This window comes from Pongo abelii, chromosome 22 (assembly GCF_028885655.2).
Source record: "Pongo abelii isolate AG06213 chromosome 22, NHGRI_mPonAbe1-v2.0_pri, whole genome shotgun sequence".
Taxonomy (NCBI): Eukaryota; Metazoa; Chordata; class Mammalia; order Primates; family Hominidae; genus Pongo; species Pongo abelii.
In genome coordinates this window covers 48374762-48518940 of record NC_072007.2, presented here as the reverse complement: position 1 = coordinate 48518940, position 144179 = coordinate 48374762, and the positions used below count along the sequence as shown (strand labels likewise).

At 40.9% G+C, this 144179-nt stretch overlaps 1 non-coding gene and 1 pseudogene across 1 annotated transcript; one reads left to right on the top strand and one right to left on the bottom strand.

Annotated features, from left to right (window-relative positions):
- Positions 1-9951: 9951 nt before the first annotated feature.
- On the bottom strand, positions 9952-31256 carry LOC100459868 (uncharacterized). Its single transcript, XR_010138885.1, has 4 exons — positions 31196-31256; positions 28500-28624; positions 27843-27994; positions 9952-10257 (listed from the first exon to the last, which is right to left on the bottom strand). It is a non-coding gene; the product is annotated as an uncharacterized LOC100459868 (transcript).
- A 32514-nt stretch (positions 31257-63770) lies between these two features.
- LOC129052388 (Down syndrome critical region protein 4-like) lies at positions 63771-131567 on the top strand (annotated as a pseudogene).
- The last annotated feature ends 12612 nt before the right edge of the window (positions 131568-144179 follow it).

The window sequence follows — 144179 nt, the reverse complement described above, 5'->3', positions numbered from 1 at the left end:
GAGAATTGCTGAATTATATGGTAACTCTATGTTTAACTTTTGGAAGAACTCCCAAACTGTTTTCCAAATTGACTGCACTCTTTTACTCCCATCAGCAATGAATGAGAGTTCCAATTTCACCATATCCTAGACAACGTTTATTATTGTCTGCCTTTTCTTTTTGAGCTATTCTAATGGGTGTAAAGTGATGTCTTGTGGTTTCCATTTCCTGAAAGACTAATGATGTTGAACATCTTTCATGTGCTTATTGATCATTAGTATTTCTTCTTTGTAGTAATGTCTGTTCAAATGATTTTTCTGCTTTTAATTGGGTTGTCTTTTTATTGCTGAGTTGCAAGTGGTATCATTTATATATTCTGGATATAAGTCCCTTATCAGATATGTGATTTTTAAATATGTTGTCCCATTTAGTTTTGGTGAAGTTCAATTCACTGATTTTGTTTTGTTTTGTCCCTTGTGTTTTTGGTGTTGTATCTTAAAAAGCTATTGCCTAACTCAAAAATCACTCTTATGTTTTCTTCTAAAAGTTTTATAGTTTTAATTTTTACATTTATGTCTTGGGTATATTTTCAGCGATGTTTTTGATGTATGGAGTGAAGAAGGGGTACTCCATCATTCTTTTGAACACAGACATCCAGTTGTTCTAGCACCATTTGTTGAAGTCATGAATGATTTTTGTCAAGAAAAAATAATTTCCAATATGTAAATGAGTGACTTCCAGATTTTATAAAATCATAGGACATTACCTCTAGAATTCTGCTTATAGGTAACTTATTCCAAATATCCTTAAACAGGTCAATTAATTTATCCAAAATTATCCCTGCATCAATTCTGTTCCCAGCTCATGTACCCAGGATCTGTGCCAGCCTGGAAACCACGTGGCTCGTCTTCTACTGTGTTGGTGGTCAGAATCCACTTCTCTTTTTTTTCCCCACAAACTTGTATTTTCACTCAAGACTAAAATTCTCAAAAATCTAGTGGTTATGGTGAGTTGTGGTGTGGAAAGTTTGGGGAGAGATTGCTGGTGACACATTTCATTTAAGAAAATAAAGCTTTGTGGAGGAAGATGCAGGAAGGAGGAGCCCTAGAGTTGATATAAGAAGGGATTGCAATTTTTAAAAAATCTTTCTTTAGTATAGACTCCCAGAAAATCAGTGACATGATGAGAGGTCCACTCATTTACAGTGAAGCCACCATGGATAAAGGCCTTCTAGACCTTGGATTTGAGATGTGGATATTCCATCCAGCACTGAGATTGTTTAGTGCAGCAGATTTTTCATTGGCTCACTCCGCTACCATTCCCACTTCCTTCTACTGAACCTTCTAGTATAACAGATGCCAGGAGACTAAAAACCCTACTTAGCAGAGAAGATTTTGCATGTGGGTTAGATTCTGCCAAGAAGATGTCCACATGAGACCAGGACGGTATGAGCAATGGAAGCCAATGGCCATGCATGGTTCATGACAGAAACGTTCGTTCTCCCGGTGCAGGTCTGGCAGTTTCTGAAGTCTGATTCCTAGAAACTTAGGTACTGAGCAGTAGGCAGCAGAAACAGAAACAGTTCCATAGGTGGTTGGGCATTTCCTTTGATTGCTGTATTTTTGATTATGTGATAATTAAACCTTATGCCCTGGGCCTCACTGAGATTCTGTAAGGTTCATCATTCCATCTGATACATCACTTTCTTCTCAGATCAAATAGGGTGCAGTCTACTTTCTTCCACTATGAGCCTTGACCAATATAACCAGTAATCTAATCAACTATGAAAGGGCAATTAACACATTTTTCTCTAGGCTTTTATCAAGTCTAGATAAATGTTTCTTTTGTGAGGAGTGAATCTAAAAGAAAAAGATCAATACAGTCCTGATTTGAATAAAAGATTCAAAAAGTTGAAAGAATCAGTATCCCTGAAGACTCAGAGAAGCACAGAAACTTTTCAAAATGATTTATAGAAAAGCCAGAAATAAATTATTTTGGAAAGAATTTTCCATTCTCAATAGAATACAAGAAGGCAACGCCTCCATGCAATAAGATCAGTGAATCAAGCTGTGATCAAAGAGAAGCAGTTATGAGATTCAAAAACATAGAGATGAGCCAAGACTATAAGGGGATAAAAAGGTTCTGTAATTTTATGCTTTAACATAAACTTTGCAAGATCATGGCACCCAGATATTTGGTCAAACACTAGACTGGATGTTGCTGTGAAGATAGTTTTTGGGTGAGATTAACATTGAAATCAGGGGACGTTAAGTAAAGCAGTTTATCTTCTATAATGTGGGTGGGCATCCTCTTATCAGTTGAAGGCCTTAAGAGAAAAAGATGGAGTTTCTCCACCCAAGGAAGAAGGAATTCTACCTGCCATCTGCTTTTGAACCAGAGCTGCAACATTAACTCTTCCTGGGTCTTCAGCCTGCCTGCCTACTATGCGGATTTTAGACTTGCCAGGTTCCAAGGTAACATGAGCCAATTTCTTTAAATAAGTCTCTGTCTCTCTCTTTTTTTTCTCTCTCTCTCCTCTACATCCACACCCACACATCCTATTGGCTCTGTTTTTCTAGAGAACCATCACTAATAAAAACAGCATATAGTTTAGTCTTATATTTTTGTACAGTCTGATCATTTATACCTTTTAGTTTAAATGTTTACTCCATCTACATTTATGTAATGAATTATATGATTAGGTTTATGTCTATCAAGTTATTTGCTTTCTATTTGTCTCATCTGTTTATTATTCTGCTTTCTCCAATCTGCTCTTAAGGAAAATAATTGAATTTTTCATCTCAGACATTTTGATTTTTAGTTCTATAATTATTTCTTTATGTATATATATTTATTTTCTCCTGCCAGGATTCCCAGTTGACCCTCACCATGACCCCCTGTTCCTTTATATCTTTGCACATACTTTTCATAGGTGCTGTGCACTCCTTCTCTCATAACTCCAAACTTTTGGTCTCTTTAGAAGTGGTTGCTAATGACTGCTTTTCTTTTTTTGAGTCCCATTTTTCTATTTCTTCACATGTCTACCAATATTTTATTTTGTTATGGGCATTGTAAATGTTTTGTTTTAGAGACTTGGTCAGAGTGTTGAGTTCTGCATTAGAGGGTGGTGAAGTTGGCTGCCTGTCTGTGGGGGACTGCAGTCGATATCTCCTCTCAATTCCCTCTGTCCTCCATCTGCTGCCTCCTTCTAGGACCCTTGACATTTTCCACATGCATGTGCAGTTTATGCGTGTGTAGTCAGCCAGGAACTGGGGCAAAGTTTGCACACAGATTTGGGGGATCCCCCCTCCTTCACATCCTCCTTTTTGGCATTCCTACCCATCTCACACTCCAGAAGTTTTTCCAGTTATGAACTCCATATTCTGACTTCTCAAACAAGGAAGACTGCATATTTCTGCAGGAGCTCAGCCACTTCATCTTGTGCAGACAGGGCTGTGTTCTCAGGTGAAATGCCCTGCAAAATCGATTTACATACAGTGCAGTTTTCTTTGTTGAAGGCTGACTCTATTCCACATTCAGCCTGCATTTCTTCCTTCTTCAGTGCCTTCAATAATGTTTTAAACTTGGCTATAGTTTACAATTGTCACCTGTGAGAGGATTAGTATGATACAAGCTTCTTTGTCATTTCCGGAAGCAGAATGCTGCAGGTTTTAATTACACCCAGCTTGAACTGTTGCTTAAAATTAGCCCTAGGTTCCCACATTTGAATGTAATACATATCATCATGCAGTTTCCAGCATCTGTGGTTAGGGTGGAGTGCCTATGATTCTCAGGAATTCTAAAAGCTTATTTCATTCCTATGCCCTTCACTGTGAAACGGGAGGGAAAAAATGATTTATTGCTAGACCCTATGTGTGTACTATCACCCTTTCCCATCAACTTTTTTTTTTTTTTTTTGAAGGAAGAATAAAAAGCTTGACCGTGTTTTGTCTTTTAGTGATCGTGGGAATTTTCAGCTGCATTCACAAACCATGAAGGAACATGAGGCAAACTATTGTGTTCGACCCAACCATAGAGAATGTAGTATAGTGGTTAGGAGATGAGCTTTCAAGCTGGATGCCTGAATTTCCATGCTGGTTCCACCTCTACCTTGTCAATTGGAAGAGTTATTTAATTCTCCTGGGCCCATTTTCTCATCTGTAAAATTATTTCACTCAACAATCTGGACATCATGACAATACCTATTTCTGTAGGTTTCTGGGTGGATTACATGAGTTAGAGCAATGTCTGGTGCATATGAAGCACTCAGTAAATATTAGTTGCTGCTGTTTTCGTTATCATTGTTATCACTGTCACCAAATGCTACCTAACTGAAGCAATGTGGATTCCCTCTTCCGCAAGTCCCAGGTTACTTCATTCTGAATTGTGGAGGCTAGTGTCCACTGTTGAGGTCTCCTCACTCTTTTCTCTGTCCAGAAGAGAAACACATGGACCCCTCTGATATTGTACATAGTGGATAGAATAAAACCTAGGAATCAGACAGGCCAGCATTAGAATACTGTTTTGAATGCTTACCAACTATGTGAAAAATGGCCTTGCTTCTCCTGAAGCTTGTTTCCTTATCTGTGAAATGAGTAGTAAGTACATCTACTTGGGGTTTGGGGGAATATTAAATAAAATGAAATATGTTGAGTCCTGGATAAACTGATGTGTTTAGTCAAGGGAGTATAATTCTGGCATGACCCAGGGTTAGAGACATTGCCCCTGGGCTGGATGGCAGGCCATCACTCATTACTTAAGCTCAGGGGGACTCTTCCTCGAAGCATGCCCCTTGAAAGCCTCTAAAATTGGCAGGATCCCAGTTTTGGCTAATTAGGACTAAAAGCTCCATTAGCCATACTCCCTGCTTCCTAAGGACATTGGCAAATAGCCTCAAGACATGTAGTTTTAACGCTTCCTCTCTTCTTCCTGCAAGGGCAGTCCCAGTGAGTCCTGCCAGGGCTGATTGTTTATTTCGTGCAAGCTCTCTTGTACCCCTCGATTTAGGCTGTCATCTGGCCCTGCTACCTGCTATTCTCCTCTTGGTATCTACTCCCCATCCCTACTTGCCATAGTTTAGTCCAGGCCCAAACCATCATCCCCTTGGACTATTGCAGTAGCCTCATCAGGTGACCCTCCTAATTTCTGACCTTCTATTACACTGCCTCCAGGGTAGCCTTCCAAAAGCTCTACAGTATAATCCTGATAGCTTCTATTATTCAAAGACAATACTCCATTTCTATCATTGGGTTTATAAATGAAGCTATCAATCTGAGAGAGAAACTTGAGTCTATCAGGGACTCTTTTTTCCTGTCAGTTCAAAATCTGAGCTTCCTGCTATGTCCCTCAGTGCCCTTTATGACTCAGTCTCTGCTGATACTGCAGCTTGGTCTCTTGCCACTCCCCGCATGGGATTCTAGATTTTTCTCATATTAAGCGAGATGAGGGCTCTGGATTCACTCAGGTATTTTCTGCCTCTGAGCCTTCCCTTGTCAACTTCCCTGTACCTAGATTGTCCTTGCTTCTTGCCTTCAGCCACAGAACACTTAGACACCTAGCTGTTTTAGTTCAGGGCCTCTTGCTTTCAGAAGCCTTTCCTGAGGCCTCACAGACCTAAGTGTCCCTCCCGTGTTCACGCACAGACACCAGGACCCTTCCATGCAGGTCCTCACTAGAGTCCATTTTGGTTGTCCCTTGAAGTGTATAACTCTCTTATCTGACAACACACTTCCTGTGTGTCACTGTTCCTTGTAACCTTAGACTTAGTGCACCACTGTTGATGAGTGAGATTATTTTTGTGTCTGTGTGGGTACGTGTGTGACCCTCAGTCTGGGCATTTGCTGGTGGAATCTAGACATATTCAGGCATGTCTGAAGAACCACTGGGATGGCCCCAAGACAATGGCAGGAGAGATAAAAGAGTCTCTCAGGAGAAAGTGCAAACTGTGGGAGAGGCTCCAGCTGTGAGAGTCTTGTTTTATGCTCATTTGTTGAACTGATGGTCTTCTTTCCAAAAAACGTAGATAAAAGCCTGGTGCAGAGGGTGGGGGTGGTAGTAGAGGTTGTGGGGAACTGTACTGAAAGGAAAGACGGAGGACGGGAAGTGCTATGTGGTTCTCGGGATCTCCCATGACCTCTCAGGGTGAGGTTTTCCCACTGGGACAAGCTGCTACTGCTACATCACACACACGCCCATACCCTCACTTCCCTCATCCTGCCAGGTAAGCCTCACAACCTCTTGAAGCCCCATTTTCTTCACTTGGAGTAACCAGCTATGGAGCCTGGAATATAGCTCCCACCAAACAGAGTTCTTCTTCTTCTTCTTTCTTCTTCTTCTTCCTTCTTCTTCTTCTTCCTTCTTCTTTCTTCTTCCTTCTTCTTCCTCCTCCTCCTCCCCCTCCTCCTCCCCCCCTCCTCCTCAGCTGCCGCCTCCTCCTCCTCCTCCTCCTTCTTCTTCTCTTCCCTCCTCCTCCTCCTCCTTCTTCCTCTTCTTCCTCTTCTTCCTCTTCCTCTTCCTCTCTCACTTTGAAGAACCAGAAGCATCTTCACTCCCATGGTGAGATTCATTGTGTAACATGCAACAGTGAAAGCAGGTGGCTACTGTATATGTGCAGATATACCTGGCCACTTGGTGTAGCTGTGGAGAAAGGAGCTCCAAGACCCCTCCAAGTAAAGATCCTTTGCAGGCATCTGCAGCAGCAAGAGCAGGGTCTATTCCCTCCTCTCCCAGCAGGCTGTTGCTGTGATGAAGTATCCTTTTATCCAGGTCAGGGCAAAATCCAATCCCCACTGATTTCTTCGTGACAGGTTTGTGGGGAAGGCAGTGGCTGCTGCTTCTGCTACCAGAGGACACAACACTCCATCTCTATCATTTGGAATTATACCTGGAGCTATCAATCTGTGAGTGAACACCTGGCAAATCTCTCAGCAGCACAAATCTTGTATCACTTTGTAAGTTTTAATCTATTTTCCAGGAAATCTTCATTAAAGTACCTCAGTAATTTCATTATAAGAAATGAAAAAAAATTAAACTATGCTGTATGGGAAAAAATAACCCTCTATACCCACCAGGCAATGAAAAGAAAGTCATTACTCACGTTTTCATTTTCTGGTGGCACTTTACCTTATTGTTTTATTCTTGTTTGGGGTCAGAAAAACTGTTCTTAATTAAAACTTAAGGTGGCTTCTGTATCTATTCAGAAGTATAAGGATGTATTGAAAACAAGTATAATTTTCCAGTGGTTTTCTTATGGTTTATTTGATTCAGCCATCAAACAAGCAAAGGGATTATAATTTTTAGTTAAGGGCTCATACATTCCTTGTATTAAAATTTAAGTTTGGTCACATTAACTTAATAATTATAAGTACGGTAAAGTATTTCCTTGATTGCTTATTAATTACATCACAAATGGCCGGGCATAGTGGCTTATGCCTGTAATTTCAGCATTTTGGGAGGCTGAGGCAGGAGAACCACTTGAGGCCAAGAGTTCACGTTTCAGATATCTCAAATGGTTATTTTTATAAAAAGAAATATAACACTATTTGAACAAATTCATATCCATAAGTTATAAATTCTAATTGAACTCAGAAGTTCGTGTCCGATGATATCATTTGGGAGAAGTAACAAAAATATTAATATGTAATATTTAATGAGTATATAGTTCTGCACAGTGCAATATACTCTGCATTTATTTGTTTTCCATTTATTCCTTATAACAACCCTAATGGATGGTACTGCATGTACCATTATTACAGATAAGATAAGCGAGGCCTAAAGAGTTTAAGAAACTTACCAAAATTCACAGGTTATAAAATAGAAAATTGAAGTATATTGAGTGCCTGTGTAATGTGTTAGTCATCATGTTGGACATTTAAACTTCTTCCTGCCTCCCTTCATCCCTCTCTTTCACACTCCTTTGTCCTTCCCTCCCTTTCTCCCTCCCACCAAACCTCTCTTCTTCCTTTTATTCCTTCCTTCCTTCCTTCCTTCTTTCCTTCATACAAATATTGATCAAGGGACTACTATGTGTCAGGCATGTTTTCAGGCACTGGATGCTAGAATAATGAACAAGACAAACAAGGTCCTGTTCTCACAGCATTTGTTCTCTTACAGAGGGAGTAAGATATATATTTAATTAAATGAATATGATCAAAGCAGACATGAACAAGTGCTATGAATCAAGGGATATAACAGTCATTAGATGGCTATGTTAGCTAATTAGTCAGGGTTATCCTTTCTAAAAAAGTGAGCAACATTCGAAGGACAAGAAGACATCAGTGTGGATGGTCAGGAGAAAAAGGATTTCAGGCAGGTGGAGCCATATTTAACCGTCTTAGTAACTTGGTGAGATAGGAATTATTCTTCCTGTTGTAAAAATAAATGAAGGTCCAAATATGTTAAAATATCCAAAGTTACAATGATAAAGTAAGTATGCTGTAGTGTGGGTGTCAGTCACAGGTATGTCAAATTCTAAAGTGATATATTTGCCATAATACAAATCTACTGCCCATTTAGTTGATAAGAATATCACACACGAACATAATAAAACCTATTTAAAACAAACTGTTAGGGTCATTTCGCTTACACATTTCTTGTCTATGTGTTCTACTCAGATCCTCCCAAACTTCAGAAGTGTCAAAAAATACTAAATGCAGACTATTAAATCTTGACCTTAATTAGGTTCCATTGCAAATTTTTTAAATAAAAAGATTGTTTTAGTATTAAAAACATGCCTGCATGCACACACACATAGGTATACACATACATACCCCCTACATGTATGAGGTGTGCATAGAAAAGGGAGGCATAGGGATATATTTATGATCGTGGTTGTGTGTGCATACATGAGTGTGTGTTTATTTGTAACTACAGCAGTTACCAATTTATTTGCAGATGCTCAGGTATGTGATACCATTATTTGTAAATTAAAAAAAAACTCCTTGCAGAAAATTATATCCAAATGCTTGACTGGCCTCTAAAATCTGCCTCTTAGAGAAAATATCATGTATAGATAAACTAAAAATGTCAGTATGGCTAGAGCTATTAATACAAGACAATAAGATGTGTAAAGGAACAGCACATTATTAACAAAATAATTTGTTTATAAATATCTAGTTTTTCTTTGTAAGTAATAGGCCTTTTACATTAGAAGCAAAAAATAGTGTCATGCTAAATCACTTGCTTAAATATTATTTGTTTCCTGAGAGGAAAATGCTGAAATCATTAGTAAGAGAAGGAGTTCACTTTTCTTTGAGTAAAACAAAGCAAAAGCCCTTTTGTAAGCTCTTCAGACATTCAGGAAAGTATGGGAGGCTGGTCTTAAAGCATAGGACATAAAATTAGGCAATCTCTGGCTCGCCATTCTAGCATAAATCATCACAAAAGTATTGACAAACATAATGTATGATGAACCATTTATTTTTGTTACATTTGTGAATTTTTCCATTAGAGGATACTGGCTGCCTGCACCAATCAGGCATTTTACATGGAACTCTGCCTATTGTTCTGTTTTGTCTGGCAAAATCTTTCCCATACTTTTATTTTCCTTTCAGCTTACGCTAAAAATCTGTAAGAAGGGACAAAAGCCAAGATGTGCTTGTTATCCCTTGTGAAGAATTTTTTTAATACTAAAACAATCTTTTTATTTAAAAAATTTGCAGTGGAACCTAACTAAGGTCAAGATTTAATAATCTGCATTTAGTATTTTTTGACACTTCTGAAGTTTGGGAGGATCTGAGTAGAACACGTAGAGAAGAAATGTATAAGCAAAACGACCCTAACAGTTTGTTTTAAATAGGTTTTATTATTATTCCAGTATGGTGAGGCCAACAAATCAGAAGATGACTGTCATTAACAAGACAGTTGTTATTCACAGGTCCCAAGAGGAGCGGCTACAAATGGAAGGACCAGAGTTTATAAGGAAGCACAGTGGGGAAATAGGGAAAGCAGAGGCAGACATCTTTATTGTGGTTTTCATGGGGAGGAACAGGTGAGGCAGGGTAAACAGACTAGGTAGGTGTACAATCTGCTAGAGCAAGAATTTTGGTAGGCTCCAGAGTATAGGGGCTGTCTCTAGCTGTCTGGTACCTGGTCCTGAGATGATCAGAGCAGAGGAACATTGCCTCCTGGAGTGTAAGAGCCAGAGAGAGGAGGTGGTTCAAAGTGAGGCCTCTGGATTGGTTAGTTTTCATATGAAAAGCATGCTCCAGGGCAAGTCCTTTACAATCTTTGGGATAGTAAAGCCTTGGGAAGGGCGGTTTCCTCCCGTCAACAAGGCCCTAGATGCCAGAGCATCAAGAACAAAGCAAATAAGAAAATACAGTGAATATCCAATTTAGCAACAAAATAAAATGAAGGTGTATTGATTTTCTATTGCCAGATAACAAGTTACGTATAGACCTAGTGACTTAAAACAACCTAAGTTATTGAGCCAGGGCTGGAAGGTCATCTGAGGCTTAGGGTCCTCTTCCAGCTCTCTGGTTGCTGGCAGAATTCAGTTCCTTGTGATTGTAGCACTGAGGTCCCCATTTTCTTGCTGGCTCCTGGGCTGAGGCTGCTTTCAGCTCTCAGACCACTCTTTGGTTCTAGCTACTGTGGCTGCTTTCTTCTTCCAGGCCAGCAGGAACATGCCTCTCTCTGACTTCTGTCTCAGACTTTAAGACCATAAGAATTCACCTGATTAGATAAGGCCCAACCAGGGCAGTCTCCGTTTACCTTAACTCATCTGTTAAGAGACCTTAATTGCATCTGCTGAAGTCCCTTTTGCCATACATTATAACACAAAGTGAGATCCCATCATATCCACAGCTCTTGCCCCTACTCAAGAGGAAGGGATTATTCAAGGCGCAAGTCATCTTAGAATTCTGCCTACCATCGAAGAAAATTATGTCTCCAGAAACAAAATTGAAAAATAGCTGTCTGAAAAGGTTTTTCCTTTCCATCTGGGATGTCTTCTGTATTTAAAGTGGGTTTGTATTGAAAATTTGCATCAAATAACACACAATCTCCCAGCAGAGGGAATGGACACTCCCTTTGAAAGATTGACTGACTCCTGTGACTCATCCTTGAGGTGACCTCAGGACCACCAATAGTGCAAATATCCAAGAGGGCTGGTGAGGGTCCCCTGGATAGTGTGCTCAATGGCTTTAGTACATTATGAGCAGCAATACCCTGAGCAACAGCTGAAAGCTTCTCCCGTTAAAGGAGTTGGGTACCAAGAGTACACTCAATGGAGTAGACATTAGAGAGTACATGAAAGACAAAGAGGAGACTGAGGGTCTGATTGGGACTGCCCTTTCCCCCCCCGTCCATGGCTCCCAGACACGCATTTTTCAAGTTCCATAAATTATCCACACTCTGGGGCTTTAATGCGTCAGTCCATCTGAGGCTGAGAATAGTTTAAAGATGGTAGAAAAGGAAATATGGAAGAAATGAGGAGTGTCCAGTTCATGTTTGCATTTACTGTGTAGAAGATTTAGAATTTTAATTTTTCCCAGCTTTGCTTCCAGTACTCTAAGGCCTCACTGAGAACCAGTATATGCATTCAATGTGTGGAATGTTATTTTAGGCTGTTTCTGAAATCTGTAAGGAATATTGAGTAAGGTAGAGAAAAGCAATGTTCACTTATTAGACATGTCTGAATGGCTCTTCCCAAATGGCATGGTCCCCCTCACTCCACCCTTGAAACAATCTGAAAGGCCATGTTATAATTAATCTTAAATAATTTGGGATAATTAGGTCAATCCTGGGCCCAAAAATTCTTAACAAGAATTCTGTACAGAAATATAGTTATAATTAAGCATTAATCAGGCTGCACTTTTGCCCACTTCCTTGTAACAGAAAGTCAGGTAGACCTAGACACTGACTATCTGTATCCCTGTTGTTCTTATAGAGAGCATCTCTGAGGTTAGAATCACAAGGCTTTTGCTTAAAAATTGCTTAAGATGCGGCCGGGCGCAGTGGCTCACGCCTGTAATCCCAACACTTTGGGAGGCCGAGGCGGGCTGATCACGAGGTCAGGAGATCGAGACCATCCTGGCTAACATGGTGAAACCCTGTCTCTACTAAAAATACAAAAAATTAGCTGGGCGTGGTGGCATGCGCCTGTAGTCCCAGCTACTCGGGAGGTTGAGGCAGAAGAATGGCATCAACCCGGGAGGTGGAGCTTGCAGTGAGCCGAGATCGCACCACTGCACTCTAGCCTGGATGACAGAGCGAGACTCTGTCTCAAAAAAAAAAAAAAAATTGCTTAAGATGCTTTTCAGATCCTGAATTCCAGTGGAACAGCTGACACCAACCAGTTAGAAGACCCTCACAGAGGAACCGAATCAGTATGAGAATACAGCGTCTTCATCTTCTTGTCCAATGCCTTCACCCTGCACTCTTCGATCAACCACTGATCTCCACACTTTGGTCCACTCTAAAACCCTAACCCTAAAACTCCTCAGGGAGACAAATTTGAGGTTTCCTCCCATCTTATTCAGCGGCCCTGCAATAAACCCTCTTTCTCTGCTACAACTGGCTGTCTCAGTGTACTGACTTGCTGGCTGCCCATCAGGCAGCGAACCTATTACGGTTACAGCCATTACTGGCATCTAGTGGTGGAGGGTCAGCGATGCTGCTAACATTTCACAGTGCATCCAGTAGCCCCCACGACAAAACGTCAATAGTCCTGAGGTTGAAAAACTGTGGACTAAACCAAACCTCAGAACCTGCTCAGGGTGTGTGACTTTCATTTAGGCCAAACTCATCCCTGCGATGGCAGGTCAAGAATAGACTGAGTCCCTAGGAGCTTAGGACACTGCTGCCCCTCCTCATGCCTCTTGCCCAAGGAGTGCAAATGCTCCCTGCTCTCCATAGATGCCGGCCCCGAAGCAAACTCAAGACACTGGGTCTAGAAACACAACTTCCCATAGGGGCAGGACAAAGCTGCCTTCGCCCCTGGCCTGCTGACCTCCAGGGGCTGGTGGGAAGGAAGCAGCATTCCAGAAGCATTAGCTAATTACCGCCCTCTCCAGGACTGCATTCCTTGTCACAGACGCAAAACCTAATAAATCACAGTATATGTTCCTGCTTTTCACTTTCAGGAGAAAAAAAGCAAAAATCCATCAAAAGAACTAATAGAAGGGACTCTGTACACTTCTAGGTTGGTTATGCAGAAGCAATTTAAAGTGGATAAGCTTGAATTGAATATGCCTTTCTCATGAACATTATTTTGTAGATTTATGTAGATTATGTTATGTTAGGTAAGTTCCAGAAAAAAAGAAAATAGTTTATCTTTTGGGGAAGGTGGGGGAGGAGGTTGTGAGTTGTAAAACTAAACATCCTAAGTGTTTCTGGTTATTCACATCTCTGAGTAAGGGAAATACTGCTTGGACTCCTTGCTCTGTGACCTTGGGCATGGTGCAGTGGCTTCCGAGCCTGACCAAACGGGTGTGAAGCCTTATCAGCTGTGTGTCCTTGAGCATGTTTCTTAACTTTTTCATGCCTCAGTTTCCTTATCTGTCAAGTGGAGATAATGCTAGTGCTTATATATAGGGCTGCTGTGAGAATTAAGTGAATAAATATTTATAAGGTGGTTAGAATAGTTCTTGACCTTTAGTTAACGTTGCCTCAATGTTTGTTGATTAATTCTGAAGTCCTTTATCAGCTCAGCTGTAACACCCTGTGAGTCAATGGTTCTTTTCTGTTGCCTTCGACAATATTATGTAATCAAAATTCTGACCCCAAATGCTGACCTGGGAGAAAATGCCTGATTCGGAATGAACCAATAGCAGCCCCATTATATTTTCTTTTACTTGGCTTTCTGAGCAGCAGTCACATTTAAGGCCTTGCCATCAATAAGGGTGAAACACAGAGGTGTTTGATTTAGCTGACTTTTGTCAGAAACTTGATTCACTGGACACTGGTTGAGTAGCCTCATTTTGGCTGAGGTTTTCATCTGAGGCTTTCTCTGTTTCCACTAGATGGCATATCAGTTTCTTCCATTGTGTTTCTGCTGATTCCTGCTCCTCTTGGGTATACATCAATGCTCTTGTTCTGGTTTGGAGGAAGGCTGGTGCTGGAGAAGCTTCTAGAAGGAGCATGGAAACAGCCCCATTTAGCCCCAGGGATACAGAGACGTGGGGAGGTGAGATACAAGGCTCAGCCAACCTGGAATGGTGCAACAGTCCCCTTTACTCCCCGGCCAGTTAAACCCTGGATTGCACCAAAATGACAGGCTGAGGGTCATCAGCTGTGGTCCTGCTCCGTTCCTGATGAAAAGAAAAGTGGCCCCAAGGCAATCCTGAGGACACTAAGGCAGTGGGAAGAAAGATAACCTGCCCCCGCTACATCATGCTTGGCTCGAGGGGACTGCCAGGTGCCAGCCTCCCAACCACACAAAACCAGGATCCAACCCAGCTCCCTTAGAAACAATCAGTGCCTGCCACTTCTTTCCAAGTCTTCTGGTCTCACAGCCTCCTCTGCTGGTGAGAGGCGACAGGAGTTTGTCAAACAGGGTGAATGACATATGTCCAGCATCCACCTGTTGTCTCAGTTATTAATAATGCCTCTTTTACTCTCAAAAGTGGCCCAGTTTGGAGAAGGAAGTGTGTGGTTCATCCTGCACTTAGCATCTTCTGAAATGCTGCAGTTGGGAGGTAGATTCAGTTACCTGGAGTGTGGATGTCCCTATGCATGGGAGGGGAAGTGGGCAGAGCAGGGCTGCAGCCTGGGGACTTCTACCAGGTCAGTTGGCAGAATTAGAATCTCTGCTCAGAAAGCCCTCCATGAGCCTGGCTGTGGAAGGGCACTATGCCTGATGCCCTTCCCTGCCCTTCCCCGCCTAGTGCAAGCCTGTGGGTGCAGCCAGAGGTGGGATGTGCAAGGTAGGCATAGTGGGTGACCTGAGCACTGGTGCTCCAGTGAGTGAGGGGTGGCAGAGCTGAGCATTGTGGGGTGAACAGGAGGTGATGACTTAAATACTATGTGGAATAGAGAAAATGAAGACCTGGGGAAAGACTGAGAGTTTGCAGCCAACTCACTGATTGGCCTTGGGCAAGTTATTTTTTAGAGTCTTTCTTTCATCATCTGTTAAATGATGGTGTTGATAGATCGTGGCAGTGTTTTGGAGGAAAAGGAAGGATAAGGTGTATATCATGTCTTGTGGATTCTATTTCCCAGAACCTTAGTAGGTGTACTGCATAACAGCCTGCATTAATATTATCATATCATTACTATCATAATACCATTAATTTCATTGCATTGCAGGTACTGTGGCTGAACCTGAGCTCCAGACCTTTGAGATCCTGATGGAATTACAGAGGGTACTTACATAGGGAGCAGTACAAACCAGCTCATATAAGGTGTAATGAGTTAATCATGTAATATGGAGGATGTTACTAATGTAATATGTAATGTGAATTATTGTGATATGTAGTGTGTATCAGTATAATTTGTAGTGTGTTAGTAATGTAATATGGTTTCTGCTGCAGTAGTTTGCTGTCTACTAAGATGGAGGACTTACATGGATATCTGGGGCAATCTCCATCCAAATGAGCCATCCAGCTATGAGCATGCAAAGCAAACATTTCCTCCCAAATGTCCACTTATATTTATTGCTTTCATGAGACAGATGAGGCTTCATGGAGTGAAAAGCTTTAAGCACCTTTTATGGATTCACACAGAGCTCTCTGAAGGATGGGAAATGCACCTAGAAACCACACAGCAGGGGGAACAAATGAAAGAGAGGCCTCAAGACAGAACTCACCTGGAGGGAAAGAGGAGTTGGACAAGCTTCCCCAAGCCCAGCACTCAGGTCTAAGAATTGAAACCAAATGATCTTTTTCCTCACAGCTAGATATAATAGCACATCACCCTTAATTCCAAGTTATCAATGGGTCTTACCTCTACTCCGCTCTCCTGCTAGATCCAAGCTCCAGGAGGGCAGTGACCCTGTCTTGACCTGCACCTGCATCATCTCCTTCACCCAGCCAGAGCCTGTTACTTGTGGGTGCTGATGAGCATTGAGGAATGGCTTGCTGGGCCATGTGAGTTGTCAAGCACTGACATTGCTTCACCCGTCTCCCTGGTCAGCCATGTGGGCTGTAGTAGAGCAGCTGTGGGGGTGACCCCAAAGGACCAGGACCCCACTGGGTAAGCACAGCACAAAGGGGATGTCTGTGGGCCGTGAAGCAAGCTGGGGTGAAGAACATGGAGAACTTCCCAGGCAGCCAAGGGGCCTGTGCTGGCCTGGGAGGGAGCTGCCTTTGGGGGAACTGTCAGCTCTTTGAGAAACCAGCATTGTCTAGATCAGCTGCAGGTGACAACTAGGACTGGAGGTGACCAGGAATATTAGAGTTGGGGACTCCAGAAAGAATGAGCTTCCTTCAACCAGGCATCAGGATGTACATATTAATATAATGTGCAATGTGCATTAATGTAATGTGTAATGTGTTAATCATATATTCCATATAATTACATTATATGGAATGTGTTATTAATGCAACATGTAACATAATATATAATATTTAATATGTGTGCAGTATGTATTATGCACATATAATATGTAATATGGATGTAATGTGTTATGTAATGTTGAGTGCATTATGAATGTAATATATAATGTGTATAAATATAAGATGTAATGTGTTAATCATGTAATATGGAAGGTGAGAGGCAGTGTGCATCACTGTGATATGTAGTATGTGTTAGTGTAATTTGCAATGTGTTATTAATGTAATTTGTAATGTGCTGTCAATGTAGCATGTAATGTGTATTGATGTAATATTTAATGTGTGTTAATATAAGGTGTATTAATGTCATGTGCTAATAACAGAATAGGTAACGTCTATTAATATATTACATAATGTATATTGCTGTAACATGATGGAGTGTGATATTAACATAATGTGTAATGTAAGCTGGATGTAATTAGAATTAGAATGACTATGAGAACTTGGCCTTGGCCAGATGACCTGTCCTGGCCCAGCTTTTTTCTCAAAGGCCAAGTGGAGACAAAATCACAGGTACAAGGTCTTAGGGAATGACCTGGACTTTCCACAGCCAAAGGGAAAGTCCACAGGAACTAAAGTGGGAACCACCCCCACTACACACACACACACCACTATATTTTCAAGGAACAATAACTTGTAAATCACTTTGCTCTATAACTCTTATATGAAAATTACTACTAAAAGCTTTCAAAATAGTGAATACTTTAAAGGCCCTTTCAAAAGAGTAAACCTTTTAGCTGTCTTCTGGGAGCAAGAGGAAGACATAGGTAGCTAGCTAGATAGGTGGATCAATAGAGATAGATTGATTGATTGATTTACTATTTATACATCTGTGTACATTTCTGTGTATGTGTCTGGTGTTTTCTTTTCATCAGGGTTTTTTTCAATGTCAGCATTATTGATATTTGAGGGAGGAGAGTTCTATGCTGAGGGGAGCTGCCCTGTACATTAGAGGATGTTTAGCAGCATCTCCAGCCTGGCCTCCACTCACGAGATTCCAGGAGTGCTTCTCCACCTGTGACAACCAACAATGTCTCCAGACAGTGCTAAAGTAGAGGGCCCCTGCCAAATGCAAAATCACCCCCAGCTGAGAACTCTTGCTCTACATTCTAAGGGGGACCACAGTAACATGTTTAGGAGCACAAATCCTGGAGCTCCACAGCCTTGGTTCAAACCCACACATACCAGCCTGTGACCTTGGGCAAGTTAACCTATCTGTGCCTTGATGTCCTCATACGTAAAATGGGGATGATAATAGTATATCCCTCTCCATGCCTTTGCTCTGAGGACTCAACGTGTTAAGATGTGTGAAGCCTTTGTTACGGACCCTGACACAAAGAAAGGATTTAGCTCTTGTTCTTCTAAATCCCTAAAGCCACAGAATGGAGAAGGAAGGAAAGAGAATTTTGCATCTATAAGCAACCAAGAAGAAAAGTGAGGAGGAAATCTGGACATGTGCTTTGATTCTTAGCCAGTGACTCCTTGTGCCTGGAGAGCTGTAATCTGACGGAGTTCGCATGAAATGGCATCTTCTTGAATTAGAACTGGATTTATGAAAACAAAATTATTTCAATAATAAGAGGGTGGTTATCAGTTGATAGATATGCAGTGTTTGGCAAATAGCTAATTTGGGTGATACTGATCCTTCCAATCGTTCTTTATAATTAGTAGCATGAGGTTAATCCCAGCTTTGTCTTTCCCCAGACCCTCTTCCTCCTGCAGGTGCAGGGTCTGCTATTTCCCCCTGTTGTTAAGATCCATGGAAAGGAACCAGGCTCTGGGGCAGAAAGTCTTCACTATTCCACTCTCACTGGAAAATGGAAAAATCCTGATAATGTAGGAGTGTGGTTCAGTTTTAGAATCACGGCTTCTTTTTTTTTCTCTCATTGTTGCACTCTTGTGACCTTACAAGGGTCTATCACAGCATTTGGTGAACTCGGAGTAGCAAGGAAAGTATCCAAAAGCCAATGAGGGTGCCCGGAGGGGCACAGAACATGGGCCTCTGTGAGGTCCAGTCAGTGCCGATGCAATTTAACGGGCTCCAACCCGGTGTGTGTCTGAAGAGGAGAAAGCGGCACTACAGCCGTCTGGCTTCAGGGAGGGTGAGGGGGCAGGGGTGGAACAGATTGCTTTCTAACTTGGAGCTTTTGCTTTCCAGCCAGCCCAAACTCTGATGGTAAGAGCAAGCAGCATGTTCCAGGCTTGGGGTGTGTGTGTGTGTGTGTGTGTGTGTGTGTGTGTGTATGCATTTAAAATAATCCAAGTTCCCCAACCACCCTCTTAATGGTACCACTAAAGTGGTAAGAGGCTTGACTTTTCCTCGAATATACATTTCCTGGGAAGAATGAGGAACTCTGCAAAGGTCAGTGTCACCATCTGGACTCCAACTGACTTGGCAAGTAAAACATACAAAGAATGCGGGTCTTTACTACAATCGATTGCTTTTGGCATGCAGATGAATAAGAAAGAGCCAAATTTTATAATTGCTGGTAAATCTGTAGATGATCAACACTGAAACCTTTGTGACTCCTTTCTTTCATTTATCACCATTTGTCATATTCTGCTTCCCATGTTTTTGGAATGATGACCAGATGGAAAGCAGACTGCAGCCATCAGGCAGGTGAAAAACAGATGGCCCAGGAGGGAAAGAAACCAGAAAGCAGGCAGGCAAGGTGGCCCAGCCTAAGGCCCAGCCAGGCCATTTCAGGCACCAGGGCCCAGGTGGAGTCCAGAGACTGTCCCAACACTGTCAGAGCTTGACTTTGTCCCCAGCATCACTATCAATGCTAGGGCACAGGTCGCCTTTATTTATCCAGGGAGAAGTGCGAGACAACATGATGAGAAAGGCAGGCTTAGAAGTCGACTGTGCTTCTGAATTCCAGTCTTCTTGGTTGTGGCTGAGTAAAGGTGGATGTGCCTGTTCTAAAACTTCTGAACCATAAGAACGGTAAGTGCTTTATACTCCTGTTCATCTGCATTTACTGATTCTCTATGGTTTTTTGTACATTACAAAGAAAGGGAGTCTTCTGTGTCTCCTCAGCCACTCATGAATCCCTTAACAATAAATGTGAAAGTGCACACACAAGCACAACAAGGCTAAAGTTGAATTTGAACTTCACGCTTCTCAGAAGTTGATCCCAGAGCTCCTTGGAAGGAGGGGCTACAGCCCAGATGTTCCCACAGTAAACTTCAGGTACTTGAGGAAGTCTTCTGGATAAGATGCCATTATTTATTATCTCCCATCAGGAAGAATTGACTCTGATAAAACCACATTAGGACACTGTCTCTGGGAGGAAATGTTTCTTATTTTTTTCTAAATATTAGTTCTGGGGGTACATGTGCAGATTTGTTATATGGATATGATGCTAAGGTTTTGGCTTCAATTGAACACGTCACCCAGGAAGTAAACATAGTACTCAACTGGTAGTTTATCAGTCCTTACTCTCCTCCCTCCCTCCCCGTGTTTGGAGTCCCCAGTGTCTGTTCTTCCTGTCATTATATCAATGGGTACCCAATGTTTAGCTCTCATTTATAAGTAAGAACACGTGGTATTTGATTTTCTGTTTCTGCACTAATTCACTTAGGAGAATGGCCTCCAGCTGCACCCATGTTGGTGCAAAGGACATAATTTTCTTTTTTTATGGCTGCATAGTATTCCATGGTGTATTGTACCACATTTTCTTTATCCAATCCACCATTGATGGGCATCTGGGTTTATTCTATGTCTTTCCTATTGTGAATAGTGCTGCAATAAACACGTATACGCATGCAAAGCTGAAGCCCAGTTTCTTCTTTTATGCCAGGTTTTCTCTTCTCTTTATTGAACAGCCTCACTGATGTTGAACAGAGCAGCTCAAAAATAATCCCATTTCACCCAATCAATAAAATGTTTTTCTTTATGTCATTTCCTTCTGTCCTGGGTAGGGCAAGAAATGTTCTCAGATTGTCAACAATCGAGGGATCATAGGTTGTTCATCTTGGAGAGCACGATTGACATGGATCAGATAAAAGACAAGACGAAAAGGGAGAGGAGAAATAGAAGCAGATCAAAGACAAAAAGGAATAGGAGGAAGAATCAGAAAGTGGGGGCCCAGAGGCTGCTGTGGGGTCACAGAGACAAAGGGGGTTGTTCCTCATACCTTCTCTTTGCAGGGAATACCTGGGAGTCTAAAAACCTTTGTTCAAATAGTAACTCTGTCATATATCTTTTTTACATGATTTTTGATAGTTATTCAGTCTCTCTGAACCTCACAGCATTATTATTATTATTTTTTTACCACACAGCATTATTGGGAAAAGGGGTATGCCATGAAAGTCCCAAGAAGGAGACAGGTATCCCATACTTGTTGAATTTGCAGCTAACAGCTATTGAAATGGCCACCGGTACCATCAGATACTGTCCACGATTACCATGTTCTAAAATGGCCCCTAACCCCAGGAAAGGTACAAACATAAACTTCAAAATTGAATTTGAATAATATGGCCGTTTGCACTTAAAGATGACTCTATTTTTAAAAATTCTTAGAGCAATATTTTAAATTTTAAGGTTTATATTTCATTGAAAATTTGTAAACTATGGCAAACTATGACAATAAAATTGTTGTAAAAGAAGAAATCATCACATAGTTGAGTTTAAAAAAAAAGAAGCAGGAGGAAGAAGAGAAGAAAAAGACAGAGATGAAGAAGAAGGAGAAGAAGGAGAAGCAGGAGTAGAAGGAGAAGTTGGAAGACATGGAGGAGGAGAAGAGAAAGAGGAAGGAGGAGGAAAAGGAGGAGGACGAGGAGGAGGAGAACAATAATAATAACTGTAGCAATCAGTCTTGGGTTAATTATTTTGCCCTCAATGCATTAAATCTAGAGAGAACTGTGCAAAAATGCCCCAAAGAGGAAGGTTATTTGAGAGGTAAAGAGCCAGCTAAGAAACAGATAATCTACTTTCTCCCATCTCCTCATTGCTACTCTTCAGGAAAGCAGTGTCTGCATGACAAGGGAGAGAGGCTGAAGAGGATGGGTGAGCAGGGCACCATGTCTACCAAATGAACGCATGTAGGCCCAGTCCACATGATAGCCCAGTGTTTTCCAGTGGGTGCCCCAGTAAAACACGAATCCTTTAAGGAGTTCTCTGAGAAAAGATTCTGGACAAACGTATTTGGGAAATGCCACAAACCATGTTCCTCTTTTCCAGTGCTCATTAGCACATCAAAGGCTCTGATAAGTCCTGAGGATAAAAAGGATACTGGGTTTGTTTGTTATCCCTGAGGAGCTAGGATTCCCTGGTCACCTTTTGGGAATCACTGGACTGACAACAACAGTATATAAAGTTAACACATCCCATTTGTACACCACTGTAGCGTTTACAAAAAGTGTTCACCTATTATAAGTTTATTTAATCTTCCTTCCAATACAGTGAAAGAGATTTTATGATGACTTCACTTTCCATTTCACAAATAATGAATCTGAAGTCCAAATGTTTAGGATGGCCAGGCACAGTAGCTCATGCCTATAGTCCCATCACTTCGGGAGGCCAAGGTGGATGGATCACTTAAGCCCAGGAGTTTGAGACCAGTGTGGGCAATATGGCAAAGATCCATCTCCAAAAAAAAGAAAATTAGCTCGGCATGGTAGGGTGTCCCTGTAGTCCCAGTTACTTGGGAGGCTGATGTGGGAGGATCATCTGAGCTCAGGGAGGTCGAGGCTGCAGTGATCTGTGATCCTGCCACTGCACTCCAGCCTGGGTGACAGAGTGAGATCCTGTCTCAAAAATAAATACATAAATAAAAGTTTAGGTAACTTGTCAAGATCACTCAGTGAGTAGGAAAGCTAATGTTAAGGCCCCAGCGTCCTAACACTTTTTCTTGTTAGAAGAATATTGAGAGGTTAATTCAGGGTGTTGAAAACGCTCTTTTCCTGAGGGGTCCATTTACTCTTTCATTCATCTGCTCAGGACACATTTGTTCTTGGATGTGTAAGAACCTGGGATAGGCTCTGAGTCTCCAGAGGCTATAAAAGATAATGCGGTTTCTCAATGAGAAATGCCTCATAAGTGTTAGGTGCCTAGACTTGGGTTCTTCTCTTAAAGTCTTATTTAACTGACTTTCCCATATTTATGATTTAGCCATGATAATGCATTGTAAATATGAACTTTTGCATAGTACATGTAAGAGCAACTCAAGAAATACATATTTTGTTGTATTAAATTGCAGGTACCGTATATTTCAAGAACAACATGCAATTTACTTAAATTGAGTACAAATTATTTGCATTTACTGACTTCATGCCAGGGTCAAGGCTAGCTGTATAAGCCAGGTGAACTCACTCACTCTTAACAACAATCCCACCAGAAAGGTTTAGCAATTCTGTTTTGTAGATGAGAGAACTCAGGCTGGGAGGGAGGATGCTATCACTTGTCTAAGATGACAGTTACTAAGTAGAAGAGCGGGATCTGATTCAAGACTGCCAATTTTAAATCCAGAGCTCTCCAAATCCTGCCATGCAGTCCTACCAGGACAAGCTGTGTAATTTGTGGAGCCCAGGACAAAATGAAAATGCAGGACCCTTGTTTACACAGTATTAAGAATTTTAGGATGGCCAGCTGGGCGCGGTGGCTCACACCTGTAATCCCAGCATTTTGGGAGGCCGAGGCAGGCAGATCACTTGAGGTCAGGAGTTTGAGACCAGCCTGAGCAACATGGCAAAACCCCGTCTCTACTGAAAATACTAAAACTAGCCGGGCGTGATGATGCAGGCCTGTAGTCCCAGCAACTCGAGAGGCTGAGGCAGGAGAATTGCTTGAACCCAGGAGGCGGAGGTTGCAGTGAGCCAAGATGGCACCACTGTACTCCAGCCTGGGTGACAGAATGAGACTCTATCTCAAAAAACAAAAAAAGAAAAAAGAATTTCAGGATGGTGCCATCAGGGCATTAAACCAAGCGCAAAGCTCTTCTGAGCATGGGCCCCTGTGCAGTGGCACAAGTCGCAAACTGATGAAGCCTGCCCTGCATCCCACCAGTCCACACACCAAACATGAGTTCCTTTCCTTGAGAGGGTAGGTGAATCTTTCTAAAAGATTCACCTCACAGGTATGTTCCAGAAGACAGGTTCTTTAGTGTTCACTCACAGTTTTGTCAAATATATGATTTCTTCTCAATGAGAAGTAACTTTGAGCATTCGGTAGATGCAATGAAAGACATTTTCTCACAGTACAGCCCTAGAAAAAGGCATCCAATGGGCCACTTCCCCAAGCTTCTGAGTGTTTCGGAGGAGGATTTGCTTTTCTGTTTCTGCTGATAGGTGAGGGTCTTGTCCAGCGAAATACAACCTTGTTGGTTTTATTGCTTGAAGATCAGAGAATGTAGAGCAAAGGGAAGATGAACTGAGTCCAAGTTTCATCTAGAAGTGGTTTCCAGAAACAGAAATGGACACAGGATGTCTGAAAACAGATTTCCAATGTAGCTCTCCATTTCCACTTCCTGATAAACTCATTGGAATTATCTTGTTTAAATCTGGCAAAACTCACCTTGTGTTTCAGTGGGGATTTCCTGGGGAGGTCATTCAATGTAGAAACAGTGCCAGCAGCACAAAGTGCCATGTCCTTTGTGCCCTTGTGTCTTTGTTCCTTCAATGCCAGAGAAAGGCTCCATGACACCGTCTTGCAAACAGATCCCCCCACCCCACCACTGCCAACCTGCACCCTCTTGGCTCCATGGAACTGTTGATTCTTGACATTGAGATACCATGTAGCAACTGCATTGCCTGCAGCTCTAGGCCCTGTTGGCACACAAACTGGGAGGTCACCGATCACAGGAATCCACTCCAGCAGGTGTCCCAGACACCATGTGCAATTCTGGGACATGAAGAGTTTTGGGATGAACAGTTCTGATCATCTGGGGCTTTATTGTTGGACTGGATTTTTTTATAGCAATAATTCCTTTCACTGATTCTAGAAAATGTCAACTTGCTGTGATGAAGGACATGCAGAGCCATCCTTACGTGTATTTCCAGTGTCAGTGGAGGTAGAATTATTATCTTCTAGAGCAACTGTTCTTAAATTTTAGGAAATGTAAAACCACCTCAAAGTAGTTGCATATTTCTGAGATGTACATCAAGATAGTCTAATTCCAGAGCTCTGAGCTAGGGCTCAAAACCTGGGGGTTTGACAAACATCTCTAGTAATTCTCAAGCAGGTGATGCCTGGCATATTACTTTAATCAATGCCCAAGAAAGCCTACAGGTTCTTGGATGCACCCTCATTGGCCAGTGTACATTTTTCCCCTCTGGGGAACAGCTTTCATACCTTGGCTGTATTCTGTGTTCCAGGAAAAGCAGTTCAATTCATCACACCTCACCCTGTATTCCAGTTCTTTCTCACCTGCTATGGGTTCTGGGAAGCCCGTGGTATCTCATGCTTCCTAGGATCTAGTTACTTTCAAAACAATAAGGGTTAATTCTGATAACAAATTCTCCATGGTTTCCTAGATATCTCAGGGACATTGCACTCTCTCTTTCCTCTCATGAGCCAGGTTTAAAAGGCTATGAAAAAGTATGACTCTAGATGGAAAAATCTGATCCAGACGTGGTTGGCTCAAAAAGTCAGAAACATTTTACAGTAAGGACGCTTCTTTCTTCTACATAACTCTTCTTCCTCTTCCACACAACTAAGGATATTGTCTATTTTTCCAGGAATTGGAGAATACAGAAGAAAGAGGACTGAAAGTAAATGGGGCTGAATAGAAAAAAATATTTTAAAGTATGAGTTCATAATAGCTGGAGCTGGTGAGTCACAGGGAGGAGCTAAGAAAAGTTTCTTCGTTTGATATGTAAGTGTAACCACCTTCCCAAGCAGAAATAGCACCATCTGCATCAACCATTCCCAAACTTTACTCCAAGAAAATTAAATGAGTTACAGGATTTACATTGCAGGGCAGTGGAGCGAGTCCCCAAAATTCAATGCTTGTTTTCCATGTAGTTAGTGCCCCCTAGTGGCCAAGAGGACCTTCCCTCGTCTTGGAGGCCCCTGCAATCAGATCTGTCCCTTGAATTAATGTTGAGTCCTTAGTTGCTTGTGAGATGACCAGGGACTGAAGACCGAGGTTGGGAATGGAAGCAACTTCACTGACTTGGGGGCATACTGTGTGCTAAGCATTTCCCATGGATTGTCTCATTAAATCCTTCAAAATCCGTGACAGGGTTACAATTAGGACCCCATTCTACTGTTCAGTAGTTGAAGTGCAGTTAAGTTCCTTGTCTAAGCAACCTGAGGGGAAGGATCGCAGAAAGATCCTGGGGTCATGGGCTCTCAGCACATGCCAAGAAGGAAAGGGAGAGAAGCTGCACCTCGCATTCCTCTGGGGGTGCCTCTTTACCAAGTCAGCCCTGCTGCACAGTGTTTCCCCTTTGCTGAAGGCTCCTGATGCATCTCCAACCCTTTCTTGGGATGAGCTGCAGGTGGCACCAGGAAACCTATGGCGTGGAGAGCCCTCAGGACTGAGTTTTTCCAGGGATAATTACTCTTGCAGCATTTGTTTTTTGTGCCTGATGATTTGATTCAACAAGAGTTGTTTTTCTCTTTCTATAAAACCAAAAACACTGCACCCATAGGGAGATTTCTCTGTTTTTTTCTCCCCACTTTTCTAGTCACATACAATGACCTATTGTTCAGACCCTTACAGGAGCCCCCTTTATGGTCTATGTCTATATGGAAATTGCTTTTCACACTAAAACTAGACTTGCACCAAGTCTATCCTGTAGGTAGTGGAGGTCACTTGTTTAATTTGAATTGTTGATTGACAATTAGAGCGCACTGGGAATTTTAGATAAGACCCTTCACCCAATCCATCCTGATGGAAGGGTGAGGGCCACAGTGTCTCATTCAATAATGTAGAAACTGGAGGTACTTAAATGGTGACAATTACGTCCAAATGATAAATGATTTGTGTAAAACCCTAGGGTTTTGCCTAGAGTAATATTAAACCTACTGCCAGAAAAACATTTAATGTCAGAAAGAAAATGCTGGAAATGAGCCGGCTTCACTCTATTTGCATGAGGCAGGCATGCTTGAGGATGAGGACATCTTGGTCCTTGCTGCATTAAGCTCGGCCTGGATGGTGCCAAGGAAAAATGGCTGAGACCAGGATGGTGGAGGTCACTACAAAGCTGATCTGCAGGCATCTCCTGCCCAAGAGTCCCCCTGAGCAACCATAGGATACAGGGCCCTGCCTTGGGCAGCTACAGAGAAATCACACTCACCCGCAGAGCTCCTGCTGCTTTCAGCAGCACAAGGTGTAGCAGTAGTGAGAACCGTCTTCAGAAAGGTGCTGACCTCTCATGTCACAGGGCAACTGGCTTGAAAAAGCCATACCTTGGCTTCAAAGGAGGCCAAGCATATAATTTTAAGGAGGGAATGAGAGGTGTTTTTAACTCTGTGTTTTAGACAGGCAAATCTGCACATGAAAGATTTGTCTTTCATTCACTTACATTTGTTGAAAGCCCAGTGGCTGTTGGAACGTTTAAGGACCAAACTCATACTGTAACTAAACAGCATGTACAGAATGAGGTCAGAAGGGGTCAGACATTGGGTCTTAGATTACTAAGAATCCCAAACTGCAGATGATCTGGCTGATGGACCAAACATCAGACCCAAATCCTTACAAGTACATATCACTAAACCGCAAATAGCACCAGTCTTAAAGAGAAGACAAATCATCAGGAAGAAATCAATGAAACCCACCACAACCACTAATAGATTCATTAGAAGGAGCCCAAACTCAAAACTCTGTGTTTTCTAAATCACCGGACATGGAATAAAATCGCATCACCAGAGCAGTCCTAGAACTGAGCTGGGCAGCAGTGTGACCTCACTTGGAGAAAGTTCCCAGGGTACAGAAGATCAGCATATTTTGCCTGACAGATCCTCAAGCTCAGTAAGACATTATTAGAGCACAGTAGCTGAGTATGCACAAGAACTGCATTCATTACAGAAGACTACCCTTTCTCTTTAAGTTAACAGAATTACCCTCCCAAAGCTCTATGCACTGGGGATTTAAGAACTCCAGTTTGCTGTAATGTTTTTTAACAAGATTGTGTGAGTCTCAGTGTGTGTGTGCATGTATGTGTGTGCCTTTTCTTTATAAGACTATTCTACCTCCTCCTTAGCACCTTTCACCTTTTCCCCTGAGCTTGCATCCATATTTCTCTGGATTGCTTAGACCCCAACCACCCCTAAAAATTTCAGTTTCTAGAAAATCCCATCCTCCAAGAAGCTTAAAGAATTTTGATTGCTTGCAAACAAACAAACAAACATAAAAGCACATGGTGGAAGACTCATATTCCCCTACTTTACAGAAAATAAGAAAAGGTGAAGCACCAATTACCTTCTCATTGACTCCTTCACCACGCTGTACAGCTATCCTTCCTCTGAAGACGCTGCTTGGTCATTACCTCACTGGGTTGGGAATCCAGCAATCCCACAGGGAGGCATGCTTCAACGTACCATGAAATGGGCTGATGCACCAGGAGCACAAGCCTAGGGGTTTCCCAGAGTGGTAGAAATTGAAATCAAAGGATTCTATACCATTGGTGAGGATTCACAAGAGAACATGGTCATTCTAATGACATTATGATGTCTTGATGGGATACTTCAGCCATTCCTTTAAGCTTACCTCCAGTCTCAACTTCAATCCTCTTAATCCTAGAAGCATTTCCCAACTACTATCCTCCCACCAATGTCCCAGTTTTCTTAAAATCAGATAGAGCAGAACACTTTCTGGAAACCCAGAAGAGATAGATTGTTACCCTATAGCTGCAAAAATTACTGTAATTTCTTACAGCCTGTTTTGGTAGATAGTATGGCCAATACTGTCTTGGTTTAAATAAGATGATGCAAATCAGATACAGAATGATTCCGCTTTTGAAAATGCCTAGCACACACGAAAGATGTTTGTGCAGTGAGATACTATAAGAATTTTTATTAATGACAGCTTTGCAATTAAATGTACGTTCACTAAATATGGAAACAAATGAGAACTAACAATAAAAAGGAGTTCCAAGAAAATTGTCACAGCATGAACTGAATGGACTCATACTGGGCCAGCACTTTCGGTCTTGGCATGAACAGCTTCATCATTCCAGAACTTTCTTGATTTCCAAGGTTTGTCTGAAAAACAAAACAAGATGACTTTGTAGAAAATGATTCATGGATCCACTAATATGGGCAAATGTGTCACTGTATCAGCCCATTCCAGAACCCCATGGTTATTCCACATTAGGTGGATCCTGACTGCCCACTGAGTGAAAGCCAAGACCCTCACTCAGGTCTCCCAACTCTAACCCTCTGCTCCAGCTTCCCCTAAGTTTTCTGACATTTTCAACAGGTTTTGCTGATCCCTTGTTCTGCATTGTTATTAAACCTTGCTTCTGCCTCCCTTAAGAATATTCACCCTCACTTCTCCACAAATTTATGTTCTCAACTTTCTTTAAGATCTAATGGAAAATAGGTTTCAAAAAGCACTCCTCTACCTTCCCTGTCACAATTTTACAATTCATTCTTTACTTACTGCCACTAACACTTACAGAAATAACATAAAATAACTATTATTCTTGCTTACATTTTATGGGAAACTGCTCCTCAATTTTTGCATATGTGTGAATATTTTGACTGTCCAGTAATTTCTTTGAATGCAAAGTCAGTGCATAATTTTATTAAAAATCACAGTGCCAAGGATAGCCTGGAAGCAGGATAGAGATTCCTCTCATGTTGATCATGACCTGCCAACCAATTTGTGTCTTGACTGCTCCATTCTCAAGCTGACTTCCAAGATCACACATCGTTCTCAGTCCACAAACAAGCCTTGATATCACCTTTCTTTAAAAGGTCTCTCCCCAGATTCTACATCATTTCCAACTGCTGCTCTTTTTTTCTGCTCTCTTTATATTACATCACAATGAGTCCAAAGAACTGTGTAAATTCTCACTTTATTTGCTCACTGCACATTCTCTATACCCACCTCCATCCACTTCATTCAAGATTTTGAAGACTACTCTGCTTAAGGTGTCCTACAGCTTCCATCTGGCCAAATACAGTGTTGAACTCTCATACTCCATCTTCTTAAAACTCTCATCACTGAGCATTAGAGACATGCAAATCAAAACCACAATGAGATACCATCTCACGCCAGTCAGAATGGCGATTATTAAAAAGTCAAGAAACAACAGATGCTGGCAAGGCTGTGGAGAAATAGGAATGCTTTTACACTGCTGATGGGAAGGTAAATTAGTTCAACCATTGTGGAAGACGTGGTGGCAATTCCTCCAAGGCCTAGAACCAGAAATACCATTTGACCCAGCAATCCCATTACTGAGTATATACCCAAAGGAATAGAAATTAATCTATTATAAAGATACATGCATGCATATGTTCACTGCAGCACTATTCACAATAGCAAAGACATGGAATCAACCCAAATGCCCATCAGTGATAGACTGGATAAAGAAAGTGTGTACATATACACCATGGAATATTATGAAGCCATATAAAGGAATGAGATCATGTCCCTTGTAGGGACATGGATGGAGCTGGACGCCATCATCCTCAGCAAACTAATACAGGAACAGGAAACCAAACACCATATGTTCTCACTTACAAGTGGCAGCTAAACAATGAGAGTACATGGACGCAAGGAGGGGAAAAACACACACTGGGGTCTGTCAGCAAGGGGCTGAAATGAGGGAGAGCATCAGGATAAATAGCTAATGCATGCTGGGCTTAATACCTAGGTGATGGGTTGATAGGTGTAGCAAACCACCATGGCACACATTTACCTATGTAACAAATCTGCACATCCTGCACATGTATCCCAGAATGTAAAATTTAATTTAATTTAATTTAAAAAACAAAAACAAAAACTCTCATCAGGCCAGGCATGGTGGAACACACCTGTAATCCCAGCTGCTCGGGAGGCTGAGGCATGAGAATTTCTTGAACCGGGAGGTGGAGGCTGCAGTGATCCGTGATTGAACCACTGCACTCCAGCCTAGGTGACAGAAAGAGACTGTCTCAAAACAAAAACAAAAGCAAAAACAAAAACAACACAAAACAACTCTCATTAGTATTTGACATTTGACTTTCAGGGGACCATACTCTGTAGATTATTCTCCCACCTTGTCAGTTGCATTGACTGGCATCTCCTCTTCTTCCTGACCTCTAAGCCCTCTTGTAGTCTTGACCGCAATATGTAAGCCATTTGTCTGAGCTTCTTTCAGGTCCCAGTCCCAACTTCAGTCCTTTTTGTTCTTTTTTTTTCAGATGGAGTTTTGTTCTTTTTGCCCAGGCTGGAGTGCAATGGCACGATCTCGGCTCACTGCAACCTCCGCCTCCCGGGTTCAAGTCATTCTCCTGCCTCAGCCTCCCAAGTAACAGGGATTATAGGTATATGCCACCATGACTGGCTAATTTTGTATTTTTAGTAGAGACAGGGTTTCACCATGTTGGTCAGGCTGATCTTGAACTCCTGATCTCCAGTAATCCACCCGCCTCAGCCTCCCAAAGTGCTGGGATTACAGGTGTGAGCCACCATGCATGGCCTTCAGTCTTTTTAACCCTAGAAGTGCTTCCTAATTTCCCCAATGTCCAAGTTTTTCCAGAAGCATATGGAGCTCAGTTCTAAGACCTTTCTCTATCTACACTTATTCCTTAGGTAATACTCTCTACTTGCATGCCTTTAATTACCATTTATGTTCTAATGGCTCCCCAGTTTATATTTCCATCCTTGACCTTTCCCATGATTCCTAGACTTGTGTATTCTACTTTCTACTTGACACCTCTGCTTGGGTGTCCAATAGACACACAGATTTATGACATAACAATACAAATGTTTTATTATCTCCCCCTTAGCCTACAAGATTCTATTGCTCTCCTCTGTCCTGTGTTATATGCCTTCTTTTGCAATGTCAGCTGAAAGGCTGGAAACTTTATCTGTCAGACTCTTCTGCCTTTCAGTTTCTGGTTGCAGCTGTATTCTGCTAACGAGGTGCACTAGTGAGAGATTTCAAAGATGAAAGAGCACAGAACATACTCTTCTTCCCCATGCATCAATGTAGGACATGAAAGCTTTGGCAGACAAGAGTTTTTGCGGTAGCTTCTGGGTGATCCATTCCAGTTACTCTTCTCAGTGCTGTAGGGCAGCACTAGTTTCCTTTACTTTCCTAATCTGAGTGGTAGCAACAACTTCTGAATTCACTGGCCCAAGCAGTGACAGCAGAACTAAATACTACTGGGCACCTTCTCTAAGCTGTGTTTCCTCAGCTAATCCAATGCTTTTGAAAGCACTTGATTCCCTTTATTAAACCACTTCATACTTAATACACCTGGAGTGGTTCCTTTTTTCCTGCATGAGTCCTCACTGATACGGCACCTCATCTCCTCAGTTAACACCACCACCATTTACCCAGTCGCTAAAAACAGAAACCTAGCAGTTATCCTTGACTCCTTCTTTCCCTTTACATCCCACATAAACACAGCGAAAAGTCAGGCTGGATTTTTCTCCAAAATATGTACTGAATCCCATTATTCTATGCTACCCCTGCTGTAACTACTCTAGTGAAATGCACGGTCTTCTCTCTCCTAAACAGTTTCAGTCATCTACTAACCAGCTTCCACTCTGGTCCCATGACAGTCTGTTATCAATATATTAGTCAGAGTAATCTTGTTAATATGCAAATAAGTTGCATCATTCTCCAACTCAAAACCATTCAATAGATTACCATCTCCATTCTGATAAGATCCAAACCCCTTACTTTAGCCGACAAGGTCTTGAAACTCCAACCTTTGCCTACCTGAATGGGCTCCGTCCTTCAACCATTACCCTGTTCCAGCTGCATTGGCCAAGTTAATTGTTAGTTTCCACCCACTGTGTATTTAATATTTTCTGTGCCTCCATTGCTTTTTCTCTATCCCTCCCCATGGCTTGTTCTCCCACTTCATTCAGATCTCAAAAATCACCTCCTCAGATCGACCTTTCCAGACCACCCCATCACTTTCAGTGCCCCTTCCCCTGCTTTTATTTTTCTTCATAATACATCCCATTATCAAAAATTTTATTTCTTCTTTATTAATTTTTTGAGGGGTTATCTACATTCTCCACTAAAATGTTAGCTTCAAGAGGACTTGGTCAGCTAGTTGGCTGCTGCATCCCATTACCTAGGAACTATGTGCACCTGGCACATAGCGGGAATTCTATAAAAAGTGCTTAAATACATATCAATTGGATTTCTTGCCCCTCTAATCAGAGAGCTTGAATTTTCCAGGAGGAACTGTTAGCTGATTTTCTCAGGATGTCCCCTCCCTTGACCAGCCACAATGATAATATCCTGGGGAAATCAAAAGGAAAGCTGGAGAACCCCGCAGGAGCACCTGTCAAGGGCTGAAACAGGATGGCACAAAGGCTCCTGAAAATGTGGCACAGTTAGCTCACAACTCCTCATGCCAATAATGGTGCACAAGGCACAGAGAAACCAAAGTGATGGAGTGGCACTGATTTTTGGTAAAGTAGTTTATTTTTGATTTTTGAAAGCCCAAGATAATTTGTGACGCAGACATGCCTCCAAAATGTGGTTGGGCTTAGGCTGATGAAAACTTGAGTTACATGCCTCCTAGTCAGAAAATAGGTGAACAAGAAGGTAGCAGAGTATTAGAAAACCTGGCTGAGTTCACTCATCTTCTGTGAATAACTCACAAAATTGATTATTCCAAGGTAGACAAATGAGAGTTGTATGCACAAATGTGCTTTGGCTGAATGTAAAAGTTTTGGAAGGATTAATTACTTAGTTAATCACACATTTTCTAAGTCATTATCTCTCCCTCCTCTTCCTCCATCTCCTTTCTTCCTTATTCACTCCCATGATTCTTTATTCCGGGAAGCATGCTTTATGCATTATCTCATTTAATCCTTATAACAAACCTCTGAGCTATGGTCTCTATTTTACAGAAGAGAAACCGACCCTTCAAGAGTCATCTAGAGGGAACATGGCACCCCTCAACTTCACTCCCTGGTTTCTCCAACTCTAACTCTGCTGTTTCCCCACTTTATGTATCTCTTGGGTTAACTTTTCTTTTCACCACTTATGGATGGTCACTTGTCCCTACTCTTTAAATCCTTTTGTCAACAACAACAACAAAAGATTCTTAAAGATTTTGAAAGTACAAAGGAACCTAGAAACAGGATCCAGTGTCATTCTTTCATTTTACAATCTAGGAGACTGAGGCTTTGAGAGGAAAAATTGTTTGTTGAAAGTCACAGATTGAGTATGTACTCAGCTACATCTCCTGACTCCTAATACAGCATTCCTTTTTCCTATCAATAGTCAAGTACTTTTCCTCTGCATAATTGATTTCATACTATTCAAATTTCATATGAAGATGTACTAATGAGAAATGCTTTAAAATTAAAACTTGGGTTGCATTAAATATCATATTTACAAATAATAAACGCCATCCTCCTCCCACTATCACATGATTATCCCACACAACTTTCAACCAATGCTGAATATTCAGTATTCATAAGATGCACATTCTTACACTGGGTAGCTTGTATGCATCAAGAGTTGGGTGCCTAGACGTTCTTTAAGGCTCCTCACTGAGTTTTCTGACTTTCTTCACATTTATAAATGGCAATGATGAAAGCGATTATCTCTATGCTCTAGGAATCTCACAGGTATAGCACATGGGATTATCTATTTATAAAAAGTTCCCCGAGATCCATCTTATGAATCCAATAGATAACACTTGCCATGAATCCAATAGACCGCCCTTAAATGCTTAGCATGAATCTTATTCAGTACAAAAATTCCAAATTTTAAGGTTATCAAGGGCACAGATCACTTACCCATAATATACCTAGACTCTTATTGGGGATTCAGCTAAAAACAAGGAAAATCCATTTAAAGTGTCCCTGAAGTGCATTATCTGTGTGCATAGGTTTTTAAAACTTATTTATAATACCCATTATGTGTCCATATACAGCATTCTTAAATTGACAGACACAGTCCACATATTCCCAGAAGCGGTCCACATAATGGATCAACTCTTGCTAAGTGAGTGTAGATCATGTATCAAAATCAAGGTTGCCACTACACATGTAATATAATGGACAAATGAAAAGTCAGTGGAGAACAGAAAGCAACAGAAAATTACAAGTTAAGAAAGAAAATGATCTAAAGGCCAATGAAACTTCTTCGACTGCCAATTTTCTGCCTTGGTGGAATTATTTCCGAGGGGCCTAAATTAGCAAGGGTGATTTCAGAGGCATTGAGCAAAAAGTTCAGAATGAAATGCGCGAGACGTGAGCTCCAAAAACTAGTAAATACTGATACATTTGCATTTTAACTATTTCCCCCACCCCCAACCACCGAAGGTGTAATTGCTTCTATAAAGAAGCTCCTTGATAACAGCCCAAGATACTAAATGCTATCTGCTTGGGCACTGGAGGACCCAGCTCAGGGCTTTAACTACTGGAGGAGGGGAGCCATGTTTTCTCTGTTAAACAGGACAGAGAAGATGCTTTTTGATAGAAGCATCAATCCAATATTCAAAGAAATTATTTTCCCTGAGCAAGAAAACAAGGTGAAGCTAGCCACATAATACGTATTAATAATAGTAACTGGGGAAATTATTCATTCTATTTGCCAAGGATTTCATTTCTCCCTCCTTCAGGCACATAGCACAATTTTTTTTTACTTGCTTCTTTTAAGGCTCCACTCAACTACTTAAGCATTTCTAGCCAAGTTCTGAGCAGACTGATGTTTCATCACTGCAGACAAACCAGGTCTATTCTAAGTGGGACAAGCATTTACTGAGTGCCAGATAATTTGTTAAGCGCTTTACTTGCATTAAGTCATTACTTTTCACAATAATCGTATGTGGTGAGTATTCTTATTTTGCCATTTTACAGATGAGAGAATTGAGGCCTACAGTAGGTAAGTGGTTTGCCCAAGGTCACAAAGCTACCAAGTGACAGAGCTCGGATTTGAACCTAGGGAGTCTGGATCCAGCACCTAGGCTCTCGACTACTCCAAAGATGAGAAGCCGTTTTGCCTGTACAAGAAAGAAGGGTGAAGCTGTCTGTTTGGGGTTAAAGCACGTGTGCATATGATGGTCAAGGACTCAACCCAGGGGCCATTAGTACCTTTTTTTATTTTAAAATGAACAGGAACTTTATTATAAGTTAACAGAGACTTTTACTCTATTCATAGAATTAAATTTGTCAGGATTCTCCAGAGAAATCAAACATGCTTGTGCGTGTGTATGTGTGTGTGTGCGTGTGTGCGTGTATTTAAATAAATTTATTATAAAGAATTGGCTCATGTGATTATGGAGGCTGGCAAGTCCAAGTCTCAGTGTGGACCGGCAGGTGGAGACCCAGGAGAGCCAATGGTGCAGATGAACTCTGAAGGCAATTGCTGAAGAATTTCCTCTTGCTCGGGGAAGCTGGTCTTTTTGTTGTACTCAGGCCTTCAGGTGATTAGATGAAGCCCACCCACATTATGAAGAGCAATGCACTTTACTTAGTGTATCAATTTAAATGTTAATTTCATCCCAAAACGTCTCCAAGTTGATACATAAAATCAACCATCCTGGAATAGGGGTTGATTCGAGGGTTCAGAGTACATAGCAAAGCCAACACCTGAGCTCAGACAGATCATCTGGCTCCCCAGTCAGCATGACCAAACACCATGCCAGCCCCCCACAGAGCCCTGAAAAACATCCACCACCCCCAAGGTAAAGAGCAGGGAAAGGATTAAGACTTTATGTTCTTCTAGCTCTGCTCTGCAGCCTGGCAAGGACTTAAAAGAACTTCCACTCCTTTTTGTCAATTCTTTTGTAAGTTGACACTACAACTAAAAGATTTTTTTATAGACAGCAATGTTCTCTTATTTACTGTTTAGAAGGTTGGTAACACAGGAAGCACAAAACAGCACCTAAAATTAGCTAAGGAATATGATTTTCCTTAAGCGATATCACTTTTGTTGATAAGAACTTTAGCTTGACCCCTTCAATTAAGAAAGACTGGATCTGGCCCGTGGTAAGGAAGAGGAGGCAGACTGCATTTGAGCCCATCCAAGGGTTGCATTTTAATTGCTTCTTTTATCCTGGGAGCTCCTGGCTTCTTCCTGAATGACTCCTCTTGTCTCCCCACCATCTGCCACACTTCCTGACATTACCAAAGCAGGAATCAAACATTGTGCTTGGTAATACTGACAATAAACTCACTCAAATACATCATTTTGCTCAAGGCATTGTTTAAAGGCATTGTTTAAAGGCATTTGCTTAAAGGCATTGTTTCATCATCTGCACATATAAGATACTTGTACAAACAGGAACTGTATAGAAAAAAACTCAGGATGCAGATTCCATATGTGCAGAAATTATATAACCAGGATACCGTGAGAATTTAAAAGTTCAATAAGTTTATCCAAAGTCGATCATTCTTTTCCTTAGGATTCTCCATCTCCACATGACTTGTGTGCCAATAGCTGCTATGTGGAGCACTTCCTAGGAGAATGGCACTGGCACAATGCCTCCCCACTAGTGAGTGCTGGAGCCAGAAACTGAACCTCACACTACCTAGACCAGGAGTTAGCAATTTTTTTTGTTTGTTTTTTGGGGGTTTTTTTTGGTAAAGAGTCAGAGAGTAAATATTTTAGATTTTGCAGGAAATACAGTCTCTGTCGCAACTACTCAACTCTGCTGTCATAGAACAAAACTGGTCTTTGAAAATAGGGACAAGGAAGAAGCATGGCTATATTCCAATACCATTTTTGTGGACACTCACAGCTCGTACAAAACAAGCAGCTCACTGAGTTTGACCCATGAGCTGTAGTTTGCCAATCCCTGATCAAGGTGATCACAGGTCACGGCTTGAGAAAGAATTGTAGAATGACACTAAGAATTAGGAGTGAAACTCAATTGCACTAACAGATTACTTCTGCTACCTTTCAGAAGATTTAACCATTAATTAAAGGTTGGAAAAAAAGGCCAGATCTCCTGTTAAGTGAACTTAAATATCAAGAGAACAAGTAGCAGATGTTGGGGTATGTATGGGGAACAAAGTGACTTTGACTTCGTCTCTAAAAGTCTGTTTAAGGATATTTGTGCTAAGAGTAGAAAGGAAAGGAGTGATGAAAAGCATAGCATCATTCAGAATCTAAGTGTAGGAAGATGCCCTGGGAAAGAGTCAATGTTCTTTCTTTTTTTTTTTTTTCCTTTCTCTGTTCTAGACAGGTGGACACTGGAATGTCATCTTGCCTTTTCTTAACAGAGTAGACCCCAGCGTCTATCGTTCCCTTCTTTGTGTCCATGTGTACTTACTGTTTCACTCCCACTTATAAGTGAGAGCATGAAGTATTTATTTAGTTTCTATTCCTGCATTAATTCACTTAGCATTATGACCTCCAGCTCTATCTATGTTGCTGCAAAGGACATGATCTCATTTTGTAAAAACTGTACAGTATTCCATGGTGTATATGTACCACACTTTCTTTATCCAGTCCACCGTTGAGAGTGGGAGGATGGTGAGGATTGAAAAACTACCTATCAGGTATTAGGCCGATTACCTGGGTGACAAAATTATCTGTACACAAAGCCCCCATGACACACAATTTACCCATGTAACAAACCTGTTACATGTGCCCTTTCAACCTAAAATAAGTTGAAAAGAAAATAAATAAATGAATAAATAAAAAGAAAGTAATGCAATCCATCTTATATATGAAGAAGAAAAATAGCATGACCCTATCAATAGACAGGAAAGCACTTGAGAAAATCGAATACCCTTTCATGGTAAAAACCAGCTCAATAAGGAATAGAGGAGAACTTCCTTAACTTGATAATGAATATTATTTAAAAATGTAGAGCTACCATCATAACCAACACGGTGAGAAACTAGAAATTACCCTGCTAACATCAAGACCAAGGCAAGGATGTTCTCTATCAGCACCCCTTCTCAACACTTTACTGGGAGTCTTAACGCAGTAATATGAGAAAAGGGGGTATATTTCTTGGGAAGAATGAAATAGGCTGCTCTTTTTCAAATGACAGTGTTGTCTATGTAGAAAATCCAAAATAACCAAAAACAATTTCTGAATCCAAAATAACCAAAAACAATTTCTGAAACTAGTGATTATAATAAGGTGCAGGATATAAGGTTAACAAAATTAAACTGTTTTCCTATAAATTAAATTGTAATTAGAAATGAATTTTAATTAAAAATAAACTGTTTTCCATTAAAATTAGCACTTTCTGAAATGAAATACTTATAAATTTAACAAAATAAGTACAAGATGAAAACAACAAAATTCTGATGAAAGAAATCAAACAGCTAAATAAATGGAGAAATATTTTATTTTTATTTCTATAAAGACTCAATATTGTCAAGATGCCATTTCTGTCCAAGTTGAACTATAGACTCAACACAATCCCAATCTAAACCCCAGGAAATTATTTTGCGGATTTTGAGAAGCTGCTTGTAAAGTTTATATGAGGAGAAAAAGACTGAAAATAATCAATACAATATTAAAGAATAATAGAGTAAAAGGACTGATATTATTCACCTTCCATACTTATTACAATGCCATAATCGTCAGGAGAGTGTTGTATTGGCGAAACAATAGGCAAATAGATCAAAGGAACAAAATACAGACCTCAGATATAGATCCACACAAATATAGTTAACTGATGATTTTTTACAAAGAATCAAAGGCAGTACAATGGAGAAAAGATAATCTGCTCAAGAAACGGTGCTGTAACAACTAAACATCCACATGCAGAAAAAAAAAAAATGACTACAGGCCTAGTCCTTCCTTACACCCCTTTCAAAAATTAACTCATAATGGGTCACAGACCTAAATGTAAAGATAAAACTATAAAACCCCTAGAAGAAGATAGGAGAAAATCTAATTCACCATGAATACAGTGATAATATGCTGACCTTCATTGAAATTTAAAAACGAACAAAAAAGACCCAAAATTCTGTGAGAGACCTTATTAAGAGAATGAGAAGACAAGCCATGGACTGGGAGAAAAATATTTTCATAGTATATATCTGGAAAGAAATATTATTCAAGATATTCAAAGAATACTTGCAACTCAACAACAAAAAATGAACAACCTATTAAAGAATGGGCAAAAGGCCTGAACAGACACTCTGTTAAAGAAGATATAAAGATGGCAAATAAGCATATGAAAAAACTCTCAACATCATATGTCATTAGGAAACTGCAAGTCAAAGCAACAATGAGATGGCACTACACTTTTATTAGAACAGACAAGATATAAAACCCTGACAACACCAAATGCTGGTGAGGATGTGGGGCAGCAGGAACTCTCATTCATTGCTGGTGATTATGAAAAATGTTACTAGCGCTTCAGAAGACAATTTGGCTGTTACTTACAAAACTAAACAGATTCCTACCATACAATTCATCAAGGATACTTCTTGGTATTTTCACAAGCGAGTTGAAAACTTATATCCAATCAAAACCTTCTCAGGGACATGTATAGCACATTTTTACATAATTTCCAAAACTCAGAAAGATGCCAATCTAAAAAGGCTCCATACTGTGTTATTACAATGGTCTGGCATTCTGTAAAAGGGCACAACTATGGAGACAGTGAAAAGAGGTTGGTGGGAGGGAGTGATTAATGGGAGGATCCCAGAGGATTTTCAGTGCGGTGAAACTGTTCTGTATGACATTCTGTCATACAGGTATCTCTGTGGATACCTGTCATTACACATAGTCAAATCACATAAAATATATAGCACTGAGAATGACCCTAACTTAGACTATGGGCTTTGGGTGATTATAAGTTGTCAATGCAGATACATCATTTGTAACAAATGTACCACTCTGGTGTGGACTGCTGACTAGGGTGATGCTATCATGTATGGAGTCAGGGGGTGTATGGAAACTTTCTGTACTTTCTTCTCAATTTTGCTGTGAACATAAACTGCTCTAAAAATAAAATATATTGAAAAATGAAAAAGAAAGAGAATCAAGCAATTTCAAGATACTGAAGGAGCTTGCATTCAGGTGTAGCTGCCTAAGGGTGAGCACGTAGCAGCTTTACTTTCAGGGGAATGTCTAAGAAGACTGTCTGGCTCCCTGCTAGTAGCAAGGAGTCCACTCTTAGAAGGAGGGGGTAGGGAGAGATCTTTCGTTCTAGTGGCTGAGCTCTAAAGGCAGAGGCCCTCAGATCATGGCATCCTATTAGCTGAGTTTAGCTCCAAGTGAGTATCATTGGCCACTCTTAAAAAAACACAATGTCTTGGGAAAGAGCTTGGGTCAGCAGCTGCCTGGCAGCATCTTTCATGTGGAAAGGACCAGCACTCAGCTCAAGCCATGTGGCAGCGAGCACCAACTGAAGCTCAGCTTTCACTAGGGTGACAGTTTGACTAAACCTGGGTCCTTTTGGAGCACATCAGCCCTACAGGTTTGTGGACAATTTGAGGAGGAGAGAACATCAAAGGGGGGAGTACTGGACCTCCAAATAAGAGTGCCCTTGAAGGATAAACCCATTTTCAGTGGGGAGAAAAACGAAAGAGATGGGATGTGTTAGCCCCTAAGGTTTTGGAAGACTTTTTCAGGTTGTGTAAGGACTAAATGAGATTCTGGGTCTGGAGGCTCCATCACATGGCCTAACACTTCCAAAGGGTGAAAAACTGCTAATCTCCATGACCTCTTTACCCCACTTCCCCCAGGTATTCTCCTGCCCCTTGAGAGAGAGGAAGCCTCAGGGGCTGATGGAGACTCATTCACTGAGAACCTCTGGGTGTACAAAACCCAGCCACCCCATCTTTTTGTTCACAATACTCATCCCTCTCCTCTCTTCCATTTCTACTTCTCAATGCTAGAGCTTAGTGCCCCTGCTTAGAACTCTAGAATCCTCCCCTCCAAGCCCAGATATCTTGGTGCCTTATGTCTTCAACCACCAAGACTCCCAGATTCCAAACAGAAATAAAAGAGCACTTGGAAGTCTGCTCCAGAACTCAGCCAAGAGAAGGTGGGCTGGGGTCTGGGTACTGGTTGAAAGAGACCCCTAATGTGGAGCCCGAGGAACCCAGGCTTGTCCTGTGTGCTGCAGGTGAGAGGCAACACCCAGTTCTCCAGGCAGCCTCCTCTGTGTTTTTGTTTATTTGCTGGGCCAGGGAGAAAGGACTGATGTTAGGTGTCATTGGCATGAATTCTACTTATTGACATTAGGAGACTAACAAAGAGAGGAGAGAAAATCAAAAGCAATAGGCATCTGAAACTTTTAAAAAATTATTTATCATCTCTGCCTAATTGCCAAGAAGTGTCATCTTGATTACTTAAAATCACTAAGTGTCACATTTGCTTTCTGCTTCAAGTACCATTTACCCACAAGTCTACATCTTTGAGACATGTGGCTACAGCTCTGAAAAATGTGGCTGTCTCCCCAAGACACTTTGGCATCATCTTTTTATGATCATTCTTCAAGGACTCTGTATTCTTTTAACAAAGGGGAGGACACTGGTCCTAATAGGTGACTCTTTAGACCAGGCAGCAGTCCCTGTCCCTCTTGTCAGCCCAGGTCTTCCAGGTCAATGTGTTAAGCATATCTTCTAATTCTGAAGCTTTGACATCTGGGGCATTGCTGACCCTGGAGAGACTGCCCCTCCCAGGGATAACCAATTCCTAAAGATAGTAAATTATTTGCCTACAAGGGTGTCTTCCAGATGCAAACCAACTAACCCAGAGCCCATGCCCCAAACACCTTCTTTATCAGACTCCCACAAGCCTCCCCCACCATTCACCTGCCCAAATCATCCCATGGCCAGGTACTAGGCAATAAGAGACAGCCCCTGCAGCCCAGAGCCCTTTGGAATTATTAAACCAGACAATCCTAAGTCTGTTTATCCTGCCTCACCTGTTCCTTCTCACAGAAACTGTAATAATGGCTCTTGTCCATGTTTTCCTCCCAGCCCCTCTGCTTCCTGACCAATCCTGGCACTTCCCCAAAGGGCCCTGTGTGGTGTGGCTGCCTCCTCCTCTTGGGAACTGTGAGTAATAAACCATCCTTTCAATGGCAGTCATCTCCTGATCTGCTGAACTCACTATGCCTGAATAATAATAAAACCTACAATTTAAAACAATCATATCCCCATAAATTCCGATCTTCATGCTCATGTGAAAGTTTGAAATCATGCAAACTTTCATGCATTTTCCAGCACAAGTGTGCAGAGAAATGAAACTGAGAGGGTAAAGCACTTGCTTTAGAGTCAGATTCTGGGGAATTAAATTTGACTTCTGCCTCCTGCTGCCTGGAGCCGTGGGTGAGTTACTGAATCCTTCTTGCTTCATTTTTCTCATCTGCAAAATGGAGGATCAACAAGGACCTATCTCACAGGACTGGAAAAATACGCCAAAAGTATCTGTCGTGCTATGAGTACTCAAAACTGTTGTTGTTGCTACATTATTATTTCTCAATATTTGGTTATTTGGAATTTTTTTTAACCACTAGGCTAAATCTTATCTGAATGAAGATAGCCATTTTCCATCAATTCTTTCAAAGATTTGATTTGCATATGGCATTTAGACTTACATATGGTCATTAGAAGGGGCACAGAACTTATTAATCATTAAGACCTCAAAACCTTTGGATTAGAACCTGACTTAGACCTAAAGCAGCATTTTCCTAACCTGAGCACTGGGGCACCCCAAGAACACCTCTGCAGAACCTGGTTAGATAAATCCTACATTAAAAATTAAATATTGTCCGTTGAAATGATTGCTTCATGCTGACAGAATTACAAACCCTAATACAAATGGGACCCCTATAATATCATAGTATACATGGAGCTGTTACCCAAATAATCAATCACCTCAATATAAATGCACCTATGTAAAGGTAGATAGACTCTAAGTGAAGCCAAAAGAGAAAAATCTTCTCAAAGAGACATTTACATGGATCCCTAGAGAATGCATTCATCAAGCAATTTGGATCAACTTACAGATTCCAAGAAATCTAAGGTGAAGCCATGTATTAGTCCATTCTCACATTGCTATAAAGAACTAACTGGGACTGGATAATTTATAAAGAAAAGAGGTTTAGTTGATTCACAGTTCCACAGGCTGTATAAGAAGCATGGCTGGGGAGGCCTCAGGAAACTTACAATCATGGTGGAAGGTGAAGGAGAAGCAGATATGTCTTGCATGGCCGGAGAAGGAGAAAGAGAGAGTAGGGGAGGTGCCACACACTTTTAAACAACCAGATCTCGTGAGAACTCATTACTGAGAGAAAAGCAAGGGGAAGTCCCTCCCTGTGATCCAATCACCTCTCACCAGGCCCCTCCTCCAACATTAGGGATGACAATTTGACATGATATTTGGGTAGGGACACAAATTCAAAACATATCAAGCCACCTCTACAAATAAACAGCTTTCTTCTAGATGCACTACTTTTATTAAAGTCAGCTTTCTGAGCTACAAAGTGTATCTGATTCCCAAGTTGTAAGCCTTCAGTCTCTGGCAAGACAGTTTATGTAATTGCTAGTGGGAAAGGATTTGCTTATCCCATCACTGAGACCCCCAGGGACAACTTCATGGGTGTGTGGCCTGAGGCCTGGACCCAGAAGCCCCTGTTGTTCTGATGAAAGTCTTAATTTATTTTTTACAAGGTACCTTGCATTTTCATTTTGCACGGGGCCCCTCAAATTATGTATTCAGTCCTAGAGATCCTCATTTACTGCCCAGTGGCTAAAGGGCATGAGCCAGGCTGACAGCAGCCCTGGAAAGCTGCCTTGAGGATTTGCGCAATACCATCATGGCACCCTGACAGCCAGCAGCAGACTCGTTCTTCAGAGAACCACCCTGCAATAGAAATATAATGAGCAAATTTAAATCATAAAAAATTCAGCTCATATCAGGTTAGAAAAGATGAGCCATCATAATTCAATTGGAAATACAAGAACAAAAAGAAAATGAATGGCTTGCATTTTTTTTTCAAACCCTACCAGCTGGCTGCTCTCTCTTGTTTATCTTGGCCTCTCATTCTTTATTTGGTAGCAAATTAATCTGGGTAGTGATCCCTATCGTAAGTCTTCCGAGTAGCTTAAAGGGCTGATTTCATTATGAGAGTCTAATCCTTTGATGCCTGCAGAATCCAGAGTTGGCAGACAACAAATGCTGCCTGTTCTCTACGAGGTCAATGGCCCAGGGTACCTAATGTCTTGTATATAAACAAACAACATAGGTCAGTCTCAGCCCCAAATCTTTCCTCTGTCTTCAGCACTAGAAATTGTGGACTGGATCATTTTGGTAATCACAGATCAGCCTGAGAGTAGACACAAAGATGAGTTTTGTCCTTAGCACCTTCCTGTCTCTTTTTGGGATCACTGCTTTCTTGTGGGCTGCCTCTAACCTCCAGGACCTCATGTCCTGGGATAATGCTATTGTGTCTCTGTTACTTTTTTTCTCACAGGATACCTTCCTGCCCTCAAATCTCTTGCTGGTCAAACCCTACATCCTGTAGCCTCAGGGCTCTGACCTAAGCCACTTATCCTTGGGAAACATTTAGGTAAATATCACAGCTGATGTTGCAATTGTGCAAGAATGTTTGCATTTCATAAAAGAGGAGACTCCTAGACACTAACACCCTAATCCACAAGGAATGCTCCCACATGTAGACATTTGGATACCTGCAAATAACAAGGACATGATTTGGGAGTAAGACAGGCTGGGAGGAAGGCTGTAGATATTTACTTGGGGAAAAAACATGTTGTCTTTTGTTTAAATATTGCTTTGAAAACTTACGTTGTCAGAAAAAAAGCAAGATGGTTTCTGTAGCTTAGGCTGTCTCCACATTCTCCTTGCAAGAATTTTGCTAGCAATTGAGGTAAGCCAGCTGGGGCCCAACAAGAGTGTGGTCTGACTTTCCATAGACATATCTAACTGACATTGGCATATGGCTCCACCGATTTTGAGTTTTAAAGAGAAATAAGAAAACAAAAACTGTTTATTAAGCCAATCATCAGCAACATCAGAGAATAAAGAAAATTATTTCCTAATCAAGTATTTAAAAGAGATCAACATCAAAATATAATTTAAACTGTTAACAGAAATTGTGAAAGATGTTAAAATGGGCAAGCGGATGGTGGGGTGGTACCTTCTGCATGGGCTCTGCCTTTTGTTGTCTTTGAGCTACTTCACACCGCCACAAAAACTGTCATCCAACAGGTTCCTGCCGATAAAAACTCAAACAAATTGTACCCAGTGGAGATGTAGTTCACAATTGCCCTGGAAATATTGACTAATTTTGCATTTATTTATAAATTTATTTCAGCATTTCTTATTTCCTAGGTGTGTGCCTATGTGTTTTGAATTCTTCTTTGAATTGACTGTAAGATCTTGGTTCCCTCATTAATGAATGGGTTAAATCTTTAATATGTGTTTATTTAAACATTATATGAGTTGTTATTTTATCTTTTTAAAAAAATTATCTTGTATAGGATTCCTGCTCAGTAATTCAAGATGGTTGTGATGAAGGCTCAGTTTTTGTTTTTTTTTCCCAAGCTGGTGCCTATTTGTTCAGTCAAACTTACCTGGAACTTTTGTACTTAAAGTTCTAAGTTCTATAAAAGGACAAGGGCTCCTCCAGATCTATTAGCTGCCAAAGACCCTGCACTTACTCATCTGTAGCCACAGACGGAGAAATTCACAGTAGATTTATAGGTGTTTACTTGTTTTATGTTTGTTTTTATTTTTGTTTTTGGTGGATATCCTTTATCAGACGAAAAAGTCTCCATCTGTTTTTAGTTTACTTCCGGTTGTTACAAGCCATGACTATTGAATTTTATTGCCTTTTTGGCACTTTTTGAGGTGATCATATGGTGTCTCTACATTTCTCTATTAATGTAGTGAATTGCATTAGTAGATTCTTCTGTGTCAAGGCAAGCCTTGTTCCTGAGTCACGATGTATTTGGGGTTTTAAAATATTCAATTTATGAATGCTTTATTTAGAATTTTTCATAAAATTCATATAATTCAAAAAAAGAGATTTAAACTTTGGTATCTAGGTTATATTAACCATATAGAATAAGTTGAGGACTTCTCCCAGTTTTTTTTCTAGGCTTAGAATGAGTTTGTATATAATATTTTGACAATTAGTAGTTTATTCACATTTTTATTTCTTCTTGAGTTAGTTTTGTAAAATTATAATTGTTAGAAAGTTATCTAAACTAAGATTTAAATTTATCGAAATTATGTTCTCTTGTGATATTAAAAATCTTTACTAATCCTGTATTAGATAACTTTTTCATTGTTAATATTATTTCTTTATGTCCTTTTTTTTTCTGGGATAATCAAACCAAGGGCTTGTGCATTTTGTTAATCTTTAAAAAAACATCTTTTTCTTGATCTTTCATCTTTTTATTTTTGTTTCTTGGATTAATCTGAGTTTATCTTTTGTGTCTTGTCTGTAACATAGAATATGAAAAAATATCTCTGTGCACCTTAAAGTATGTTCTACTTAAATCTCATTATGCAAACATGATATAAGCTCAAGGTCAACAAATATTTAGAAGAGGATTCTTTTCATTTTGATTAATATTAAAGTACAGTTTGATGAAAATTACACATTCAGCAAATGATGGTTTCAGTAGGGCAAGGCTTGCATTGGAAATGTCATATCTCACAAGATAAATAATAAAAGCAAGTGGGTATTAACTGAAATTGTGAATACATATTCAACTTAGTAACATAAATGCCCATTTTCTGAATTTATTTACTTGACATTCATTCTACATGTATTTATGGAGTGTTATCAGACCACCAGAGGCTCACTGGTAAGCAAGACCAAATGAGTCCCCACCCTCCTCAGGTATGCATTTTAGGAAGGGATGATAAACCAGAAAATTTTAAATGTGTAATATAATCTCAGATTGAGATAGCTGGCTTCAAAGAAAATACAGCTGGGTAAAAGAATGGGGGATAAGTTGCTTTAGATTCTCTCCCAATGTTGATGGATATCTAGTAATGAATATGCTTTTACATGTTTATGGAATTTTTTTTTTTTTTTGAGACGGAGTCTCGTTCTGTTGCCCAAGCTGGAGTGCAGTGGCGCAATCTCGGCTCACTGCAAGCTCCGCCTCCTGAATTCACACCATTCTCCTGCCTCAGCCTCCTGAGTAGCTGAGACTACAGGTTCCTGCCACCACACCTGGCTTATTTTTGTATTTTTAATAGAGACAGGGTTTCACCGTGGTCTCGATCTCTTGACCTCGTGATCCGCCTGCCTCGGCCTCCCAAAGTGCTGGGATTACAGGCGTGAGCTGTTTATGGAATTTTTAAAGCATGCCTAGGCAGAGTCAACAAATATAGCAGTGATAGAAAAGGCAGTTGAAATAATAATAAAATTCTATGAATTTTTATACAGTTGGTTAACTTGCATTAATCTGAGTTTGTCTTTTGTATCTTGTCTATATCATAGAATATGGACCAATAGTTTTCTCCATTTGATTTTTTTTTTAGAGATGGAGTCTTGCTATATTGATCAGGCTAACCTCAAATTCCTAGGCTCAAACTATCCTCCTACCTCAGCCTCCTGAATAGCTGGACGACTGCACTCGGGTCCATTTGATTTGAGGACAAGAAAACAAAGTAGATATCATTATTAAAGAGCATTCTGCTGTATCCATTTAGTAAAATATGCTGCATTCTAGCTAAATACCCAAAGGTATTATGAGTTAAAAGGAAAAATAATGGAAATGTAATTATCATTGATGTGATGGTCATGTAATAGTCCCATTCACTGTACACACGTGAACAACAGTTAGCATTTCTCTTGCTTACTATGCACTGAGCACTTCTTCAGAAGTGGCTCATCTAGTCCTTCTAGCCACTTTGCCAAGTAAGGACTGTTATTACTCTATTTTACAAGTGGGAATGTGGAAGCTCAGAGGAGCAGCTTAGCCAAGGTAAACCAACCCCCCACCACCACTTCTTCACATCCTCCCCCTTCCTGCTTAGTAGATAGAAGGGAGGCCTGGGCCAGGTTTTTGCACTCTGGCAGTCTGACACCAGAATTTCAACTCCTACCATCATCCTAGACTATTTCCCCATTTGCTCAATTTGGATTAAAAAAGACTCTTTTTAGTGGAATTTCTTCTTGGAAAATTGCCACAAGTGTGAATAAGCAAGAGGAGAGCCTCTAGAGGTTTGCCTAGGGCAGATGAAGAATTCTGAAAGATCTTTTTCTTGCCAAGAGCACTATAAATTGAATGATATTTAATTGCTCCATTTACATCTTTGGGACTGCTCTATCAACCATGCAGAGGCCTCAGCAAAAGGATGCTGGCTCGAGGCTCCAGTGGTTTCTGCCAATGCTAGTCCTAGGCAGCCCACTCCTAGGGGCCCCACTTTTATTTGGCACAGCCTAAATTTACCCACCTAACCCCTCTCCTCCTTACCCACTCTGTTTCCTTTATTCTAATTTTGTCAGAAAGGTATTTTCTGAAGGCAGTTGTACGGTTGGTGCATGTGCTAATTAAATAATACATAAATATACATTTCTTCTTTAAACTTTATTTATTTATTTATTTTTTTTATAATTTAAGTTTCTTCTTTTTTTTTATTATTATTACTATTATTATTATTATACTTTAGGCTCTATGGTACATGTGCGCAACGTGCAGGTAAGTTACATATGTATACATGTGCCATGCTGGTGTGCTGCACCCACCAACTCGTCATCTAGCATTAGGTATATCTCCCAATGCTATCCCTCCCCCCTCCCCCCACCCCACAACAGTCCCTGAAGTCTGATGTTCCCCTTCCTGTGCCCATGTTTATTTATTTTTTGAGACAGAGTTTCATGCTGTTGCCCGGGCTGGAGTACAGTGGTGTTATCTCAGCTCCCCGCAACCTCCGCCTCTTGGGTTCATGCGATTCTCCTGCCTCAGCCTCCCCAGTAGCTGGGATTACAGGTGCACACCACCACACCCAGCTAATTTTTTGTATTTGTAGTAGAGATGGGATTTCACTATGTTGGCCAGATTGGTCTTGAACTCCTGACCTCGTGAACTGCCCACCTCAGCCTCCCAAAGTGCTGGGATTACAGGCGTGAGCCACTGTGCCCTGCCTAAACTTTATCTTTATAAATACTTTTTGCCTAAATTGTCCATCTTTTCCATGAGGGATACTAAGCCAGATCTCAACTGACAAAAACCAAAGTTGGAAACATAAGGTATTACTGGTAGTTTAGTTAAATAAATGAAACCAGCCTTTCCAAAATCATGTAGCTTTAGTAATTTAAGATGTCTCCTATTGTGACCCAGTTATTCAATTAGTTGTCCCAACTATATCACAAACTTTGGTTGCAAATGGCCAGTTCCCAATGAGCTGTTATCACCTCTTTCTGATCTCAACTGAGACTCAGAGGCAGGAGAACCATTCTGATATCAATATTATAAGTAAATAAAATGAGATACGTTGTCTGGAATCATGTATTTTTACTGCAGTTACTAAATTTTAGCAACTATATAAATGACTTGTGGGAAACGAGAAAATAAAACATTCTAATTTTCCACAAGTCATTTAACCTCCATGCCTCTTAGTTTAGGTCATACACCTCTCAAAAGAAGGAAAACAGTAAATATTTATTGAATTAATAATCGATGGATGGACGGATGGATGAAAAGAAGGAAGGAAGGAAGGAAGGAAGGAAGGAAGGAAGGAAGGAAAAAGGATGTAGGATGTACTAAAAGTAGATGAATGGATGATTTAATCACTTAAAATGAATGATTAGGCTGAGTGTTGTGGCTCAGGCTTGTAATCCCAGCACTTTTGGAGGCCAAGGTGAGTGGATCACTTGAGGTCAGGAGTTCAAGACCAGCCTGGCCAACATGGCAAACCCCATCTCTACTACAAATACAAAAATTGGTCAAGCTGGTGGCGGGCACCCGTAATCCCAGGTACTCAGGAGGCTGAGGCAGGAGAATCACTTGAACCTGGGAGGCGGAGGTTGCAGTGAGTGTAGATCATGCTACTGCACTCCAGCCTGGGTGACAAAATGAGGCTCTGTGTCAAAAGAATGATTAATATTTTGCTAGTTTCACAACTCCATACATCTCTAAAATTCTGAATGTATTTTCTGAGTATCACCTGAACCCTAACTATGAACTCTACACACCGAAAATAACATGAAATATTCTCTACCTTCCAGGAATCTGTATTCCCAATGGAGAGGCAAGTTAAACCTCATTACCCAAAGCATAAAAATGGAAATCAAGTGGAAAATCATGAGACATAAGACTTTGAGTTCTGTCGGCATTCAAGGAATAGTGAAATCTGTCCTATGACTCAACATACTTGCTACTTCACTCCTGCTCCAGGAGGATAAAGAGAAAATAGAGCAGGTCAGAACCAGAATACGTGGGTTAGAACCTGAAAACAGAGAGTCAACATCGGTATGGAGGTGACAGCATGCTGAGTGGGGAAACTCAGGGCTTTTGTCCCTTCTGGGTGTCATCTAGGTACTTAAGTATGCATTAGTCCACTGCAAACCCTAACATTTAAGCTTGATGCCTGTGATGATGAGTTTTATGTATCAACTTGGCTAGGCTATATAATACAGAGTTATGTCATCAAACTCATCTAGGTGCTGTGGAGGTATTTTTTAGACAATTTACTCAGCTGACTTTAAGTAAAAGAGATTCTCCTTGATAACTGGATCATGTGCATGGCCCTCATTCAGTCAGCTGAAGGCCTTCAGAGCAAAAACTGAGGTTTCCTGAAAAAAACAAACAAACAAACAAACAAGAAAAACAAATTCTGCCTCAAGACAGTAGCATTAACTTCTGCCTAAGTTTTCAGCCTGCTGACCTGACTTACAGATTTTGAACTTGCCGGCCCCTACAATCACACAAGCCAATTTCTTAAAATAAATATATTTAAAATTTTTAATAAAATTTAAAATGTGTATGTATACATATATGTATACATACATATATATGTGTGTGGGGTAATACATACATATAGATATATATATTCTGTTTCTCTGGAGAACCTTGTCTTATTTCAATATAAAAGTGTTCCTCACAGGTGTGAGATACAGGTGCAAACCTGGATGTCTGTTGTGACTTAATTTTAATGCATTTTTTTTAGGACAATGTGAGAAGTCTGGTAATGATCTGACTGGGCTCTGAAATGAGGCAGAGCAGGTAAAATGATTGGAAATGAGCTCACGTGTATCCACCCCCCAGGGATACTTTCTGGCCTTTAATGAACATAATGTTTGGCAAGTTGACAAATGCACTGGACCTCCCTGAGCTCCCAGTGTGATCATGTTCATGGGAAATGAAGGGACACATCCCCCCGGCCCCAGCTCTTTCCACTCTTCTTTTTCGATGCTGTAATTAAAGCTTTCCAATATCAGGGACTTAAACACTTGAAAGATTTTCTTAAGGGAAGGCAAGAAATGTGAAGCATCTCAATTTTAATTAAAAGGAAGGACCTTATGACAAAAGTGAATATGGTGCTGATAATTATCAATTTAAAAGCACAAAAATGGTAATTTCTAGTTAGGAAATAAGTACCGGTTCACCCTCTTATTTAATCCATCATATTTTAATTTCCTTCTTCTTTCTATAATTGAGGAATAGCTGCCAGATTTGGGAACAGAGAACTGTATCCTTCTGCTGTGAAAGAAGGGGGCTCTTTTCTTAACAGTCACCTAAGCAATTAAAGCCTTGGAACTGGGCTCCCTTTGATAGGTTTTTCTGCTTGCCACTTCCTCATCGTGCCAAAAATAAGGAGGTTCATTAACCTCACACTGTTAGAAAACAGGGCTCATCACCGAGAAGTTGGGAATATGGTTTCTTCTGTGTGCTGCAGATGAAGGATTGCTTTTCCTAAGGTGTTCTCTAGTCAGGAGCCAACAGAATCTGAAGTCGTCTGACTTCTTCCTTCTTTTAATCATCCCCTGTGGCTCAGTTTCCCCACCCCGTATGAAAGATCCTTAATGAAGCAGCATAGAGCATCTCCAAATAATAATGCTCAATGCATAGCAGTAAAATAAGTGCAACATTTGGGTTTATTTTACAGTGGTGTGGTATCAGAGGTGTTAGGGCTTCTTTCCAGAGCAGGGGGTGGGAGTAGAAAGGGAAGCAGTTGGGACATTTGTTCATGTCTTTCTGGTTTATTATGCTGAAGTACAGTAGAATTGTCCTAAAAAATCATGTTAAGTAGCCAACCACTAGGGCTCCCAGATGCCATAACATTTGATAGCCGTGATTTTTAACACTTGCAGTCCCTTCTTAGCTGTTGAATTAATTAATGATATCTTATTAAAGCCAATCAAGCTTTGAAGATGTTTAGAATGAAAACTTAACTTTTTTCCCTCCTTCTTTTTTTTCCCCCACTTCCAGGTGGTAGTATCACTCAGAGTAAAATCTGGCCATCATTTAAGCATTCTTAGGCAAACATTAGTCTCTCGAAAATATCAGATGGGTATACTAAGAGAGGGCATTTCAGACTATGAAGCATGAAATGTCAAATAACATACCACAGAGTACTAAAGTGACAAATCACACGTAGGCTGCACACAATTTCTCTATTCTGCACTGATAAGAATGAGAGATTCTTTTGAGATATACCTTTAGGTCACAACACCATGCTGTTGTGGACAAAATGGGGCTCAGAGATTAACTATGGATTATTGTAAGAAGGAAATAAAATTTCTTTTTTTAAATTTTTTTTTTTTTTGAGCAGGGTTTCTCCATTTCAGTACTCCTGACATTTTGGACTGGATTATTCTTTGTAGATGGGAACCGTCCTGTGTGTTTTAGGCTGTCTAGCAGCAGCTCTGGCCTTTACCTACTAGAATCCTGTACTAGGGGACCCTCCCTATTGTGATAATCAAAATGTCCCTAGACACTGCCAGATGTGCCCTGGAGGGGGAGGGGCAAAGAGACTAAAATCTGTGCATTAGGACCACTGCCCTAGAATAATGTGGCCTCAAGTGGAACGTATGAGAAAACAAAGATCAGGGATCCCCTTTAATTCTAAATACAGTATGCAATTAAAGTTGAAAACATGCTATTCAAATCCCCAAGTATTCCTTTTTTGTCACTTTAAATGTATTCGCAAATAAATGAGAAGATCTATAACTATGATAAAAGTCATTCTGAAATAGCAACATTAACAGCGTTTGCTTCTGAAACAAAGACATAATGTTTGAATTTCCTTTGCAAATACACAATAGGCATGTTCACACTTACTTCTTAGGAGAATAAGAAGAAATTAGCCTCAGTAAAATGAGCATAAAATAAAATTATTCCCTCATAAAAATAAATAAATGATCTCATGTTGCCTGTTTTCTATATAATTATACCTAGAGCTGTACATGATTGCCAATTAATTGATCCCTCTTTAAGCACAAAATCTCCATTGCTCCACTCCCTTGAAATGTCCTTGGCTGTTATATTTTATGGAAACTACCAGACATTGCTACCTACAAACAAGATTGATTCTTTTCTCTCCATGTCTAGATGGTTCTCTCTGAAGTGTATAGTCAGTTGTTGCCATTTTAATGCTGTTCAGTACAGAGAAATGCTACACCAACCAAAGGAATATTCTTGCTTCTTAAGCCAGCACAAACCACCAGCATTTGGATGTACATGATTATGCTTTAAATTTCTTTAAATTTCTCTGCTTGTGTATAAAAATTCAGTTGCCCATACGTCTAATCTGCAGAGCCTGGGGCTTATAAACTTATAAACTTGCAGTGGGGAAGCCATCCACAAGTTTATACTTAGGTGAGGGGTGTTACTTCAACAAGGAGCGGTACTACAGAGCTTCAAATATTCCTCCCCCCAATGTTTCCATTACAGCCTTATTTCAGCACACACACACATGCACACGCACACTCACACAGAACCTTATTTCACCCATTTTCCCAAAAAGGCACTGTAAACAAGAATAAGAGCACTTATTTCCATCACCATTCAGAATATCACTCCCCAGACCCCTATGGACCACAGCTCCTAAGTGAATGTGATGTCGCCAAAAGCCTTTCTGGGCACATGTGTCTTGATCTGTCGGGTTGAGATCTGGCATCTCCCAACATGTATTTCAGATGGAACATCAGAGAGACTCCTGAGACACACAGACACACTGCCAGCATCACACCTGGCCTTTGTTTCCTGCAAGGAACACCAAGGTCATGCCTGCAGCCCAACCATCTGGTGAATCTGACAAGGTAAGCCTGCTGGGGCCCCAGGTGCCTGGAAATTGGGCCAGAGGAGTCCCACATTCCCTCTTCCCGGCATATGTCCCTAAGCTAAACGAGCAGTGCCCCAGCCCAACAGAGCTGAAGGAAATTGACATTCGCTGGTTCAAACCCCTACTGTCAAAGAAGAGGAGACAGAGACCAGGAAGTTTAAGAAAAACATTCAATATCCTAGACTTAACAACTCCAGAACAGATGACTGTATTGAGAACCAAGACATCTGACTTCATTTTGCCTCATTTTTTGTGTGTGCAAGGAACTGTTCTGAGACCCACTAGGTATACAAAGACGTATAAATTATGGACTCTGCCCAAGGAGCTTACAACAGTGTGAAAAAAATAACTCAGAACAAAAGATGCAAAGAGACCAAGCCCATAATTGAAGAAACAACTCAGCAGGTGTTCAATTGTGCAAATTAAATTATATGCATGTCAGTTAGTCTTGCTCAGTGGGACTGACTCGTGTCTCTTCAGGCTAAGGTGCTCAGGAACATTTATACAGAGACAATTAAATTTAAACTGGACTTTGAAGGATGAGCAGCTTTTGACCAGGTGCAGAGGGAAAGAGAAGGAAATCCAGATAGGTAAATAGCAAGTCAGGGCCAAGAAAAACAAATAACCCAGTTTGTTGATTTAGAGATATAAGGGTGGTAAGGAAGAGTACTCATTATAGAGCAGAATATCTTGGGCTCTAATTCTATAGCTGAACTTTGTCAGTCCAGTCGGTCATTCTTAAGCAAGAGATAACCCCACAGAGCCTCAGCTTCCTAACTGTATGTGCAGGTAGTGGTTCCAGCCCATGCAGTGGCAGAGAGGATTCAATGAGATTTCTTATACACCATGCAGAAGGCAACAGAAGCCTCTCTGTCCTTTGAATTCCCCCATTCCATGCTCTGGGGGAAGTTCAGAGACCACCCCAAGATTTCTGCAAGTATCCAACGGCTTATATGATTACTTTCCAGTCCCAAAACCTCTCTCTCCAAGGTCTTCTTCTCTCTTATGTCTCTCCTTTCCTGAGTTCTCTTGGCTCACATTGACCCAGCTTTGAGTGCCATGTGCAGGATGCCACAGTGATCAAGGATGGGAGCAGATGGAGTGTGAGTGTTGGAGGCAAGCAGAACTATTTGAAAGTTATTGCACTGGCTGGGCGTACCAGTTTCCTAGGGCTGCCTTAACAAATCACCACTAACTGGGTGGCTTGAAACAGGAGAGAGTCCCTCACAGTTCTGGAGGGGCCTTCTATATGAAAGCATTTGCAGGGTTGGTTCCTTCTGGGGGATGTGAGGGAGAGTCTGTTGGGTGCCTCCCGCCTAGCTTCTGGTGATTGCTGGCATTGCTTGACTTGTAGACACTCCAACTCTGCTTCAATCATCACATGGCCTTCTCCCTCTGTGTGTCTGTGTCTAAATCTTCCTCCTCTTATAAATATACCAGTCATTGCATTAGGGCTCACTCTACTCCAGTAGGACCTCATTACTTGATGACATCTACAAAGACCCTATTTCCAAATAAGGTCCCATTCCCAGGGTTAGGACTTGAACATATCTTTTGGAAGATGCATTTCAACCCACAACACTGAAGATAATCTAATAAAAGTCTGGAGTAACAACCATCAGTTATACAGGAAAGTTGGGAGACATGACAAGGTGTCCTGAGGACAAAATCAATTTATCCTCTTGATGTGACTTTGAGTGACAAGAAGGAGAATATGATGATGGTAGATTTTGAGCTTTTTTGTGTTTATAAGTGACAAAAATCCTGTGTATTACTTGGCAAGTGCATAATACTTTCTCCAGTAGCTCGTGCAGTAGTATCTAAGTTCCATGAACAGAGAAACAATTTTGCCTTGTGTCTACCCTTAATACAGAGGCTTTCCACAAAATGTATGCAGGGGAGAGAGGAAAGGATAGAGGTAAGGGAGGACAAGGTGAGGTTAGAGAAGAAGGGATGGGCAAGGATGGAAGAAAGGTGGGAACTTAGAAGCTATGATGGTTAAAGAGATTCACATCTGAATCAGAAGATCCACCATCACCAGCGTGGACAGGCATCATCTAATTGATTGAGGGTCTGAATAGAACAAAAAAGTGGAGGGAGGAGGAATTCTCTGTCTCTCTCTTTTTGAACTGGTCCATTCATCTTCCTCGGCCCCCAGACATCAGAGCTACTGGTTCTGGGCCTTTGGACTCCGGGACTTAGACCAGCAGCTCCCTTGGTTGCCAAGCCTTCAGACTCAGACTAAATTGAACCCTCAGCTTTCCTGGTTCTCCAGCTTGCAGACAGCAGATGGTGGGACTCCTTGGTCTCCATAATCACACAAGCCAGTCTCCTCCTACGTGTATTTCTGTCCTGTCTGTTTGTGCTGCTCTAACAAAACACCTAAGACGAGGTAGTTTATAAAGAACAGAATGTTTATTTCCCACAGGTCTGGAGTCCGGAAAGTCCAAGATCAAGGTGCTGGCTGGTTCCATATCTAGTGAGAGAATGTTCCATCAGTGGTGTTTTATGGTGGTATCCTTATGTGACAGAAGGCTGAAGGGCAAAAGGGCCTAATCCATTTCTTTCCAGCCCTTTTATAAGGCACTCATCCATTCAGGATGGTGGAGCCATCACGGCTTAATCACTTCCCAAAAGGCTCCACGTTTTAATATCACCTCAATACGGATTAAGTTTCAACATGAAATTTGGAGGGGACACATTCAAACCACAGCACTATGTATATCCCATTGGTTCTGTTTCTCTGCAGAACCCTGACTCACACAGAAGGGGAAACCATCTTCAGAGTAAATAAACATTTGTTGTCAACAATGCTTTGTATATATTCTTGATTCCTAAGAGCCAGCTGGAAATATGCTACTAGATCTCAGGCAGATCTTTCATATCCTTTTGGAATCTGGAATACAAATGACATAAACAACGACAGAGCTCAGAAGTGGAGACAGGATGGTAACAAGAGGTTTGAGTCATTTTTTCTCACCCCTCTCCTCCCTGGAAGAAGGATGAAATGAGATCCTCGCACACAAAGAATTGCTGGACATTGCTGCCTTAAGTCTTGCCCATAGACAGTGTTGACAGTCCAGGTGAAATGAACTTGAGTTATGGGACTTTCAAGCCCCTGCGGATCCTACCTGTCCTGTGGATGCATGAAGAGACCCACTTCACTATTCTGCTTCTCCAAATCTGAGAAGCAGAAGTAATAAAGTCACTGTGAGTTATTTATTTTTCATTGCCTCAGATGAAATTGGACTGTGAAAATACTTAGAGACTTCAGATTTTAATTGTGACTAATTACATACAGACTCATAAAATAGCAAAACAATCCCTAAGGCCAAATTAAAGGAAGGTGGAGCTGCATTTCACAAAGTGAATTTACTAATCGTACTCACGCTTTGTGTCTGCAAGCCGCATCTGCTTATTACCTAGCAAAGACAGGTGTGTGGGGGTAAAGGGGTGCTGTAGGAGAGTGAGTGGGCTTCCATTCTAGCTTCTGAGGCATTCCAAAACAGAGGTCAGCTTGCTAATTTTTTCCTATGAAAAATACAAACTGCAGCAATGAGACCAGAATGGCCTATGCAGTGTTCTCACCTAGAGGGCGCCAAAGTGCAGACCAACAACCCCCTCACCCATCGAGGGAGCCGCCCGAGTCAGGAGCAGGTGGGGAGGTGACTTGGTTTACCTATTTCACCATCATTCTGGAGTTCTGGATGTCTAGAATCACCATTCTCCCTAGCATGGAGTTGCCACTTGTGTGTGTGTGTGTGTGTGTACACACAAACACAATATATGTGTATTATTTTGTATATATGTGTGTATGATATTGTACACATATATATTTTTAAATTTTTTATTTTTTAAAATTTCTGCCTTAACCATTCCAGAGCTGGGTACTAGACAACTAGGGACCATCCCTAGAACTTAGAGCCCACCAGGATGATTCAAACTAGCCCATCCTAAGCTGCTCACCTGCCTTCCCCGAGGAAACCTCAGTAAAGGCTTTGCTTGAATGCTTTCCTGAGCCCCTGCTTCCTGCCTCCTGACCACTCTGGTGTTTTTTCCCCTGTGGTCCTGCGTGGCGTGGCGTGCCTCCTCTTTGTAGGACCTGTGAGTATAATACACTGTCTTCCTGAGCCTCCCCTGTGTCTCCTCCATGGCTGCATGTGACTGACCATCTCATAAAAAGAATACAAAACAGCCATGTTCATTATTATTCAGCAAATGAAATAAATCTTTTTAATGCTTATATGCAAAATGATGCAGATAACTGTAGAAAATCAAATACGGATGAAATCCTCTCCCAAGAAACTCAAAGTCTTGTAAGAAAATAAAACAAGCACACAAATGACAAGGTCGAAAGTGGTGAGTGCCAGAGACAAGCACAAAGTAAGGGCTGTAGAAGGAGCGCCTCTCACTCATGTTTCTTCTGAGCCACGAACTAATTGCTTGAGACATAACAGTAAGTTTGGAAGGAAGCACATTTCCTAGGTAGCATATAGGAAAACAGTATCATCCCTACAGAAGCCACTGTAATAGTGGATTTCCAAATGATTTGTAATTTTTTTAAGGTTTTGTTCACTGATGGGTCCATTCACCTGTAACAGAACCTGGTACATAGTGGCCTTCAGAAAATATTAGTTGGGATGAATTAAATTGTTCTTTAAAATGTTCAATAGAAAAGAAATGTGTCATCTTCAAGTGTAATAAGGACTTATAAAATCCAGTAGTTACTCCCTCCCACACACAAAGTTTAAGACATTTAGCAGTGTTATTGAATTCGATATTTTACAAATGCCTTTATCCCTAGAAGAATGAATGATAGGGATGCTTTGCAGCCTCTAACTTGATGAAGACCACCATAATGGATGGATCTGTAACCATGTATAAGAATGTTCCATGTCAAAAGATAAAACAGAACAAAACAAAAAACAGAAAATAACAAGTGCTATCAAGGATGTGGAAAAACTTTTGTGCACTGCTATTGGGAATATAAAATGGTGCAGCCACCACAGAAAAGAATATGGTGGTTTCACAAAATTAAACATAGAATTACTGTATAATTCAGGATCCCATTTTTTGCATATATAGCTCAAAGAACTGCAAGCAAAGATTGAATAAATACTTGTACACCTATATTCACAGCAGTATTATTCACAACAGCCAAAAGGTAGAAGCAACCCAAGTTTGCATCAACAGATGAACAGAAAAACAATACGTGGTCTGTTCATTCAATGGAATATTATTCAGCCTTAGAAATTTTGGAAAGGAATTCCAAGACATGCTATTAATAAACATGGATGAACCTTGAAGACATTATGGTAAGTGGAATAAGCCAGTCACAAAAGGACAAATACCGCATGATTCTACCTATATGAGGTACCTAGAGTAATCAAATTCCTAGAGGCAAAGTAGAATGGTGGGTGCCAGAGGCTTACAGGAAAAGAGAACGGGGCATTATTGTGTAATGGGTACAGAGTTCCAATTTCGGAGGATAAAAAAAGGTTCTGGAGGTGGATGGTAGGGATAGCTGCACAACAATGCAAATGTACTTAATGCCATTAGGCTGTACACTTAAAAAATGGTTACAATGATACACTTTATGTTATGTATATTTTACTATAATTTTTTAAAAACCAATTTTTTTTTTTTTTTTTTTTTTAGACGGAGTCTTGCTCTGTCTCCCAGGCTGGAGTGCGGTGGCGCGATCTTGGCTCACTGCAAGCTCCGCCTCCTGAGTTCAAGCCATTCTCCTGCCTCAGCCTCCCGAGTAGCTGAAACCAATTTTTTTAAGTTCCAGGTACACAAGAAGACTTATATTCTCATGTGGATTAACAATGGAAGTAAAATAATCAGAATTTTGGTATCTGTTCCCCTCCTCCTGCGCAGTAAAATGGAAAATAAAAGCAACATTAATGTTCATACTTGGAATTATTAAGTAAATCTAAATTTTTAAGATTAAAAACAAGCGTAGACAAAAGCAGCAAATTTTGGCGAGCTCTGAGACAGAAATCTCTAAATCTTATATTAAGTGAAAAACTTCAATTTAAACAAAAGCAAAAGGAAACCCGAGTTGATGCAGAGATGTTAACAGCTCACGTTCAGTTTACAAAAACTGCCAAGTTGGAACTCATTGCTCTAATCAGCACCTACTAGGAGCCAGAGACAACCTGGGATTACACTGGTTTTCAAAAAGCACATATGTATGTTTATTAGCTTGACGGGGGGAACACATATGTGAATACTTGTATTTAATATTTCCTAACCTTCTGTATAATGTCCACTTTAAGAAATTGAGACTAGCTCTGATTTTGCCCTCTTTGACTTTTAGGGTCAATAAGATTTACTAAGGGCAATTTAGTGTCACAGGAAGAGAAAATTTATAACTCTGATCAATGAGGAATAGAGGACAAAAAGGTACATACATGTGATGGAGACCTATATCAAAAATGCTATTATCAGTCAGAGTGCTGGCAGGAAACAGATGGTACACTCAAACCAGGCCACCGAGCTGAGGTTAATGAAGGGCTATTTACACAGGTGTGGGTGGGGCTATGGGAACCAACAAGAGACACTGAAACACCGATGGGCAGCACTCCCTGGAGAGCTATCACCTCCCCTAGGGCTGATGGGACTGTAAGGAGAGAGGTCACCAGACCCCACAGAGAGCTAGAGGAGACGACTGAGGGGTAGTGAGCTTCACACAGGAATGTAGCCCCTGCCGACCTGTGGCCTGGAGAAGAGCATTGGTACCTCAACCATTCTGTCCTCCTGCCCCAACTTCCACTGTGCCTCCATGGGCCAATGGGAAGCCAGAGGGTAACAGAGCCCAGGTGGGGCTGTTCATAGAGGTCAGTGTTCTGGAGTTCAGAACATGGTGGGGAGGGGGCCAGGGAATCTAAAGGGTCAGACACAGAATGTCAAAAACATCCTTATATGTGGTTTTCATCTAGTGCTCTTAAACCACGCTCACTAACCTACTGTGTTTTAAAATACAGCTTACCAAAGTCTGTGTTAATATTATTTAACTTTGATGTGTATCTGTGATGCTTAGTTTTGTGTGTCAACTTGACTGAGCCACGGGATGCTCCTAACCAGGTGAATGTTATTTCTGGGTGTATCTGTGAAGGTGTTTCTGGAAGAGATCAGGATTTGAGTTGGTGGACTGATTAAAGCAGATGGCTCTCCTCAATGTGGCTGGGCCTCATCCAATCCATCCAGGGTCAGAATAGAAGAAAAAGGGAGAGGAAGGGAGGACTTTTTCTCTTTGCCTGATTGAGCTGGGATATTGATCTTCTGCCCTCTGTGCTTCTGGTTCTCAGGCCTTTAGACCTGGGCTGCAATCTATACCATCGGCCCTCCAGCTCTTAGGCCTTTGACCTTCATCAGCTTTCCCGGGTCTCCAGCTTGCAGAGAGCAGATCATGGGGCTTCTCAGCCTCCACAATCACATGAACCAGTACCTGATAATAAATTCGTTCTGGTTTTTCCAGAGAACCCTGATTAATACACTATCTGTGCATGCACTTAGGAGAAACAAAGTCATTAAATGTGAAAGAAAAAGAGAATTGAGTCACTCAGAAGAATCACAGTATAGTTGCCCATCATATATTATAAAGAACAAAGTATTCTAAATTGTTTAAGAATAAGAATTCTACAAAGAAAATGACTGATTATCTGCGCTTACACAAAATATTTCATGGAAATTTTATTACCATGCTCTTTTTTTTTTTAATTTAACCATCATTATGTTGTGCATTCATCATCTGTAGTTTTTAGTTGTTTAGAATTCCCTGTTGGCAGCCAAATTCCTGTCTGGGAAAATGTATGAGCCAGCCTTCATTTCCCACGATGACTTTCCAAGGAACCATTACAATTAAGAGAATGTGAGTTACTCATCTCCAATAACGGTACATGAAGCAATATTCCGAGGATTTGTTAACTGTCTTTGACAGGAGATCATCTACTCACAGTAGGTGCTTAACAAATGCCATCTTGAATGAATGAAGACCCTTACTCACAGTAACAAAGTTGGGTCCAGACTCCTTCATTTTTGCTCAGCAAGATGAAGCTAAGGAAACAGGAAATAAGTCATCAACCAAATCATTGTAACAAACCGTTCTATTCCATTCTCCATAATTCACCCTTCAGTCCAGGGGAACACTAACAATTGCCCCTCCAGATACACAGAAATTGCCTCCTCTGAAGACAGCTTCTTCACCCAAAGCCACATTTCCTTCCAGGTTGCCCCACTTCCAATGAGTCACTGATTCGCAATCCATAAAGGTCGGCCCTCTTGCCTCAACTCAGCATAGCTCTAATAGATCGTCCCATCTTCCCGTCTCCCTCGAGGTTTGATTGGGGTTGCTGCTGACCCAGTGATATAGGAGTTAAGAAGAAAGTACTTAGGCAGATAGTGAGGGTATGGGAGTCCTCAGTAAGGTTTTCCTTTTAATGAAAAGCAGCCCCCAAATCATTTTCTTTTCTAACAAAAAGCAACCTGGAAAATCGAGCTGCAGACACAGACAAGCAAGCTGAAAACTTGCACAGGCGAATGCCGGCAGTTGTGCCAATAAAAATGTACTACCTGGGGCCGGCGCTGTGGCTCACGCCTGTAATCCCAGCTACTCAGGAGGCTGAGGCAGGAGACTCGCCTGAACGCAGGAGGTGGAGGCTGTGGTGAGCCAAGATGGCGCCATTGCACTCCAGCCTGGGCAACAAGAGCAAAACTCCGACTCAAAAAGCGACAACAGCAACAACAAAAAACACTACCTGGGATTAGGCATGTTCTAAATGGCAGCTCCATCTTCTCTTTTTGCCAGCCATGTGCACAGAAACGAGTGGACAAGACGGCGACGGCCAAGTGGAAAGCCTATTTGCATAACAAGATTACGGTGGGGTGACCAGGCTTCCCTGCGCGCTACGTAAACGTCACCCCTGGACGAACCAATCCCTGAGCCCTACATAAATCAGACACCGCCTCCTCAAGCCTGCCGGTAAAACCTGCTGCCGTCAGTCTTGGGCCAGCCTTTCCCTTAAGGATGTCTGAGAGCTGGTCTCCTCACTCTTTTCTTCTGCCTATTAAACTTTCCGCTTCTTAACTCGCCCATATGTGTCCATGTCGTTAATCATCTTGACGAGAGATGATGAACCCCGGATATTTACCCCAGACAGTGATGCCGCTTCACCAGCATTGCACTCTACTTCCCCGCTTCCTGATCCTGCCTCAGCTTCTCCTCTCCACAGGTATTGATCCCAAGAACAACCTGTAAGAAATGTCCTGCACGCTAATCTCCATCTCACAGTCAGCTTCCCAGGGAATCCAGCAATTACGAAGCATTCAGCTTAATTTTGTTGTTTACTTTATGATTTTGTGTGTGTGTTTTTTTTAATATTGAAATGTAACATATATTCAAAAGTGTGGATAAAGTCTCCACGACGATTAGTTTCCTGTGTCATCATGGGGGCCAGGCTTTAGTGCCTTTTTGTGTGTGTGTGTGTGGTGAGACAGAGTTTTGCTCTTGTCGCCCAGACTGGAATGCAATGGCGTCATCTCGGTTCACTCCAACCTCCTGGGTTCAAGTGATTCTCCTGCCTCAGCCTCCCAAGTAGCTGGGATTACAGGTGCCCGCCACCACGCCAGGCTAATTTTTGTATTTTTAGTATGGATGGGGTTTCACCATGTTGGCCAGGCTGGTCTTGAACTCCTGACCTCAAGTGATCTCCCTGCCTCGGCCTCCCAAAGTGCTGGGATTACAGGTGTGAGCCACTGCGCCCGGCCTTTACTGCCCATTTATTTAATCAAACACTAATCTAGGTAGTGCTGCAAAGGTATTTTGTAGATGTAGTTAACATCTACAATCAGTTGGCTTTACATAAAGATTACTTTTCATACTGTGAATGGGCCTTATACAATCAGTTAGAAGCCTTAAGAGCAAAAACCGAGTTTTCCTAGAGAAGAAAAAATTCTGCCTAAAGACTGCAACATCATTTCCTGCCTCAGTTTCAGCCTGCCAGCTTCTCCTACGGATTCTGGACTTGCCAGCCCCACAATCATGTAAGCCAATATGCTAAAATAAATTTCTTAATATAATTCTTAATGTATATATCCTTTTGATTCTGTTTTTCTGGAGAAATCTGGCTTATACAGTCTCTTAACATGATTGTTTATCTGTCAATTTTTATTTTGTGGCAATGTTATTAGGTATAAACAAATTTACGATTATTTCATATTAAACCTGAAACTTTGATTATTCTGAAACGAGCCAGTCTTTGCTTTGATTTTGTAACTTTTGCTTTGCATAGTAGTTTTACCATCCCTTACTTTCAACCTGTCGATATCTTTATATTTAAAGTAAGCAGGTTGTTTAGCTTTGCTTGATATTATTACCTTCTCTGATGAGCTTTATATTTCAATTTGAATATTTAGTCTGTTTATATTTACTGTAATTCAAGGTTAAATCTACCATCTTACTATTGATTCCTATTTTCTCTGTTCTATGATTTTTTTTGTCCTTCCTTAAAGTTTTTGGGTTTATTTAAATTTTTCTAATTACATTTCTTCTATTAGCTTGTTATTTATATTTTTTTTAAAAAATTGGTGTTTTCTCTAATTGGTGCAACATGCATTCTTGACTTATTAAAGTGCTATCGGTGCGTGTTTTAAAGGCACTACTGTAATTATGTATACAAGTAATGTTTATCTAGATTTACCACATAGACATTCTTATGATTGCTCTTCGTTACTTCCTGAATTTCCGTGCTTTGCTCTATGTTATTTACTATAATAAATGCATAACATTTATTGCCTATAGCTCTAAAGGCAAACAGGCAGTGCAGTTCCAATTTTATAGATGAGGAAACCAAAGCTCAGGGAAATATAGTGAGAAAGAGTATAGCTTGATAGCTAAAAGCATAAACTCTGGAATCCAGTAGAATATTCCGCTTACTGGCCGGGTGGGGTGGCTCACACCTGTAATCTCAGCATTTTGGGAGGCCGAGGCGGGCGGATCAAGAGGTCAGGAAATCCAGGACATCCTGGCTAACACGGTGAAATCCCGTCTCTACTAAAAATACAAAAAATTAGCCGGATGTGGTGGCGGGCACCTGTAGTCCCAGCCACTCGGGAGGCTGAGGCAGGAGAATGGCTTGAACCGGGGAGGCGGAGCTTGCAGTAAGCCGAGATGGCACCACTGCACTCCAGCCTGGGCGATAGAGCGAGACCCCGTCTCAAAAAAAGAAAAAAAAGAATATTCTGCTTACTGATCTTATCATTTGGAGAAAGTTATTTCGTGCTGTAAGCTTCTCTTTATCTATAAAATATCAAATAATAACAACAACACTTACCTCATTCTGGTTGTGAGGGTGAATTAAGAAACGTTGAATGTTTCATGAGATGTCTGGCACATTGTAAGAACAATCCACATGTTCACGTTGGTTATGATGATACCCAGCAGTGCCGTAATACGCACGTCATCCACTGTTGCTGCCCTGCCCACTGTGCTCCTCTAAGGGAAACGCTGCCTTCTAAAGCATGTTGAAGGAGGGGGAATTAAGCAATCATTGAGAAAGTAGTGGCACCACTTTGACCAGGGATGACTTCTGACCCAAGGGCAGCCAGAATATCAGGCAGCCTGTGTCCTTCAAAGTGGCCTGGCTTCTACAACAAATCTCTGCTCAAAAGGGATTATGGTGACTATCTAAGACCATCAACTCTCTCCCATTAGGATCTGAACAGGGAAAGACTGGAAGAATGGGCTGGTTGGTAGCTATGGGAGAAATATCAGAACATATAAAGAGAAAGGGAACAGTACCCTGAGAGCAGTGGCTGGAGCACAGCTGGCACTGTATTCTTGCAACAAATCCTGACTACTGGGTAAGCCTACAAGACTGAAAGGGCTTGCCCAGCACATCTTCCCAGAGTTGCACAGTTGTTAAGTGGTGGAGATGATACTTACTCTCAATAGTTCACACCGTGAAGACATGGATTTTCTGCTCTGCCATTCAGCCTTCCCATCATTATCTAGGTTGTCTAGACAACTATCTAGACTGAGATATGGGACAGAGATATGCATAAAGTGCATTTATGTTGCCTAAACTTTGTAAATAGCATGAAATAAAAGCTAAATGGACTATTAGGAAATCAGGTTTTTGTTGTTGTTGCTGTTTAGGAAAAACATTTGAATGGAAAGCATGACAGGATTAACGTGTCTAATTTTAATTTTTAGACCTAAGTCACTAATATCCTTATTGAAATATGGATTCATCTAGATTGAATTTAATTTTACTATTTTGCATATAATTACAGAGTCTTGGAAACTGTGGGGGAAAGTGTGCCCAGTCAATCTCTGCTTTCTATAAATAAGAAACCAGTAACATTTAATTCAGAGAAAGTAAATGTTGGCTCATAAAGGAGCAGAATATTCCTCCTCTGTAAAATAAGGATAATAATAGTGACTGTTACCATTCGCTGGACCATCTCACTCCCATTCCCGTCCAGAACTCAGGCCTCCCTGAATTCCAAAAGCAATGCCCTGGTGATAGAGAAAGTTCTCCGGATTGGAGTTTTGGGAAATGTTATAAATGACTTAATGTATCAATGCACAATGGAAGTAGAACTATGGTATCTTAAGTCTCATTCCAAGAAGAAATCATCCTAGAGGTTGATGACACAATCACCCAATGTATAGTATAATTCCTTTTCTAATCCTGTTCCAATACAAGCCTGGAAACTTAGACCCCATGGTTAGAAACAATGGCTGTTACTGGGAAAAACTGAAAGCTGACTTTTGAAATATAAAAGGTTTTCTTTCATGTTGTCATATCAATTTTCTGTTCTATTTTGTATTACCTTTATACTTGTAAAACCCTTTTTTCACTGTGAGATACACAAATATTCTGCTGCATATTCTTGTAAGATTTTTATGGTGGCTTATTTTTGACATTTAAATATTTAATCCACCTGGTATTTCTTTGGGGGTAATGTGTCAGAATACATGTCTAGGTTTACTTCATTATATTAATGTATGTATTCTTTTCCCAGAGTTTCTATTTCATTTCATTGTTCCAATAATCTATTCTTGTGCCAAAACCACATATTTTGTCTATATTAGTGTTATGTTTCTATATATAACAGGGCAAATCTCACTGGTTAATCTTTTCTGTTTTGCATTTAAAAATTTTTTTCTGAGCTCTACTTATAAATTCATTCTTCTAGATGAATCTTAGTTTTACTTGAACACATTTAATAATAAATCTCAGTGGAAGTTTAAGTGCAATTGTGTTAACCCTGTAAATGAATTTGGAAAAAATCGACATTTTTCCCATGTCATTTTTGCTGCTACTACCATTACTGTAGTCTAGCTACCTGTAGCCTCCCAAGTAGACAGACTACAGGCACATGCCTCCATGCCTGCCTAATTTTTTTTTTTTTTGTAAAAATGTGATCTTGCAATGATGCCCAGGGTAGTCTCCAACTCCTAGCCTCAAACGATCCTCCTGCCTCAGCCTCCCAAAGTTCTGAGATTACCAGCATGAGCCACTGTGCCCAGCTTTCTTAATGTAGTTATAAGTTTTTTTGTTTTTATTTTTTACTAGCCTTTATATTGTTTGCAAAATTCTATATAAAGCTATTTAGGCACTTAATAGTTTGTGTTGCCATTATAAGTGGAAAATTATCTTCATTAAATATTATGAATAGTTTTATCCTAGTTTTCAGAACAACCATTAAATTTTATACATTCATTTTACATTTAACCACTTAATTTTTAAATGGGGGAGTGATTTTCTTGGCAGAGAACCATCATATTTTGTAAATGTTAACCAAAAAAGGTAAATTTTTTCTCTTTCCTAATGTTGCATATCTTAATATGTTGGCTAAAATTTCTAGAACATTCAGTGATAATGATGGTAGCAATCCTCTGGTTATTTGGTTCTTGGTATTAGTGAGAACATGTAAATATTTCATTGCTGGGTATGGCTTTGGCTATTAATGTAATATAGAGATTCTGTCTCATATTGAGAAATAATACTTATGTTCCTGGTTATGCTGCCTGCTTCTCCTCGCCTCTGATAATAATGACTAAACTAATAGTAGTAGCAGTAATGATGGCAGTAGTAATAGTAGCAATGATAGTAGTAGTAATGGTGGTGGTGGTAGTAGTAGTAATGGTAGGAGTAAATAGTAGTAGTAGTAACGACAGCAGTAGTAGTACTGGCGGTGGGAATAGTAGTCATGGTTGTAGCACTGGCGGTGGGAATAGTAGTCATGGTGGTAGCACTGGCGGTGGGAATAGTAGTCATGGTGGTAGCACTGGCGGTGGGAATAGTAGTCATGGTCGTAGCACTGGCGGTGGGAATAGTAGTCATGGTCGTAGCACTGGCGGTGGGAATAGTCATGGTGGTAGCACTGGCGGTGGGAATAGTAGTCATGGTCGTAGCACTGGCGGTGGGAATAGTAGTCATGGTCGTAGCACTGGCGGTGGGAATAGTAGTCATGGTCGTAGCACTGGCGGTGGGAATAGTCATGGTGGTAGCACTGGCGGTGGGAATAGTCATGGTGGTAGCACTGGCGGTGGGAATAGTCATGGTGGTAGCACTGGCGGTGGGAATAGTCATGGTGGTAGCACTGGCGGTGGGAATAGTCATGGTGGTAGCACTGGCGGTGGGAATAGTCATGGTGGTAGCACTGGCGGTGGGAATAGTCATGGTGGTAGCACTGGCGGTGGGAATAGTCATGGTGGTAGCACTGGCGGTGGGAATAGTCATGGTGGTAGCACTGGTGGTGGGAATAGTCATGGTGGTAGCACTGGCGGTGGGAATAGTCATGGTGGTAGCACTGGCGGTGGGAATAGTCATGGTGGTAGTAATGGCGGTGGGAATAGTCATGGTGGTAGTAATGGCGGTGGGAATAGTCATGGTCGTAGTAATGGCGGTGGGAATAGTAATGATGGTAGTAATGGTGGTGGGAATAGTAGTAATGATAGTAGTAGTAGTAAGGGTGGGAGTAGGAGTAGTAATTATAGTAGCAGTAGTAGTAATGATAGCAGTAGTAGTAATGGTGGAGGTGGTAGTAGTAATGATAGTCGTGGTAATGGTAATAGTAGTGGTAATGATAGTATTAGTAGTGATGGTAGTGATGATAGTGGTGGTAGTACTAACGGTAGTGGTAATAGTAATGACAGTAGTAGTTATGATAGTAGTAGTAGTAATGATAGTAGTAGTCTTGATAGTAGTGGCAGCAGTAGTGATAGCAGCTAGCATTTACTGAGCACTCATTAATACTTCACAAACATTTAATATAAATAGTCATCTTAATATCTATAATGTAGCACTGTTATTAATCCTAATTACACATAAAATGCAGAGGCTTAAAGACATCAACTTTCCAATGAGTGCTAGAGCTCAGCTTTGACCCTTGGTCTGCAAGAGTCTACAGTGTGGAACGCTAATTTTTGGTTACACAAAAAGCTGTGGTCCTCGTGCTTCATGTGCCCTCTCTCACAGGGATAGCCAACTCATGTTGGCTCTGCCTGTGCCCCAGGATGATCGCCCATGCAGACAGCAGCCCCCAGACTCCCTTGCTGGCTGCCCTCTGATTGTGTTTGGCCAGCGAGGGTCACTGGCATGCTATTGAGGGTGAGGTGAGAGAAGTAAAGGTACTTCATCCTCTCCATCTGTCACAGGTGTGATAGGCTGGGGCGAGTGTTACAGGCAGTAAAGGAATTTACCAAGACAGTTGTGGGTTAAGAAAGTCAGATTTATTAGAGAAAGTACAAAGATACAAGAGAGCAACAGGCAGCACAACAGAGAAGTTTGATAAGGTTATGCTGGAGAGGCTATGTACAGATAGGGTCATGCCGCTGGGGCTACCTGTGGAACAAGGTATTTGGGAACAGGATGTTGTGCAAGTAGGTTGTTTGTGGTTAGCTGTTTCTCAGAAAAATGGCTTGTCAGCCATCTCTTAGAACAGTGGCTCTCCCCAACCCTCATTCTTGTTCCTGCCAGCTAGAGCCCTTTTCTTGTATCTATTAACTTACCAGGACTCCATGTTCCCTGCTGACAGAACAACAATGACAAATCTTTGGCATTGGTATGGAGGTCTTATCTTCCAACTGCTTCCTGCTGACTGTGGGCACAGTGTGGGCCCTACCTGTGATTGTTGGTCTGTTGGAGGACCCTGTGGGTTATTGTCCTGAGTTATGGGACTTAATCTATTAAATGCTGCTGGAGGATAGAACTCAGGAAGAAAGAGTTTGTTAATATGGAATTGATGTCCAGTGAGTCTAGAGGAGATTCATGGGGTTCTCTGAGGGTGATTGGCTGCTATCCTTGCATCATTAGGAGTTTGCTGTGGAATTGCTACATTCTGGAAGAAACAAATTTAATCAGTAAATTAAAGAGACAAAGGACTGAAGAGGAGAAGTAGAAGTATAAATGCAGCTGTCCTAGTAAAGGAAGGAACCATGTAAGGGAGGGGAGAGCAAACTTAGAAAGAGTTACACAACCTCAGATATAAGGAATCTCAAGCCATTTAGAAGAATTATGATGGAAGAGGTCAACCTATAAAATACTATTGGGGGCAAAGGTCCCATTTGGAAGCCAGTAGGATTCCTGATCTGGAAGTTTATAAAGTGGCCATGCTGTATTACACAAGAAAATTCGATGTTTCCTTTTGAGAGTCTGGGAGTCAAGTTTATCCCAATGTTTTAGAATGCAGCCCAGCGGTGAGTCTGAGAGAATGGAAGAGCTTTGTCCCATGGGGGGATTGGAAAAGAATGTCTACTGGGGACACAAACCACAATTTCTCTTGGGGCCTCCAGCCAAGGAAAGGGGGTTCCACTTATGTCCACTGAGGAGCCTTGAGAGGCACTTTCCAAGGGGGCATCCCACCTATGGGAAAGGACCTCCCAGCATGAGAGCCTTACACTGGATGGATGAACACAGGGTGAGCAGCTTCAGGTCAGTCCAGGTATGAATTATACTGGGTGCTGAATCCAGGTATAAGGGGAAAAGGTTGAGGGAAGACTCACTGTTCTGGTGCTGTTTGGGATCATCTTGCTTAAAATGTCCAGAAAAGGATGGCTGGCTTTCTTCACAGGAGAAATTTAGAGTGAGAAGGAGGGGGTCTGAGTTCCCCAAAATGTGTGTGCGTTTGCCCTGGTCAAGCTGCCGCTGCCTATTGTGTTGCATGTAGGGATTGGGGACTTTTGACCAGAAGGGTTAGGAGAGAGCCATCCTCCATTCCAAGCAAGGCAGCCAAACCTGGTTCACTCCTTGGCCTTTAGGCTACACCAGGGAGTGGCCCTGGCCAGTTGCCATCAGCTGCCAGAGGGATACTAGAGTTTGCCCACCAGAAGACGGGAAAGGAAAGTAAACTCTAAACTCTCACTCGATCGGGCAGTGACGGTCAAACGTCTTTCCACTGGGACCTTCTGGTCCACCAGGGAGTAGCTGCAGTGGGGGGCCATCAGATGTCTCCAGGCTTGGATGCTGTCCACTGAGAGGTTGGAGCTGGAGAAGAGAAAAAACGGTGAATAGGGGAGAGGTCTCCGTATGGACCATCAAAATGCTGCTGGTGTGACTGGCTGGGTCCAGCATTGCAGGCAGTGAAAGAATTTACCAAGACAGTCATGGATAAAGAAAGGCAGATTTATTGTAGAAAGTGCGAAGATACATTGCAAGAGAACAATGAGTTGCACAGCAGAGAGGAGGATGTCTCGAAGAGTCAGGGGCTGGAGGGAAGTTTTATAGGCTTGTGCTGGAGAGAGTACGTGCTGATAGGATCATGCTGCTGGGTCTATGTGCGAAACAAGGTATTTGGGAACAGGGTGTTGTGCAAGTGGGTTGTTGTTGGTTAACCAGTTCTAAGAACAATGGCTTGTCAGCCATTTCTTAGAATGATGGCTCTCCGCCATCCTTGTTCCTGTTCCTGCCAGTTAGGGCTCCTTTTTTTTTTTTTTTTTTTTCGTTTTGAGACAGAGTCTTACTCTGTCGCCCAGGCTGGAGGGCAGTGGCGCGATCTCGGCCCACTGCAAGCTCCGCCTCCCGGGTTCACGCCATTCTCCTGCCTCAGCCTCCCGAGTAGCTGGGACTACAGGCACCCGTCACCACACCTGGCGATTTTTTTTTTGTATTTTTAGTAGAGACGGGGTTTCACCGTGTTAGCCAGGATGGTCTCGATCTCCTGACCTCGTGATCCGCCAGCCTCAGCCTCCCAAAGTGCTGGGATTACAGCCGTGAGCCACCGCGCCCAGCCCCCTGTCTTATATCTATCAACTTATCAGGACTACACACTCTTCTTGCCTAGGTATGAAGCCTATGATAGTGGAGTTCACAATAATAGCTCCTTCACCATAGCCTCCACACTGGGTCCCAGCACTAGCTCCTCCCTTTTTTCCTTTTGACCTGGGTGATGACAGCTTATCATGGTTGCAAGCATTATCCCTTATATATTTCCTTAACCTTGCCACGCCCATTATAAGTTGTCCTTTCCTTACAGTTTCTATTAAAAATCCTTGTAGGGACCATGACTGATTCAGAGCGTCTATTTGTTTTTAATTAAAAATACATCTTGTAAAATGCTGAGAAGGTAAAATAGGAGAATATTTCAGTGACCTTGAATTCGGCAATGACTTCTTAAATCCAAAAGCACAATCCATAAAAAAATTGATAAGTTGGACTTTGTTAAAATTTCAAACTTCTGTTCTGCAAATGACACTGTTCAGAGAATGAAAAAATAAGCCATAGACTGGGAGGATTTTGTGAAACACATGTCAGATAAAGGCTGGCATTTAAGATATACAAAGAACTCGTAAAACTCAACAATAAGAAACAGTCCAATTAAAAAATAGGCAAAAGATCTCAACAGATACCTTACCAAAGAAGATATACAGATGGAAAATAAGCGTATGGAAAGATGCTCAACATCATTAGAGACTTTCAAATTAAAACGAGATATTACTACACACCCATTAGAATGACCAAAATCCCAAACATAAACACCACCAAATGCTGATGAGAATGTTGTGCAACAGATCCTCTTACTCATTGCTAGTGGGAATGCAAAATGGTATGGCCACTTGGAAAGTGATTTTGGCAGTTTCTTACAAAATTAGGTATACTCCTACTCAGTAGTAACACTCCCTCATATTTACCCATATGAATTAGAAACTTACATACAGAAAAAAAAAACCTGCACATGAATGTTTACAGCAGCTTTCCTCTTAGCTACCAAAATTTAGAAGCAACCCAGATGTCTTTTAATAGGTGACTGAACAAATAAACTATGGTACATCCACATCCATACAATGGAATACTATTTAGTAATGAAAAGAAATGAGTTGTCAAGCCACAAAAAGATATGGAGGAGGCTTAAACACATGTTGTTAAGTGAAAGAAGCCAATCCGAAAAGGCTACATAGATTCCTACTCTATGACATTTTGGAAAAGGCAAAACTTTGGAGACAGTAAAAAGATGAGTGGTTGCTGGGGATTGGAGGACAGGGAGAGATGAATAGGTAGTACAAGGGGGATTTTTAGGGCAGTGAAACTATTATTACATAAGATAGTTTAGTGGTGGGTACTCATCACTATACACTTGTCAAAATCCCTAGAATGTACAATACCAAGAGTGAAACCTAAAGTAAACTATTGATTTTAGTTAATAATAGTGTATCAATATTAGCTCATCAATTATAATAAATGTGCCACATCAATGCAAGATATTGATAATAGAGGAAACTGTGGTAGGGAGAGGGAGTATATGGGAACTTTGTATTTTCTACTCAATATATCTGTAAAGCTAAAACTACTCTAAAAAAAAGGCTTATTAATTTTTAAGTGTATCTTAATTATTAATGTGTTTTCAGCATGGGTAGAAATAATTGTGTAGTTTTCCCTTTGAACTGTAGCTATATCAATTCAACTGATAGATTGCCTAGTGTGAAGTGAGTCTGCATACCTAGAATAATTCTACTTAAAATGGTACGGTCTCATTTTTATTTAGCATTGAAATTGATTTATTAGAATTTCCTTTAGAATTTTTGCACCTATATTCGTAAGTGAGAGTGTCGCATGTGCTATTTTTTTTAGTTGCATGGTTGTAGTGCTTTCTCAAGCTTGGTAACAAGTTAATCTAATGTCAAAAATAAATTGAGATTCAAATATAACCAATTATTATGCATATGCCCTCTATTATATATAGCATAAAGTAATTTTATATGATACAACCTAATCTTGTAAAATCTTGCAGTAAATTTTAAAATTTCTGAATAATCCTTTTAGTAATATGCATAGTAATAGGCCTATTCAGATATTCTACTTCTTAAGTAAAATATTATAATTTATATTTGGCCAGAAATTATACTTTTCATTAAAACTATCAAATTTATTTATGGAAGGCATATTTTTACAGTTTCCCTTATTTTTGTAGTTTCCTTTGAATCTGTAGTCATGTCATTTTTTCACTCTCACATTTGTGCCTTTTAATTTGAATCAAATTTATTTAATTAAAATAATAAACACTGAAAGTAAATACATGTCTTTTGTTGGGTTTTTATTATTAAAATAACCACCTTTAAGATTTATTAATCTATCAATTTAACTGTTTTCCCTTTTTTTGATAATTTAATTTCAGCATTTATTTTTGGTAACCCAATCTCCTGTGAATCTTAGGTTTTGTTATTTTCTTAATGTCTTATGATGAATAAGTAGTTTTAAAATTTTTAAATATTTATTATTTAGTAGTACTATTTAAGGATATGAATTTGCTTCAGAAAGAAACTTGACCTCATCTGCTAAGTTTTAGCAGTTTAACTATAATGTACCTTAGTATGATTTTCTTTTTTCTTAAACCCTACTTGGGGTTTGCTGAGCTACTTAGGGTTTCTTGAATTTTTGAATTGATGTATTAATATTTTATCCATTTTGGCAAATGCTTTGCCATTATATCTTCAGTTGTTGCTTTTGGCCCATTGTCTCTCTCCCGCTTCCCCTCTTAGTTCCATTACACATACGCGGTTTTCCTAAGACTCATCCATCTCTCGTCCTTCCCTGTTTCTCAAGGAAGACCCTTCAAGGATTTGGGCTGAGAGACTAGTGGGTCACTCTCCCTCAAACATGGAAGACTGTGGCAAATCCACCTTCTAGATTTGAGCTTGGATCTTTAGCTCCCATATCCTGCAGCTTTAAATGTGGCAAAAATCTTGGAGGACCAGTTGGCAGACGCTGTCCCTCTGGGGAAATACAGTCTCTCAAGCACTTGGAGAATAAAGCAGATTTTACTCTGTCTTTTAGGAACCCTTAGCCTAACTCTCGAGTCCTCCATGTTCATCTCCAGCACACAGAGAATTTCTTGGGGAAAACACCAATTAAGTCTGTGCTTCTCAAGTTATATAATCTTTTGCGCCCGTACCAGCCCTGAGTGACCAACAAAAACATCTCTGGTTTCTCTCCCTGGTGTGGGCCATATCTGATCATGAGGCCTTACTAAACATTAGCAAAATTCCTACTGTTCTAGAAGTCTCCTCCTGTGAAATTCCAGTTCATCTAATTATTGTTTCTACAACTGTATGATGACTTGAAACAAGATTTTGGTCATTTGTCTGGCTTTTTGTCCAGTAATTGTGTTGGGAACATTGGGCAATCGCAACATCTACATTCCACTTGGAAGTTGAAGTCATAGTACAAGTTTTTTTTTTTTTTTTTTTTTTTTTTGAGACAGAGTCTTGCTCTGTAGCCGAGGCTGGACTGCAGTGGCGCCATCTTGGCTCACTGCAAGCTTCGCCTCCCGGGTTCAAGTCATTCTCCTGCCTTAGCCTCCCAAGTAGCTGGGACTACAGGCGCCCGCCACCACACCTGGCTATATTTTTTTTTTGTATTTTTAGTAGAGATGAGGTTTCACCGTGTTAGCCAAGATGGTCTCTATCTCCTGACCTCGTGATCCACCCACCTTGGCCTCCCAAAGTGCTGGGATTACAGGCGTGAGCCACCGCACCTGGCCAACAAGTTTTTTTTTTTTTAACAGCTCTATTGAGATATAATTCATATGTGACACAATCCACGCATTTAAAGTATATGATTCAATGACTTTTAGTATATTCACAGAGTTCTGCAATTACAACAATCAATTTTAGAACATTTTCATGACACTACAAATAAACCTTGCACCCCTTAAAAATCACCCTCAGTTGCTCCAGCCCCTGTAGCCCAAGGCAAGCATTAATCTACTTCATTTTATATAAATTCCTTTATTTTGGAAATTTAATATAAACGGAATCATACCATATGGGGTTCTTTGTGACTGGCTTCTTTCACTTAGCTTCATGTCTTCAAGGTTTGTCTCAGCTGTAGCACATGTCAGCACTTCATTTCTTTTTTTTTTTTTTATCACGGAAGCATGTTTCATTATAAGAATATACCACATTTTTAAATCCATTCATCAGTTCATGAATATTTGGGTAGTTTCCACTTTTTGGCTATTACGAACAATGCTACTATGACCATTTGTATACAAGGTTTTGTGTGGATGTATGTTTTCATTTCTCTTGGGTATATACCTGGGAGTGGAATTGCCAGCCTGTTTTCCAAAGTGGCTGCACCATTTTACATTCATAGCAGCAGTGTATGAGAATTCCAGTTTCTCCATCCATATTCTTGCCAACACCTGTTTTTATCCATCTTTTTTGTTATAGGCATCGTCACAGGTGTGAAGTGGTATCTCATTATGGATTTGATTTAAATTTTGCAGATGGCTGATGATGTCAAGCAACCCTTGATGTGCTTATTGGCCATTTGTATATCTTCTTAAAAGAACTGTCTATTCAAATCCTTTGCTAATTTTTAAAAGTGAGTTATTTACCCTTCTATTATTGAGTTGTAATAATTCTTTATATATTCTAGGTACGAGTCCCTTATAACAGTGGTCCGCAACATTTTTGACACCAGAGACCAGTTTCATGAAAGATATTTTTCACAAAATTGGAACAGGGGGTGGGAAGCGCAGGGGGAGGGGCACGGTTTTGGGATGAAACCGTTGCACCTCAGGTCATCAAACATTGGGGTCTCATAAAGAGTGTGCAACCTAGATGCCTCGTGATACGGTTTGGCTGTGCCCCCACCCAAAATCTCATCTTGAATTATAATTCACATAATCTCTGTAATCCCCATGTGTCAAGGGTAAGACCCGGTGGAGGTAATTGGATCATGGAGGTGGTTTCCCCCAAGCTGTTCTTGTGATAGTAAGTGAGTTCTCACAAGATCTGATGGTTTTATAAGTGTCTGGCATTTCCCCTGCTTGCACTCACTCCATCCTGCCGCCCTGTGAAGAAGGTGCCTGCTTCTCCTTTGCCTTCCACCATGATTGTAAGTTTTCTGAGGCCTCCCCAGCCATGCCGGAACTGTGAGTCAATTAAACCTCTTTACTTTATAAATTACCCAGTCTCAGGTATTTTTTCACAGCAGCATGAGAATGAACTAATACGCCTTGCAGGCACAGTTCACAATAGGGTTTGCACTCCCATGAGAATCTAATTCTGCTGCTGATCTGACAGGAGGCAGAGCCCAGGCAGTAATGCTCACTTCCCTCAACTCATCTCCTGCTGTGCAGCCTGGTTCCTAACAGGCCAGGGACCGGTACAGTCTGTGGTCTGGGGCTTGGGGACCCCTGCTTTATAAGATACATGATTTGTAAAAATTTTCTCCCATTCTGTGGATTTTCCTTTCACTTTCTTGATGGCATTCTTTGAAACGCAAAAGTTTTTAATTTTGATGATGTCCAATTTATGTATTTTTTTCTTTTGCAGCTTATACTTTCGATGTCTTATCTAAGAAACCATTGTCTATTCTAAGATCATGAGGATTTATGCTTATTTTCTTCTAACAGTTTTAGAGTTTTAGCTCCTCCATTTTGCTAATTTTTGTATGTGAGATAGGACTTCAACTCATTCTTTCTTGTGTGGGTATCTAGTTCTTCCAGCTCCACTTGCTGAAAGGCCTTTTCTTTTCCCATTTAATTGTCTTGGTAAAGAAATTTTAACATATAGTTTTACATGGTCATTACTTTCTAAATGGTTCGTAGTAGTAACTTTCATTTTCTTTTTCTTTTTAGCTAATATTTACAAGGTTTTCTTTTTATTCTAAAATTACTGGATTTTTTGATATGTTTTATTCCCATTAGTTTTTATTTTTATTACATAGTCATGATAGAGTGTGTCATATACAAATAAAATTTTTTAAAATCCTGTAGACTACATAAGATATAGTTTTTGTTAAGGTTTTCCAAAACCTTGGAAAGGTATATTGTTTAATATACACTAATTAAATCTAATTAATTACATTATTAAAGTCCTCTACCATCTTAGGTATATTTTTGGTCATCTTGTTTTATATTATTTGTTCTTCTTTTCTTTTTTTTTTTTTTTGAGGTTGGAGCAAGAGTTTGATGAGCAATTGAAGAAAGCTCTCCACCATGGAGAGGGGGCCCAAAAGAGGGTTGCCCTATTTTGGGTCTTCTTGATTTATAAATACTGAGAGCAAAACATTAAAAATTATTTATTATCCCTTGTATTTCCAAATACTTTCATTTTAAAGATAAATGTTTCATTAATTAAATTTTATGACAATTTTATCGTCCCTGTGATTTTTAAAAATGTGTCCATATAAAATGACCGTCTTTGCATCATCTAATGCTTTTTTACTTGGAATTCTACACTGTTACTTTCTTTTGATTTGTGTTGTTTGAGATACCTTTTCACAAGCCTAAATTTTTAATTCTCTTTGTTATTTTATTTATTGTATTAATTTTTCCCTTTAATAAGAAAGGTTAAATATTTTATTTAAATTTTAACTATTTAAATTTACTTTCATAATTGATAACTGTCATATTTTATTATAAATAGTAATAATAATAATAAACATGATTTGAGCTTCGATTGTGAGCCAGACACTGACAAATACTTTTTGAACATTATCTTATTAATCTTCAAAATTAACCTATGGTTAGGTTTGTTATAACCCACATTTTATAGATGAGAAAATAATAGACTTTAGGGAGTTAGCATTTCATATCTTTATTTTCCTGCTTGTGTGCTTTTATTTTCTTGTTTCTTCTTTTTGTAAGTTGATTATTTTTAATGTCTTTGTACTTCTAATAACTAGAAAGGGGTATATTTTGTTTTTAATTATCTGATACGTTTCTTCAAATCTGAGAACATGGACTTGAACCAATATTTATCTAATCAGTGTTGCCAACATAAAACAGTTTCTACTGATGCTTCTTTATGGAAAATTAGGAAACTGGCTGCTTTTTATTCCTTGGCCTTCTTCTCCAACTAATTTTTAACTTTGGTGTAATAATCTAATATTTTAAAAGTGCATAAGTGTGTTTGCGGCTGTGTGTTTGTGAGAGAGGGAAAGACTGGAGACTCTTCTTTTTCAGGAGCATTTTCAAAATATTTACCCTATGGTTTCAAGAGTATTTTCAATAATTGCAACTTTTAAAAATGAACCTGAATGTTCTTTATTTACCACAATTTTCATATTACCAAGTTTTTTACTTTGCTCTGATGTAATACATATTCAATTATTATTTCTTTATTTTTCTCCAAAATGGCATGGAAGTGAACTACTTCCTAAAGACTTGACTATTTACTTTGACCTTTACGGATGAGTGAAAATTTGTTTAGTCTAGATTCTTGGGTTACAACCTTTCTTTTTTAAATCTCTGTAAATGTTACTTTTATTTATATCTGATGTTCACTGCTATGGAAAAGTCTGAGACAAATATTATTTTTATTAAATTGTAGGTAGATTGACTTTTCTGCTGAAATACTTGGGGAGTGAGCTTTTATAAATTTTACAAAACTGTGTCCAGGTCTATGGTTTTAGTCAACTGATAATAGATGAAGTATTTTGATTCACAGATTTAAATTATTCAGGTGAAAACATGTTCTTTTATTTTAGCTTTGATTAGTTTTCCTGTTCTATTTGTTATATTAAAACATACAGACACACACACACACACAGAATATAATTTATTAGTTCTTTCTTTTATTTTTATTGTCTCTGTGTTTTGAGTATTTTCCTCCCTTCAAAGTTTTGTTTTATCTGAGTACTATGTGGTTTCAATTTTACATTTATATCTTAGATCTTTTAGAATTTCCTCTTAAGTATAATGTGAAGTATGGGTCTACGTTTTTCTCTTACAAATGAAACCAATTGTTTCAACATTATTTACAAGAAAGTTCATAATTTCCCCAATAAATAATGAAAGTTCATAATTTCTATAGTAATTAATGAAAGCTCATTATTTCCCCAAATTTATACATTCCCAAGTGAAAGTCTGTGTATAACAAAGGATGCATTCATCCTTTATCAAACACAAATTTTTTATATACTTGGATCTACTTTCTATTCTGTTTCATTGGTCTGTCTATTCATGGAACATTTCCAGAATCGTTTAAATGCAGCAGCTCAATGCTATATTTTAATACCTGATAGGGTTAGGGCTGCCCCCCACCCAGTTTATCTTCTTTTTCAGGAGTTTCTTAGCTATTATTCCATCTTTATATTTCATATGAATTTTAGAATCGAATGTCTAGATCGAGGGGGAAAAAACCAAACTTGTTGCTATTTTCATTGTGATTGTATTGTTTATTCATTCTTTTTGGGAAAATTGGCAAGTTTATAATGTTGACTTGTTCTGTCCATGAACAAGGGGCATTTTCTTTATGGTTCAAGTTGATCATGGGTCTTCCAGGAGAGTTTTCAAGGCTTATTCATGAGTTTTTTTCCCACATTTCTTGCAACTTTTTTTTTTTTTTTTTTTTTTTTTTAAAGACAGAATCTTGCTCTGTCGCCCAGACTGGAGCGCACTGGCGCAATCTCGGCTCACTGAAACTTCACCTCTTGGGTTCAAGCGATTCTTCTGCCTCAGCCTCCCGATTAGCTCGGATTACAAGCTTGCACCACCATGCCTGACTAATTTTTTTATTATTAGTAGAGACAGGATGTCACCATATTGGCTAGGCTGGTCTCAATCTCCTGACTTCATGATCTGCCCACCTTGGTCTCCCAAAGTGCTAGGATTACAGGCATGAGCCACCGCACCTGGTCACAACATTTATTTTAAGTATTTTATATTTTTTTGTTGCCCTTGTAAGTGGGGTATATTTTTTCATTGCTTTCTTCTACTGTGTGGAGGTGGCCACAGTGCTTCCTGATGTATAACATTTCTTCCTATGACTTCTAGCTTTTGCTATCTTTTCCCCTTTACCAGCAAGCCTCCACATTGCCTGCTTCTTTCCTAGAAGACTTACACCTCTGGTCCTTTGAAACATCAAGCCTCTTTCTTTCAATTCCACAGTAGTCAGTGGATCCCTGAGGCCTCATGTCCCTGTTCTCTATGTCCCATCTCAGTACACTCCTGAGATCCACCCTTATTCTCTTGGGGGGGTGCTTTCTCTTTTCCTCCCTGCTACATCCCCAAATGCAGTCACACCTCTTCCATCCTTGTCCATCAGAGAGACTTTAGTCAGGAGTCTGAAACTGATTCAGCTGGTTTGAGAGTTTCTTCCCATTACACTTATAGTCTATACTATTCTTTGTCTTCTAGTTTTGTTGTACATGAGGGTTAGGGGTGATATTTCTTAATATCCTCATTGATCAGTTTTGCTTTCAAAGGATATATGGAGAGATACAGATTCAGGTAGCTACTATTGAAGATGGGAAGTGCTACCTACAGCTTTCCAGTTTGAAGAGCGTGTCATCATTGTTTGTTTTTGTTTATGGTGATAGCAAGTTAAGTAAGTACTACATCAATACTAAGCAAGAGAAAACCAATAAGCCTCAAATAATTTGGTCAACTAGCTTAGAAATTAGATATTAATTTAATGCCATTTTTCCTTTGTAATTTAAGTTCTCTTGCAAACTCCATCTTGTAAGAACCAAGAGTGGTTCCTTTCCCTTGTCCCCTTTTCCACCCCCAGAACTCTTTAATTAATTGATATTTACTTTGCATTACCATTGAAAATTCACTAAGAAATTGCATACCTAGTTTATTAGAGATTATGAACATGTTTATGAGATAAAACACTCATTAGTACAACTCTCATTGAAATTAGTGTAGTACATCAAATGATCATCAGTCAGTAATTCCGGCTATGAGGTTGACAAAGAAACAAAGTGATAGATGTGTGTGTGTGTGTGTGTGTGTGTGTATATATATACACATACACAATAAGATAAAATATGCAGAGAACTCTTTTCCTTACATATTTGAAATCAAGAAATTTTCCCTCAGAGTAAGGCATCAAAAACTTTCCTTTTCTGTCAGCCTGTGAAGGAGATAAATTGCTTTTGAAAATTCGAAGATGGAGAAATCCCATTTTCAAAACAGCTTGGTGGAATTCAGTTAGCTTTTGATATATTATTGCCTCTGATGTTTCTAGATGCCTATTTATTAAAGCAAATGCATAGACAAAGAAAGACTATTTTTACTTTGTTCAATCAAAGGTGAGCTTAAGGGAGCAAAATAGGGTTACCTCAAATAAGTTTCTACAAAGATGAAGGATTTTACGTGTGGGTGGATCATTTTTTTCCTGAGAAATTAATTACTATCTTTAGTCATATAATCATTATTTCCTTTGAATATGACCTTTTTCAGCATTCTTTTTGACAAATAAAATTTTGATTTTGAATAATCACTAAGATACCATTATTTGAATTACATTTAATATTTTAAATAAATGAACTCAACATTCTAGTTTTAAAAATTAACAAACTCAAAAAGTCTGGGATCTACTACAGTAGGATCCCTCTTGCTTCTCCCTAATTCTTTTAATTAGTGATGTCACATTGTAAATTTGCCTTTTTTTCTTATCCCTTGTGCGTATAGATGTGTAATTTCTTGGTGCTCAATTTGTATTTGCATTTTCTTGTATGTACACAGAGCTCAGGTACTAAGACTTTCCCCTCATGGCTCCCTGCTGATCCCTGGAGCTCGGAGCTCACTTTTTCTCACTGGGGCTATCTCTTCTCATAGTTGGCCCCAATCAAAAGAGATGGAGAACTTCTGCCTTGTTTCCTCTTTGGTCCATTTTCCGCAAGTCTTTTTCTCTTCCACATTCCTCCTGCTATCAGCTTGCTGCCTCCCCGGTGGGGCCGGAGTTTGGCTGAGGTTAGAACAAACAGCCTGCCTGAAATCATGTTCGACATCAATAATGTCTCCATACCTTGTAACTTTTTCCAAGTTTTTCTAATGCAAGGTCCAGTATCTTTCTGAAAAAGAGAATGTTCTGATAACTGATTTCAGTCTCACCTATCACCATTTAATGTGACACTTGCGTTCTCTAACGTCTAGTGCAACATGGTGTCTCTAAATATACTCACAACTGCCCATTTCCATGTGTATCTTAAGAGTTGGAACTGGAAATGCCTCTTTTAATATAATTCACTCCTTTCTCCAATTAATATAATTTACCACTCTAGATGAGAAAGTGATCCTTCATCTCCACAAATTGGGGGCATATTCCTGCCCTGAGTACCCCACAGGGACATGTGATCATTCACTACTTGGGGAGAAGTAAAGACATTTCTATGTCCTATATTTCAAACTACTTTAGCCTCTGTTTTATTTATAGGTCAATTTGCTGAACTCCTTAAATCACTCAGGCTAGCCATTTTGGTTCATATTGTTTGGAGATCCATGAAAATAAAAGAATAGACTGTCAAGTTTTGTCCAAGATTTCTCCTCAAAAAGACTTCATCCAATTAATACAAAATGTATACTTTGCTTAATAGCTGAATTGTCAAGCATATTTATTTTATGACGTAATTAAGACCAGTTCATGGATTTACAAGGAAATCATATTCAGTTCTACAAGAGAAAGGACTTTCTAACACTCAAACCCCTGGAACGTAAAGTAAGTGGGTTGAGGACTGGGGGTGGGTGTGGGTGGGGTTGGGTTCAGCAGAAGTCAGCTGGTCCCTGGTGATTCAGTGGATTCCAGTGCAGCACGAGGAACTTTAAACAAAGCAGGCTCTCAGGTCCCTTCCTTCTCTGACAGCTAAGACTCTGAGATAACCAAGCGCAGGACAAAAGCTACATAATGTTTCAGACAAACCAAATAAAAATACCATTTTCAAAGGTATCCTCAGATGACTCACGTTGAAGGATTTAGATTTAGTCTTGCATATTTTCCCACTGCACAGTTGGTTTTATCATTGCACTTGGGTTTATTATTCTTGCTTTGCCTCATTCTTCTTTCTGTCTGTCTCATCAAAGTCTTTCTCATCATTTGAAACAATGAGCAAGAAGAACACAAACATCTTCCTCATTTCTTTTCCTAACACGATCTCAGGTGGAATGGAAGGGTGACGGAGGTGACAGCAGATATATCAGATATATACTGTTGTGATATGCTTGCAAAATGCCTAGATGACAAGGTGGAAGGGAAATAAATAAGTGTAGCCTACCTCTTTTTCCCCATCTTCAGCACTGCTATATTTTTCTTTTTCTTTTTTTTTTTTGACATTTTTCGTCGTTATAAATGCCTAGGGGAGTTTAGTAATAACATAAAGGGCCAGTTTATACCCTCCTTAGGGAGCCAACATACTAACGAGAAAAGTATATATACAAGTACTTAGAAACCTTATGCTCCAAAGGGTAGAATAAAATGAAAATAAAAGTAATTTAGAGTAAAAGCAAAAGGCATTGATAAAAGTGTAGACTGCCCCCACTCCCCTGCCACCCACCCCACAATCTGTCAAGAGCTAACTGTGTGGCTTTGAACCAGACTCTCTGGGACTTAGTTTCCTCATTTGTTAAAAAAAAAAGCCCTGAGAATCTTCCAGTTTCAACATGCAAATTTTTGTGATTTTATGAGTTGCCATGATTTTGTGGACAGCATGTCAATAACTAGTCAGAAGTGGGAAATATCTGGAGGTTGTTCTAATCTCTGGAGGCCTGGATCCCTCCTAAGACACCCCTGATGGCCAAAGTCAGACTGAGCCTTCTGCTGGACAGATTGCTAGACTCCTGCATCATGGTATGCCTTAGCTTTTTATGCCTCAAAGCTATTTCAGCACTTTTCTGCTGGCTTTCCTCCTCCAGAGAGAATGGGCAGATAGAGAAGTCAATACATCAGCATTTCCTTCCTCTTTACTAATAACACAAAAATGGTTTTACTAATAGCAACAAGTAGATGGTGGCTTATTTATAGATTTTTCTTTTTCTTGCTTAGAAGCTGGTAAAGGCTCTCGGGTAAAGGAAATGACTTGGGACATCTGGCTCCTGTTCTGACATGTAAATACTTTGGAAATCATAATTTTATTCTTACAACAAAAAAGCTGGACTTTTTCTTGGAAAATCAATTATATTTCTTGGAACCATGAGAGAATTGTGGCTTTAGGGCAAACTGCCACTCCCAAATCTGGGGAAATATAGCCAAGATCTGCTTACCTGGAGCAGAAGCCACATGAGGCATAAACTCATAGGTACACTCAAATGGAAATTTTGATAAACCAAGAGTGTAGACTAGCATGAGAGTCAGAAACTTCCAGGGGTCCCCAGTCCTCAGGGACCCCATACCATCATTGGCTTTACCTTTAGGAAATTCACAGGTTCTCAAGATGAAGATCTGCAAGATCTCTTCAAGGTTCTGGCAAGAGAAGGGGGAGAGTAATCTTTGTGAAATGTGTCTGCAACAAAGGCCTATGCTCCAAGAGAAAATACTTTGCCAGAGTCATATTCCAGAGGAAAGCACCCCCCAAAACTTTCTGTCTACTTTATAGGGGACAAAAGATCCCCATAGTCAAAAAGGACCATGGCTTCCAGGAAGTAGGCTCGGGAGGCTGCAGACAGGAAAGGGAGTAGGAGGCAGGGGGAAAGGACCGTACCAAAGGAGAAAGCTTGTAACAGTTATAGCCCCAAGACACAGCCCCATTAAAAGACTGAGATGTATTAATAAAGTTAGAGAATGCTTCTCCTCCCCTGCACCTTACCATCACATCAGCAGGAATACAGTATAAACAGCAGAGCACAGCTGAAAGAGGTGACACAGACTCTCTCTAAGAAGGAGTACTTAGGGAAGCCCAAAGGCAAGAGATGAGACAAAGAAAAAGACACTAGAGAAATTTGAAACCTCTGGCTATATTTATATTTGTAACATACAACTGTAGCAAACACTAAACACAAACGTATTTCTGCCAGACGACCATTAATTCTTACACTAAATGCCTATTTACTTCACTTCCTATTACTCGATACATTGTATCTACTTTCAACAAAAAATTATAAGACATGTCAAATGACAAGAAAAAAACATTCTGAAGAGACAAAACAATATTAAGAACTAGACTCACATATGAAACATATGTTGTAATTATTATGGAATTTAAAGTAACTATGATTAATATATTAAGGTAATTAATGGAAAAAGTAGACATGAAAGAACAGATGGATAATGAAGTAGAGAGATGGAAACTCTAGAAAAGTATCAAAAGGAAATGCTAGAAATGAAAAACACTAACAGAAATGAAGAATGCTTCTGATAGGCTCATTAGTGGACTAGATACAGCCAAATAAAGAATCAGTGAGCTTGAAGATAGATCAATGAAAACTTTCCAAACTGAAATTCAAAGAGAAAAAAGAATGATAAAAGCAGAACAGAACAATTAAGAACTGTGGGACAATTTCAAAAGATGCAATATATGTGTAATTAGAATACTAGTAGGAGAAGAAACATAGGACGGAGCAGAAGAAATATGTAAAGAAACAATGACTGAGAACTTTCCAAAAGTAATGAAAAACCAAGCCACAGAGTACACCAAACAGGATAAGTGACAAACAAACAAAATACACATGTAGGCATATCATATTCAAACTTCAGAAAACCAAAAACAAAGAAAAAATCCTGAAAGAAAAAAAACTTAGATGTAGACAGAAAAAATGCAAACTTCACTGTTTTGCTTGTCGTCTGAGAGATTTTGGACTTTATTTGATTTAAACATTGTTGGTTTTCTCACTTTGCACAATGGATGGAATAATGTTAAATAATTATAGGTACTATGTTTTTCTTTATATAAGTGAAGATCAAACAAGGTCACATGTTTATGAGGAAGCACCTTTTAATTGCCACATTCTCTAAATATGAAGAGTTACAATGATTAACGAATTGCATCCTTGTCACCCCTCCAAGCACCTTAAGATAAGCTTTCTCAACAAGGAGAATCTTGAGATGTAGTTTGAATCACAAGGCATTACCTAATGGATATAAAATTGGATAGTGTTTTTGGCTTAGATGGGAGCAGATCTGATGTTTCCAAGGTAAAGGTTAATGGAGAAGGTGAGAAGAGAGTGAGATGCAAGCTCATGAAATAAATGGTTGGTGTAGGAGCAACCCAGTTGAGATGCGTTGGAATCAAGCAGTCAATGCAGATCTATATAGAAAAAAGCTTTCAGAATTCCTAGAGAGGTATCTGAAGCCAGGAATTATGAATTTTTAATTTTTTTGAACTTACTAGGGCAAAAATATACCAGCAGCAAAAAGATCAGAAAAACAGACTTTAGTAAGAGAGAAACTGAAATAAATAAATGACATTTGCATTGAGCATTAAAGTTTACAAAACACTTTCACATGCATTGTTATTATTTGGGTTTCATAACCAAGAGTGCTTAGACTCTGATAAGTTAAGAGATTTTACAACATTGCTTGACATCAATTATGGTTGAATAATTATTCTCCCTGCTTTTAAACTCTGAACCAAATGGCTCACGATAATACATTTCTATAAGGACAGGAGGTAGTGGTGACAAGCAGAGAAAATTTTCATATAGACATTTAAAATTTCAAGATTGTGCCAAAATAAATTATTTATATAACAGTTTATAAAACACTTTTGTGTAATGATCTCAGGTAGGCAGTAGTGGTTGTGCTCTTTCTTGTTTAGATTAAAAGTCAGGAAACAAATCTGTGAAGTGCCGTGCCTATCATGCCACCCACAGCTATTGAATGTCAGGGCTGAGATTCGGAGAATTTGAGAGTTCTGACTCCCAGCTTGCCTTAGTCAGGTCAGGCTGCCATAGCAAAGTGTCATAGAGATGGTGGCTTATAAACAACAGGCATGTTTTTCTCACAGTCCTAGAAGTCCAAGATCAGGGAGCCAGCAGGGTTGGGTTCTGGTGAGGACTCCCTTCCAAGTTTGCAGACAGCTGCCTTCTATTTGTGTCCTCACAGTGGGGAAACAGGGTGAGAGAGAGCTCTCGGGGGTCCCTTTTAAAAAGGCACTAATCTAATTTATGAGGGCCCCCTCTCATGACCTAATCTCTTCCTAAAGGCCCCACCTCCTATTCCCATCACATTGGTGTTAAGATTCCAATATATGAATTTTAAGGGAACATATTTAGTTCATTGCACAACCTGATGTTGGTTTTAATTTGCTTTCCTTGCTGTTGTCTTTTTCCTTTCTCACAAGCACACCCCTCATTTGACCTTCACAAGAAAAAAGTGATGTTCTACTTTCAATCATCCTAACATTTTAATTTCATGGGTTCATTTCTAATCAAATCTATTTCTTTAATAACTCATTTAAGAAAGGGATTCTTTTTAATTTTCCTTCTTACCATGTGCCTAAACCCCCCTTTAGAAAAAAAAATTGTTAAGGACTCTTTGGTGGATAATTTTCTTAAATGACCCATGGCTATTTTAGATACCTGGGTTAGAGGGTTCTTCCTTATCCCTCATCTCAGAAATCTAAACGCAGAGAATCCACTCCCATCAACAATTCTTGATATGTGGCTCCATCAGCTCTATGATCAGTTCTATGGCTCAAAACCCTGTTCTTGCAATCTGATGGCATTTTACTTCAAATGGGAATCTGGGCTATAAATGGCATGCCAAAATTTCTCACATTGGCTACAATGGTGACAGAAATTTTTTTTTTAATTTATAGTATATATTGACTCTTTTCTGTTCTGAAACAAATCTTAATAGAGCTTTTTGCTACCGTCGCTGTCTGCACACAGGGCTTCCTTCTGGTTTAGATTTAGCACAGTGATGTTGAGACATAATCGTGCCGCCACACCATGGCTAATTCAACATCATTTAAGCTGCACTGAAAAGTTAGATGTTGTTTCTAACTGACTGCATCGCTGCATAGTACTGCTGGGTTGCATTCCACATTCCACCTCTGAGTCATTGGCCATCCATCTATGTTGTCTCAGGCCCATCCTACCCAGCCCTGAATTAGGAGGAAGGCATCGATGTGTATTGATAGCATATCTTAGTGTCTGAGGTGTGTGAACTTTACATGCTCACTTATTAATAAAAGGATTAGTGAACGTAGCATCAACAGGCATTTTGAATGTCACATATTTTCCATGGAGATGGGCAGAACTAATAAAAGCTTAAATGGTGTTGCCATATTTCATTTCATCTTTTAAATGATAACTAAACACTTGAAGAGCATTTCAGAGTTTACAGGCTCTCTATGTTATTTCCTTTGATTCATGTGAAGTAGATATGGGGAGAAATTAGAGATGGGGACAGTCAGATGGAGCTGAGAAGAGTGACACTGAGTGCTAAGCCTAAGGGGTAAGGGGCTTCAAGTCTGCCAGGACCTTCCTCTCCTCTCCATTGCTCACTGGGTTACTCTCACTTCTGTTTAACACCCTGTAGATAGATCTTCATTTAAGATAGTGTTTTTCGGTGCTGTTCTGTATTCCATTTTCCAACCATTTGAGAAACTGATGAAGGCTTATTCCCTAGGAAATGTATACACATGCACCTTCCATTTTACATAAATTTCAGGAAATTCAAGACCTCCAGAAGCTCAGTCATCACTCTCTGAGGTAAGACCCTTAGGTGGAGTCAGGACCCCAGACCCTGAGCTATATCCCTATCCATGATCTGTCTTATGAACTCCAGACCCACATTTCCAACCAACCAAGATGAATAATGTCTTTCTTCTGCCAAGATAACCTCCCTCTTTGGCCCCTTCTTTTCTGATGGTTTCCTTTCATCTCCATCCCCATGCCCCCGCCTTTGTTCAGGTCCGTGTATCTCCCTTGAGCCATCCCTTAATCTCTGAGCCTGTCTCCACCTTTAACTCGCACTCCAATCCACGCTTTGTCTTTCCACCCACCAGAGTCTCTTGAGGGTAGTCATCTGCTTAAAACCTTTCAGAGGCCCTGTAACCCAGGAGCTAAATGCCAAGCTCTTTAACACAGCTTATCAGGAGCTTCTCGGGGAGACAGCCAGCTCTTCCTGCCTTAAAAGCCTTTCTTACGTCCCTTCCTTTCCATCTGTACAAGTGGCCTGAGCCCCTCGCCTTGTGAAAAAACTCTCTATTGCTCGTATGCATCGAGCTCTTCCTCTCAGCCACATGTGCGTTGTTGGGAATGCTCTGTCAGTCTCATATCCCATTTCTCCACATGTTGAACTCATACCCATTCTTCAAGATCCACCTCTTCAGTGGAACCTTCCCAGCTCCTCCAGGCAGAGATAGCTGCTCTCTCCTCTGTGTTCCTGTGGAACCTGTATACACGTTGACAGGGGCCCTTGGTACATTCTGATGATGCACATTCAGACCGAATCTGCATTTGATTAGAATCTGAGGTTTTTGAGAGCTGGACCAGGCGTCACTTTGATTTTTATTCTCCTACTTTCTACCCCACTCAAAGAAAATTTTATAACACCTGGAATGTAGTAGGAACTCAGTGTATGCAAGGATGACTGGCGCTGTTGAAACACTCCAGAAAGCTGGCTATGGGGAAACAGATTTCAGTCATTTCATTTCACTTCAGTTTCTTATTTTGGTCCATTTTTCCATTTCACAGCCTCCCACTGCCTCTAAACCAGAGATAGAAGTGAAATTTAAAGAAGGAACTTAAGTCAAGAGTTAATTATACTCAGTCCTTTTAGAAAGCTCTAGTTTTAATATCCTGAACACCTACATTTAGGACCTGTTTCAACACATGTGGAAATGCTATAAAGAGAAACAAAGTACCACAAAGCAATAGAGGCGATGAACCTGATTCACCGCTGTCGGTTATCCAAACAAGCCTGGTTGACATGTCTGATTGCTGGATAATTACCTTCCCCATTCCTTTGCATATATCAGTGTGCCTAGTGTATAAAATACAATCCTGGGAACATTTCAGGCTAAAGGGAGGGATGTTGTTTGAATACCTATGAGTAAATACGATGCACATTAAACATTAAAACATACTTAGTTTCCATAGCATTGTTTTCTTTTAGGAGATCAACTTCGTGAGCCTTCTCTACCTGAGAGAGGACTACAAATACTATTTTATTCCATGATCAATCAGCTGAGTGTAGAAAGAAGTATATTACCTCTTCCTCAGGTAAATCATATTTCCTCTTCTAAAGGATGGTTCAGTTTTCCTTTCTTAAGGGGGAGATCCTGAGGAAAGATACTCAATCATGTCAACCTCAGTCTAAGTTTACCTTGTTTTCAATGAGTGGAGGCTCATCCAAAAAGAAAAAAATGAAGACTTAACATGGATTATTCAATGACTGGATTAACTGAGTCTCCATTCACTGTAAGACTGGCCACCAGGCTTTGAATCAACCATTCATATAAAGTTAGATTTTAAAACATTGTTTACAAAAGAACAACCTTATTAAGAAGGCGGATTGTCATACCAGTGTTTTCACCCTGACACTTTCAATCCCTAACTACCATGTCTTTTATTAACTTAATATGTGGAATTTATTTGGGGTTTGTTAACAAGCAAGTACATGGGAAGAGAATAGAAGACAAAAATAAATAAATAAATAGATGCGGAAGACAAATGATAGCAGCTAATGTATGAAATTAGCCCACAGACTCTGATCTTATAGTCTCACCTGCTAAGTGTAATGTACGGCTCTTAATGTGGACCAAGAAACATGTTATTTAAACGCTGCCCTAGCCATCCCCCCCAACAAAAAAAATCTAAATATGGACAGTGCACTTTCTACCTTGTTTTGAACACCTAAGACAGCAAAATAGATGAGACTCAAATCAACTGCTATATTCCAGCTATAAAGAATGACAAAAATAAGCGATCAATCCTTTGGGCACACTGAGTTTAGCTCCCTCTGCTCTGAAAACTGCTTTAATTTTTCACAACACATTTAGCAGGCAATCATCTATCCCCCAGTCTAATAACATTGGGTACATTTTATAATTAGCCATAAAATACTTCTTTTTGCCAAGCCCAAAAATTAAGTTTGAGCCTCAAGAGTGCAAAAACTCTTAGCAGCCAGAAACGGCCTTTTCTTGGTAGTTCACAGTGTGCATTTTCCGTTGCCTTGACAACTGTCTGGCTGGGGCTTCCTTGCTTGGAGAACGTGGATGCCTTTGCCTGATAGAACCGTTCAGAAATGATAATGAACACTAAGCAAAATGATGCCGGCAACAGCAAGTTTGATACATGAATGTCAGAATTCTGCCTGAATTACATCTGCAAGAAGGATAGAAGGGAGGGAGGGACAGAAGACAGAAGGGCTAGGAAAGGGTTGCAATATTGACCAATTTTAATTTTTAAAAAGTTGGGGCTAAGTTCAGCACTCAGCTGTGCTATAAAAAAGGGGCTGACTGTGAAGCAATAAGATACACCAAATTTGTAAGACTCACTCTGGTCTCTGATAGTTTTGTCAGAATACAATCAGCATAGATGCTCTGACGTTTCATCCAGTAAAGACCAGGAAAGCACAAGAGAACGTGAAAAATCCATCTTCTGTTGGGTCACAAACATCTCTGGCTCAACTCGTGATTTTTGTTTAGGTTTTTTCCCACTTTTGTCCTTCAGGGCAGTGAGTCTTTGTCATTTGGGGTTGGGACAGCCTTATCCTGTTGCAATTCATCAGCCCCTGGCTGTTCCTGATAGACAGGGATGATCACAGTTTCACTTTTCTTTTTTTTTTTCCTTATACGGATCATGCTTTTATTTAAAAAAAATTTTTAATATCTTCATGACTTTTATTTTATTTTATTATTATTATACTTTAAGTTTTAGGGTACATGTGCACAATGTGAAGGTTAGTTACATATGTATACATGTGCCATGCTGGTGTGCTGCACCCATTAACTCGTCATTTAGCATTGGGTGTATCTCCTAATGCTGTCCCTCCCCCCTCCCCTCTCCCCCCACCCCACAACAGGCCCCAGTGTGTGATGTTCCCCTTCCTGTGTCCATGTGTTCTCATTGTTCAATTCCCACCTATGAGTGAGAATATGCGGTGTTTGGTTTTTTGTTCTTGTGATAGTTTACTGAGAATGATGATTTCCAATTTCATCCATGTCCCTACAAAGGACATGAACTCATCATTTTTTATGGCTGCATAGTATTCCATGGTGTATATATGCCACATTTTCTTAATCCCGTCTATCATTGTTGGACATTTGGGTTGGTTCCAAGTCTTTGCTATTGTGAATAGTGCCGCAATAAACATACGTGTGCATGTGTCTTTATAGCAGCATGATTTATAGTCTTTGGGTATATACCCAGTAATGGGATGGCTGGGTCAAATGGTATTTCTAGTTCTAGATCCCTGAGGAATCGCCACACTTTTCAATTTAAAGTGCAGACGGTGGAATTTTGCTTTGAGGAGTTTCTGACAGCATTTGGAATCACGAAAAGGCTTTGGGGTTTCCTGACGTCTCACTTAAAAATTACTCGTTTTTAGTAGCAAGTGCAAATTCTAGATTTCAAAGTTTGCCAACTTTCCTTGAATCTTAATTTAAAATACATAATGCCAACTTCACATACGCACATCACTTAACAGTTAACAAAATCATTTTATCCTTATAATCTTTTTCCAAGCTACACAAAAAAAATCCTATGAGTATTACCATCCTCATTGTAGGGGTAATTGAAGTGTGGCTGACAACTAGACACTCTTGGGAGCACCTGTTTGACTAACTTTAAGGCCCATAAAGAGGCTTCTTTCTGGGGATGAGGCTCTGACCCATAGAGCTAGACCCCACAGGTTATGTGTACCACAAGACGTGATGCTCAGTTTCATGGGTCGACTTGCCTAGTCCACATTACCCAGAAATTTAATCAAACACCAGGCTACATGTTGCTGTGAAGATGTTTTTTTAATGGACTCTAAGTAAAACAGATTACCCTTGCTATAGTTTGGATATTTATCCCCTCTAAACCTCATGTCAAAATTTGATTACTAGTCTTTAAGGTGGGGCCTAATGGGAGGTGTTTGGGCTGGGGAGGGTTGGATCCTTCAGGAATAGATTGATGCTGTCCTTGAAGAGGACCAAGCTAAGCCTTGTCTTTTTCCCTCTTATAATTTGAAATTTGGAAAGGATAAATGAAGACCAAGAACTGTGGGATCAGAGTTAAAGTACCAGCAGAAAGTCTACAAACTTCTATGACTAAGGTTCCTAGGAATGTACTGGTCGTCCTTTCCCTAAATCTGACGTGTTTGAAGTTTTCTTCATTTACTAGAATCTTCCAGTACCTTTGCTCTCAAAATTAAAAGCACACAGTCTCTCTTTTTTTTTTCTTTTGTTATTTAAAGTTAGCCAGAATTGCTTTTTATTCTTTGCAACCAAGATAAGCTTTGCTTTTACGGCACATATACAGAATACCTCCATGTTTTGTTTGGTGTTAGAGTCTCCCTCTGGTTGGTGCGCTCCTCAGAGAAAGAGGTCGTTTTTCTTCCCAGTCGCCTTATCTTCAGCACCTGGCAGTCCCTGACACATAGAAGGTCTTTGGTATATGTTTGCTAAGCCAAAGCATTCGTTTTTTATTGCTGCCTTAACAAATTGCCACAAATTTAGCATCTTAAAACAGTGTCTATCTATTATCTCACAGTTTTGTAGGTTAGAAGTCCACACATAGTGGGGCTCAGCTTGTTCTCTGCTCTGGGTCTCATAGGCCGAAATCAAGGTATTAGTGGGGCTGTGTTCCTTCCTGGAGGTTTGGGGAATAAATCTGCTTCCAAAGTCGTTCCGGGTGCATTCCCTTGCTTGCTTCCTTGCGGGCATCATTCTTGGCTTCTAAAGCCCACCCACATTCCTCGGTGGTCCCTTCCTCCATCTTCATCTTCAAAACCAGCAATGGCAGACAAAGTTCTTCTTATGTTTCCAGTCCCGCCAGCCCTTCTGCTGCATCTCTCTGGCTTCTTCTTCTGCTTTTAAGAGCTCATGTGATTACATTGGACCTACTCAGTAACCCAAGATAATTGCCATATTTTCAGGTTAGGTGATTAGCCTCCTTAATTTGGGTTGCAAAGTCCCTTCACAGCATTACCTGGATTAGCGCTTGATTATATAACCAGGGGACGACATCTTAGAAAGACAGCTTTAGAATTCTGTCCACCATAGTGAAAGAATGAGGTCAGTTCCAGATACGTCCAAGCCAGGCAGGAACAGGGTACAGCAGCAGCACCCTGGCTTCCTCTCTTCCAGCGCCCTTTGCTTCCAGTTACCCTTATCTGTGTGGCTCCCAGGGAGGAGATTAGCTTCCAGCAGTACTCTGGCCCTGGTCTTTGGTTTTTAAAGAACATGGAGGTCTTTACTGCCAACAATAAATGCATTCTACCAATATTTTTTTCAGCAAACGATATATTAAAAATATAATACATCATGTCCAAGTGGAGTTTATTCTAAAAACTACCAGACTGATTTAACATTCAAAAAGCAGCCAGTGTAATTAACATATTAACAGACTAAAAAGGAAAAAAAATGTATATATGTTCCATTCAATAGATAACAGAAAAAGCATTTGACAAAAGTCAAGATCTATTCGTGAAAAAAAAAAAACTTGTGATCACCTAGGAACCTGCCTTTAACCAATAAAGGATATTGAAATAATTCATTATAATTATACTTATTAGTGAAAGACTTTCTGTCTTTTCCCCTAAGATCTTCAACAAGTCAAGGAGGTTCTCTCACTCCCGGTATCCAGCATTGTTCTGCGTTCCTAGTCTGTGCAATATGGAAGAAAAAAAAAAAAGCATACAGACTAGAAAAGAAGAAATAAAACTGTCTCTAGTTATAGATATTATTCTCTACATACAAAAATCCAAAAAAGAAACTAGGGAATAAAAGAGAGTTCCTAGATTTGGTAAGCAAGTTCATCCAAGTCACAGGACACAAGGTCAACATACAAATATTAATTTATATACACTAGAAAGGAACCACTGGAAACCAATTTTTAAAAAAAAAAATTTACAGTGGCACCTAAAATGAAATACTTAGGTATAAATCTTTTTTTTTTTGTAGTGTATAGAATATACATGCTGACAACTATAAAAATTCTGATAAATCAAACAAGATCTAACTAAATGGAGAGATATGCCATGGTCAAAATTAGAATACTTAATATTGTTAAGATGTCAGTTCTCCTTAATTTGATCTATAGGTTCAATGCAATCCCAATCAAAATCCAAGAAAGCTTTTTTGGTAGCTACTGAAAAACTCATTCTAAATATATATGGAAAACCACAGTATCTAGAATAACCAAAACAATTTTGAAAAAGAAGAAAAATGTTGGAAGACTCATAGCACCGAATTTCAAGACTTATGATGACTCTACAATAATTAAGATAATATAATATTTTTAAAAAGCCAGACATACATATCAATGAAACAGAAATGAGAACCCAGAAATAGATCCATGTAAGAATAGCCAATTAATTTTGGACAAAGGTACAAAATTAATTCAATGTAGAGAGAATAGTATTTTCAACAAATGGTACTGGAATTATGAAAAAAATTCATATTCATATGAATATTTCATTATATTTTTAAAAAGAATATTAAACTATGCTTCATATTTTATACAAAAAAAGTAACTCAAAGTTGATAATAGACTTATTTAAATTATAGAACTATAAAACTTATGGAAGAGAACATAGAAGCAAATTGTAATGACCTTTGGTTAGACAACAAGTATTTAAATATAATACCAAAGCACAATTTATAAAAGAAAAAATAATGGCCAGGCACAGTGGCTCATGCCTGTAATCCCAGCACTTTGGGAGGCTGAGGCAGGCAGACCACTTGAGGTCAGGAGTTCAAGACCAGACTGGCCAACATGGTGAAACCCCATGTCTACTAAAAGTACAAAAATTAGCCAGGCATGGTGGTGGCCTGTAATCCCAGCTACTCAGGAGGCTGAGGTAGGAGAATTGCTTGAACCCAGGAGGTGGAGATTGTAGTGAGCCAAGATCATACCATTGCACTCCAGCTTGGGTGACAGAGTTAGACTCCGTCTCAAGGAAAAAAAAAAAGAAAAAGAAAAAAAAGGAAAGGAAAGGGAGAAAGAAAGAGTTGGACTTTATAAAAGTTAAAAATGTTTGCTCTGAAAAGGACATGCTTAAAAAATTAAACAGACAATCCACAAACTGGGAGAAGATATTTGCAAATCACATTTCTGACAAAGGACATGTGTCTGGAATACAATAAAGAACTCTCAAAACTCAAAAATAAGAAAATTAACAACCCAATATTTTTTAAATAGGCAAGTAATCTAAACAGGCATGTAAATAAAGATGGTGCATAAGCATATGAAAAATGATTAACATCATCAGTCATTTGGGAAATGTAAATAACACCACAAGGTAATACCACTACCTGCCTATTAGAATGGCTAAGCCCCATAAATCTTGACAATACTATATGCCAGCAAGGATGCAGAGCAAATGGAACTCTCATATGTTGCTATTCACTCAAAGCAAAAATGGCCAACCACATTGATAAACAGTTGAGCATTTTCTTATAGTGTTCAACGTGCACCTACCATATGACTCAGCAATCCCATTCCTAGTTATTTACCCAAGAAAAGGAAAATATATGTTCACATAAAGACCACTATGTGGATCTATATAGAATCTTTATTCATAGTGGCCAAAAGCTGGACACAACCCATGTGACCTTCAAACAAGGATGGATAAACTATGGTACACCTGTATCATGGAATACTACTGAAGAATAAATAGAAACAAATTGTTAATTTAAACAACAACATGGATTAATCTTAAATTCTTTTCAGTATGTGAAAGAAGTTCATCCCAAAGGCTGCATACTGTTTGATTCTATTTATATAACATTCTGGAAGAGGTGAAGCTTATAGCTTCCATCTTTATGAGATGGAAAACAGATCAGTGGTTGCCATGAGTTGAGTGATGGTGGGGAGGACAAACTACAAGCAGGGATCATGAGGAAATGAGGGGAGTGGGAATGGAATTGTGCTCTAAGAAACTGTGGCAGTAAATAGATGACTATCACTTTGTCAAAATGCATAAAACTGTATGTCACAAAGAGTGACATACAAATTTGATGTACAGAATTACAATTTTGCTATATGTAAGTTAAATTTTTAAAATCCACCAGCATGTTGGCTGAATGGAAGGGGGGGCAGTTGAGAAGAAACACAGACAGTAAGAAAGAAACCCAACTGTGTCAGAAATTAATCAATCACCAAGGCTCACTGAGACAGGTGGGGGACAAAAGAGCTGACCTAGGTATCTTTGGAAACCCTGTTTTGACTCGATACTGGAAGGCTAAAGACAACAAGAACTATACTCCATGCTGTATTTTATTTGGTAAATTTCTTTGTCTCTGGGTTATGAGTTAGCAAAATAAGAAATGTATGGTAGATGCTGTGGGTCAGGCTCTCACAGTCAGGGAAAGGCATTACAAATAAGGAAGAAGGCTAGAGTGAACCATGTGGTGCTGAATTGGAGTCAGAAGTATCAATACAAACTTGTGTTTATTTAAAATATATATACAGATAAATATATGCAGAAATAAACATAGATGCATATATACATATGGGTTGGTACATATGACATGCATTTCCTAGTTCTGTCTGCTGAGAGGACCTAGAGGAAATGACATTCTAGTAGCAATGAGCACATCTATTGCCCAGATCTTGGTTCTAAATTTGACTTTGCAATAAAAGGAAACAGGACTTTTGAAGTATTGGTTAATTCCAAAGCTGGAGCAAAGAATATATAAGATGAACATAGAGGATTTGTGGTACCAGAAAGTAAAGAAGTGTTCAAACAAAAGAAATGGAAGCTTGCAACAGGGGGCACGAGCCAGCCTATAAGAGCTCCCAGCGGCCAAAGCTGAAACAATTTGATCAGGAAAATAAATTGTTATAGTATTGCATTATTGCATTCTTATCCAAAGAATAAAATAAATAATGTTGAGTTCATACTGATATAAATAAATAACTGAATAAATAAATAGATGGGGGAGAAGGAATAACACTTCCTTCTAGAGAAATTGCTATTAATAAATGTAGAAAGAATGTGGAAAATACAACCAGTAATAAAAATTTCTCCAGTCAAGATCTACACATGGATACCAAAATTAGTGAGCAAAATTAAAAAAAAAAAAGAGGTTATTTTTATAGCCTCAAAGAACCCCCTTCAACATAAATGTCTATTAATCACAAAAAGAAAAATAGGAACTTTCCAGTGGATAATTTTGACAGACACACACCACCCTAGCCTAGTAATCGAGGTTAACTCCATCCACCTTAGCCTAAAAATCGAGGTTAACACCACCAATAGTAAAACAGATAGTCATCACGTACTCTCTGACCTGATGCCCTGAGAAGGGCCCATCACCTCTGTTATTCAACCCCAAAATGTACAAGCTCAATCTCATCATGAGAAAACATAAGATACACCAAAACTGAAGGACGTTCTATGAAATAACCGACCAATGCTCTTTAAAAGTAAGAAGGTCATGAAAGTGAAGGAAACACCAAGGAGCTGTCACAGATCCAATCCAGGATATCACACTGTTTTTAATTGTCATGTCTCCTTGGAAGAAACCAATAAATAAATGGGGGAGAAGGAATAACACTTCCTTCTAGAGAAACAGCAGTTAATAAGCGTAGAAAGAATGCAGAAAATGGCCAGGCAGGATGGCTCACGCCTGTAATTCCAGCAGTTTGGGAGGCCAAGAAGGGCGGATCACCTGAGGTCAGGAGTTCAAGACCAGCCTGGCCCACATGGTGAAACCCCATCTCTACTAAAAATACAGAATTACCTGGGCATGGTGGTGCACACCTGTAATCCCAGCTATTTGGGAGGCTGAGGCAGGAGAATCACTTGAACCCGGGAGGCAGAGGTTGCAGTGAGCTGAGATCGTACTGTTGCACTCCAGCCTGGGCAAAAGGGGCGAAACTCTGTCTCAAAGAACAAAAAAGTGCAGAAAATACAACCAGTAATAAAAATGTGGACCAAACCAAGTAGATGTGACAATTAAATACAGGGTGATATCCTGGATTGGCTCTGGATCAGAAAAAGGACCGTGGTAGAAACACTGGAGAAAACTGAATAAAGTCTGCAGTTTAGTTAGTAGCATTCTATCAATGTTAATTTCTTAGTCATGATCTTGGTTCTATGGTTTTATTAGATGCTAATATTAGGATATGCTGGATTAGGGGGATACGGAACTCTGTACTATTTTTGCAACTTTACTGTAAGTCTAAAAGTACCTCAAAATTAAAAGTTTTTTTTTTTTTTTAAAGGAAATGGGTTAATTTTCACTGTGAATGTTCTAATACTTGCAAGCTATTGATCTCTGGGTGAAGTGTCTTCTCTCCACAGAAGCTACTTTGATTCTCTCCTGTCAGCCTGATACTGATTAATGTTATGGGCAAATGCGTTCTTCCCTTTTTGAGATTCTGTTGTTCACCAGCTCAGTGCCCATACTGTTCATGTCCATTACCACATAGGCAAACACACTAAATGTGCTGTCAGTTTCTGCCTCCTATTTATAGTCCTCATGTTTCGAACAATGGAACTGTTGATCCAATAGATGCTGCTATGTCTCATGAAATCCGACAGCTTGTGCAGGAGTCATTTAATTAAAACTTTCACATAGAAGTACAATTGTCTGTTGGGAAGGGGTGCACAAAGGAGGTTCAAGGCCTAATCTTAGAGGGATCAAAACAAAACCCAGTTGCTTTTGTGGTTGCTGAGTGATAAGTGCTTATGGCCTTGGCCCTGACAAACTCAGTCTCCTTCCCCAGTCAGGTGGTGAAGGCATCAGTGGGAACAGGCTGCTTGGCTGGTAGAGGGTGTCTGTAGGGAGGTGGGGAGGAAGGGGCAGCAAAACTATTCCCTGAGCCTAGACCACGGCTTGGCATCTTCTCCTAGGCTTGTGCAGCCCAAGGCATTTTGTGTTATGAGGAACTCCCAGGGATTTTCCCAAAGTCTTAGAAACTGCCTAAGTTATGGGATGTAGAGGGGGGTGTGTATGCGCTGGAGGTGGAGTGAGGGTCATTGCTCACACTGTAGGAGGTTGACTAGAAGGGAAAAAACAGGATCAAGCTGTATTGATCTCCTGAATCCTTTTGCTCTACTCCAAAAATAGAAATAGCAAATGACACTGAGGTTGGGCAACATGCTCCACCCAGATTACCCAGGATTTGTGATCTGAGTCAATGAGCAGTGCCAGCTTGGAGGGGAGGTATTGAGGAAGGGCTTAGTTTCTTCCCAAGACATGCTGCTGGGTCAGAACCTGGTCAGCACCACCTCCTTTGCTGATTCAGTTTGTCCTCATCTCTGATTGGGTTTGCCAAAGTCTCCCAACCATGGCAGGGGTGGATTCTTGCGCAGAGCAGAGTGACTTGAACATTAGAAGATGGGTTATAAATTAGAAGATGGAAAGACTGAAAACTATCAGTAATAAACTTTACAAATCTGGGATGAAGGAGCCAGTGTTTGATTTCCTCATTAGCATCCAGCTCAGAATTTGCAACAATCAATGAGTTGAATATTTGGTGAGGGAACCCCTTTCTCAATTGAGCTCATGCAGAGACACATGATCCGACTCTTTCCCTTTCTGTCCCAAAAGCAGATGCCCAGGAGGCATGTGTACATCTGCATATTCTTCTAATTGTATGTACTTGCATATATACTCATACATGAAGTTCTGCTTGTTTTCATTTGGGACACATGGGAAGTGCTCCCTCTCATTGCAAACCACGGAGGCATCTGCTAAAATCTGCTGTGTCCCCTGTGCGGGTGTTAGGGATGCATTCAGCCTAGCAGCACAGCCAGAAAAAGCAGCACGAACTGGAGTGAAAGGTGAACAGTTGACACTTTGAGAGATGCTGCTTGAGCTAGGGAAAAATCTTACAAGAGTAACCAAAATAGTCTGTAGACCTCTCCAGATGAAGTAAGCTCAAGAGAATAAATTTGACTACTATAATACAGTGTATTATTCTTGCTGTTAAAGGATGATTAGAAACATGCAAATAAAGTTATACATTTCACTTTGTTTTTCATTTCACCCTGGACCATGTCCTCCCAGCACACGGGACAAAAGATGAAGGGAGATAGCATCCTGACTGATGATGACACAAAGCAGGGAAGCCTTTGTCAGGTTCAGGCCTAAGACATCCTAAGATATGACTGAGTCTTCGTTCTCTGCAAAACAAAAGGCGGGGTGGGGGGGCGGGACGCGTTAAATCAAACTTATTTTCTGAACTCAAGGCATGTAGTCCTCAAAGCAGTATTCCAGCATGAACATCTACCTCCTGAAAATAGGGAACAGCCCACCATGGGCGCTCAGAGTGAAAGCAATGTGTTTCTACTGTCACCTCCACTTTCTAATTGTGATTCAGGGACCCATGGTCTGAACAAATTAACAACAGTAGTGTGTGTTGTGGGGAGGAAGGTGACATCAGAGGACAAGCACAAAAGGAAAAACAAAATCAATTTCTTTTTATAGACATGGAGTCTCACCCTATCTCCCAGGCTGGAGTGCAGCGGTGCGACCTCAGCTCACCGCCAACCTCCGCTGCCCGGGTTCAAGCGATTCTCTTGCCTCAGCCTCCTGAGTAGCTGGGACTACAGGCATCCACCACCATGTCCGACTAATTTTTTTTGTATTTTTAGTAGAGACAGGGTTTCATCATGTTGGCCAGGCTGTTCTCAATCTCCTGACCTCAGGCAATCCACCTGCCTCGGCCTCCCAAAGTGCTGGGATTACAGGCGTGAGACACTGCGCCCGGCCTCAAAATCTATTTTTTAATGTTAAAAACTTGAAACAGTAACATTTAAGTCTAATGTGTGGTTATGTGACATAGGTAGTTACATCTGATACACATATGTACAGTGTCTCTCTCTCATACACACATACAATTACACAAATACACTGTCACACGCACACACTCCACTTGCAGCTGTGCACATTCTGTGGTTGCTGGGTAAGAAACATTACATTTATTCTTTCCACTCTGATAAGACTGCCCATCGTGCTGCAGGCAGATGCATGGAAAAGAGGTTGCCCCAGCCAGGGAGATCCATGGAGAGGAGACAGCCCCGTGTCTGTGGAACAGCTTTGAGAACAGGACAAGGCCAAGTGCGCATGAACAGATTCAGCTCCCCAAAACCCGGCCGCTTAAGGACATGCAAGTGCTGTTCTGGTTCCTGCTAGTGCAGAACCTCGCCCCCACTAATGAGTGTGAGTGACAGTGTGGCATGCGGTAGAGGACAGGCATGTAAACTCGTGTGTGCTTTGCTTGGAAGCACAGGGTGTTAGGGACAAAGGGTAATATCATAATAGCCTCAAGTAGGAAAGGATTCGTTCCGACTGGAGTCAGGGAAGGAAACCTCAGAGAGGGTGGCTCGGTGGAGGAGGCAGGATATGAGTTCAGTTGTGACACGTGAATCAAATTTCTACAGGTGAGGAGGAGGGGAAGAGCATTCCAAGAGAGGAAACAGCGCAATCAGATGTCACTGGTACATTTGATGTGAAGGTTTATTGGGAAAACGGTTTCTTTAACTCTCCAAAGGCCTGGCCCTTATCATTCCATATTGAATATGTTGCCGGGACTCTCCGAGGATTCTTTTAAAATCCCCATCGTTTTGTTAATAATGATAGTGGCTCAGCAAGTTTGTTCTCTGCTGCCTTCAGAAGCTCTAAAACCTGAGCTGCAGGCTGCAATCCCCTCTGAGAGTGGCTGCGACTCAGTTGTGTAGAGTCACGCTGCCGAGGACAGAAATATGAAAGTCAGTCATTGTCACCCACATGTTTAAAACTGTGGCAAATTGTACTGATCACGGAAGCAATTTCCTCCAACTGTTGGAATTAAATATTCTCAAAGTAATTCCGTTTAAATCCAGATGCAAATCCTTTAGTGTCTATAGATATTAAATAAGAACCTGCAGGCTCTGACTTAAGTTTCCTACTGTTTTCACTCTCATATTCTCAGTAGATAAGAGCCAAATGTCACTGGGTGCCCAGTAAATATGGGAAGCTCAGATACATTGCTTTTATCAACGTTAGGCTGGCTTATTCGGTTTAAAGGCTGAACCAAAATAATAACACATCTAGAGGACCTGACTGTCCTTAAAATGAAATTATTATACTGAAGAAGGAAAATATCAGGCTATGCTTCTACCCAGTGGGACGAGAGGAATAAGTCTAGAATGCAGCTTTTGGGTAGCCAACAACTTGAAATTTCTTAAAACAGGACAAAGAAAGCCCAGCAACATGATTGAGTTATTCCCTTTATTTGAGATAAGAAAAGCCACTAGCCCTGAGCCGAGGATATTTTTACCTGTTTTCTTCTTCCATTAAAGTTGGGGTTCTCTTACAAGTCCAAGTGAATTTTAGACACATGGAACCGATCAACCTTGAATCCCTGAGAATATTTTCCTTAAGAGTGGAGGTATTACCTGTCTTTATATAAACTCTTAGGGACTTCTGCCTTGCCCTATCTCTCCCTTGTCTCTGAAGACCTAGACCTTTCTTTTTCCTTCCTTCCTATTTTACTTTCTGTGACTGTGTGTTGATGATCGTATTAGCTTCTTGTTCTCAACTTTTTTATCCTCACTACCTGGAGATAAATGTATGTCACTGAAGTTCTTAAATAAGTGGAGCCATAAGAAAAACATGGACTACTAATCTGAAACTATGATAGAGTTTGAACGTGTGGTTTGAAAAACAGAAAATTTTGAAAATGGTAAAGACCAAAATTATGGTACTGTGGTTCATAGTGAAGTCAGTGAAAGACAGTTTAGAGGATACCCACTGTCCGACGGGGTATCTGCCTGGTCCCCTAGATCCTCTCAACCATGACATCCGCTACCACTCCCTAATCCAGGCCTTCCAGGTAGCTGCTCATAAGCCCTTTCTAGAGAGTGATTGGGACTACCAAGCGTAAGCTGGAAAGAGCAATCGGACATTTATATGAATGCTATGTAGAACAAATACCAGAAGCCCTGCTTTTAATTCTGCAGATTATATTATTCAGGTCATTATGATTTGATTAATTACGTATCCTCTGAAGAACCTGCAATGTATACTAGTCATCTGTCCAAACAGAATGACAACAGGTGTGCACATAGGTATGCAAACAACTATCTAGATTGTCAGAAGCCACAGCCAAATGAAGGGAGGATGATTTACCCCGTTCCTTTTAGTCTCAGTGGGGCAGCTTTCCAGCTACCTGTTTTTTTTGTGTGTTTTTTATTTATTTATTTATTTATTTATTTATTTATTTATTTATTTATTATACTCCAGCTACCTGTTTTATGAATAAAGCAGTATTTGGTCTTGCACACCCTGGAGACATGACCCACAGAGAAGGGCTGTTTTCTTCTCCCGAAGGCTGTCGGGGTACCAGGCAGGGCCCTGCCTCAGTTTTTTGTTGTTTGTTTTTTAATAAAAGTTGAGGCCGGGCGCAGTGGCTCACGCCTGTAATCCCACCACTTTGGGAGGCCAAGGCGGGTGAATCATGAGGTCAGGAGTTCGAGACCAGGCTGGCCAAAATGGTGAAACCCCATCTCTACTAAAAATACAAAAATTAGCCCGGCGTGGTGGCATGCACCTGTAGTCCCAGCTACTCAGGAGGCTGGGACAGGAGAATTGCTTGAACCCTGGAGGCGGAGATTGCAGTGAGCCGAGATCGCACCACTGCATTCCAGCCTGGGCGACAGAGCAAGACTCTGTCTCAAAAAAAAAAAGTTGAAGGAGCACAGAAAATGAGAATGTGTAGGAATGTATGACGTGTTATGAGAGTGACTACAGATGGACCATGCCAGGTCAAACAGAGGGGCCAAGAGGGCAGTAGAAGTCTCCCAGCAAAACACCATTGCTTGGGAGTCAGACGTGACCTCAGGCCCGGGCTGACCAGATTCACCTTGTGTAATCCACTCTGTGTTTCATCCTTGTCGTGAAGAAAGGACTACTGTTAAGTACTTACTGGTTGATTTGAAAGCTTTTGACCTAAAGTCAGCTCCTATTTAAAATATCACACCCAAGGGCCCATTATAATCTTTGAAAACTTTGTAAATCTTCATTCCTGTCTTTGTACTGGCTTAGGACCAAGACAACAATCAAATAGAAGAAAAAAACACAGTGGGGCAACTGGTGCAAACCATCTAGTCAAATAAATGCACTTTATTTTAAGCTAACTCAATTGCAAATATTGAGTGCAACAATGTGAAACAAGAGATGAAACATATATCTTAACTTAAAAAAAAAACTGTTTGTAAATGTCTTATTTGGCTTCATGCTGCTACATGGAAATACTTCCAACAAAACGCTCCTAGTGCAGATAAAAGGAGCAAATGTGCTCACTCGCTAACCTCCTTCCTTTGGCCATTAAGGCAAAAACAAAGGTAAAAGCACCATGTTTATAACCTTTAACTATGTGACAGGATATTATTTCGTAGAAATTACCTGAGAATATTGTGCACACGTGCAAAATAAAATGGAAAGTTGAGACACAGTCCCAATAATCCAAGTGAGCAGGATAATTTTTCCCAGACATCTGCAAATCCTTAAGTCATTATGTAAATGTGGATGTCTAAACTTGTGGGCCTTTGTAAATCCGGAATCATTGTGCCTGCAGCTGCAAGCAGCTGAGAGTGCAAGAGGCAAAAATCACCATGGTTCAGACTGCAGGCTTTGGAGACAGACTAGATGAAACCAAATTTCAGTCTGCCACTCCGTAGCTGTGAGCAAATCCTGACCACATGGGCTTCTGTTTCCTTATCTTTAACATAAGTTTCTCTGCATTAGAGCACTAATGCAGAGTAGCACCTGGCACTGAGTAAACTCAGAATGGGTATTGGCTATTTCTACTAAGAAATCATGGGGTTCGGGTGGGTGGGATATTGATTGCCTCATTTCACAAATGGCCTTGCTGAGGACCAGAAAGAATGCAGGGCCCTATAAATGGTGATGTCCTCCTGAGGAACATAGCCATGCTCACCTGCCTTGAGCAGCTCCTATAGAGAGGCCACCTCTCTAGGCCCATTAGTCACTGCAGAAAGGTGCACTGCAGGCATATATAACATTCTATATGCCAATTAATATATAGTATGACTATCGTAGGGTCATCATTTTAGCTCAAACATTATGCAGAGGTGCAAATGTTTCCTCCAGAAGCCAGCACCACATGACAGCTCAGAAGCTGCAGCAAATGCTTTATGATCCAAACCCACCAGGAGAGACTCTTGAAAGGACAACCACCAATAGGAATGTCAATGAAAATCCATTGCTTTACTATCTCACAACCACCATGCATGGTCGTGTGTGTGAGTGTGTGTGTGTGTGTGTAGGCTTGTGAGACTACATTCTTCCTTCAGGATAAAGGTTTTGATCACACCACTGTATGATTATATATAGACATAAACTGTATGCATATATTATTGTATTAATGCTTTTATATACTGCAACATACAGTTTTAAAAGAATGAGATAAAAGTTACTAGCATAAAAGTTTAAATATTTTCTTTCTCCTTGTGGACTTCTGAAGACCACGCATGATATGAATCATTGCAGATGGTCCAGTTAGCCTGTCCCAGGAATACTTCTAGAATCTGAGCCATCTCCGTTAACACTATCAGCTGAATAATGAGTATCTCTGCTTACAAGTTCACTTGGAAGTCAAATTGGAAGACATTGATTTGACTCAAAAAGACCTACTACCATTCCTGGGATAACACCTTCAAGAGCTGAGTCCCCTGATGTGGGGCAGCTGGTCAACCTTGGAGGTGTGGAACAACAAAAAAACTAGAAGGAGTGCAAGGCCTGGGGGAGGAGAGAGGCAAGCATGGGGGTTATTGTTGTCAGTAAAATGTTAATGTCCTTTCCCAAAGGCATCCTTTGGCTCAGCATTCTAGACTTTCTTCTTGTAAACGTCATAAACATATTTAGCGCAATCATAAAAATGCCATTTGGATCGAAGTGATGCAGTGTCATCTCCCTCTCCACATCCGAATTTTTGGATTATTACTCCCAAGTCGTCATTACGGCAGTACTAATGTGGGAAGAATGAGCTGGCGTGCTGCCAGGAATTTTTATTCTTTTCCATCCACCTCCCACTGACGAATCTACAGATCCATCTCCTCTGCTTCCCTTCCTACTACAGGGAACGCCATGGACAGATTCCTCCGCGTGTGCCTTGGGGCCCATCTCCTATATTCTCCCCACATATTCTCTCCCCAAATATTCTTTCTGTCTCTCCTCTGTCCTTTCATTCCCGCGTCCCCCCTTAGCTGTCTCTCTCATTCCTGTCTCTCTCCCTTCTCTCTCCATCTCTCTGTCTCTCTCATTCCTCCTCTCTCCTTTCTCTGTCTCTCATTTCTCCTCTCCCTCTCCCTTCTCTCTTTCTATCTCTCTGTCTCTCTCATTCCTCTTCTCTCTCTTCCTTCTCTCTATCTCTCTCTGTCTTTCTCATTTCTCCTCTCTCTCTCCCCTTCTCTCTTTCTATCTCCCTGTTCCTCTCTCTCTCTCTCCAGGTCCACTTATCCTCCCCGACAAGATCATTCACATCAGTATACAAACTTGACTCATCTTTTTTAAAAATTTAGGTAAAATATACATATATAATTTACCATCTTTACCTTTTCTTTTCTTTTTTTTCTTTTTTTTTTTTTTGAGACAGAGTCTCATCACTCTGTCGCCCAGGCAAGAGTGCAGTGGTGCAGTCTCGGCTCTCTGCAACCTCCGCCTCCCAGGTTCAAGTGATTCTCCTCCCTCAGCCTCCTGAGTAGCTGGGACTACAGGCACGCGACCACCACGTCCCGCTAATTTTTTGTATTTTTAGTAGAGAATGGGGTTTCAACATATTGGCCAGGCTGGTCTCAAACTCCTGAACCTTGGCCTCCCAAAGTGCTGGGATTACAGGCATGAGCCACCAAGCCCGGCCTATCTTTACCATTTTTAAGTGTACAGTTTAAAGACGTTTATTGATTTTTTTCCCACTTTACCCTTTTGTACTCCTCCCATTCCCAGCCTCTGGTAACCGCCAATCTATTCTCTATTTTCATGAGATCAACTTTTTAGCTCCCACAGATGAGAACATGTGATATTTGTCTTTCTGTGCCTGGCTTATCTCACATAACATAATGGCCCCCAGTTCCATCCATGTGGCTGCAAATGACAGGGGTTTTATTTTGTTAATGGCCTAATAATGTTACACTGTGTATGTATACCACATTTTCTTTATCCATTCATCTCTTGTGGACACTTAGGTTGATTCCGTATTTTGGCTATTGTGAATGGTGCTGAGATAAACATGAGAGTGTAGATATCTATTCAATATATTGATTTCCTGTCTTATAGATATATATCCAGTACTGGAATTGCAGGGTCATAAGAAAGTTCTATTTTCTATTTTTTAAGGAACCTCCATACTCTTCTTCATAGTGGCTGTACTAATTTACATTCCCACCAGCAACGTATGAGAATTCCCCTTTCTTCATTCTCACCAGCATCCATCATTGCCTTTTTTTTTTTTTTTGAATAGTGCATATTGTTTTTTATCTTCATTTTTTTTCTTTCAGTTTTTATTTTTAGTTCCAGGGTACATGTGCAGGGTATGCAGGTTTGTTACATAAGTAAATGTGTGCCATGGTGGTATGCTGCACCTATCAGCCTATCACCTAGGTATTAAGCCCAGCATGCATTAGCTATTTTTCCTAATGTTGTTGCCTGTCTTTTTTTTATACAAACCATTTCAACTTGAGTGAGATGATACCACGTTATGGTTTTGATTTGCATTTATCTGATGATTAGCAATGTCAAACATTTAAAAAATAAAACTGTAGGCCATTTGTATGTCTTCTTTTTGAAAAATGTTTGTTCCGATTTTTTGCCCATTTTTAAAAATGAAATTATTTGTTTCTTTGCTAGTTGTTTGAGTTCTTTATATATTCAGGTTATTAGTCCCTTGTCAGATAGATTGCAAAGATTTTCTCTCTATCTGTGGTTTGTCTATTCATTTTGTTGTTTCCTGTGTGGTGCAGAAGCTTTTTAGCATTATGTAATTCCAATTGCCTGTGCTTTTGAGAATTTACACAAGAAATATTTGCTCAGACCAATGTTGCAGGGTGGTTCCCCAGTGTTTTCTTCTAGTAGTTTCATAGTTTCAGGTCTAAGATTCAAGTCTATAATCTATTTTGATTTGGTTTCTGTGTATGATGAGAGATAGGGGGCTATTTTCATTCTTTTGTATATGGATATCTAGTTTTCCCAGCACCACTTATGGGAGAGACTGTCTTTTCCCCATTGTAAGTTCTTGGTGCCTTTGTTGAAGATGAGTTGGTTGCAATGGGTAGATTTATATCTGGGTTCTCTATTCTGCTCCACTGGTCCATGTGTCTGTTTTTGCACCAGCACCATACTGTTTTGGTTACTACAGCTTTGTAATAAATTTGAAAGGTAATGTGACACCCCAGCTTTGTTCCTTGATCCGTCTTTAAAGGCCATCTCTTCACTCTCACCCATTCTAGATCCACTCTCCACTTCTGTTTCTAGTGAACAAGTTGTCTGAATTTAATTGTCTCACCCCTGTCTCCTCATCCTATTCCCATCTGGCTTCCATCCTTGCCACCCTACTAATGCAGACTTACCAAGGACCAGGATCCACTCAACATTGCCAAATTCGTGGCACCTCTCTGTCATTCTTCCACTAGTCCTCTCAGCTGCCCACATCCTCCTTTGCAGCCCATGCCTGGCTCCTGGCCCTTCTGATGCTGTGCTCTCATGGTTTTCTCCTTGCCCTACTGGGAGTCCTTATCTGACACCTTTGCCATGTCCTCCTCCTTTCCCACCCAACCTCACATACTGTGGTGTCTTTGATTTGGACTTAGTCTTGCTTCTCCAGCCACACTCACTTCTTACATCCACTCAGTTCCATGTTGCATGTTGTCACTTGTCTTCTTTCTTTCTTTTTTAGGGACAATCTCACTCTGTCACCCAGGCTGGAGTGCAGTGGTGCGATCACAGCTCACTGCAGCCTCAAACTCCTGAACTCAAGCGATCCTCCCACCTCAGCCTCCTGACGAACTGGGACTACAAGTGCACACCACTACACACGGCTTCTTCTTCTTCTCCTTCTCCTTCTCCTTCTCCTTCTCCTTCTCCTCCTCCTCCTCCTCCTCCTTCTCCTTCTTCTTTCTTCTTCTTTCTTCTTCTTCCTCTTCTCATTATTATTATTTTGGTAGAGATGGGGTCTCATCATGTTGCCCAAGCTGGTATTGAATTCCTGGGCTCAAGTGATCCTCCTGCCTTGGATCTGTATTCTTCTAGTCCAGAAAGTCATCACTAGCTCAGACTCCTCTTCTGAACCCTAGACTTACATAGTCAATTGCCTGCTAGTACCTCCACTTAAATGTCTTATAGACATTTCAAATTTAATATGACCAAAACGTCAGTCTGGTTTCCACCCTCCATAGTCCATTTCTCCCTGAGTTCTCTCACCTTGGTATGTGGACTCATTGCCCTCTGGCCGATCTAGGAGTCCACCCTGTGGTCCTCCCCCTCCTCCATATCCACTCAGCCACCAAGCCCAGTGTATTAGCTTCCTGTTGCTGCTGTAACAAATTGGCACAAACTTGCAGCTTAAACAACAGAAATGTGTTATAAGTCTGGCATGAGTCTCACTGGGCTAAAGCCAAGGCATTGGCAGTGCCATGCTCCCTTCTGAAGGCTCTAAAGCAAAGTCCGTATCCTTGCTTATTCAGGTTAGTGTTAGAATCATCTTCTTGAAGCTGTAGGACTGAGATCTCACTTCCTCAATGGCTGCCAGCTGAGATAATTTCCCAGTGTCCAGGGGTCGCCCACATTCCATGGCTCACAGCGTCTTTCCTCCATCTTCAAAGCCATGAAGGGCGGGGCAAGTCACTATCATGCTTTGAATCTCTTCTTGTGTCTCATCTCTCCGATTCAGCTGGGAAAGATGATTCTCTACCTTTACGGGATTGTGTGTTTAGACTGGACCCACTAAATTAATCTAGGATAATCTCAAATCTCAAGGTGTGTTCCCCTTAATCACATCTATAAAGTCCTTTTTGTCATGTAAAATAACATATTCATGAGTTCTGAGGATTAGGCTTGGACATCTTCGGGGGTCATCCTTCTTCCTAGTACATCCCATCTGTTCTGCACCCAACACGCATCTCAACTCAGTTTCTCTCTCCACTCCCACTGCCCTCCACCATGCTCCCATCCACTCACTGGGTTACTCCAATGACCTCGTCACCATTGCATGGATCACCAAAGAGTGGTCTTTCTGTCCCCACTCTTCTCCTTCCACATAACAGGCAAAGTGCTAATCTAGAAACTTCTATCTCCACCCTATACCTGTCAGCATCTTTTCTTTATTGCTGGGACTAAAACTCAAATGCAACAAGGCCTTTGTGATCCAGCACTTCCCTCTCTCCCTAGTCTCCTTCCCCACCACTCAGCCCCATGCTCCCCAGACTATTGTCCTTTCTGCTCTCGGGAGATTCTCAACCTTCCTCCAGCTCTTTATCTCATAGGCTGGACCTCACCCTTCAGGTAGAAGACCCAGTGTTGTCTCCTTAGCTCTTCCTCTTGACCATCTTAGCTAAATCAGACCTCCAGTCTCACTGCATCCCAATGCCTATCACAGGACTTCACTTTTTTCTGCCAATGATTATAATTTGTATTTATTTTGTCTTTCAAATTTACATTTGACTTTTTTATTATCTCTACCCGCAAGTTGAACAAAACTTGTTCAAATGAAAAATGGCAGCCAACTGTTTTGTCTAGAGCATGGACCTGTCTCACCTGTGAGAGCACAGTGCTAACAGGTAGCAGAGTTGCAGCCATTGTTTGTTGACTGGCTAAGTGAACCACACACCAAATCCTGAGTCACAGCCGCACACTCTGTAAGAGAGGAAAATTCTCGCTGGATGGTTTGTGCATGCTATCACCTTATTAGATTAAGCAAAAGAAAAGGGGAAAATAAGTCTGCTAAGGGCCAGGAATGTCCTCCAGATTCTAGAAAGCAGAAAAACAAACCAAATGAGGAACAAAAGGGAGAAAGGGGGAAAAATATTACTCTACCTTTAAAACTAGGACCACCTGAATTTTTGCTCTGTGGAAGGCAGAGATGAGGTAGAGAACAAATTATATGACTCTGAGCTGGTATTGTCATCAACTACTGAAGACCAAAGGGCACTATGGTCAGAGAGGTGGAGGGTCCTGCTCACCACATGCCCACAACAAACCGCCATCACCATGAGCTCTTGCTTCCTCATGTTTAGTTTATGAAGGTGTGTGTATGTGACTAGGAGCAATCTTTTATTATTGACTTTTACAGTTTTGTGTTGACCTTCTAGAGACAATTTCTTCATTGCTTCAGGGGAAATAAACTTTGCTTAAATAATTAAGGTCTGAGTTACTTGGTTATTTGGTTTTCATCACCATACACACCTTTTCTTAGCCAGCTTTCTGGCTGAGACAGTTTCCATCTAAAATCTGCTTGTTCTGCACCTCTATCCTGATGAGCATTTCAAAATAAGCAGCTTGAGCTCCCTGGCTACATATCTAGAACAATGACTCATGCCTGGGGCAGTTTTCCCCCCAGGGAACATTTGGTGCTGCTGGGAGAAATTTTTGGATGTCACAACTTTGGGGCAGTAGTTTGGTGGTCCTGGCCCCCAAAGACTAGGGATGCAGCTAAACCTCCTACAATGCACAGGGCATACCCTACCACAAAGAAATATTGGGTCTCAAATGTCAGCTGTGCCATGGTTGAGAAATCCTGTGCTCAGAAGGAAAAAAGAGCATATCTCAATCATATACTTAATTATATTCTGGCTGCATAACAGAGAGGTGAGGGAGCAGGAGGTGCTGCCATGGCAAAGGCACATTTGGCCACTCAGATGAGACACAGAGTTTTATTCCTTTTTCCAACCACTGACCTCAAGTTTGGCATCTTCAGCCCAAATAACTCATTATAGCTTACTCAGCCCTCCTTATTCCAAAGCAACAAATATAGCAATATAGCAATTGACTGTCACTTGACCCTCACTGTGGCATGTGATGCTTCTGACTGTTTCTTCCTTGGTGAACTCCCTCTTCCCTTGGTCTACAAGACCACACTTTCTCCTGGTGTCCTTTTCCATCATTTCCTCCATCTTCTTTGTGAGCTGGTCTGCCCATCCAAAGACAGTGGTGTCTTCTCTTCATTCCACATTATCTCCCAAGACATGTTCATTCACTTTACATTTCCAACTCGACCTACATGATAATAACTCCCAAATGTACTATATACCTTCTTGGATGGCAAACAGCCATGTGTACACAATATGCCAGGAACAAAACTAGCACATAATTATTTACTGAGTTAAGTAACTGAATAAACATCTACTTTGCTCCAAACACCTTGGCAAGTTATGTCTCAGTCAACCTTTGGGTCTTAAAAGAGCAACAACTCTGTTTTCAAATCCAATTTGCCACAATCCTTTTTTGTGTCATTTAATGTTCACTAAGGACTTGGCAATTAAAAAAAATAAGTAATATACCAATATCCCTTCTGCATGGAAATCAAAGGCCATAATAAAACATCTGTGTAAATCAATTTTCTTCTTAAATCACCTTTTTTTTTCCAATTACATAGTGTCAGTGAAAGCCAACACAAGTTTTTTTTCAAATTTTTGACCATAAAGTAATTGTAGATTCCTACTCATTTCTGCAAATCATTATTAGTTTTACAACATATAGCAAAGCTGAAAGCATCTAACGCCTATTAGTGCTAACCTTATGCATAAGCATGCTCACATACCAAGGGCATGGGTCTGCCTGGATGGCCAGACATAAACAATTAAATTAGTGAGTGAACTAAGTGTTTGAGGTCATGATGCAATTATGGAAGACCATGAAACATTGATATATTCAATTGGATTGAGTATAAGCATTTATAAAGCCAAGGATAATTTTAAAGAAAACAAAACCAGATGTATGCATAAATCTTTAAAAATGCAAGTTGTTGAACTAAGCATGATCATTCCCCCTTCCCTGAAAGATTTTTAGCATTTTTTCCCCTCCTGTTAGTAGTTTCCCTAACAGAGAAGCAATGACCAAGTACCAAAAGTTAAGGAAATATTAACGGGATATGGGGGGAGGGAGCAAAAACTGAACACTGACACAATTTTACATATTATGCTAATTAAGATTTCAGCTTGGTGGAAACGCAAACATATGGATTCCTTTCAGCAGCAGAGCACCTGGGCTTGAGCAAGCACCATCAGAGGGTCTTAGTGAGTGGGCTGACACTGCCAAGCACTCATTCTAGGTCAGGCCGCTGCTGGATTTTTTTTGTTGTTGTTGCTGTTGTTTACAGGTACTCATTTATGACAGCCACATCAGCTCATTACTATAGCTATTCCCATTTTACAAATCCCTTATATGTGCAACATCGAATGGTTCACTCTAGTAAAATCACACCCCACATAATAACAAGCATGTGCAGGTTGAAGGGTTGAAGGATAAGGAAGCTGGGATGACCCAGGGGCCATGTGTCTGATTTACAGAAGACACAGCAGTGAATGGAACAGACAATACCCCTTGCCCTTGTGGAGCTCATGTCCTAAGGAGGAGGAAGTAATCAAGAAGATTCATGAGTAAATATATAGTATATTTGAAAATGATTATGTTTAGGAGGAAAATAAAGCACAGAAGTGGTATGGAGATTTCAGGGGGAGAGGAAGGTGGCAATCTTAAACAAGATAGACAACAGCAGCATTCTTGTTGAAAATTTACCTGTCAATATTTTACAAGGGCAAAAAAAGACCCAGGGAACCATCCCCCAAAAGACCACATCCATGAACCTCCAGGTTTCATGGGAAACGCTAATCTGGTGGAAAGCCTGAAGACAATCAGACCTCATCTTTCCCCTCCAAACACACACTTCCACACATGGCAGGAATAATAATTGTCTTTCTACCAGTCATTGCCTGGCTTGCCCAGGCTTACTGTCTAGACTCCTCTGTATACTTATGCCACTTTCGTAGCTCCAACTAAAGCCCTTGGTTCCACCAACAGAACGCAGCTCAAGAGTCCATCTTTGCTCTGGTACTGACATTCTGTATTTCTGCTTGAGCAGTGACACAGCAACATCAGGGTTACAGCAAGATGGGGGTTTCAGGCTCTTGAACATTGACAGAGGGTGGGGACAATCCTATCCCTTCTGCCTCTTCCCACAGACCTCGACTACATTGTCTAATTAAAAGGTTTCCTGGGCTGGGTGTGGTGGCTCACGCCTGTAGACCCAACACTTTGAGAGGCCGAGGTGGGTAGATCATGAGGTCAGGAGTTCAAGACCAGCCTGGCCAACATGGTGGAACCCTGTCTCTACTAAAAATACAAAAATTAGCCAGGCGTGGTGGTGCGCACCTGTAATCCCAGCTACTTGGGAGGCTGAGGCAGGAGAATCACTTGAACCCAGGAGGCAGAAGTTGCAGTGAGCTGAGATCATGCCATTGTACTCCAGCCTGGGCAACAGAGTGAGACTCTGTCTCAAATAAATAAATAAATTTTAAGAAGGTTTTTGGGCCCTGCGTTTTTCTTTCCTCAGTTGGTTTTTTCACTCCCTGCTCTTAGGCGATGCCCGCAAGTTCTTACTATCTGTTACCTTCAGGTAAAAGACATGGCCTTTGCAGATATAATCAAAATGAGGTCAGACTAAATTAGGGTGAGCCCTAAATCCGATGAATTATGAGAGGGCGATCTGGAGACACACAGGGAAGAAGCCCATGTGATAATGCAGGCAGAAGTTGAAGGATGCAGCTCCCCAAAGGATATTCTTCGCAAATAAATTAAAAGCCAAAATGATGGCGTCTGAAAGATAAGCCATCCCAACTGCAAATCTCTAGAGCTATTAATGTAGCATGGCTTTGTCGTCTGAAGTCCAGTTTTATGGAAGCCTCAGATTCCCCTAAGGACTGCCAGCATTTAAGCACTTAGAGGAAAATATCTTCTGCAATTACCAGGTGCTCCCAGGCAATGAGCAGCAAATGAATACCACCAAGAAGATCCAAAGAGTCGGATCTCATGCTCAGTGAATTGGGTGAGCATCTTTATCATAAAGGAAAGTGCATCATGATTAGCTTCTGGTGGTAAAATCGGGCAGACGAGGAGAATTGATGGGAAAATAAAGAAGAAAGAGGAGGAAAAGACACAAAAAGACACAGGAGGCTGAAATACATGATGAAGACAAGCAAATGGCAACCCTGCCACCAGCATTCTGACTCAGCAACAACATTGCCACCGCCAGAGACAGATGGTGCGTGATTGACAGGGACAAAAGGACTTCTGTGGTGTGGGGAAGTAAAGTGCCTCATACTTACTGGCTACTGACTGCTGTGGGTGGAATGGTGTCACCCAGAAAGATATGTCCGAGTTCTAATCTCCATGGAGTACCTATAAATGTGAACTTATTTGGAAATATGGCCTTTGCAGATACAATATGATGAGGTCAGACTAAATGAGAATAAGTCCTAAATCCAATGACTTACAAGAGAGAGATTTGGAAATGCACAGGGAAGAAGTCCAAATAGTAACACAGGCAGAGGCTGGAGTGATGTAGCAACAAGCCCATGAATGCCCAGGATGGCTGGCAACACCAGCAGCTGAAGAGGCAAGAAAGGACTCTCCCTAGAGCATTCAGAGGGAGTATGGCCCTGATGACCCCTTGAATTTTTTACTTCTGGCCTCTAGAAGTGTGAGAGAGTACATTTCTATTGGTTTTGTTTGTTTGCTTGTTTTGTTTTGTTTTGTTTTTGAGATGGAGTCTCGCTCTGTCACCAGGCTGGAATGCAGTGGCACTATGTCGACGCACTGCAACCTCTGACTCCCTGGTTCAAGCGATTCTCCTGCCTCAGCCTCCCAAGTAGCTGGGATTATAGGCATGCACCACCACGCCCAGCTAATTTTTGTATTTTTAGTAGAGACAGGGTTTCACCATGTTGGCCAGGATGGTCTCAATCTCTTGACCTTGTGATCCGCCCGCCCTGGCCTCCCAAAGTGCTGGGATTACAGGCGTGAGCCACTGCGCCCAGCCTTTCTATTGTTTTTAAGCTGCTCAAGTTGTCTCCATGTTTACAGCAACCCTGGGAAACTAATGCAGATACCAGCCTGACACCTGAAAAAAGTTGTCTCAACCAGCGCAAGACAGTATCTGAGTTCTCCTTCCAGGTGCAGAGTTAACATTGCATGTATTTATTTTAACTGGCATCCTACCTTCACTTCCTGCCTTTACTAGATTCAACCTGTGGATTATCATGCTTTTTGAAGCATGTGTTAGAGAAGAAACTATATGAAAAGGTTTATCCATCAGGGAGGCATTTTATAGGAATTTTAATGTTAAGATGCAATTGCTAACAGAGGTTAATGCTCTGAATTATCACAGATAAAGAGAGCTTGAAAGAGATTGTAGCTCAGGTTATGTTGCCAAAGTGTTATTTTCTGTAGAATAAGGTTTCTCAAATGCAACTCTCTTGACACTTTGAACTGGATAATGCTTTGTTGTGGGGGCCTGCCTTGTGCATTGTACGATGTTGAGCAGCATCCTGGACCTCCACTTACTCCCTAGGTGGGTTAGGGTTAGGGTTAGCACCTCACCTCCTCATCATGACAATCAAAATGTCTCCAGACATTGCTCAATATCCCCAAGGAAGAGGACAAAATCACCCCCAGTGAGAACCTCTGATCTAGAGTCAGTCTGTACCCTCTTCTAGCACAAATTACTGTAGTGGGGAGAAAAAAATCCTCCTGAACCTTTCATAAAGAACTAGAGATGGGAAAGTAGATCCAAGCCATAGCTGAGTCCAAGATACCAAAGGTAACTGGGCTAATCAGAAGACGAGTCTCTTTTAGGAAGGTAAGAAAAACACTCTGTGGAAGATGGACTCAAGGCTTGATTCTCTAAGTCTGCAGAGAGGATGGGGAATGACCTCAACCAAGTGGCCTTTGTGTGCCTCACTTCATCTTGATGAGAAGAAAAATGATCTAAAATTAATATCAACAGATTCCCATGAAAGCAAGCTCTATACAGATGTGCAACATGCTCTGTGCCCTCACACCTTCTACATGCAAGTTTACATCTGTTAATACAACTGGAGCCACAAGAAAACATGACAAAATAACTGGAGTGCCCGGGGACCACGATAAACCATTAAGAAATTGGTTTGATTGATTGATGTCAGCTATTTTAAAAGAAAGCCCATGCTTCCAGCAAAAACAAAATATGATACAAGTGAAACTTAGATTTTAATGTTCTGGGGAAGAGTAAGTTTAGCATTCAAGTGTTTGGTCAATTTGGTCATCCAGAAGATATCACTGATTTCCAGGAGACACTGAACAGTTGAGATTTCACCATAGCTAAATTCTGTATTTGGGCGCCTAGGTATTTATTTTAAGCAACCTTTCCTCAGAAATCATATGCCAAGATTAGTAAATGTCATAGCCACTGAAGTTGTAGAAGGAATTCTAAAATACTACTGCCGTAGGGATGGTAGTCTAAATAATTCAGACCAAAGTTTTACATAGTCAAAAGTGACCCAAATTCTTTATAGAGCAGAGGTAAACATTTGAAAATAGCACAGATGACTGTACAGGAGACCTTATAGAACCGCCACCTATGAAAACATCACACTCACCCACTAGCACCCTATGGCTCCAGACAGAGAATAGGTAGATTCCAGTCCATGAGGCCCTAATCAAAAATTGTAGAAAAATAGAAGACTCCACTGAGAACCTCCTGTCAAAAATCATACCTCATTTAAACCTGCAAGGATTGGGTTTTAAATCCCTGGACACATCCCACCCATTTCCCACCCCAGTGACTCCTTTCGTCAGCTGGCATTGGCTTGGCTGTGTGATTGCATCTTCAATCAAAGCTCCTTGTCTGACAAGTTGGATATTTTAGACACCATTTTTTTCTAGGTGGTGTAAGATATTAAAAGTGATATCAGCAGAGAATTCCATTTCCTTACCTATCCTGGGCTCAAAAATGCCGTTAGGACAATGTGCTCACAAACACGCCCCAAATCTTGTTCCAAAACACAGTTCCCCAGATGCTGTAAGCCCACCTGGCTGGGTTTCTGGGTCCCTTGTTCCTCCTGCATCTTTCTTCAGGACTTGCTGTTCCTCCATGAGTCAAGAAGCAGGTAACAGTTTATTAAGGGGACAGAGACACTCCCTTTCTGAATAAATGGGGGCTCAGAGTCCAATCCCTGGTCTGGGATTTAGGCAGCCTGGGCTCTGGGCAAGAGAGGCGTCAAGGGAAGATTAGAAGGTAGCGTTCAGGGACAAGGCAGACAGCCCAACCAAAATGGTGGTGTGCGGGTGAGGCCCGAGATGGAATAAGGCACAACAAAGCCAGGAGGAGGAGGTGAGATGAGGGACTGGGATGCAGGGCTGAGAGGGGGCTGCTCCCTGAGGTGCCCAAGCATCACTGCAAGGGGTAGGATCGGTTATATCAGATTCCCCCAAAATTCATTTTGTTAAAGTCCCAATGCCCAGAAAATAACCTTATTTGAAAACAGGGTCACTGAAGATGTAACTTAGGTAAGATGAGGTTCTACTGGAGTAGGATAGGCGCTTAATCCAGTGTGACTGGAGTTCTTATGAAAATGGGACATTTGGGCCCAGACGAACATACAGGGAGGAGGCCATGTGATGACAAGGCAGAGATTGGAGTGATGTTGCTACAATCCAAGGAACCCCCAGAAGCTGGAGAGGGGCCTGGAGCAGATCCCCACTCACAGCCTCAAAAGGAACTAACCCTGCCAACCCCTCCATCTAGGACTTCCAGCCTTCCGAGCTGTGGGACAATACATCTCAGATACTTCAACTATCTGATGTGGGGTACTTTGGAAAATTGCCTTAAGAAACTGATACTTATGGATATCTTATTGTGGTATCACTGTGATATGGTTTGGCTCTGTGTCCCCACCCAAATCTCATGTTGAATTGTAATCCCCATGTGTCGGGGAGGGACCTGGTGGGAGGTGACTGGGTCATAGGGGTGGTTACCCCCATGCCGTTCTCATGATAGTGAATGAGTTCCCAGGAGATCTGATGGTTTAAAAGTGTGTGACAGTTCCCCACCTTGCTCTCTCTCCTGACACCATGTAAGACGTGCCTTGCCTCCCCTTCGCCTTCTGCCATGATCGTAAGTTTCCTGAGGCCTCCCTGGCCATGCAGAACTATGAGTCAATTAAACCTCTTTTCTTTATAAATTACCCAGTCTCAGGTAGTTCTTTATAGCGGTGTGAAAACAGGCTAATACACACTGCCACAAACCCCTTGGTATGATCAAAGGATAATTTTATTTTATTTATTATGCTTTCTGGAACAACACCTGAAAACATTACTTACCTAAGGCCCAAAAGGAACCTTATTGTAGTCAACTGTTTTAATATTTGCAGTCTTTTTATGCAACTTCAAATTGTGATCACTTTATACACAGTAGTTTAAAGAGCATAGAAATATATTTGTGTGCCTATTTAACTTACAGGTTTTTAACAGAAGAAAACTTTGCAGCCAGAAACTGATATTATCCTGTTTTCATCTTTGAAATCTGCTTTAAAATCACATTGTAACTGCTCTTCATTTTACAAGTTTTTCCAGCAGCTTTTAGGCCAAAACTAATAAAATTTTGACCTGAATTGGCCCAACTATCTGTATAGATTGGAGCCTGGTAGTGCTCAGCCTTCTGCTGTTTGATAGATTAATAGTATGTGTCAGGGTGATATAGAAGGCAAGATAATCGCTGTGCTGAGAGTATGGAGAAATTTAGATGAACTAAATTAAAGCACATTTTCCCCACTGAAAGCTTTTACCCTGACAAGGTGCATCACTTATTAAAACTTCCACCTTGTAGAGGACTCAGTTTGTATTTCAAATAGCAGCGCTGGACAGTCATGAAGACTCACTCCTGTAATCCCAGCACTTTGGGAGGCTGAAGCATTCAGACCGCTTGAGCTTAGGAGTTTGAGACCAGCCTAGGCAATATGGTGAAACCCCATCTCTACAAATAATATAAAAATTAATCGAGCATGGTGGTGAGTGCCTGTAGTCCCAGCTACCCAGGAGGTTCAGGTGGGAGGATTGCTTGAGTCTAAGAGTTTGAGACCAGCCTGGGCAACATAGCTAGACCCTGTAACTACCAAAAAAAAAAAAAAAAAGTTGCTGGGTGCAGTGGTGTGCACTTGTAGTCAGTCCTAAGAGTGCTGAGACGGGAGGATGGCTTGAGCCCAGGAGGCGGAGGCTACAGTGAGCCATGATCATCACACCACCGTACTCTCCCATCAAAAAACATGAAACAAAACAAAACCAAAAACAAATAATAGCACCAAAGCAAGGTGCAAGTGTGTGGACATTTCCAACTCACAGTTTGAAGCCGATGATAATCATACTCTTCAGCTGATCTCGTTTGGCAGTGAAACATTTATGTAACAAAACATCGTTTTCTCAGAGATGTGAATTATATGATGATCCGAAGGCTAAGCATGTAAATAGGTATTTGGTAGGTGAAATCACAGCCTCCAAGAGCCCAAGCCTGGGAGTGAGGTACATGCAGACACATGCTCCTAATGTCTCTTTGTGCTGTTAGATCAGCAACACTTTCCAATTTTCCCTTAGTCGGAGTTTATATTATTGCTGTTGGTATCAAATTAGCTTTATGTGTCCTGTATTTATTTATAAGCTTCCTGACGACAGTTCAGAGAGCAAGACATCCCTGCAGTGACAGCATAGTTATAGCCATTTGTAGATTTGGGGATATCATATTTGTCTAACACATGATAGAGGAATAATGAGGAATTTAAAATACTGGGAATTGATTTTAAAGAAAATGTAGAGCCACAAAGATTTGTATCTGCAAACTGATCTAGTGTGTGCCTCTTAATGCTGGGTGTGAGGGTTTTTGAGAGTCCTTTGCTATCTCAACCCTGCAAAGGCATGCAAAACAGCCATTAAATCCAGCCATGCAAAAAATAATATGCTGTCCTCTAAACATCTCATGAGGTCTAAACCTGCGCTCAGCAGTTTCTCCCTCAAAACAAAAAATGTCTTTCGAATATCTCTATTTCCATTTATGAATGCTGTTATAACCCAAGTTACCCAGGCTTAGAACCTTAGAGTCATTCATTAAAAACCTTTACAAATCTCTCGGTATTGAGCTACGCAGTGGGGTGCTCCCAGCCTGATGGGAGGTCAGAAACCAATCCTGCTGAATGTGCCACAAGCCATGGCAGCCGAATGCAGAAAAGCCCATTGGTCCACAGACTGAGATGCTTTGAAGCAGCCTGAGAGGCGGCGAGACCTCCCTCTGACTTTCTCTGCACATCCAGTCACTTCCCAAAGAGGATTGCATTTGACCTCTCTGAATGACTAGGGGGAAGTGCATGCACTTCCTTCCTCCTGAGAAGGAAGCTCCGGGAGCCTGTCTTTTTTTTTTTTTTTTTTTTTAATTTTTTTGAGGTGGAGTTTTGCTCTTGTTGCCCAGGCTGGAGTGCAATGACGCAATCTCGGCTCACCGCAACCTCCACCTCCCAGGTTCAAGGGATTCTCCTGCCTCAGCCTCCCGAGTAGTTAGGACTACAGGCGCCTGCCAGCAAGCCCAGTAATTTTTGTGTTTTTAGTAGAGACGGGGTTTCACTATGTTGACCAGGCTGGTCTAGAACTCCTGACCTTGTGATCCACCCACCTCGGCCTCCCAAAGAGTATGTCTTTTTATCACTCTCCTCACAGGTTAAAAAGTGAGTTTCAGCTGGGCACATTCAGCAAAAGGCAATCAAACAAAGAGGACTTGTGTCTCCGCTGAAACATAAGCATCAGAAAAACAATTATTTTCTGTCTTGTCCAGGCTCGGCAGTTACTAGGTGCTCAATAAAGTTTGTTGAGTGAAAGAATGTAAAAAATAAAGGAAGAAATTTCCCTTTCTTCCAATGGCCAGGCATGCCAGCAACCAGGGTAAGTGAATCTGTTAGGGAGACACAAGCCTGGGGTAAGATGTGCCAAGGGCTAGACAGCTGGGGAGAGGAGAGTTGGGGGAGAAGGAAGCACCCAGCCCATCTGACTGCCCACCTAAGTCGTGTCCTCCAAGTCAGCACTTATCAGGGATAAACTGGTATTTTCATCCCTGCATGCCCAGCTCTCTCCATTCAAATACCTCAGAAATGACATCAGAGAGGTGTTGCTTAAATCCCCCCTAAAACTCCCACATTTCGTGTATGGAATGTATGTATAGAGAGCTTTTGCTGTACACCTTTAGTACATGAGCTGGGAACCCCAAGAAAAACAAGAATTGGTGAGATTGAAAAGGTTGATGGTGGAGTCTGGTCAAATGGCTGCCGGGAACTGCTGCAAATAGGCACTACTGTCACCACCATAAACCCATGCCCTCTGAACTAGTGCAGCTAGTGCAGAACAGAGCCAGTAGCTAGTGCAGAGCAGAGCTGGTTTTAATAAGAAAGAACCTTAGCAAAACTGCTTCCATTCTGGCTTGCAGCACACGCCTGGTGCCGTGGGAGCCACTGCAGCTCGATCCTGGACTCCAGGAGAGCAGCCAGCCTGGTGCTGTCTTGGCATTTGTGATGAAAACATATTTGCTCCTTTCTGGATTACCTCAGTGGGGCCTCTAGGCAAGGCCCCTAAATAATAGTCAGTGAGCTCTGTGTGGTTCAGGAGGCAATGGTGAGTTCATATTCTGTTTTGAATCGGTAGGACCAGGCCAAGAGAGCAGCATCTGTCCCACACTCCCCGCTTCACTGTCCCAAATTCCAGTAGGTGTATTCAGGCATTGAGAGGAATTTGAGGGATGAATCCCTCCTTACTATGTGCCTTGTCCAGAGGCTGTGTCACAACCATTCCCCTCCCATCACCAGCCTCCTCAACACCTCCAATGCTGCCACTCCCATTACCTCCATCACCACCATCACCATTAGCACCACCACCACCACCATGATCATCACCACCACGCCATCACAGGCAACACCATCACCACCACCGTTACTATCACCACCACCATCAACAACAACAACAATACCATCACAACCACCATCATCACTATCACCATCACCATCACTGCCACCACCACCACCATCACCATCACTATCACCAGCAACACCATCACCACCACTATCACCAACAACACCATCACCACCAACACCAACACCGCCAACACCATTGCCACCACCATCAACATCACCACCACACTATCACAGCCAACACCATCACCACCACCACCACCATCACCATCACCACCAACACCATCAGTATCACCACCACCATCACCACCACCATCATTATCATCACCACCACCATCATTACTATCACCACTATCATCACTATCATCACCACCACCATCACCATCACTATCACTACCATCACCACTACAACCATTATCACTACCATTGTCACCACCACCACCACTATCACCATCACCACTACAACCACCAACATCACCACCATCACTATCATCACCATTATCACTAACATCATCGTCATCACCACCACCATCACCACCACCACTATCACCATCACCATCACCATCACTATCGTCCCACTATCACCACCATCACCACCACCAACCACCACCACCACCATCACCATCACTATTACCATTACCATCACAGCCCCCACCCCTACCTCCATCACAACTTTTACCTCCTGCTCCATTTCCACCATCATGGTTACTGTCACCTCCATGAGCATCTTCCTGCCACCACCATATTCCAATCATACCATCTCTACCACCATCATCCCACTACTGCTATGATCACCATATCACTCCACCATTACCCCCATCACCACCACCATGTGATCTCAAGTTGGCTTTGCAATTTTTAGCTGCATAAACTGTAATCCTGAATTTAGATTTTAGAGTGCCAGACCAGTTTTAATTTTAAAAGTATGGTAGATTTGAATCATCAACAAATCAAGAAGAATAAAGCCATGTATTAGCTTTATAGTCAAAATATAGACAAAGAAATTAGATCATTTCAGTGAATCGTCCATGAAAATGAAATGAAGGAATGGCAGCGCTTTTTTAATGTCTTTTTTTGGTGGAGTGGCAAAAAAAAAACTTAATTCAGTGTTTCTGAACCCAAAGGTTAGAAGTGCACTGACAAGTCTTGCATCTGGATTACTTTATAGATGTCATATTTGCTAGAAGAACCAAGGAGGAGCTAGAAGGCTATGAAAGTGTACTTCACTTTACTAGAAGAAAAGGAGCTGTAGAAGAGTTGTTTATTTTTATAATTTTTTTGAGACAACATCTTGCCCTGTTGCTCCTGGAGTGCAGTGACAGGATCATGGGTCACTCACTGCAGCCCCAATCTCCTGGGCTCAAGCGATCCTCCCACCTCAGCCTCCTGAGTAGCTGGGATAACAGGCATGCACCACTGTGCCCAGCTAATTTTTTAATTTTTTTAGTTTTTGTAGAGACAGGGTCTTGCTATGCAGCCCAGACTGGTCTTGAACTCCTAGCCTCAAGTGATCTTCCTGCGTCGCCTTACGAGCATGAGCTACTGCAGCTGGCCTATTTGTCTTTTTAGGCAGTCAGGCTAATTAAACTGGAGGAAAGGAGAGTGATTTCAGTGGAAGGAAAGCTGACCTTTCAAAGGGGAGGCAGGGCATGCAGGAAGGGAGATGAGATTGGGCAGATGTGAAAGGGAGGAGGAGCTGCAGATGGACCCCGACAGAACAGTGGAGCTGTGGATGCAGTACTTCAGGACATCATCCCTCAGTAGGTGCAATATCTAGGCTTGTCTTTCACGCTCTAGGTAAGGCTGATGCTGTTAGTTTGTGGAGCAAGGCATGGAAGAGCAAGGCATTTGATACAGAAAGGGAATAATCTCAGAAGCAGGTCCAACTGTTAGAAATGCCACTGCACTTTCTGGAAGTAGCAGGGGCAGGAGAGGGTCATGATCCATGGAGACAACCCCTACAATTGTCAAACAAACAAATAACAAAAGATGAGGCAGAGAAAAAGGGGGATGGTCCTTTTTAGATCCCCTAGGAAGGGGCTGTCCACCTGCTGCACATTGTAGTCACCAGGAAAGCTCTAAACACTACCTGTGCCTGGAAGATCACCACCTGGATTCACCAGGGTTCTCCAAGAAACAGAAGCAACAGGAAGTGGATAGAGATGAGATAGAGGAGATAGAGATAGAGAGATAGGGATAAAGAAAGAGATGGAGATGGAGATAGGGATATAGATGAAGACAGAGGTAGAGATACATAGACAAAGAGATAGGGATAGAGCTAGTTATAGAGATAGAAGAGATAGACATAGAGATAGAGGTAGGTAGAGACAGGGATAGAGACAGATAGGGATAGTGATAGAGAGAGATCAAGATAGAGAAAGACAGGGATAGAGACAGAGATACAGATGGGGATACAGATAGAGGGACAGGGATAGAAATCGAGATAGAGATACAGAGACAGGGATAGATATAGGGATAGAGATACAGACACAGATACAGATAGGGATAGAGAGAGATAGACATAGGGATAGGGATAGAGAGATATAGGGATAGAGATAGAGGGAGATAGGGATAGAGACAGAGACAGAGGAGATAGAATAGAAAGAGATAGAGATAGAGGTAACTAGGGATAGAGATAGAGATAGAGACAGAGGTAGAGACAGAGACAAAGACTGAGATGGAGATAGGGATAGAGACAGAGATAAAGATAGAGAGATATAGAGATAGACATAGGAATGGGGATAGAGACAGACAGAAATAGAAATAGAGATAAACAGAGACAGAGATAGAGATAAAGAGATAGATAGTGATAGAGATAGAGACAGAGAGATTTATTTATTTTAAGGAATTGGCTCACAAGACTGGAGGCTGGCAAGTTTGAAATCTGCAGGGTAGGCTGACAGGCTGGATGTTCAGGGCAGAGTTGATGCTGCGGCTCAAGCTGAAGCTTGTATGGAGGCAGAATACCCTCTTATTTGGGGGGAATCTCAGCCTTTTCTCATAAAGCCTTCAACTGATTGCATGAGGTCCACCCACATTATGGAGGGTAATATGCTTTACTCAGTATTCACTGAAATGTTAATTTCACCTAAAAAATTCTTTCACAGCAACATCTAGACTGGCTTTTAGCCAAAAATCTGGGTACCGTGGCCTAGCCAAGTTGACACATACAATTAGTCATCACACACCCCCAAAGACTGGGACTCAATTGGTTGGGTGCAGTATGGACCTCAGGATTCTTAAAGTCCCCCAAGGGATTCCAAGCTGCAGCCAAAGGTGAGGAGTGGTGCTCCAGGAGCAAAGACTCTCAAAGCAATAACAGCAGCTTTGGTTTGGAAATGTTCTAAGGATGGTTCTTGATTGAAAACCAACATGAATACTAGAGGGAAATTGTCCCCTGGAACCAGGCTTCCCAGGCCTTAGCAATTTCAAAACAAGAGGCAATAGAAACAGTTCACTATGTCACAGCACTGCACACATGCCCGTAAGATTCAGTGGCAGTTGTGACACTATAGAGGGCCAACTCTCAGAGAAGCCTGAGGGGACTCCACACACTGCGCTAGAGGGGAAATAACACCCAAGGTGCAAAAGAAAGTGTGCCACCTCTGTATATTTCTATACTTTGAAGGAAGATAGCAATGTCTCAAATATGTCTCAACAAATACCTCCTCTGAGGAAGGAGACAATATGTACAGGTTAAGTAGGGCCATTATTGGTTTGATGAAAGGACAGTTCTTGCAATGGAGTTAACTGCCCCAGTCACAGTGCTCTGGCACCAAAGGTATCCTGCAGAGATAAAAACAAGGACGATTTCTTCTTTGTACATCAACCTACACTCAGATCCCATGGAGCTTCCATGGCGTATTTGGCATCAGTAACACGGGCCAAGATTTTACCAAGTGTGATGTCCCGAGAGCATGTTTGGATTGGGTAGTTCCTCTAGACACTGAAGTTAGCTGGTGATGGAATGTCAGTGCTGTGAGAATCTTGGCGGTGCAAAGATCATTTTCTTCTCTTTCAAGTGGGAAATGAGAGATTGACTTAACCTAATGCATCCTCTGAAGTCCTGAAGGCATTAAGCACATCACGTTGAAGGGTAGCCCAGTTCACATCTGATTGTTGAAGAGATCCTGAGAACAGAGAAACAGATCCAGAGAACAGAGATCCAATAAACAGAGAAAGAAATGGAGGAAGGCCTTAATTTCATTGAACATTAATATAAGACTGGGAATTATAGACTTTGGATTTGACTTCACAAGAGCAAGAGTATTTAATTTTAGACTTTACTTAAGACACAGAATTATTTGAACTTTAACTTCCAAGCGTATTTAGTAGTTGCCTCTTTTAATTTCTTTCTGAGAATCTCTGCTGGTGCTTAAAGCGGTGCAAGCTACTTCAGCTCTTATCCTCCAGGCACGAGGGAGGATTGGACTTGTGTGCTCTCTTGAACTCAGGTGGTGCAATGTATCTTTCTTTGGCCCATGAAATGTGAGCAGTAGGGACATGGTCCCTGCAGGAAAAGCTGTAGGCACCAGTGTGTGCCTAGCTAAGCTCAGTTTCCTTCTGGCACACAGCCAGCAGCATTCCTCATGGCTGCTGTGCTCTCAGCTGGGCACCAGAGTGAAGACCAGGCAGGCACAGGGCAGAGTCCAGGCTGGCCAGTGAAGTCCATGGAAACAAACCTTCCTAGTGTTAAGCCATGAGATCTGGGAATTGTTTGCTGCTATTTAAGAGTTCCAAGGTCCAGAATACAGCCAGCCAACCTAACCCAACCTATTAAATGAGAATTTAATAAAAGAAGAGGTTTATATTCAACTTTGGGTTGTTGACATTTTATTCCCAGATCATATTAATGTTGACATTTAATCACATTGCAGAATCTCAGATAAGCTACATTGGGCAATATTGTTGGAAAAGAATGCAAAGAAAAAGTAAATTTCCAACTTTGACTTCAGTGTGGCTCAAACTTAATTTGAATATTTTACTATTCTGAACCAAGTGACAGCTTCTGAGAACAAAACACATACTCCCTGGCAGTAGTCCCCGGAAGACACTCAAGACACAGTAGCTGATATTGGGGAGTGGGTGGCTGAAGGCAGGGGCAGCTTTTGCCAAGTGAGTAGCCGCAAGAGCAAGATGGTGCCTCCCTGGCCAACCAGGGACTTAACACTTCAATCTAAAGGTTAAGCATTCAGGGAGCAAAAAGGCAGGGCCCTCTTCTTCCCTATGCCTCATAATTGCATGAGGAGGGAATGCCACTTGAGCAACTCTCTTGGTATTCCAGTCTCACTAGCCCCTCACCATGGGGGATGGAGGTCGCAGTCTGTGGGAGACTATATTGGCTCATGGCCCATGATTGGTGAGGCTGATCTACTGGAAAACTATAAGTAACTGAGATTTGATTTCTTTTCTTCCCTTTCCACTCAGAACCAGTGAGGGGCAGCAATTTTGGGCAAAATGTCTGATTTGGAAATAACAACTTTACCTCCATGGGCTCCACAAGAAATCAGGTGGGAGAAGGGACAAGCAGATAAGTGCAAGCCCATCAACCTGAAGGCATCAACCACATCCAGCCACCTCCTTCTGATCAGCAGCAAAACTGACGTTTTGATCTCCATCTGTCTGATTCTTGTGTCTACTTCTCAGTTTACAACTCCAGTGGGAAAGAAAGAGCTTTATTTACAGACCCATAAAAATCCCATCAGTGTCATCCCCTGCTGAGAGGCCATATGAGACCACATGGAAAAACAACAGCCATAATGGCAGCATGGCAGTGGAAGGCCTTGTGCCCTTGTGCCCAGGCCTTGCGGTCATGCAAGTTTCTTGTGGATCCTGTTGGGACCAGCCACTCACCAAGGCTGAGTAGGTCCCAAAATAAGGGGGACTTTCTACCAGACTCACAGAAAACTGCTGGGTTTTTGGGAAGGGCGTGCGTGTCTTTGGGGCATGGAAGTTGGGGTTAAAGTGGAGACCCAGAAGATGAGAAAACCTCTCTGCCTCCGCAGAAGAGTGGCAGCTGAGAGAGAGGCAAGAAACTTGCAGCCACTGTGGACTGGGGCAGAGAGATTTTGAGGAGAGTGAAATCCAGAAACTCTGTGTGGTATTAGTTTGTATCCAGAGGGTGACCCTCTTCTCAAGGAAATGTGTGTCATCAATTTTCTACACTATTAAAGGTATAAAGTTCTTGGCATTACTACGTAAAATTTTTAATGTAAAAAGATTACATCATAGAGTTTCTAGCATCTATTCTCAACTTTCCACTCCCACTGCTGGCATCCAGAGCAGGCCTTTATTACCATTCCTCTGGTTCATTTGAACCAAGCATGGATACAGAGAGAGAAGTGGGGGGAAAGATGAGCCTTCCCCACCTACTTCTTCGTCTGTGGCCGCTTTGTCTGGAAGGAGAGCGAGGTTCTGTGTGGGCTAGGAGAGGGGCAGAGGTGGCCCTCGGCTACAGTTCACCCTGCATCCCAGCCTCCTCCGTGGGTCTCCAGGCTGGGCAGCTCCAGCTCCATGGCCTGGGGGAGGGCAAATGTGATGGAGAAGAATCCAGGAGGCTAGGAGTAACTCTTCCCCCTTGGAGTGTGAGAGGCCGTCTCACAAGGTCAGGGATCAAAGAGAAAAAGAATGAGCTGAACTGGCCTCTGCAGGAGCTGGAGGTAACAAGTACTGGGGCATGACATTCCCTCTGGAAAGCAAGTCTTTTACAATTTAAGTTGATGGAACTGAACAGGAGGAAGAACTGCCTTCTGTAACTAGAGAGAGACTTGCAGGAGATGACCATTGTCTGAATGCTTAACTCAACCTCACCAGCATTAATTTCAAGGAAATGATTGGACTTTTCTGCAGCTATTGGACTGGCTCTGATTTCCAGCAGACTCAAGAAAACACTGTGAACGTGAGAGCAGCAGAGCATCAGTGAAAAGGCCACCACCTCACCATGTCATGTGCAATAGCAGTGTGTGTGTGTGTGTGTGTGTGTGTGTGTGTGTGAATTTGCATATTTGTGCATTGTTTGCATCTGTGCCTGTGTATTCATGTGTATGAATGCATGTGTTTACGTGTGTGGGGGGGGGGTGGGGGTATGTGTGGTGTAAGAGCCTATACAGAAGCAAGTAGAATGCCATCCCCCTCCTTCCTCTGAAAATGTGTTTCTGTCTTGGGTTGGGGTGGGACGAGGTCTGATTGTGCACTTGAGGGTCAGAGGTGTGACCTGACAGTTTCTGCATGTCATGCTATGGAGAAAGAGGCACATCTATAGCCTTCATTGTCAATGAGATCTCAAAGGGGCTCTGACTTGGGGTCCCCAAGGCTCTCTGCACTGGTCCTACGGGCTATGTTCCTGCATGGAGAGGCATGGATCTTTTTTTTTTTTTCTGAGACAGAGTCTCACTCTGTCACCAGGCTGGAGTGCAGTGGTGCAATCTTGGCTCACTGCAACCTCCACTTCCCAGGTTCAAGCGATTCTCCTGCCTCAGCCTCCCAAGTAGCTGGGATTACAGGTGCACAACACCACATCCAGCTGATTTTTGTCTTTTTAGTAGAGATGGGGTTTCACCACTTTGGTCAGGATGGTCTTGATCTCTTGACCTCATGATTCACCTGCCTTGGCCTCCCAAAGTGCTGGGATTACAGGCGTGAAGTGATTCTTTATAAACTGATGAAGATGTCACAGCTGGGGTGAGAAGAGGACGGAGATGCAGACCTAAGTCTGGGAGGTACCTGGAAAGCAGGCCTCCATCAGAGCCAGCTGTGAACGCTTCCTGTGTTCCTGTTTGCTCTTCCAGGGTTAGGGGAGCTTCCTGTTTCATTAAGGTCTTAAATAGTGTCTTTTTCTGAGTGATAATATTTTCAAAGTCACAAATTATTAATCTTATCAACTAATTTACAGAGCAGACTCACCCATGAAAGAAGAAACGAGAGAGGCCTCTTACCCACCTCACCCAATTCCTCCTATTTTTTTTTTTTTTTTTTCCTAAAGAGATGACTTAAAGGTCCCATTTCCAGGCCAATCAAGTTGAAGATGAAATGTATATGTCAGTATGTTAGCAGTGAAAGAGACCCAGTAGGACATATATAGAAACTTATTTCAAGGAACTGCCTTACACAATTGTGAAGTCAGGCTGGGCAAGTCTGAAATCTGCAGGGCAGGTGGGCAGGTCACAAACTCTCCAGCAGGAAGTGACTCTGTGGTCCACAGGCAGACATTTCTTCCTCAGGGAAGCCTCAGTTTTGCTCTTAAGGCCTTTCCACTGATTAGATAAGGCCCACCCACATTATCAGGGGTAATCTTCTTACGTAAAGTCAACGGATTTTATATATATATATGGTTGAGATTGACCATGGCATCATATATATACATATATATGTATATTATATATACATATATATAAAACCACATATATAATCTATAATAGTATAGATAGTATATATATACTATATAATCTATAGATAGTATATATATTATATACAATCTATAGATTGTATATATATTATATATACAATCTATAGATTATATATAATATATATACAATCTATAGATTGTATATATAATATATATATAATCTATAGATAGTATATATATAGATTATATATAGATCTATAAAATGTCATCTAGATGTCATCTATAAAATATCATCATAACACCTAAACTAGTGTTTGAGTGAGTAACTGGATACTATAGCCTGGCCAAGTTGGTATAAAAAACTAACCATTAACAAACAGTACGGCTCTTGAAGAAGGCTAGTAGAGAGCAGCTGGTTGACCTTAGGATCTTTGGCATTAGGATATAAAGAGTCACCATCCAATTGCCTGCTATGCAAAAGAAAGAAGGAGGGTGAAGAAAAGATCAGAAAGGATAACACCATAATCAGCAAAGAGAGAGCAAATTTTCAACAAGGGTGCTATGCATTCTCCCCATCCACATGCAGGATGGATGGATTAATATAATATGTATGTCAGCCTGAAAGGTGCCTGGCCCAAATGCCAACTTCACCCAGAACAAAGAGCCCAGACTAAGACTGAGGGACATGGAAGGACCCTCCCAATCTCAGGGAGACCACACGAGGACTGACGCCATGGTCAATCTCAGCCGGGGGAAAGCGGGATGGAAAGTCACTCTTTACCAAAGGCTAGGAGTATAACTGGACCCCAAAAGTCAGGGGGCATTTCAAGCAAAGCGATTTAGAGCATTTCAAGCAGGCAGTTGACAGAGGTGCACAGAGCAGGCTTAAATTTGGTTTTTACCTGATCAAAATTCAATTTACTGTCACCAAAGGCAGGCTATAAAACAGGCAATGTCACCAATAGCTACTGAAAGTTGGCAATACTCAAAGTCTTGGCATTAGATTTGCTTTTTCAAATAGCAGAAGTAATGCATAGTTGTTGGAGTAACTACAGCAATGCAAAGTTTTTTTTTTTAAGCGAACCTTCTTCCGCAGACTGCTCTCCAGCTTCACTATCCTGGGGGCCTAATGTTAATAGCTCATTCTTCAGTCACAATTTTTCCTTTTCCTATAAATCATTTCTAAGTATTTATACACATCTTCAGGATTTTTGTTTGTCTTTCTCAAACTGATTTTCAATGAATATATCAAAAACTCTTAATTGGTAAGTGAATATAGATCTATATTTTATCTCCTTACTTCCTTATGCATCTGCATACACATACGTAATTCTATATGAAGGTAGTCATACCATATGTGCTTAGTATTTTTGGTGTACACTTTACATTTTTTGCTTGCCTCTCCTACCGCATCATATCTCCCTATGTGTTTTTCTCCATGTTCATTTAATCATATACAAACACATACACAGTTGTTTCATGGTCTTTGTTTTGCTTTAAATGCAATCACATTGTACACACAGCCACGAACCTTGCTTTTCTCATTCAGCAATAACACTTGGAGTTGGTTTCCTGCAAGTCAACTGCTATTGCCCTTACTAGTTTTTTAATAGTTAATAACTGCATAAGATTTCACATTGTGCTTATACCCATAGCTTATTCTGCCATTTCTTGCTTAATGGGCATTCACTTGATCTTCGTGTCTTGAAACAAGGTTACATTAACTATCTGTGTACCTCTGTCCCTACATAGTGAGCTTTTGTCTCTAGGATAGTTGCCTAATACTGGGCTTGGTGATTAAAGAGCATATGGTTTTTAATTTTAATAGATCTCACCAGATCTTGATCCAAAGAGAATGGACCAACTCATATTTCCATTGGCTATGTCAAGTGTACCCACTTCACGTTCTCAACCATATAGGGGCTCTTCATTTCTATTGTTGGGCAATCTAAAGTTGTGTCTTATTACTTTAACTGCTAGTGAATTTGAGTATTTTTACCCTCATATTTGATGCTTCTTTGAATTGGATTTTCTGTAAACTTCTTATTCATATTATTTGCCCAATTTTCTATTTCATTATTTTCTTATTAATCTAAGGCTTTTTTGAGTATATATTTTTCCAAATCCATAACTCCTTTAATCTGATTATAATAAATATCATTATAAAGTTTTTAATTTTTTATGATGTCAAATATATGTTAAATATGTATATATCGTTTTTTGTTGTGTTTTGTTTTGTTTTTTGAGACAGAGTCTCACTCTGTAGCCCAGGCTGGAGTGCAGTGGCGTGATCTCGGCTCACTGCAACCTCCACCTCCTGGGTTCCTGGTTCAAGTAATTCTCCTGCTTCAGCCTCCCAAGTGGGTGGGATTACAGGCCCATGCCACCATGCCCAGCTAATTTTTGTATTTTTAGTAGAGACAGGGTTTCACCATGTTTGCCAGGCTGATCTTGAACTCCTGATCTCGTGATCTGCCCACCTCAGGCTCCCAAAGTGCTGGGATTACAGGCGTGAACCGCTGTACCTGGCCACATATATGTTTTCATACGTGTGTATATACATATAATAAATACATATATGTGTATATATCTACATATATCCAGTCTGGATATTTTAACTCACTTAAAATCTCCTGAATTCCTAGATTGTATTTTTAGTCTCCTAGATTTTCTTCTAATGTTTTTATTTCTACAATACTTACATTTTAATTTTTAAAGCGTCAGTTCAATCATCATTGCCAAGTTTAAAAGTTATTCCAAAATGCAGAGGATTAAAATAGTGGCCATTTTATTTTTCCTGTGATTTTATAGTTCAGGAACTCAGGAAAGACTCAGCTAGGCAGTTCTGGTTTGGAGTCTTGTATGTAAACAGTCAGTTGCCAGTGGGGCCTGAAAGTTCAACTAAGTTGGATGCTCAAGGTAGTTCTTCCCTGTGGCTGCAGCCAGCTCAGCTGGGCTGTTAGCCAGAACACCCATGTGTAACTTCTTCAGCAAGTCAATCTCAGCATGGCCTTTTCTTACCTGCCTCTAAAGTTATGCAGCATTATTTCAGAAATTTAGGTTTCCAGAAGTACCCTGTGGCATTCAAACAATTTCCCTGGAACACACCATTATTTATGCCATGGAGAGAAGGGCAGAGAAGTGTGGGCCAATCCTTTTCCACCTCACCTAAATCTCTTGCTGGAATAATACTATTGATGATTATTCTTCACGTGTTGAAGAAATAACTACTATTTTCCACCCAATATGTTGCCATCATGTCAGAAATATGGACAGCTATGACATCAGTTCTTATGTCCACTTGATGCTGGCACAGTGACACAGTGAACAGGGAGGGATTAGCAGGAGTACTGCCAGAAGCGTCCATGTTTAACAATGAGCTCTCTCTTCAGAGAAATTATCTCAGTGTGTTTGCTTAGCAGTCAGGCAACCACTTGTTAAAAACGCCCATATTTCTAAGAGGCATTAGAAACTGGCAGAAACATTTTGCTGCCATCACTTGTGAATTCATGCCAGCTGTGATGAATACGAATGAGAAGGAGTTCTAAATGGATCCGTGCAGACGCATCGCAACACTCCCAACATTTGACAAGCTGATTTCCAAGAAGAGCGTCAGGGCACGGGTCAGCAGTGGGGCAGCTGGTGGTGCCACTGGGGACCACAATCTCAGCATTAGCATTCTCTGCACAGAGGACGCCAGCTTCAGTGTCTAATTTCAGTGTCTAAAGCCATATTTTTGCATCTCATAATATCATTTAGGTAAAACTAATTCTGATTGATTGGCACAATTCTTGCTTTTAGTTCTGGACTTGCTTGCTGTGTCTGTAATAGGATTGAAATATACATAATGGCATGGGGAGAGTTGAGGACAGGCTGGCTCTGTTTCAGTCATTACTGTTCTATAATTTGTCCTCGGACATTAGGACCATAAATAACGTTGGAGATCCTCTGGGAGGGGCAGATAGTGATATTATGGACACTGATACTATGTATATATTTAACATACATTTGAATTTATAAAAATTAAAAGCTTTATAATGATATACTATATATTTTTTCAGTGCCAGCTATGGATCCCACAACTACAGAGCCACCATTATCTCTGCTTCTGTGTCTGTTTTTCTGACCTGAAATCCCAGAAGAAGGGGAAGATGTGCTTTCTTAGAATTAGCCAGCCTTTCCCCAAGATCCCTGGATAAGACAAATAAGACCCCGCAATCTGTACCTGTTGGAAAGAAGTCCAGGATTGCTATGACTAAGAGCTGTCTTCTCTTATATTCTCATCGTGTTTTAAAATACCTCTGGGAGGATAAATAAGAAACTGACAACATGTTTGCTGCCAAAGTTAGGAGTTGAGTAGATGGGAGACACAGGTAGAAGGGACACTTTACTGTGTACTTTTTGTCCCTCTTGATTTTTGTATCATGTTGGAAGAGTAGTAGAGAGAGAGAGAAAACAGGAGATGGTTAATCGGTATAAAAATACAGTTAGATAGAAGGAATAAAATGTAGTGTTTGGTAGCACAATAGGGTGACTATAGTTAATAATTTCTTATATATTTCAAAATAACTAAAAGAGTGAAATTGGAATATCCCTAATGCAAAAAATGATAAATGCTTGAGGTGGTGGATCTTCTACTTACCCCAATTTGACCACTACACATTATATGCTTGTATCACAATATCACATGCACCCCATAAATGTATACAGCAATTATGTATCCATAATCATTAAAAATAAAATGTTTTAAGTTTTTTAAAAGAAAAAGAAAATAAAATATTTCAAAGAAAAAATGGTACAGCTAATTTAAGAATAAATTAAAGAACTAAAAGAATTCATTTTTAATGGCTTTGTCTGTAATTGAATTGAAATATACATAATGATATTGTGGGAATCAATGCTAAGTACTTACTATTGTTAATCATTTTTCATCTATGATTTTTCTTCCTATAACCATGTCCTCAGGTCCTGAGTTCTGAGGTAGAATGTAGCCTTACTAAGAGAAAAAAAATAAGCCATCACACTTCTTATAGAACCTGACCTAGTGTCCTGAAAAAATGCCTTTGATTAATAATTAATACACAATCTCTTTTAAAAAATCAAGGTCTATTTTTCTATGCCCAAAACATTTTTACTAAAGCAGCCATTTTTTTTACCCTAAATTGAGGCCATACAATGTATGGCAGTGGCCAAAACATATAAACAAATCTGAGAGCCCCTTAATGCTCAATTCCTAGATCTCAGGACCCCCTCTGGGACTTTAAATAAGTCCTCAAAGACCTCCTCTTGTGGCAGAGCATGCTCTTCAGTGTTCTCTGAGCAGACAGGAAAAGGGAGCATAAGCTTGGGCCCAAGTGAATCTCAGAAACCAATGCTTCTTATACTCCTACTGCATTCTCGCCCTTCTTGCCCTAACCTCATCCATTAATTCTATAAATACTGTATTAGTCCATTCTGACACTGCTAAGAAAGACATGTGCCCCAAATGGGTAATTTTTAAAGGAAAGAAGTTTAATGGACTCACAGTTCCACATGGCTGAGGAGGCCTCAAAATCATTGTGGAAGACAAAGGAAGAGCAAAGGAACATGTTGCATGAGGCAGGCAAGAGAGCGTGTGCAGGGAAACTCCCATTTATAAAACCATCAGATCTTGTGAGACTTATTTACTACCATGAGAACAATATGGAGGAAACCACCCCCATGATTCAATTATCTCCACCTGGCCCTGCCCTTGACACATGGGGATTATTACAATTCAAGGTGAGATTTGGGTGGGGACACAGAGCCAAACCATATCAAATACTCATTGAACATTATGGCCAACTTCAGTGACCTTTACAGCCACAGTGCATGTCCAAAGTCAGTAGTTTTTCATGATTTTTAAAATAGTTCTTGTGAGCAATGACAGCAAAGTCGATGTTTACTTTAATTTCTCCTCCCTTCCTGAGTTTATCCTGAGTTCAGCCCCTTCCTCTGCCCAGCAAAGAGCCAAATGCCCAGCCTAAATGTTTAGGAGAAAACTCACAACCAATTCTCTTGCCTGACTTTTGCCATTTAGGGCAGAGCTCCAAGACTTTTGTTCAAGGTAAATGCTGTTTTTTATCTTTCAAATGGAGTTGTTGAATGAAGAGATTTGTTTAGCCCATTAGAAGTGCTAAAAGTAAATGCTCAACATTATCTTATATTCTAAACACTAAACTCACACTTACCCTCTTCTTTGTGTACATTAGAAATCCCAAAGTCTATGCAAATGTACTTCTCTGAGTATTGAGTATCAATAACATTCCACTACATGGAAATACCTACTCTGTCATTTTTATTTGATATGCATATACAAGACCAATATTGGTGTGTCATTAAAATGTGAGGTTCTGTACCTAGTGGCATTTATTTTCAGTATAGAGTTTGTTTCTGCAAAAACCTGGTTTGTTCATGAATACTTATCCCAGCAGCTCTCTAACCTCTCCCACAACCCTGAAATCTGCAGAGCTCCACCATCCCAGTGTGCCCCCTGGAAGGGCCTTTAATTCCACAGAAAGGCAGAGTAGAAGAATACTGAGAAATGGCGAATACAGTGCCAGGCAAAGAGTTGCATGCTTGGTTCATATCTAGAAGGCAAGTATATGACACACCTTTCCTCTGTAACAACAGAACGATGACAACAAAATGTAACTAGAAGGTCAATTCATGTCTGTGTTTTTAGTAGACACAGAAAAAGGAGGGGACACTTTTAAATAATAAACAGAAGCAGTATGTAAATGACATAGTAACCCAATTTTAAAATAAAGGAACTAAAGTCAGCACCAGGACCTTTTCAATAATAGAGTAGTGACATTATCTTACATTTCCAGAATCCTTTGTATTTCATTGTGAATTCACTCTAACTCTTAGACCAACTGCATGGGGATAGGACAGATATTATCCACAATTATAGATGGAGAATCTTGATTTCCAGATACGTGAAATAACTTTCCCAAGGTCATAGAGTTAGTAAACTTTTGTGCAGGAACCATGATCCCTGATGTTTTTTTTTTAGATAAGTGTGTGAGATAACCCAGAAGGAGTCATTTCTTCCTCTCCCTTCCTTTACTATGGGTTTGTCAGTCATGTTCCACTAATACCAAGTCAAGTTAGAGAAGGCAGACACAGCCAGTAGAAAGAGGAAAGATGCTGTTCGGGAGGGTAGTAGGTAGCATCCTATCTCAGCTGAGGCACAGCAACTGGGAAAGACCAGTATAAAGATATTTAGGGTTGTCAGAAATTAGAGGAGTCAGTAGGTAAGATATATAAACTAAGACCACAAGTCAGGACACATAACGTAATGAGAGGCTAGAGAAGGCAGCCCACTGATAACTCAGGGTAGGCAGTTGTTAGATCAACACGTTGAAATGCCATAGGATGAGCCTCACCTTTTATTAGAATAAGTGAGGATTTTGTGGTGATTGTCACTATTGGTACCTGACGTGTTTTGGCTGTGTCCCCACCCAAATCTCACCTTGAATTGTAGTAATCTTCACGTGGCAAGGGCAGGGCTAGGTGGAGATAATTGAATCATGTGGGTGGTTTCCCCCATCCTGTTCTTGTGGTGGTGAATAAGTCTCACAAGATCTGATGGTTATATAAGTGGGAGTTCCCTTGCACACACTCTCTTGCCTGCCAGCATGTAAGAATTCCCTTTGCTCTTCCTTCGTCTTCCACCATGATTGTGAGTCCTTCCCAGCCATGTGGAACTGCGAGTCCATTAAACCTCTTTCCTTTACAAATTACCCAGTTTTAGGTATGTCTTTATTTGCAGCATGAGAACAGACTAATACAGTACCAGCATGTCCCTAATGCAGTAAAGGCAGAAACATGTTTGGCTCATGGGATCATAGATGGTTCTACTGACCTCATCATACATCTTGAGAACACAGATATTGCACACCCAGCTCCAGGAAGCACACTTCCAGAAGCTTAAGTAGAAAAATGCCCTTTTGAAGACACTCGGGAAAGTCACCTTCAACACTCAGGTGCAGAGGCGACTCCCTGTCTTCTCAAAAGGAGTTGTGCTGAGTCTTGGAAGCAGCCAAAGCTTATCACAGGGAAATGGAGCTAAAGGGGACTTTTGTGTTGGAATGTCTGAGAAAGAGAACCCGTCCAAGCCTGGGGATATGGACCCCGTGAGGAGGCATGGTGTCAGTGCTCAGGACCCGGAAGGCCAAGGCACATTTTAAGCCGTAGACACATTTTAAGAGACCATGTACAGAGGTGATAGCAAAGGCTGTGACCCTGGAAAGCTAAGAGAAAATGGAAATACCTATGGGTGAGCTTGGCATTGAATAAGTGGGATCTTCCACCCTTGACTCAAAGATCTTGGAGTCCCGCGACATGGGTGGCACTTTCCCTGACCCTTGCTAAGAGCGTATTGTTCTCATTTGCATGTTCTGCTTCTTCCACTCAGTACTGCCTGACTCTCACCCGTCAGCCTCTGACAATGCTCTCTTTTGCGTGGGGATCAGGCAATGTATCAGAGCCCTCCACTCAGCAAGAGTTTTTGGTTTGTTGTCTTCCATTTCCCTGAAAAGAAAGATGCTTTTAATACTTCCTCCTTGTCCTTATTAGGCAGAACCATCCCAAATCAAACCTTCGAGCCATCTATGATGTGCAGAATTGATCTTGAAACAGAGCATAATCAATACATAAACATGGGCATAGACTTTGTCTTCTTCCTTTCCTGATAATCTGCTCACTAAGGGTGTGCTTGTTAATGCTATTGACCAGCTTACTGAGACATGAGAGAAAAGCAAGTGTTGTGTGAATGTGGCAATAGAGCTTGATCATCCAGAAAATCTCTTAAAGGGCACCATTATTAACTGGAAATTTTTTTTCTATTCCATTTTAAGACAAAGGAGAAAATCACAAAACAAGATGATATTTTGCATATTGGTTAAATATGGGTTTTTTTGTCATCAGCGTCTTAGCTGTGATTCCAGAGTGTGACATGCACACACAAAATCATCCATTGAGGTAGACAAAGGAAATATTTTATTTTCATACTAAAAAATGAAAAGAATGATACTTTACTACTATTTAGTGCGTATGGATTGAGATTGAGGCAGAGGATTGTAATGCTCACCAAATACCCATGGGCTCCTTTATATTTCCCAGACCCCTTTGCAGCTATGATCAATTCATGTGGCCAGGATCTGGCCAATGGGATTGGCTTCCTGGCCTGATCACAGCCTTCCTTTCACATTGCACTGACCCTAGAAGCAAAGAGATCATGCAGAGAAGCTGTCTGGTCCATGCTGTCTGTCTTAGAGTGATAAATGAACTTGAATTGTGTTTAGACACTGGTATTTGGGGGTTACTTATTACCACAGCATAGCCTAACCTCCTATGACTAGTGCACCTTGTGCTGTAAGTAAATATCAGACCTTCATGTGTCACCCGCAGTGAGCGAGGTGTTCTGAGGGAGGCTGGCTGTACATTGGCAATAAGGGGTCCATATCAAGTCTTCCTGTCATTGGTTTGATTTCCACATAATACAACATACTGACTTATGCACACCCAGTTAGGTGAATTTAGAAACTACATTATCTCATTTAAGCTGAGCCAATTCTCACACAATGAGCAGCTGTTTTAAGAGGCAATCCTCCAAAAAACAAACCCTGTGGACTGAAGAAAATAACCAAAAAATACAATCGTAAGAGAACCAGGGTAAAACAACAACTAATATGTCTAACCACATGACAAGATAAAAACAATGACAGCCTGATTCAAACTGAGATGAAAACCAATGAAAAAAATCAGTATTATTAAGAAACCTATCTGAAATACAGT